The 144,179-nt window shown below is 34.9% G+C and overlaps 6 protein-coding genes, 3 long non-coding RNA genes, 1 other non-coding gene and 1 pseudogene across 11 annotated transcripts; 10 read left to right on the top strand and 1 right to left on the bottom strand.

The window, feature by feature from the left end:
• Nucleotides 1–21,791: 21,791 nt before the first annotated feature.
• LOC146921756 (uncharacterized) lies at nt 21,792–24,764 on the bottom strand. Its single transcript, XR_015010797.1, has 2 exons — nt 24,168–24,764; nt 21,792–22,076 (listed from the first exon to the last, which is right to left on the bottom strand). It is a non-coding gene; the product is annotated as an uncharacterized LOC146921756 (long non-coding RNA).
• A 12,732-nt stretch (nt 24,765–37,496) lies between these two features.
• On the top strand, nt 37,497–46,414 carry LOC146921754 (beta-glucosidase 40-like). The gene is made up of 14 exons (XM_085715046.1): nt 37,497–37,628; nt 38,329–38,391; nt 39,203–39,269; nt 39,865–39,923; nt 40,164–40,239; nt 40,522–40,593; nt 41,364–41,451; nt 41,690–41,945; nt 42,506–42,621; nt 42,778–43,001; nt 43,177–43,208; nt 43,760–43,862; nt 44,582–44,690; nt 46,027–46,414. Exons 1-14 carry the CDS (start codon nt 37,497–37,499, stop codon nt 46,193–46,195), a joined length of 1,566 nt encoding a protein of 521 aa, XP_085571172.1. The 3' UTR covers nt 46,196–46,414.
• Nucleotides 38,319–38,392, top strand: TRNAN-GUU (transfer RNA asparagine (anticodon GUU)). Its single transcript has one exon. It is a non-coding gene; the product is annotated as a tRNA-Asn (tRNA).
• Nucleotides 46,415–58,479: 12,065 nt separating the features above from the next.
• Nucleotides 58,480–61,003, top strand: UGD1 (UDP-glucose dehydrogenase 1). The gene is made up of 2 exons (XM_085715045.1): nt 58,480–58,540; nt 59,228–61,003. The coding sequence occupies exon 2, from the start codon at nt 59,242–59,244 to the stop codon at nt 60,685–60,687; it is 1,446 nt and encodes a 481-aa protein (XP_085571171.1). The 5' UTR covers nt 58,480–58,540; nt 59,228–59,241; the 3' UTR covers nt 60,688–61,003.
• Nucleotides 61,004–61,829: 826 nt separating this feature from the next.
• LOC146921752 (uncharacterized) lies at nt 61,830–63,243 on the top strand. The gene has a single exon (XM_085715044.1). It carries the CDS (start codon nt 62,077–62,079, stop codon nt 63,241–63,243), a length of 1,167 nt encoding a protein of 388 aa, XP_085571170.1. The 5' UTR covers nt 61,830–62,076.
• Nucleotides 63,244–74,187: 10,944 nt separating this feature from the next.
• Nucleotides 74,188–75,352, top strand: LOC146921751 (uncharacterized; annotated as a pseudogene).
• A 3,540-nt stretch (nt 75,353–78,892) lies between these two features.
• On the top strand, nt 78,893–80,011 carry LOC146921750 (uncharacterized). Of its 2 annotated transcripts, XR_015012229.1 has the most exons (4): nt 78,893–79,078; nt 79,164–79,343; nt 79,451–79,502; nt 79,619–80,011. It is a non-coding gene; the product is annotated as an uncharacterized LOC146921750 (long non-coding RNA). The 2 variants fall into 2 exon arrangements; XR_015012228.1 differs by having other exon boundaries at nt 78,901–79,343.
• A 24,182-nt stretch (nt 80,012–104,193) lies between these two features.
• LOC146921749 (C2H2-like zinc finger protein) lies at nt 104,194–106,905 on the top strand. The gene has a single exon (XM_085715043.1). The coding sequence runs from the start codon at nt 105,019–105,021 to the stop codon at nt 106,555–106,557; it is 1,539 nt and encodes a 512-aa protein (XP_085571169.1). The 5' UTR covers nt 104,194–105,018; the 3' UTR covers nt 106,558–106,905.
• A 5,876-nt stretch (nt 106,906–112,781) lies between these two features.
• Nucleotides 112,782–114,583, top strand: LOC146921748 (Pentatricopeptide repeat (PPR) superfamily protein). Its single transcript, XM_085715042.1, has one exon. It carries the CDS (start codon nt 112,827–112,829, stop codon nt 114,321–114,323), a length of 1,497 nt encoding a protein of 498 aa, XP_085571168.1. The 5' UTR covers nt 112,782–112,826; the 3' UTR covers nt 114,324–114,583.
• Nucleotides 114,584–121,407: 6,824 nt separating this feature from the next.
• Nucleotides 121,408–124,344, top strand: LOC146921747 (uncharacterized). The gene is made up of 3 exons (XM_085711375.1): nt 121,408–121,793; nt 121,884–122,034; nt 122,363–124,344. The coding sequence occupies exons 1-3, from the start codon at nt 121,408–121,410 to the stop codon at nt 122,645–122,647; spliced, it is 822 nt and encodes a 273-aa protein (XP_085567501.1). The 3' UTR covers nt 122,648–124,344.
• Nucleotides 124,345–126,198: 1,854 nt separating this feature from the next.
• LOC146921746 (uncharacterized) lies at nt 126,199–127,353 on the top strand. The gene is made up of 2 exons (XR_015012227.1): nt 126,199–126,950; nt 127,081–127,353. It is a non-coding gene; the product is annotated as an uncharacterized LOC146921746 (long non-coding RNA).
• Nucleotides 127,354–144,179: the final 16,826 nt, after the last annotated feature.

The following is a 144,179-nucleotide window of genomic DNA, read 5'->3' as shown; positions in this document are numbered from 1 at the left end:
ACTTTTTTTCTTGTAGAAGTTAAACTAACTAATCTAAATTGACACTGGAAGAATCGTACATGAGACTTTGAGGAAAAACACACTACAAGGTCCCAAGCTAACACCACCAAACCAACTCAAATGAGTTTCTCTCTTCAGAACTATTGGAGTCCCACGATTAAAATAGGAAAAAAAAACAAGATAAAAGTTGATTTAGTCCTCGCAAATTCATATGATCTTGCTCTTTCCAATTTATCTTTATTTATTGTCTAAAGACACTATTATAGTATTTATTAGTACATTTTATTAAGGACTTTTTTGTTTACTATCATTGGAGTCCTTGAGTCTTTAATAAACAATTTTATTTAAAAAATATAAATAAATAAATGATGTGTATATATGAGACTCATCTAAGAACCTTTTATAGATCTTTTTTGGTCTTTTAGGTCATATATAAAACCAATAATAACATATTTAATGAGCTCAATTATTTGTCAATTGTATCACACTATCAGTTTGAATGCAGCGGTATAAATCAAAGACAAAGATTATATATATATATATATATATATATATATATATATATATATATAGAGAGAGAGAGAGAGAGAGAGAGAGAGAGAGAGAGAGAGAGAGAGAGAGAGAGAGAGAGAGAGAGATCAATTATACTGGTTCCTCCTACAATCCAGTAGTAGTTCAGCCCCTTGCACTGCCAATTGCTCAAGGACACAACCAAGAGACTTACAATGCTCAACCACACAAGCACTTCCAAATGTTCAATCACAATTGAAAGAGACTTCTAAGAATTATAGATAAAAGAGTGTGTTTTACACTTGATATACAAACTAAGGGGTTCGCTCCATGTTGTGCGACGAGCATCATCAGGATCCAAGCAAGCACATCCTTGTGAACGGCACCATTAACCCTGATATCAACATAATCATCGATATGATAGGTTCTGAGATACCTTCATGTTCTCTATCCACTTAGCTCAACCATGGTAGAGTTTGTGAGGCATCCTCTTGCGAGCTATACAGTTCCATCGCAGGCATGTCAAAAAGCTTTACCACGAGTATTCTCCTCGCATAATTATGTTATCCTAAACACAGGATAACACCTTCATAAAAGGCCTCTACAAGCAATTCCCTCGCTCTTCCAAAACTCATCACTTTTTATCAAGAGCAACGACTTGGGGGGTTACTGTTCTGGACAGGCTAAAACCCTTTGGCCCAATTACTTGTTTTATCTTGGTTTTTCGGGTGTCAAACATTGATTACGTTTGAACCTTTTTAACCGGTGATATCTTATTTTTTCTTGGGAAGGGAAAAAGTAAGCAAAACCCTTGAGAATCGAGGTCCGGGAGTTGTTTTCGCTACGGGAAGGTGTTAGGCACCCATAACGACTATAGTATCCTATAGGAACCGTCTTTAATTTCTACGCGCGCGCTTTATTTTTAAATGCTATTTGAAAGTGTTTATTTAAACCTAAGAGTCTCTAAGTGAAGAATTGGAGGGAGAAGAATGTTTTTGGATTTTTATTTTATTTGAATTGAAGGAATTTTGGTTCCTTGCCTACGTACCCGTTTAAGGGATCAAATCCACCGTAGTTCTCTTCCAAAAAGGTTTTTGTTTTTGGTTGGTTGATTTTAAGTTTGAAAATTGGAATTTGAAGAATAAGAGAAAGAGGCCTCAAGGGCATGAGATTATGAAAAAGTGGGGTTTGATTAGTGATTTGTAAAAGAAGTCAAGTATGATTAATTTTCATTGAATTTTTGATTAAGAAAATAAAAGGGAAAATTACAATGGGATTTTGATCCCAAGGTTTATTTGGAAAATGGTTTGAGTGAAGTTGTTCACATTTTTTGGAAAATGATTTTTCTAAGTATAAAGCCTAAACATTCATCTAAACATACAATCCTAAACATACATCTAAACATGCATATTCTAGCTATATACCTAAAGTGGTGTGTGTGCATGTGTCGGTGCTTGTGTCGGTGTACATCATTAGAGTCCATTGCCCTTATTACATCATGCCCTAATTACATTCTATGGTCTTGCAAGAATTAAAAAATGGCATAAAAGTAAAGTACAAGAATTCCTAAATATTACATTCTAATTTTGGTGAAACTTAAAATGCAAGTAATAAGATGGATATGGAATGACATGAGAATGCTTATGGAAAGTATGAGACATGAAACAAGAGAATGTTAGTAGCATAGGGTACAATAAAGCAAGCAAAATATCATGATAAAAGCATGGGAAACTTCACAAAAATAAAACTAAACAAGTGCAAAACTATACCAAAATTCACTCATAAAATGCAAGAATCATGCAACCTATAATTCTCATATTCCAATGTAATTTTTCAAGATTTTGAATCAGGTTTTAATACGAGAATTAAGGCAACATGATGACCTTAACATTTACAAAGTAAATCTAGATATTTCTTGCATTTATTTATACACAAAAGTAACTTGTAAAGCAAGTAAACAATTAAAAATCGCACACATGCAGCAAAACAGTAGCAAAGTATTCACAAAATCAATCAACATATATCATCAACATATCAAGAATTTGAAATAGAGTTTTAGACTATTTTCCATGAGAATTTTCACATAAAATCAAGAAATAATGCAAGAAAATACAAGAATATTTTTTATCAACATTTTCAGTAAACAAATTGCTCATAAACATCACAAAAAACATCGAGAATATACACAAAAATTTGTAGGAATTTCCAAGTAATTTTGAGCATATACAGAGGTGCAGAAAGTAAAAAAGGTGTAGGAAATAGCAAAAATAGAAGGAAAAACGAAGTCTGCAGCGACACAAGGCCCAAACCCAAACTCATGGATGGATCTGGATCATCCAAGAGCCTCAGAGGCGTTGGATTGATCCAGATCCTCCAAAACCTAGATCTGAAGGCTCCTAACCTACAACGCGTGGCAAGTAAACACGTACACACAGCATGATCAAATCCTGGCCGCACATCACATCATCCAGCAAATCTAACGGCCAGAAACACATAGGGAGCACGGGAAGCACAATAGAACAGCCCGCACAGGATCAACATAGGTATAAAAGCAAGATTCAAAGGAAAACCCTCACAATCTTCACTCCTTTCTCTCTCTACAAAGCTCTTAGAGAGAGAGAGTCTGCAGACTCTCTCTTCTCCGACCTAACGCCGGTCATCTTCCTCACTTCTCCGACGCGGTGGCCGACGGTGGCGCCGCCGCGTCGGAACCCTAAACGGAAACCTAATTACATGTTCTTGACGCTCATGACCTCCTCTCTTCGATTCTGAGGCTCGTTTTTTCAAAAGGCTTACGAATCAACGTAGATCGGAGAAAGGCTAAACGCTACGTTTTTGTTCTTAAATTCTTTTTAAACAGCATTTTGGAGAAAGATCTCCTAAAACCTCCTGTCTACGTTGATTTGTGAAGAAACAGCATGAATATGAGATAAACTAACATGATTTGCCGAGGAAAAAATGAAGAAAGGACGGGAAGGAAGGTTCGGTACCTGGACGGAAGAGAGGATGAACTTCTTCGAATGTTCTTCTTCTTTTGACTTCTGTGAACTGTTTGATTCTTGATCTGCTTCGTTGATGCTTCGATTCTTGATTCGAAACCCTAGGGTTTCAGATTTTGCTGTGATTCTGTGCTGGTTTCTTAGATCTTCTTCTCCTCTAATTCGGTTTCGAATTCAATCCGTTTTCTTCTCTTCTCTCAAACTCTTTCTTGTGATCGCCTTGTGGCTCGAATTGCAGGAAGGAGACGGAGATTCGATGATGATGATTCCCTATGGAATCTGAGAATCTCTGGAATTGATTTTGTGAATTTGTTGCTAGATTTGATCTGTTTGTGATGAAACTGACACGAATTTGAAGAATTGGTGTTGATTTGAGTTCAAGAAATTCGGTTAGGGTTTGAAGGTGGATGAACATTCATGGTGTTCATGTGATTTTCTGGGTTTGTTTGGGATTTGGATCGAAAAATCTTGGGAGAGAGAAAGTGGAATCTGTTTGTTGAGTTGGCAGAAAATGAATGGTCCTTTTGACCATTGACTGTGACTGGATTATTTATAGATGATGTGTATGACTGTTGGACCAATACAAACATGACATGTGGCATACCTTTGTAACAAACTTTTGTGGACCAATAAGACTCTGACACGTGTACAGAATAGATGACTTGGACAAAAGAGGACTAAACTGCAAAATAACAAAAAAAATAAGGACCAAAATGAAAGGAAAAAAAAACACAAAGGACTAAAATGCAAAAATTAATAAAAATTGGATAAAGAATGTAAAGTGAAACGATTAAAATTGACAAAACGGACTAAAACGAACCAAGGGCCTAAATGAGGTACTTTAAAGTAACCTCTCTCTGCCGAAATTTCGTGTGAAATGACCAAAATGCCCCTGGGGCTAAAACGACTAAAAAAGACTCAAATGCAATTTTAAAATGGATTTTTAACAAGGAATCAAAGCAAGTGCTTATACAAGCAAATTAAAAGACTCAGAGACAATCTTTAAGATTTGAACAGAGTTTTGACACATGAAAAGACTAAAATGCCCCTAGGGGCAAAACTGACTCAAAATGACTTCAAATGCAATTTTTTAAAATGGATTTTGACATAGAATTGAAATGAGGACTTATGCAAACCAATTTAGAAGACTCAAACAATTTTCAAGTAGTAAAATGAGTTGAATGCAGGAAATGACTAAAATACCCTTCTATGTGAATTTTGCAAATATCATTGAAACAGAATACAGAGAAAGATGCAATTGATCAGAGACAGTTCAAATGACTTATAATGCAAGAAAGGAAGAATTGAATAAGTATTTTTAGGTCCAAAATTAGGGTATAACAGCTGCCCCTATTTAAGTTTCTTTGTCCGGAGAGTCAAGAGACGAAGTCTGTGAGTTGACGGGACGAAGATACTTAAATATTATCATTTGCACTGCTTTTGGACATAAAAATACGCTTTCAGATTTTCAAAAACATGAATGCCATGCAATACTTTGATTATGAATGCAAGACAAACAACTGGAGTCTATGGAGCCTGTCATGTCACTGGGGATTCAGGTGAACATTGACTGGGTAGACAAGCCAGGGAGTAGAAAATAAGGTACAAGTTGTTCTTTGGGTCGAACTAGTCACTTGACCAAGGAATACAAAACAAGAGATAGGTACAAGTTGTTCTTGGGATCGAACTCGGTACTTGACCGGAAACATAGACATATAGGCAGATACAAGCTGTTCTTTGGATCGAACTTGACACTTGATTGAAGATACAAACAGATAGGCAGACACAAACTGTTCTTTGGATTGAACTGGCCGTTTGGCTGGAGACATAGACAAAAGGGTAGATACAAACTGTTCTTTGGATCGAACTTACTTGTTGGATTATCACCACGTTATGTGGGAAGGTGCAAACTGTTCCTTTTAGATCGAACTTGCCGTTTGACCGATAACAGAGCATAAGCTGGGTACAACCTGTTCTTTGGGGTCGAACTTGTCGTTTGTCCGGAGGTATAGGTATATAAGCAGGTACAAGTGGTTCTTTTTGGATCGAACCTGGCACTTGACCAGTAACAAGATACAAATTGAAAATCTGGTTTAACAAGATACCAATTGAGGGTAGATTGTCATTGACTTGATTTGAAGATAGACATGACCATTTTTGTTGGCCCAAAAGCAAATTGAGAGTGAATTGACATTGATTTGAATTGAATTGAAAGTTGACATTGAAAGAGAGATTGAAAGTTGAGATTGAGCAGAGACATAGGCATAGACATTGGATTGAGAGTTGAAATTGAAAGAGACATTGGAAATTGGAATTGAATTGAGACATAGACATTGACATTGGATTGACATTGAGATTGGATATTGACATTGACATTGAAATTGAGATTGAGATTGCTTCGAATTTGACATTGAATTGAAATTGAGATTGGAAATTGCTTCGAATTTGACATTGAATTGAAATTGAGATTGGAAATTGCTTCGAATTTGACATTGAATTGAAATTGAGATTGGAAATTGCTTCGAATTGACATTGAATTGAAATTGAGATTGGAGATTGCATCGAATTTGACAGTTGAATTTGAATTGAAATTGACAGTTGGAATTGGGATTGAAATTGAAATTGGGTTTGACAGTTGGAACTTGGATTGGATTTGACAGTTGAGGGTTGGATATGCAACATGTATGTATGGTATAGCAAGATTATTGGATGTATGAGCACATAAAATGCATGATTATGCATGTATGAATGCTTGAAATGCATGATTGGTTTGTAACTTGACAGAGAAGCTTCACAAAGGCAGACAAAACATTGGAAGATTGGGCACGTAGTGGCTCGTGCTGCAACATATTCACAGGGGAAAACCTCTTTGGAGAGATCGTCGTTGAGAGACGTATCGAATCCGTGGCTGAGGGCAATATGAACTTGTAGAGGAGGGATCCTTTGGAAGATCCTTGGATACAGGTCGCCGTTGCTAGGCGTGTCAGTGCCGGGTAAACATTGGATATTCGCATCTGTGGTCAATGCTTTTATTTCATTTTCATTCTTTCATTTTTCATTTTCAAACCCCATTTTTGCCTAAACCGCCCTTTCGGGTTTTCGATTCACCGGGGAACAAATTCTTTTCATTGCCCCATTTTTGCCTGAATTGCCTTCATAGGTTGTCAACCAGCGGGGTGCTCATTTTTGCCTAGGCCGCCCTTTCGGGTTTTCGACTTAGCGAGCTTTTCATTTGCATTTTTTCATTTTTTCATTTTCATTCTGTTTTTTCATTCTTGCCATTGACCACAGATCATCCTGGGGAGTAACCTGCTTGTAACATGTATTGAAATAGACATTGACACTCATTCATTCATGCATGTTTCATTGAAATGCACCCTATTGCTCAGGTTTGCTTTCAAAATAGACAGAAAAAGATTTTTTAATTTTCAAAAGATGTTTGTTTCAGACATTGACATTATCAAATAGAAAGAAAATGTTTTGTATATAGCTTTGAAAGTAGAAAGAAAAATAGATTTTCAAACAAAAGCACAGGCTCAAATTGATGTATAAGAGTGAGAGTTAGCCAAAGGCACGACTTCACGGATTTACAAAGCTTGGAAAATGGTAATTTTATTGGTTGGTGATACATTGAACACGATGACCGCTACATTTCATAGAAATTTTGAATTCACAAGTACAGAAGCCTCTGATGAAGACGATCGTTGACAGTTGCAGATGCCCCAAGGGTTGATGGTGATTTGCCAGATATAGTTACTTGTCTTTTATTGCCAACCTCATTTTTGCATGAACCGCCCTTTCGGGTTTTCGGCATTAACAGGATTTGGGAGTTCAACACCATCCATGTGTGTAAGAATCAAAGCACCACCAGAGAAAGCCTTCTTGACAACATAAGGACCTTCATAGTTAGGTGTCCACTTGCCCCTTGGGTCGGGTTGTTGATTTATCCTTCTTTTCAATACAAGTTCGCCTTCCTTGAATTCTCGAGGTCGGACTTTCTTGTCAAACGCATTCTTCATTCGCACTTGATACAACTGTCCATGAGCCATAGCATCCATACGTTTCTCTTCAATCAGATTTAATTGATCGTACCGACTTTGACACCATTCAGCCTCAGTTAATTTTGCTTCCATGATTACTCGAAGAGATGGAATCTCCACTTCCAGAGGGAGAACTGCTTCCATACCATATACAAGAGAGAAAGGAGTTGCCCCGGTTGAACTGCGCACCGTAGTACGGTAACCATGCAAAGCAAAAGGTAGCATTTCATGCCAGTCTTTGTAAGTAGTGACCATCTTCTGAACAATCTTCTTGATGTTCTTGTTAGCGGCCTCAACTGCACCATTCATCTGAGGTCTATAAGGAGAAGAGTTGTGATGTTCAATCTTGAATTCTTCACATAAAGCTTGCATCATGCTATTGTTTAGATTGGAGCCATTGTCAGTGATGATCTTGTTGGGAACACCATATCGACAGATGATGTTATTCTTGATAAACTTGACAACCACTTGCTTGGTCACATTTGCATAGGAAGCAGCTTCAACCCATTTGGTGAAATAGTCAATTGCCACTAGAATGAAACGATGTCCGTTGGAAGCCTTTGGTTCAATTCTTCCGATCATGTCGATGCCCCACATAGAGAAAGGCCGTGGGGAGGAGATAACATTGAGAGCATGTGGAGGCACATGAATCTTGTCAGCGTAGATTTGACAGTTGTGGCATCTCTTAGCATGTTTGTGGCAGTCACGCTCCATAGTTATCCAGTAATAGCCGGCTCTTAACAGTTTCCTTGACATGGTGTGGCCCGAAGCATGGGTCCCAAAAGTACCATCATGTACATCATGCATCAATTTCTCAGCTTCTTGTTTATCAACACATCTCAACAAGACCATGTCATAGTTCCTCTTGTATAGGATTTCTCCGTCCAGAAGGAATTTACTAGCCCATCGTCTCAAAGTCTTTTTATCCCTGTTGGAAGCACCAGGTGGATATTCACGATTCTGCAAGAATTGTTTGATGTTGTAATACCAAGGCTTCTTATCATTCACACCTTGATCAGCTTGATCTGGCGTATTTTCAATAGTAAACACATGAGCGGGTCTATCAAGACGTTGCACTTTGATCACAGGTACATCATTCCAATGATTGACACGAAACATGGAAGACAAAGTAGCAAGAGCGTCAGCCATCTGATTTTCATCCCGAGGGATGTGGTGCAGCTCAACCTTGGTAAAGTATGTCAACAGACGTCTTGCATAGTCACGGTAAGGGATCAGCTTCTCATGATGAGTTTCCCATTCACCCTTTATCTGATTAATAACAAGTGCAGAATCTCCATAGATGTCAAGGTGCTTAATTCTCAGATCAATGGCTTCCTCAATGCCCAAGATGCATGCTTCATATTCAGCTATGTTGTTTGTGCATTCAAAAGTTATTCGAGCGGTGAAAGGAATGTGGTGCCCCTGCGGAGTTACAATGATGGCCACAATTCCTTTACCATAAGCATTAACAGCACCATCAAACACCAATCCCCATTTGCTATTGGGGTCCGGCCCTTCATTGATCAGTGGTTCTTCACAGTCTTTCGCTTTCAAATACATAATCTCTTCGTCAGGGAAATCAAATTTAATTGGCTGGTAATCATCAAGAGGCTGACAAGCAAGATGCTCAGCAAGGACACTTCCTTTGATTGCTTTCTGAGCTTTGTACACAATATCATATTCAGACAACAACATTTGCCAACGTGCAATCTTTCCAGTAACAGCAGGCTTCTCAAAGATGTACTTGATTGGATCCATTCGGGATATCAACCAAGTTGTATGATTCACCATATAATGACGCAGGCGTTTGGCAGCCCAGGCTAAAGCACAACAAGTCTTTTCAAGCATTGTATACCGAGTCTCACAGTCGGTGAACTTCTTGCTCAGGTAGTAGATAGCATGTTCTTTCTTACCAGTCTCGTCTTGTTGACCGAGAACACAACCCACTGAATCATCTAACACTGACAGATACATAATCAAAGGCCTTCCTTCCACTGGAGGGACAAGGATAGGTGGTTCCAACAGGTATTCTTTAATGCTATCAAAAGCTTCCTGGCATTCATCATTCCATACAACAGGCTGATTCTTTCTGAGCAATTTGAAAATTGGTCCGCAGGTAGTAGTCATGTGAGATATGAATCTTGAAATATAATTCAGACGTCCGAGGAAACCTCTGACTTGCTTTTCAGTTTGAGGGGCTGGCATTTCTCTGATGGCTCGGACTTTGTCAGGGTCAACTTCAATGCCTCTCTGACTGACAATGAAGCCTAGCAACTTCCCAGATCTTACACCGAATGTACACTTGTTAGGATTCAACCGCAGCTTGTACTTTCTCAATCTTTCAAACATCTTTTTCAAATACACAACATGTTGCTCTTCATCACTTGATTTCACAATCATGTCATCAACGTATACTTCAATCTCCTTGTGAATCATATCATGAAACAGAGTGGTCATACCCCTTTGATAGGTAGCACCAGCATTTATCAAGCCAAACGGCATCACTTTATAACAGAATGTTCCCCACGGAGTAATGAAGGACGTCTTTTCTCTATCTTCAGGAGACATTCGTATCTGATTATAACCAGAGAAACCATCCATAAAGGAGAACACTTTGGATTGAGCAGTACTGTCAACAAGCACATCGATATGAGGCAATGGGAAGTTATCTTTTGGACTGGCCTTGTTCAGATCTCTGTAATCAACACACATTTGAACTTTCCCATCTTTCTTTGGTACTGGTACGATGTTGGCAATCCACTCAGGATATTCAGCTGTCATGAGGAAACCCGCATCAATTTGCTTTTGTACTTCAGCCTTGATCTTTAGAGCCATGTCTGGACGAGACCTTCTCAATTTCTGTTTGACAGGAGGACATTCAGGTCTTGTCGGTATCCGATGTTCCACAATCTTGGGATCTAGACCCGGCATATCTTCATAGGACCATGCAAAGACATCTGGATAATCATGGAGAAGCTGAGTAATCTTCTTTTTCACTTCTGGCTCAAGTGCAGCACCGATCTTGATCTCTCGCTTGTTCTCTTCGGTACCCAGGTTGATAAGCTCAATCTCTTCCTGGTGAGGCTGAATGGCTCTTCTTTCTTGCTCAAGCAGTCGAGTGATCTCATACGGTATCTCTTCATCATCATCCTCATCTTCAGCTTCATATACAGGGAATTCAAAATTTGGAGGAACCATAGGGTCACTGTGTTCAACGGGTTTATTGTGGTTCAATCTGCATAATATGATTGGGATGATTTTAGAAAAAATGTTTTTTCATGCAGATTTTTGAAATTAATAAGAAAATAACAAATGTTTTGGTTTTTTCTGGCATTACCATTATTTTCCAAGAAAAAGGCACTAAAAAGTAAAAACAAAGAGTCGTCAGAAAGACGACAACTTTTATTGATAACGGCAATGCCGAAACAAACATGCCCTTACAAGGATATCACTTTCGCCTTGGGCAGAGCGAAAGGATTGTTATTTTGAAAACAAAGAAAACATGAGCAACAAGACACATTACATGGAAGCATGCATGACTAAAGGAACATCAATGGCCTCCCAATTTCTCACAGTGTCTCCTGGTACAACAAATGTAGGCACGTAACTACTCTCAGCAGCATCTTCAGCAATAGCATTGATAAACCCAGCACTGTAGAAAGTTCCTGTTGAAACACCAGAGGTTGGGGAGAATCCAAGGCCCTCTTTACGCTTGTTTTCTAGAATCTGAATCACTTTGCCCCAGCCAGCAGCTTGTCCCTCTTGAACTGCCTTCTGGGCGTCTTTCAGTGAAGCTATACTGGTACCAGCCCTTCGGGGTTCTGCACCCTCAACAGTCAAGCCTTGAAATGACGTCCCTTCGGCAGACCCTGCTTCAACACAAGAGAAAGATGATACTTGGCTAACTAGATATGCTTCTTCACCATGCACAGTGACAATCTTACCGTTCCTCATGAACTTGAGCTTTTGATGCAAAGTAGAAGTTACTGCTCCAGCATCGTGAATCCACGGTCTTCCGAGGAGACAACTGTAAGAAGCATTGATGTCCATGACTTGGAAAGTAATCTGAAATGTCTCAGGACCAATGGTAATTGGCAAGTCTACTTCCCCAAGAACATCTTTGCGAGATCCGTCGAAAGCCTTAACCAAGTAGCTACTTCCCCTCAAAGAGATTCCGTGATGGCTCAACTGCCTCAGTGTGGATTCAGGCATTACATTCAGAGACGATCCAGTGTCTACCAACACATTGGATATCATGTCAGATCTACAATGTACTGATATGTGCAGAGCCAAGTTGTGGTGTTTCCCTGCTTCGGGGAGTTCATCGTCACCAAACCCCAAGTTGTTGCAGGCAGTAATATTACTCACTATCCCATCAAACTGATCCACAGAGACTTCATGGTCAACATAAGCTTGCTCCAGTATCTTCATCAACACCTTCCTATGAGCCTCTGAGCTCATGAGCAAAGACAAGATGGATATCTTTGACGGAGTTTGCAGCAGCTGGTCAACAATTTTATAGTCACTCTTTTTGATAAGCCTCAGAATTTCGTCCAGATTGGACTCGTCAATAGATTGGCCTGATGGGCCGGGGCTCTTGTCAACAGGAGGAGCGACTGGTGGAGTTATTGTGGCAATAGGTGTAACCACTTTCTTCTGGAACAAGGGTGGACGGACTTTCCCGCTTCTCAGAGCTGTATTTTCACTAGCAACATTATCAACTGTAGCTGGGGATACCAGAGGCACTTCCACCCCATTCTCGACCATGGTTGCATTGTATTTGTAAGGAATTGCTTTGGTAGAGGCATAAGGTACTGGACCAGGTAACCTAATCACCAAAGGTTCAACATTTCTTGTCTGAGATACACTTTCAACAGGAGAGTCATGGAACATTGGCACAATCACACATACATCGCTGGCAATCAAGTGTTTGTCATCCATCAGACTCTGGATATCATCTTTCACCACACAACAGCCCATAGGATTTTGGAGACACTCTGAACAAGAAGCATGATCATGATTGAACAAAGAAGCCTGGCAGAGCTTGACATGTAGCGGTACCAAGGGAGTAACAACATTGCGGACATCCAACATGGGCTCCTCTTGAGCCACAGGGACTCTCTCGAAGGCCTCGATCATGTTAACAGCAGCATGGTTTGGAAGCGGGTTGTCAAGAACATGAGGAACACTATTCTCAAAAGTCAACCGTCCTTTTTCCATCAAGTCTTTCACAATATACTTCAGAGCAAAGCAACCTTCAACATCATGACCTTGAGCACCCTGATGGAATTCACATGTTAGGTCCTGACGGAACCTGGGAGGCAATGGATTAGGCGGAGGCTTGCCTGGTCTCGTGACGCAGTGTCCCTTAGCCAGTAGAGTTGGGAGCAGCTCACCATACCGCATTGGTATTGGTGGAAAAGAAGGTTTGGGTCGGGGACCCTGTTGTTGCTGCCGTTGCTGTTGAGCAGGAGGCTGTTGTTGTACTTGCTGAGTGATGGCATTGACGGGCACTGGTGGTTGACCCGGTGGCAGAGGATATTGCTGCTAGAATGGTGCGAAAAAGGGATGTTGAGAGTACTGCATGTATTGATAGGGTAAATGTAACTGAGCAGCATTAATAGGAGCGATAGTAGCTGAAGATTGGTTACCGGACACCATCCCTACTTCGGATTCTTTCTTCTTATGGTGGCCATTACCATACTTCTTAGGTGCGCTAGTTGAGGATTCACCCTTCTCAAGAACAATAATACCCTCTCTGACAGCCTCCTCTAGACGAGTTCCCATAGTAACCATGTCGGAGAAATTATTTGGAGCAGAGACTATCATCCTTTCAACATATTCCCTCTTCAAAGTCTTCAGGAACGTCTGCGTTAATTCTTCCTCATCAAGTCGAGGAGAAACACGGGCAGCTGCCCCTCTCCACCTCTGAGCATATTCACGGAAAGTTTCATCTGACTTCTGAGACAAGGACTTAAGAGAGTCCCTATTTGGCTTCAGGCGGGTATTGAACTCATAATGACTTTCAAAAGCAGCAGCAAGTTCCTCAAAAGTATGAATATTGTCTTTGCTCAATCCAGTGTACCAGTCTGCTGCATCTTCTGCTAGGCTATCTTGGAAGCAGTGTATCATCAGTGCATCATTATCTGCATAATTGGCCATTTTACGGACATACCGAATGATATGACTATGTGGACAGGAAGACCCATTGTATTTGTCAAAGTCTGGCACCTTAAACTTCTTAGGAATCTCAAATCGGGATACCAAGCATAGATCACGAGCCTTAGCAGAGACATTGTTTCCACGGCTAGCCTTGACCTCACGGAGTTCTCCAGCCAACTCTTTTAACTGTCGTTTCATAGCTTCCATTACAGGGTCTGGTCCATGCGGAGTATCGACATCAATCACTTGTTGCACAGTGTGGACAATAGGATCGGTAACAGTAGTCACCTGGGGCATAGCAGTAGATACAGGAATCTGTCCTTGACCAGCAAAACCGGAGACACCAGCAGCAGTATTAGGAGAATAGTAAGCTGAGAGACCAAAAGGACGCCCATTGGGCATAACAAAACGAGCATCAGTAGCCACAGTAGATAGTGGGATAGATGGAATTGCTTCAGTAGCAACTGGAATAGAAGTGGCTGGTTGTTCCTGTGCAGCCATCATAGTGGACATAGCGTCATGAGCCTTAGCCAAGTCTTCTTTCATAGCAGCCAATTCGGCACGGAGCTGAGCATTTTCTTCTTCAAAGTTAGCCATCATTCTTCTCTTGTGAAGTCTTGTTTGATGAATTCTTTCTGGTTGATAAACTTTGCGAACACGAGCCACTTTTCAGACTGCGGCGGGCAAAACCAGGAGGCAATGAGCACGAGAGAAGTTTTTTGTGACCAATGAATGCATATGATGCATGAAATGTGTTAATGCATATGCAAAAAGACTCTTTTTTGTGTTATCGAAGGGTTTTAGACAAACTAGAAACTCGTAAACATTACTAACAACAATTAACATGAATGGGAAACAAACAACCAACATATAGTTTTACAAGACGATTCCAACATAAACAAATGGAAATAACAACAGGAAATGGAGATCCTCAAGCGTAGGAAGTGGAAGCATCATCCTCAGACTCATAGCTGCAGTATCGTGCATAGAAGTCATGGGCACCCCTAGCCCTCTTAGAGTCTCTCATAAGCAACCTATCTTTCTCTTCAATCTCTCTCTTAGCCTTAGCTAACTCTTTCTTCAGTGTCAAGACCTCATGAGTCTTCTGCTCATCCTTTCCATCCAAAGTCATGATCAAGTTCTCAGCCTCATAGTATCTAGCTCTCCACTGATGCTTCTCCCGACTCTCCATAGCTAGATGCTCCTGATACATCTCCTGGGTAGGTGGGAGTAGAGGCAATGGCATGGTAGGAACAGATGCAGACACATATCTCATAGAGGGGTAAGGCATACCAATCTCCTCAGCTTGGTTTATCACCCACTGTGTATAGGCCTCATGAGCAATACCGGACCTTACACCCATATGCTTCACCTCTTTCTTCCGAAGTTTGGACCAAGCATCCCTGAAATCCTCTCTTATTCCCGTGGGAGCATTGGAGTAGTGAAAGAAGTAAGGAGCTGTAGCAAGATTGATGGGCTTATCTTTCATCGGAAAACCAAATTGTCGCAAAGCAAGCTCCGGGTTATAGTTAATTCCACCCCGGGTACTAAGAAGAGGTACATTAAGAAACTTCCCACCACCAAAGATAATTTCCTTAACTCTAGAAGCTGGAGTAAGCCAAACCACTTCATTAGGAGTGAGAGCCATAATCCTCTGTGAAATAGACCAATTCTCCGGATTGTCGTGGAAAGACTCCGGAAGGTGCGAAATAAACCACCTATAGAGGAGAGGCACACAACAAAGAATGTACCCGCGACCCTTGCCGGAACGATCATGAATAGCATGGTAAGTGTCAGCTAGCAAAGTAGGAACCGGATTCTTGGAGTGGAAGATCATAATAGCATTCATGTCCACGAAGCCATCAAGGTTCGGAAAGAGAATAAGCCCATAGATGAGAAGTGCAAGAATAGCCTCGAGAGTGTCCTGACAGGTGGTATTGAGATTGGCTTTCCCAAGAAGATATTCTGAAGTGAACCCTCGGATGCGTGCCTTAGTGACAAGATTCTTGGAGACATCGGTGGTCTTGAGATAGAGATCCTTAGCAATAACCAATGGAGTAAGAGGAGGCTCAAGTCCTGAGAAAGGTACCCCCTTAGCAATAGATAGACCCATCAAGTGAGAATAAGCCTCTAGAGTAGGCATCAGCTGAAAGTCCGGAAAAGTAAAGCACTGATACTCCGGATCATAGAATTGCACTAGAGTGTGCACAAGTTTCTCATCCACATTAGTCTGGAGAATAGTAAGTAAAGCCCCGTAACGACGTCGGAAACCAGTCGGATCCTCAACCTTGAGTGCCAAATCTCTCAAACTAGCCAAATCCACTTCCTTGAACTTGTAGGAATTAGTCTTCTTCATTCCTACAATGTTTACAAATTCAACTTGTCTAAGCCCTTCGACAACAATGCATGGAAAAAGTTTATGCATGTATGCATGTATGCATGATTATGTTCAAGTTCGGAGAAAACATGGTGGGTTGAGGTTCAAAGTCGAGAAGTCATGGGTGGACACGGTGTCCGGTGAAACTAGGGCTTTAGGATAATAGTAACCGGGTTCTAAAAAGGTTCCCAAGTTGCAACCTCTCCGACGTATATCATGGTGTCACGAGATAACACTCGCTCCATGATTATCCGTAAGAAGGTCTAACTTGAGTGTAGTATCGCGTGACGACTAAAACTCGAGACAACACTCGGTTTAGCCTCCGCACTACATCCTAGAAAATGGCCATGGATGGGTTTGGTTATCTACGGTTCATAGCGTCATAGAACAAATAGAAGTAAAGTGCCTAAACGCGACAACACGCGCCGACAACATCACCCCTAAAATGCCTCAGCTATGTGGGATTGATCGCATAATCCAAAACACGAGGCAACCCCCGGAATGAATTGTCGATTATATCCCTCCTAAATCCTAAGTTCCCTCAGCCCGGGTGCAGGACTTTTGATATTCTCACCCCACAAGTTTGCAAAAAATTAAACATTTATTCACATAGGAAAGCAAGTAAAAGAAACAAGTAAAAAGACAAGCGCAAGCGTGGAAATAAAGACTAGGCGTAACTCTCGAATTCCCCAGTGAAGTCGCCAGCTGTTTTATCTTGGTTTTTCGGGTGTCAAACATTGATTACGTTTGAACCTTTTTAACCGGTGATATCTTATTTTTTCTTGGGAAGGGAAAAAGTAAGCAAAACCCTTGAGAATCGAGGTCCGGGAGTTGTTTTTGCTACGGGAAGGTGTTAGGCACCCATAACGACTATAGTATCCTATAGGAACCGTCTTTAATTTCTACGCGCGCGCTTTATTTTTAAATGCTATTTGAAAGTGTTTATTTAAACCTAAAAGTCTCTAAGTGAAGAATTGGAGGGAGAAGAATGTTTTTGGATTTTTATTTTATTTGAATTGAAGGAATTTTGGTTCCTTGCCTACGGACCCGTTTAAGGGATCAAATCCACCGTAGTTCTCTTCCAAAAAGGTTTTTGTTTTTGGTTGGTTGATTTTAAGTTTGAAAATTGGAATTTGAAGAATAAGAGAAAGAGGCCTCAAGGGCATGAGATTATGAAAAAGTGGGGTTTGATTAGTGATTTGTAAAAGAAGTCAAGTATGATTAATTTTCATTGAATTTTTGATTAAGAAAATAAAAGGGAAAATTACAATGGGATTTTGATCCCAAGGTTTATTTGGAAAATGGTTTGAGTGAAGTTGTTCACATTTTTTGGAAAATGTTTTTCTAAGTATAAAGCCTAAACATTCATCTAAACATACAATCCTAAACATACATCTAAACATGCATATTCTAGCTATATACCTAAAGTGGTGTGTGTGCATGTGTCGGTGCTTGTGTCGGTGTACATCATTAGAGTCCATTGCCCTTATTACATCATGCCCTAATTACATTCTATGGTCTTGCAAGAATTAAAAAATGGCATAAAAGTAAAGTACAAGAATTCCTAAATATTACATTCTAATTTTGGTGAAACTTAAAATGCAAGTAATAAGATGCATATGGAATGACATGAGAATGCTTATGGAAAGTATGAGACATGAAACAAGAGAATGTTAGTAGCATAGGGTACAATAAAGCAAGCAAAATATCATGATAAAAGCATGGGAAACTTCACAAAAATAAAACTAAACAAGTGCAAAACTATACCAAAATTCACTCATAAAATGCAAGAATCATGCAACCTATAATTCTCATATTCCAATGTAATTTTTCAAGATTTTGAATCAGGTTTTAATACGAGAATTAAGGCAACATGATGACCTTAACATTTACAAAGTAAATCTAGATATTTCTTGCATTTATTTATACACAAAAGTAACTTGTAAAGCAAGTAAACAATTAAAAATCGCACACATGCAGCAAAACAGTAGCAAAGTATTCACAAAATCAATCAACATATATCATCAACATATCAAGAATTTGAAATAGAGTTTTAGACTATTTTCCATGAGAATTTTCACATAAAATCAAGAAATAATGCAAGAAAATACAAGAATATTTTTTATCAACATTTTCAGTAAACAAATTGCTCATACACATCACAAAAAACATCGAGAATATACACAAAAATTTGTAGAAATTTCCAAGTAATTTTGAGCATATACAGAGGTGCAGAAAGTAAAAAAGGTGTAGGAAATAGCAAAAATAGAAGGAAAAACGAAGTCTGCAGGGACACAAGGCCCAAACCCAAACTCATGGATGGATCTGGATCATCCAAGAGCCTCAGAGGCGTTGGATTGATCCAGATCCTCCAAAACCTAGATCTGACGGCTCCTAACCTACAATGCGTGGCAAGTAAACACGTACACACAGCATGATCAAATCCTGGCCGCACATCACATCATCCAGCAAATCTAACGGCCAGAAACACATAGGGAGCACGGGAAGCACAATAGAACAGCCCGCACAGGATCAACATAGGTATAAAAGCAAGATTCAAAGGAAAACCCTCACAATCTTCACTCCTTTCTCTCTCTACAAAGCTCTTAGAGAGAGAGAGAGTCTGCAGACTCTCTCTTCTCCGACCTAACGCCGGTCATCTTCCTCACTTCTCCGACGCGGTGGCCGGCGGTGGCGCCGCCGCGTCGGAACCCTAAACGGAAACCTAATTACATGTTCTTGACGCTCATGACCTCCTCTCTTCAATTCTGAGGCTCGTTTTTTCAAAAGGCTTACGAATCAACGTAGATCGGAGAAAGGCTAAACGCTACGTTTTTGTTCTTAAATTCTTTTTAAACAGCGTTTTGGAGAAAGATCTCCTAAAACCTCCTGTCTACGTTGATTTGTGAAGAAACAGCATGAATATGAGATAAACTAACATGATTTGCAGAGGAAAAAATGAAGAAAGGACGGGAAGGAAGGTTCGGTACTTGGACGGAAGAGAGGATGAACTTCTTCGAATGTTCTTCTTCTTTTGACTTCTGTGAACTGTTTGATTCTTGATCTGCTTCGTTGATGCTTCGATTCTTGATTCGAAACCCTAGGGTTTCAGATTTTGCTGTGATTCTGTGCTGGTTTCTTCGATCTTCTTCTCCTCTAATTCGGTTTCGAATTCAATCCGTTTTCTTCTCTTCTCTCAAACTCTTTCTTGTGATCGCCTTGTGGCTCGAATTGCAGGAAGGAGACGGAGATTCGATGATGATGATTCCCTATGGAATCTGAGAATCTCTGGAATTGATTTTGTGAATTTGTTGCTGGATTTGATCTGTTTGTGATGAAACTGACACGAATTTGAAGAATTGGTGTTGATTTGAGTTCAAGAAATTCGGTTAGGGTTTGAAGGTGGATGAACATTCATGGTGTTCATGTGATTTTCTGGGTTTGTTTGGGATTTGGATCGAAAAATCTTGGGAGAGAGAAAGTGGAATCTGTTTGTTGAGTTGGCAGAAAATGAATGGTCCTTTTGACCATTGACTGTGACTGGATTATTTATAGATGATGTGTATGACTGTTGGACCAATACAAACATGACATGTGGCATACCTTTGTAACAAACTTTTGTGGACCAATAAGACTCTGACACGTGTACAGAATAGATGACTTGGACAAAAGAGGACTAAACTGCAAAATAACAAAAAAATAAGGACCAAAATGAAAGGAAAAAAAACACAAAGGACTAAAATGCAAAAATTAATAAAAATTGGATAAAGAATGTAAAGTGAAACGATTAAAATTGACAAAACGGACTAAAACGAACCAAGGGCCTAAATGAGGTACTTTAAAGTAACCTCTCTCTGCCGAAATTTCGTGTGAAATGACCAAAATGCCCCTGGGGCTAAAACGACTAAAAAAGACTCAGATGCAATTTTAAAATGGATTTTTAACAAGGAATCAAAGCAAGTGCTTATACAAGCAAATTAAAAGACTCAGAGACAATCTTTAAGATTTGAACAGAGTTTTGACACATGAAAAGACTAAAATGCCCCTAGGGGCAAAACTGACTCAAAATGACTTCAAATGCAATTTTTTAAAATGGATTTTGACATAGAATTGAAATGAGGACTTATGCAAACCAATTTAGAAGACTCAAACAATTTTCAAGTAGTAAAATGAGTTGAATGCAGGAAATGACTAAAATACCCTTCTATGTGAATTTTGCAAATATCATTGAAACAGAATACAGAGAAAGATGCAATTGATCAGAGACAGTTCAAATGACTTATAATGCAAGAAAGGAAGAATTGAATAAGTATTTTTAGGTCCAAAATTAGGGTATAACATTACTTAAGCCCAATACTAATACAACACAAATTCCACATTAGACAATATTACTCGCAACACACCCCTTCTCCGCGAAGGGGTGCTCGGAGCATCTGAGACCAGTTTAAACGAACTGTAACGTCTCCTTCCACGTTCCCGCGAATCTCTCCTCAGCGGTTAAACTTCCAACGAATTCGTAACCACCGAGCACACATATGCCTTACAACGGCTCTGCAAACACCCGTCTCTATATAAAGGGGACTCTTTGCAGTCCCCAACATATAATTTATCTTCTCTCTAAACCCTCATTCTGATCTCTCTCTAAACCTAATTACACATACTCATCACAACATACAATATTCACATATATTCTTACCTAGTTATCTCAAACAAATACAGTCATCATATCAAGAGTATAGACAAGAAAATCATCATCACCAAGTCAAGTACATATAATTCACACTTCATCATCATCACCAAAACAATCATCATTAAATGAAATCACCAAGATATGTTCCCATCATTTTCATTTCATCACCATCATCATAAATGTACAAGTATCACCAAAGGACAAACATAATCATGTACACATCTCCACAAACATTCACATACTTCACATAATTTCACACAATCAACTAGGAGACATTTCACATAGACTCATATGCATGCAATATTCTAGACACGACTCTACATGCATGTGGTACCGTTTGGATGTCGGAGTTATTTTACCGATTGATCCCATCAACGCTCATCAACACTTGGATTTGACCATTTATGCATAAACATATTACTCAACACCACATATATTCATACACTATAACACAAGTCATCGACACTCATCAACACTTTATACATATATATTTTCATCGTCACTAGTCAACATCATCATCTTCCATCATCACTTCATATATGTATATTCATCATCAAAACAATAATCTCCATATTATCAACATCACCACTTTATATACATGTATTCAATCACCATTTATACAAATATACTTACACCATCAAGAATTATCATCATCAATAATGATCAATCAATCATCATCATAACAAATCATTTATCACAACAAGGAAACAACATCCCATCATTTAGCAATTATGACATAATAGACGATTAATCATTTTCACCTAGTAAATCAAGGTATAATGCATACCAATCACCAATTCATTCATTATTCATCCTATTATCATGAGTATAAAATTATTTGCAAGCTATCATGCCTTAATTCAACAATCCACTGAAGTTTATCTATTTTCCCAAAGTTCGTCTATTTTCAAATATTTCATCAAAAACTAAATTTCACAATCATATATGTAACACCCTATTTCTAATAAGCGGTAAAACGCGCGAATACATCAGAAATATTCTAGAAATAGATGTTACGTCTCCGAATAACCACAATTCATACATGCATAAGGATCATGTTATACCACATAGCAGCGGAATAATATATAATTCATAAACACTCAGGATCTCCAAACTGAATACAAATGTATCATCCAAATCTCAAATAACAGAATATCTCAACAACTCCAAAATACAAAGTCAAATAACAACATGCAAAGACTATCCTAGATCAGAGCCCTAATCTAGACACTTGCATGAAAAAGAGGAACTCCACTCCTCAGCATCAACAAGCAACAACTAAGCATCCTGCACTCCATCTACCCGTCCATACGGAAAGGTAGGTGGTAAACCACTGAGGGTTAGCGTTACATCATCATAATCCACTTAAAAATTAACAAGAATCTTTGAGAATGAAAGATACATTTAAGAACGATGAATAACAAACTACACATGTATTCACAAGTATTCCTTAACATTCACATCATTCAATATCAACATCTCAAATTCATATCCACAAGTGTATCATACACACATCACAAAATCAACCATCTTAATCAACAATTAACAAATTCAATCATCATTCGCAACTCAAATGTATTCCAATTCACCAACAAGTATGCAATGGCTCTAGACTCATATAGATGCATGTGGTACCAATTCTCCTCAAGGTCGTCACCCATGATGCAACAAAAACATCATTTTCAACGGCTATAGTCAACGGCAATATGGATATAACATCCGACACGACATATGATGCATGAACATATGACTCAATTCACTATGCATATGTTCACAACAATTCAACGGCTATAATCAACGGCTATAATCATCATTCAACTATATCATATAGTTCATATCTCCACATAGTTCCTTACATTCCAAATAAAAGAACAATTACAACATATGATCACAACATCATATTAATCACCTAACAACCATTCATACATCATCTCATAATCATATCAATCTAATCATAGAGGGTTCATAAGCAATTGGCCTTCAATGATCATTTTCAATCAAGTTCGTCTCAAAAATCACAATATTGAAAATAATTGAGCACCTAAGCCAAAACCAGGTAAACAAGTTCAATTGCCTATGCCATGTATTCTCATAAGTCACATATGCGTGCAATAGAGATTACATAAGCAATTCATCGGCCAAACACAACGAAATTATACGATTCACTAAGTTCGTCTCTTAATTAATTCATTTCAATGCCAAGCAACATAAGAACTCAATAGACCCCTTTAAACAAAGTTATTTCCTTCATAAAACACCCCTAGATGGTTAGGATAAAGTTAATACACTTAGGAATAGGTTTGGAAACAATTTGGTTGAAGAAAAATGCATTTTTAAAGTTTCTTGTCAGGCAAAACCGTAGTACGATTTTTCTCCATCGTAGTACGATTTTTCCAGTGCGAAAACACTCCAAAAACTGGTCAAAAATCGTAGTACGATGGCCAAAATCGTAGTACGATGGCCACCTGACAGACAACATCAGATTTTCCAATTTTCACGTTTTCGCGCGTAAAATCCAAACCGTTAACCCGTTTTCGATGTCGTTTTCGCCTACGCGCTCCTGACACTTAGCTCTATCATAATCTACAGAAAAATTCAAGTTTCAACCATCCCAAAATCATTTCCCAAGACCTCACATCAACACTCATTTTTCAAACGGTTAACACTCGAATTTTCACACGAAAATCCCGTTTTCTCCCAAACGACTCGACTAACATCATCACAACATGAAAACAGAAATTCTACCAACTCTAATTCATCCAACAACATCAAAAACTCAGTCAACAACTTCATATTTCAAAAGTTCATTTTGGTCCTTCACATGAACATCTTAGCACAACTTCACCAATTCAAACAACAACTTCACAAAATGGAATACCCATGGAACAAATCAACAACAACAACATATCCAATTCAACCACAACTTTATTAAACATGAATTCAACCACAAATCAACAACAACATGTCACAATTCATTAATTTAAGCACAATTCACAATATACCCATTTATAAATATCATGAACATGCAATTTCATCAACAACAACAACAAACTCATCACCAATTCACAATTAATGATACCCAATGTATCAAATCAACAACAACATGATTCAAATCGTCAAAAACAGCAATTGAACATGAATCCATTCATAATTCACAACCACCACTTCACAATTCATCAATTTCATCCAAAAACATACTATGCTCATTTCTACTCATTTTGACATACAAATTCAACAACAACAACACAATTATCATACTAATCATGTTCTCAAACATAACAACAACAATTATGCACGAATTTACATCAATTAAAACCAATTCATCAATTTCATGAAAATGGGTAAAAGAGAAAAGTTATGAAATTATGAGTGAAGCCTAACCCTCTTACCTTAATTCTCCACAATCAATAGCTAGTGCCTCACTTTAGCTCCAACCCTTGATTCTCTAGCCTCTTCTAGCTCTCTCTAGTCCCTTCTCTTCAAAACCCTTTTTCTCCTCTTGAGCTTTTCTCTCTAACTCTCTCTCTAATTGTGAAATGAAATGAAATGAAATGTTTGTAACCCTATCTCTTCACTAACACAAGTTTATAAAGCCTCACTTAATGGGCTTATCTCACAAACCTTAATGGGCCTAACCCATTTCTAATTCAACCTCAAAAATGTTACTACTCACTTACCGGTAAAATATAACACTAACGGTCACTTAACGGTAAATAAAATAATTACTACACTCTCCAACACTTAGTAAAATAAAACCCTCACTAAGCACTAAAAATAACCTTCGGCAAAAATTACAAAATTACCCCTGCCCTCAAAATGACCAAAATACCCCTAAGTCCAAAATGACTAAAATACCCTTCTAACACCGAATTCTACGAACCCCAACCAAAAATACACACAGAGGCAATTAATCACATAAGAGCACATATAACAAACATAAATAAATAATAAAATAAATCTAACGAAAATCGGGCTGTTACAATATACATCATTGGCATCCCTGCATACTTCTTCTATGTTCATTATCACAATAGTTAAAGCATAACATAATCATTTCATTCGAGAAAACATTACTTAGTTTTAATTCATGTTTATGTTCAAGTTCTTAATCAAAGTCCGTCTCAAAACCCAAAGATTCATTCCATTTCAAACAAGCATGGTTACATAACTTTAATTCATCAAAACATCACAAATGGAGTACTCAGGGATGTCTGGAAAAATCCCTGAAGGACCAAAAAACACAAAACAGTAAGTACTATTCTGCATAACTCGCCATGGCGAGCCACAGGGTCACCCAACGAGCCCTCTGTTCATGGTAACCTAGAAAAGGGGTTTTCCATCTCGGGAACCCTTTTTAAAAATCCCCCAAAATCCCATTTTTGATCTCATTCGTCCTAAAATCGTTGTATATGAACTTTACCCATGGTTAATAAAATTCAAATGAACATTTATAACACATCAAAACACGGATTCCACTTTTAAATTCATGATTCTTCACCTAATTTTCCAAAAGTAAAAAACATCACATAGTCACTTTTAAATCATGAACTCATCACTTAATTTCCACGCAAACAGCACGCACACATACCCAATCATTTATCAAGAACATACATCATGAATTCAACAACATTCAACAACAACATCATGAATTTCATCTAATTAAGTTGAAATTTGAAGAACAACTTATTCTATATCATTAAACATAAGTTTAAGCGCATAAACAACTTAATTTCACAAAGTTCATCATACTCATAATTAACATAATTGATTAACATGAAAATCAACTTAACACAATACCAATTTCATGAAAATCACAAAAACAAACATGACCCATAACCACTCTATCACTCATAATCTCTAAATGGTGAATATAAATTTTCATGTTACCTTAACCTTCCAAAAGCTAACTTTAATCTTCAATCTACTCTCTCTCTTGAGTTCTCCAAGCTAGATCTCACTATCTCTTCAAATTCTTCTTTCTTCCTCTTTCTCTCTATTATCTCTTCTCCTAACTTTGCCTCTTTTCTCTAATATGTTATAATGAGCTCTTGACCTAATTTTCACAAAGACTACTTCACTTATACACTTTTGGGCTTAGACATACTCACTAATGCATTTAGTAACTTTCTATCACTCATAAAATATTACTACACAATTGCTTCTCTTAAATCCCTAATATTACCCATACACCACTATTCTATTAATTGCCCAAAGTTACTACTAACTTCGCTAAATACTCTTACGCGCCTAAATAATTAAAATATCGATCACTATAAAATTACCAAAATGACCTTACTCCTCAAATATCCAAAATACCCTCGTCGCCTAAAAATCCACTAATCCCAAAGCAAACACATCAAACAAGCAATTAAATAAATATAATAAAGAAATAATTCTAGCGAAAAATCGGGGTGTTACAAAGAGAACCATTACTGTTCAGTTGAACAGGTCTCTGTTGCTCTGAGCACCCCATGCGGGAAAGGGGTGTATTGGTAGTAAGTTGCCCGAATGTTGGATTTGGGTCAGTTTATATTGTGCCTATGTATACGAGCCTATGAGCATTTGCTCAGTCGAGAACGTTTAGTTATCTCAAATAAATGCATATGTCATAAATTAATAAATTTATCACATGATTGATAAATTTATTTCATCTTATTTTGACACTTCCGGTCACTTGAACATCTATAAATAAAGTTGGATTTGGATTCTTTCATGTTCATTCTCTCATGTTGTCCATCATGTTTTGATCTTAGCCATTCATTAACCTTTTTCTCTCTCTTCTTTATTATTATTATTATTATTCTTTCCTTCATGTATCAATCAACCGTTGATTTGGAAAAGGAGAGAGGTCTGAACCAAAAAGACCGGAGAGGATCCACATCCAACAAAGTTTCGTTAACAAAAGTTTCTTGCAACGACTTAATTCTTTCTTGCAAACGACTTAATTCTTTGCATTGAAAAATACATTGCTTGTGTGTTCAATAGAAAATCAATTACACTTTGTTTGAAATTGATGGAATGAGATGGATTGAAGTGGTATTTACTTATGTTCCCTTGTTTGGATTTCTACAAAATAAATGGAGTGGCATGGAATATGATGGAATGCATTCCATCCCATACCACCATTTTATTATATTTTTCATTCCTCTCAATTTGGAGGGTATGCAATGGAATGGAATCTCTTAATTAGATAATTATTTATGGGGCTGCTAACTTACACCTACCTAAAATCACTAAGGTGCAAGTTAGCAAGCTGCACCCACTTATAATTTACTAGAACACCCTTTTGTTTATATTCTAATTAATTTTAAATAGAAGGGCAATTTTGTAACTAGCTTAAAAAAGTTCCTTAAAAAAAGAAACAAAAAAGACAATGACATGCTTAAGGTACAAAACATGTAATAAAGACAAACTTTTAAGGAAACAATATTTGGAATGATGAAAGTGAGTGTAAATTAGTGAAGGTTGCTAACTTGCACCTTAACAGGGGCGGACCTAGACTAGGCCCACTGTGGCAAGTGCCACACTAGTCCAGGCCCAATTATTATTTTTTTTAAATTTTTTAGCTAAATCTTATATTATATAAATTAAATTTTGTAAATTAATCACATGTGTATGGTGTGGTTTAGTTGTATAGGCGCGTCTCTTTCATCCAAGGTACGTGGGTTCGATAATCAAGTGGTGTAGGTTGCTATCTTGCACCTTAATAATTTTAGGTGAGTGTAGCTTGCTAACTTGCACCTTAGTGTTTTTAGGTGGGTGTAAGTTAGCAGCCCCATTATTTATTTATCCTTTTTTATTTTTGTTGTAAGTTTCGCATATATTCAAGTGATTTTCTTCTATTGTGATCCTGCATCTTCTTCTCCACTCATAAATACATAACACAATAACCTTCTTGTAAAAAAAAAAAAAAAAAAAAACTTCGACGGCCATGTCTATTCCAGCAAATACATTTTTCTTCCCACCTCTATTTTATTCTATTCAAACGAAAACGTTCTAATAAATTAAAATTGCCAAAAGGGATTCTGTTGCGCACGTTTTCTTGCTTCTAACTTTTTGTGATTGAATAAAATTCATTTTATATGCTCGTGTTATTGCTTATTACTTTTTTTATGATGTCCAAGATTTGAACCCCGAATCTTTGCATATATTATGCATTGTTTTTACCAACTGAATTAAGTTTACGGGGACATTGCTTATTACTACCAACAAGGTAAGGTAAAAAGCGAAAGAAAGAATGATTAAAAAATAATCTTTGATAGGCAACATATATCGTGTCACTGAAATCGTTAATAATAGAGTAATTACCTTGCAGCCAACTCACCGGCTTGTGCTTCTACTGAAGGCCAGAACATCAACATATGTGATTTTTTTGTTTTTTGACAAGAAAAAAAATCTCATATCAATTTATGGCAGATTTTAGTTCTTGTCATGAAACAGTATATGTGATTAATAATATAAGTGCATAATATCAACAAATAAATCTCAAGTTAGATTCCTAGTTTTGTATTTTTGTAGTGTTTTTAGTTTTTAGTATAGTGTTTTTTTAAATAAAGGTAAAAATGAAATAAACAAAATATAATCGGTTCCATCCCATTCAGTTCTCAAATAATGAAATGAGAACTTTTGCCTCAATAAAAAAAAAAAGGAATTAGAACTTTAGTCTATTCCATCATAAAATAACCAAACAATAAAATGAAATCTCTATTTCATTCCGCTTCATTCCACTTATTTCATATTCTATTATGCTGCGTTCTGTTTCATCAATCCAAAGAGAGTCTTAAGGATAAATTACTTTCTTTGAAACGTAGTCGTACTCAACTTTTTTAGAATAATTATTTTCTTCGTGTTGTATAACGATATAAAATAAGCTCAAACTGTTGAATGAAATAAAGAAAATGATATTTTTTTTTTTTACAAAAATATGGAGAAAATGATTTATTGAGTAAATTATAGAGTGTGTTTGTCTTAACTTTAAAAAAATAGAATATTGTATTAAAAAAAATCTAGAGAATTCTTTTAGAGATTTTAAAAAAAATTGAAACAATTTTTGTTTGTTTGCTATCCAAAAATTCATTTTAAAAAAATGTTTAATTAGTTCATGTTATACCTCTTTATTTCTAAGAAAAAATTAAGAAATTAATCTTAATAAATTTTCATTTTAAAGTCAATATTTTTTAATAAAATAATTTTCTTAAAAATTCTAAACAAAACACTTTAAAAAGTGATTAGTTACATTTCTTCAACGACCATGAGACCATGAGACTTAGGCCATGACCATGGAAAGTGTTGACGCAAGAAAACTGAAAAGGAGTTGCATTGTTCTTCATGTGCATGCCTGCAGTCTCAGGGTCCTACATGTTTCCAATTTACTCCAAAGCATTTTTGGTGCCTAAACTAAAGTAGAGTAGGCTTAATAGTAATGTTTTATTTTTCATTTCTATCATTTTGTCTCATTAGTTTCACCTATTTTAATGTAGATTTTGTAGATATGGACTTCAATATCTTTCGTATCCACCATTAATTGAAATAAAAAATTAATAATTAAATTAGTACGTAGTTAATATAATTATATAAAATAAGTATAATTCAAATTAATAAAAATTAAGTCTAAAATAATATTAAAATTCATTAGAAAATTATTTTGAAGGAAAGCTTTTTAAATTAAGGGTTATATTTTATACTTTGGTCTTAACAAAAAAAAATATTTATACTTTCATTCACAATCTCTTTCTCTTATATCAAACATTACATTAAATCTACTTTATTTCTCACACATTTACATAATCTTTAGAGCATTCACAATGAAGACTCTCATCTTTGAGGTCTTAAATGGGTCCCACATTGAAACATCACTTTTTAATAATTTTTTAATAATAGTACCTAATAAGTACTCAATCACTCCAATGGAGACCCTCTAACAAAAGGTCTAATTGGGTCCCATCAATATTATTTATTTAATACACTATCTATTTTATACTATTAAAAAAAACCATGAAAATTATTATTTTAATAAAAAGGTGATGTGGACCCATTTAAGAATGAGATCTTAATTTAGACCTTGCATCTTTTAAGACCCTTAATTTTTTTTTTCTACAATGAGAGTACCTATTAGATACCAGGTCTTAAATGTTTAAGACTCTCCTATCGTGGATGCTGTTGTTAGCTGCTTCTCTCTTCATAATTTTTCTTCTAAGCCACATGCAATGGCTCTGGCCCTACTCACATCCCCACACACTCCTTAAATCATTCCCTTCACCCACCCACACACACGCATACTCTTCGTCAAAAAGAAAAGTCACCCATGATGAGTTCCCTCTAATATCAAATCTTGCATTCTCCCTCATCTTTGTAATTTTTTTTAAATCTTCACAAAACACCAAGAAACTCTTATGAACAAAACAAGACGTTGCGAAAAACACCATATTGTGTTGTGGTCGTTGCGTGATATCAATTCCCACAGCATTTAGGACCAAACTATATCATCAAAAGATCCCATGAAGATTTATTTTATAACAAACCACTTCATCTGAAGTTTTTAATTGCCATTACATGGATACACTCTTAAACATAGATAGAATATAATATTCACTTTAATACCCAGTTCATATAATTATAATATTCTCACACACATACATATTCAACACATGCAAATTATTAAGTAGGCTACTGGATTTCAAATTTCAACCTCAACTCCACGTGGGCCTTGCATTGTTGGTACGTTGTTACAGTGCTTGTATGACATCCATCCTATGATGGAAAGGATGGTTGCAATTCCAACGGGGAAAGCAATTTTTAGCGTTAAAATGACGTGGAAATGGACCTCGATGTTTGATGGCTGCGAAGGAGGTGGCGGCAATGGGAGTAACGACGGGGTCGGAGGAGTGTTGTTGGTGACACCATCCGGAAATAGAGGTGAGGGCAGATCACTTCTGATCACGGCCAGGGATGGTGGCGGATCTCTTCTGGCCGCAGAGAAAGAGAGAGTGAATGTCAAGAGCATCAATACCAGCATCTTCATTTCCTTCAAAACACAAAACTGTAATGTCTAAAACAAAAATAATGCACGGACCACACAATTTTGAAACATAGACTGTAAAAACAAATTTTTCTGTTGGATTGGATGAGTTGAAAGTATATACAATTCTTTGACTTTTTTTGGGGTGGTCAATTCAGTTACTTCTAAAATAAAGGCTTAATTGCAGTTTTAGCCCCCTAACTTTTCCAAAGTTGCGATTTTGGCCCCTAAGAAAAAAAACTACAAAACCGCCCCTTAAGTTTTGCAACTGTGGCAGTTTTGGCCCCCAAAGCCAATTTTGACTCGGTTTACGCTGACGTGGCACCCTAAGTGAGGTGCCACGTGTCATTTTTTATTTTTTTTTGCCTTGGGGGGCCAAAACTGCTACAATTGCAAAACTTAGAGGGCGGTTTTGTAGCTTTTTTTCTTAGGGGGCCAAAATCGCAACTTTGAGAAAGTTAGGGGGCAAAAAGTGCAATTAAACCTAAAATATAAGGCTGCAGTTTTATCTTTTCTTTTCCATAGAACGCCCTATCCACTTATTTCCATAGCAGGATTTTTTTTTTATAAACGTTATAAAGAGAGAAAGACAACAAAAATAAAAGAGAAAAATGAGGGTTTTGTCAAGTTTCAAAACTCCTATGAAATACTGCTGATTTAATATACAATGATACCTATCTAAGGAAGCCATGCATGTTTGAGGTAGTACTAGTAAATAAACACACACATGTTTGGCGTCCTAGTACTACAACATTAGTGAAGCCATACAACAAAGGTTAAGAACACAAGTACTAAAGTACAAATTCTAAAAATCTAAAAAGAGTCATGGGGTAGGGTTTTTGTACGGTCACAGTTCAATGACCACATGCAGTCAACAACTTATTCATTGTTTTTTCCCTAAAAAAAAAAAAAACTTACATTGTTTTATCAAGATCAAATGGTTTAGATTTTGATCTTGGAATTTAATTAATATTAATTAAAATCTGCCTAAAAATCTAAATTGTTTTTCTCTTGATATCAGACAGTTATAAAGTGTTATCGTAAGCTTAACTCAGTTAGTAGGGATAATGTATAATATATGTAAAGTCTGGGGTTCAAACCCCGACCACCACAAAAAAAAAAAAAAAAAACAGTTCTAAGATGCAGATAGTGACTACATCTAGTCTGTAACCTTTCCCATGTTAACACACCAATCTTTTTACTCAAGGGCATACAACAAAGGTTATGAACTAAACTCCTAAAGCAGTACAAGTTTTAAAAACAGTTGATCAGTGGGCTATCGTGCCATGGTCAATAAATTAAGGTTAAGTCGAGAAGAATACCAAATGCAGGGAATCCAAGAAACTAGAATTTCCTTGAGTAAAATGCAACAAAGGTCTCAACTTTATGCGTTCTACCTGCAATATAGATTGTATAGATATCATACTCAAAACATGAAGGAAAAAAAAACTGGAGGAGATTTTTCGATATATGATATGAAACATGCTAGGCAAGAAAAAATGATCGAAATATAGATGATGCATTTAGAGGCAACAAATGACATGGGAAGAAAAAAAATTTAAACTTACTTAACACTGGAACTTTACATAAGAAATATCAAACTAACATAAGAATGGAATCTTACTTAAGCTCTAGCAGTGCTAGAAATAAAAATGTTTTCTTAACACCATTTTGGTGGGCCCGTAAATGCAAACTAAGATCTTAAAGTAGGATTGTAATCAAATGCTCATCATTACTTTGTTTCATATTTACATTTCATTCAACTTCTAAGTACCAAATTTTGTTTAGGGTAATACTCCCTCCGGTCTTTATTATAAGAAAAAGTTGACTTTTTAGGTTCATAGAATAATTAATGTATCTTATTGTAAATATAAACTAAATACATTATTTATACAATGAATCAAAAAAGTCAATTGTTTCTTATAATAAGGACCGGAGGGAGTACTTTTTAACACCCTTTTAACTATTCAAACAAATTTTGTTTAACTTTGTATTTCTCTCTCAAAGAAAAAGTTACCCTACACCCAGTGACCTACAACATTGCAAGATTCCCTTTTGAAAAGTAATTCATAGAATGGAACCGTTCTCTACGATACCATCCTAACTGCTTGCAATCCGCATCCGCCTTGGCCAAAATATGTCTCACAGTGCAAATTGTCTTTTCAGCACTAGATCCTATATTAATTAATAAACTATTGTGCAATGAGGATGATGCACAGACAACTAATTAATTAATTAATAACCGTTAGATATGATCAATGGTCACAATCTGATGAAAAGAAGGCAGGCATAATTAGGGGTGTTCGCGGTGCGGTTCGGCTCGGTTATGAAGCAAAAAGTGAACCGATCCAAAAAATAAAATATGTGCGGTTCGGCTCGGTTCGGTTTGTGCTAAAAAATAAATCCGAACCGATCCGATCCAATTTAACGCGGTTTAATTTGGATCGGTTTTCGGTTATCCAAATTGTAAACAAGTGATAGTAATGCTCTTATTAAAAATAATTTTGATAGAAGCTTTTTCCTTTGTTGTACACATATAAAGTATAAGTAAGATTTATTATAATTTCTTTTTTCATAGATTACACACTGTGTACATATAAGTTGCTGCAAACATTCCTTATACATATGCAACAACTTTTTCTTTCATATAATTATATAGCATATAGCAATTTATTAAGCAAATATCATGCAATTATAAAAAAAACTTTTGTAACCTGTAGCAATAAAAACCAATGCCAACTAATAAAGAAACTTTTGATTAGCGTTTGGAGTGTTGGCGGATTAAGAAATGGACTATCTAATTCTTAAACATGTGTGAATTAATTAAACAGCAAAATTCATTGGTGATTGGTGAGTTATTGAAGAGTTTAAGTTAACAAATGGTAATGGACCGGTCTAGAGTAGTAGAAGAGTCTAGTAAAATTAAAATAAGTGCGGTTCGGTTCGGTTCGGTCCGGTTCTTAAGTTATAAACCGAAAACCGAACCGAATCAGTCGGTTTTTAATCTATATGGCCCAAACACATCCGAAAAAAATCGGTTTTTTGCGGTTTTCGGTTTTTTTGGATCGGTTGGCGGTTTTTTTTTGGATCGGTTCGGTTCTGAACACCCCTAGGCATAATGAATCTTTTTAGACATGATTTCTTGTAAAACCCAATTTTCCCCCACTCATCCATCTTTGTAGGATTGGGTTTTGCTTCAGTAGCCACCACCCGCAGCCGCATAACTGACCCCAAACCACCCTCGTCATCATAGTCGTTCCTAGAGTTTTACAGGCCTTAGGAATAATATGAGAAAATGACCCTTTACATAATACTCATTTCGTCCCTATATCTAAGCACCTTTTGCATTTTTCACATTTCTTAAGAAAAGTTGTTAGTGCAATTAATATGTCTATTTTGTGTGTTAATATTACCAAATTGTCCTTTGTTTGTGTGTGTATTAAATTTGACTTTTCATATTTCAAGACAAGTCGGTAATATTAATTAGGGGTATGTTTAGAAAAATAATACTCCCTCCGTTTCAAAATGAGTGTCGCTTTAGCCAAAAAAATTTGTTTCAAAATGAATGTCACTTTCAGTTTCCAATGCAATAATAACTTTTTCTTTTCAATTGTACCCTCCAATTAATACTCTGCACACTACTTCCAAAGTATTACTTCTAAAACTAACCAATAGTTAATAAGGATAATTTGGTAAAATAACCATTCTCTTTCTTTTAATCATTGCATTTCTTAATATGTGTGTAAACACTTAAAACGACACTCATTTTGAAACAGAGGGAGTAATAAATGCATCTAGTAATTTGAAAAGAGATTTACATTTAGGGACAAAAATAAAGTCAAATGGATGCTTAGATATAGGGACGGATGGAGTAGTACATCATAATTTTTTTAGCTTATTGTTGTGATTTTATCAGGTCTTCTTTTCGTTTTTTCTCGTTTTTAATACAAAAAAGAACAAAAAACAAAAAAAGATAAGTGGGTCACATGATCCTAAATGCGTCACACATCAGGTTCATGATCATGAATGCGTCTTGCATGATTTAGCGTTATCAAATTCACTTTTACAATCCTTTTAACCGGTTCAAGAAAGTTGACATTACTATAATGATATAATTTAATTTTTTTGGATCATTTTAAAACAACGTTGAGATTAATTTCTTTAGTACGCCTCTTTTCAATTAAAATATAATTTGTTTTGTTATAAAATTATCCCAATTTCTTGCATAATAAATATGATCAATATATTTAATATTACTGAGGTACATTATTATAAACAAAGGGCCCAAAATAATAGCACAAATTTAATCGATAAATTATTTTTTTGGCACAATATTATGAAAAACAAAAAAAAATTGTAGGGAATAGAAATCTTTGTATATTCAGGTGTATATATAGAAAATTGAGACAAAAGGGCCAAAAAAAAATATTAACAAACTTCAGCCCAGCTTTTCATCATGTCAATGTTTGGGCCTTTCAGTGAAATTTGCTATACACACCCCTCGAAAACCAAACATTTCTATATACACCCCCCACCGTAAAAAAAAGTAGGCCCCCTACCGGCATGGGTCCTAAGGGCTGGGGATATTGCATAATATATGCAAGGGCCGGGGTTGGAACCCCAGACACCCCACTTATTCTCCTTGAAAATGAAAATTTCTAGCCACTAGGCTACTTGACAAGAAAAAATATATTTTGAATATCTATATAAACACATAATATGTATAAGATTTGTACTTTTTTTTTCAAAGAATTTGTATATTTATATATTCACTTATATATTATAAATAATAAATATTACAACACATGCATTATTTAATCGGATGGAGTATTTATTAGTCTTTGTTTATTTATCCTATTTTTTTTTAAAGGAAAAGAGCATGCTTATAGCATTTCATTAATAATAACAGAGTTTATACAACGAGGTACACAATAATAAATATTGGGACTAGCTGATAATGTGGCAACCCCAGCAAGGGTGTGAGCTACCTCATTAGCTTGTCTCCTGTTAAACTCGACCTTAGAGTTTGAGAAGTTTGTGTTAAAGAGACTCGGGCATACTGAAATCACTTGGTCAAATTCTGTAACATCAATCCAACAATGGTTAAAGGCATCTGTTGTAATCTTTGAATCCAAGACGAAATCGACGTTGTCAAATTGCATGTCACTTAGCCATTGTAAGGCATGGAATAAGCCTAGAGCTTCTCCTACAACAACAAAACACATAGGAGAGATAGATACAGTTTTAGCCAGCACAAATGTTCCTTCGTCATCACGGACACATATGCCAATACCTATTCTGTTTAACTGATCCGAAAACGAAGCATCAACATTACATTTCAGACGGCCTCGTTGTGGCCGCTGCCACCTGACCGAAGCCATATCACTCGTTGTAGCAGAAGAATTTCGAGTTGTACCTGAACCACTTTGTCTTACTGGTATTGTTGTCGTCATTTGATCATTACGAACTGAATTTGTTGAAGTGTTGTTACGACTAGCTACTGGAATAGTGGCGTTAGCTGCATGCCAATCCTCCATAATGTGACAAGCGCGATCGACTACATTAGCACAAGTTTCTGTGACATCTTGTCAAAGCTTGATATTTCTATGCTTCCAAAGGCTCCATAGGACAGCTGCAAATCGTTGACTAAATTCTTGTGAAAATTGATGTAGCAATTCGAAGATGGCATCAGCTGCTGAATTCTTTTCAAGAAACACCTTATGAACCGTATTCCAAAGACCGATTGTGCGCCAAACCTGCACAGTAAAAGGACATTCGAAACAAATATGAGCAAGATCCTCATGTGGGCCATCACAACTCACACAACTTGTGGGACATTGCACTCCTTTATCTTGAAGTCGAACTTTGGTAGGTAAGCACCCACAACACATTCGCCAAAGTAAATTCTTTATTTTGGGCGGCACTTTTAGTCTCCAAATACCTGACCAATATCCCGGCCTCCGAAGGTGAGAAACATCCACCAATTCTTCCATACACAATCTGTAAGCACTCTTGATGGAATATAAACCATTCTTTTCAGCTTTCCATATTAACCTGTCATCCACCACCTGATCAAGTAACGGTGTTCGAAGAATAGAGTCGGCTATATCAGAACTAAAAACTTGCTGAATTACCTCCTGGTTCCAGCCTTTCGACGAGGTATTCATTAGACTACTCACAGAAAAATTTCTCACAAAGTTTGCCCCGACAATATGACTGTCTATACGATCCCCATTCAACAACCATGGTTCATCAAGTATAGATATACTGTGACCAGTACCAACACACCAACGCGCCCCACCGCGTACTATGAAGCGTGCCTTCAAAATACTTCTCCATACATAGCTAGGATTGTGACCCAAATTTTCTTTATTTTTGTTTATTTATCCTATTATTTGTTGTTAATTTTGATGAACTGGACAAACTAGCATATCTTGAGGTATAATATAATGTTCATATTATAGATGCATTTTCATCGGTTTATTGCATTTCACTGATACAAACAATGGAATTTCTTGGTAATATTGACTAAGGTTATCACGACCAAGAAGCCATTTAATTTTTTAATACAGAAAAGACGATAACTTATTTTGTCAAAGGGAATATGGTTCGGCCAAACAGAACCAAATTTTTTTACTATATAGTTATCCAAAGAAATAGTAAAAGAGTATAGTTTTTTTTGCCCTATCTTGGAGAAACCATGGCATCTAGAAGATATACTCTTACCATAACATTGCTTGTGATTATTAAGATTCAAATGTGCCTATGCCAAATTAACAGACATAGCTTTCCAAAGGGTTTTGTTTTTGGAACTGCTTCTTCAGCTTTTCAGGTTGGTACATTTTCTTCAATATTCACATAGTTTCTCTCTATAATCTCAATTTTCCTAACTTAATTTTTATTATGTTTTTTATTTTCTTTTAAAAATACAAGCGTTTATCGATTGAACTCTGGTAGTTTCAGAGCATGTTTAGTGGAGTTCAGTTTAATTTTCATATAAGATTTTCTTGCTAAAATTTATATCATAAATTGCAATTTATGGTAAAAAAAAATTCTTTTTTGTTTCTACACCATAAATTATACTTTATAGTTGTCTATAAGACCTAATTCAACTTATAATATCGATATGATATTACTCCTAATTCAACTTATAATATCGATATGATACTAACATGAACACCTTTATCCAACAAGTTCATACCTATAATCTTGCATTTGTGTGTAAATTTTAGATGGTATTTACCACTTTTGTTTATCGACTAATTTTGGCTTCTTCAAAAAAAAAAAAAAAACTTCGGTTTATTGACTATAAAAGAAATTACACTACAGTTTAATTAGAAGTTGGGATGTGAAAAAAGAAGGAGAAATATATAATTATATTTTGTGCGATAGTACGAATTTGAGAGTATCATTAGTGTTAAGTATGACATTATGGATTCCTTCAAAAAAAAAGTATGACATTATGGATATACCTATCAGAAATTAATTCAAAATTATATTAACCAAATCACTAACAAAAGAAGCTGGAATAGCTCAGTCGGTTAGAGCGTGTGGCTGTTAACCACAAGGTCGGAGGTTCAACCCCTCCTTCTAGCGTTTTCGATTTTTATTTTATTTTATTGGCTAAAGTGCAACTTTGGCCCCTTATCTTTCAAAAAGTTGCGCTTTTGGCCCTCTAACTTTGGAAACTACAATTTTGGCCCCCAAACTTTGAAAACTGCTGAGAAGGCGACACGTGTCCAAAAAAAGGGGCCATTTTGAAAAGATAAGGGGTCATAATCGCAACATTTTGAAAAGATAAGGGGTCAAAAGACATATTTCCCTTATGTTAGGGGGTTAAAAGAGCATATTTCCCTAAACATGGGGGGCCAAAATTGTAGTTTTCAAAGTTAGGGGACCAAAATCGCAACTTTTTGAAAGATCGGGGGCCAAAGTTGCACTTTAGCCTATTTTATTTCACAAAAAAAAAAAAATTCACAAAAAAAAAAAAAAAAAGCTTCTATAACTATTCACACCCCATCACTGAGAACATATTTTGGATTCTATAGCTACAATTATTGGTGTTTGCTTCCAGAAAACTCTAAATATATCTATTCTTTTACTGTCAAAATATAAAACGTAATAATTTTTTACATGGGTGAAATAAATAAGAATGTTAATTTGATTTTAGCGTTTTCGATTTTTATTTTATTTTATTTCACAAAAAAAAAAAAATTCACAAAAAAAAAGAAGCTTCTATAACTATTCACACCCCATCACTGAGAACATATTTTGGATTCTATAGCTACAATTATTGGTGTTTGCTTCCATAAAACTCTAAATATATCTATTCTTTTACTGTCAAAATATAAAACGTAATAATTTTTTACATGGGTGAAATAAATAAGAATGTTAATTTGATTGTAGTACGAAGGTGCAGTAAAAGAAGATGGAAGGGGGCCATCTATATGGGATACTTTTTCACATACTCCTGGTAAGTTACCTTATCTTAGAGAAATTGGTGATGCAATATTGAAATCATTTTGTATAACTTGATCCATTTCATTTTTTTGAAGGAAGGAAAATTGATCCATTTTCTTATAAATCTGCAAACAAAAAGGAACAACCATGGTTATAAAATTTCCAAATATATTATTATTTTTAGTTCTTTTGATTTTTGTTTTGTTTTTTGTCATAGAAAAAATACATTTTGCTTTGATCTTTTTATTTGAGTTGTCTCAACAAAATTTGTTAGCGTTTCCTTAGAAAAAAAAAAAAATAATCCCATCAATCAAACCATTTTTATAGTCACACATATAGTTGTGATTTACTCCCGCTGTAACACTTTTAGGTTTAATGAGATCTCATGAATAAGTCACATCGTAAAAAATTTATACGTGTGACTTTAAAATTAATTATTATTAAAGTCAAATATTTTTTTTGCAATCTGACGATCATGATTGATTGACAGTGTCGAAAATCTTCATCCTGAGCATCCTTCAAACTTTTTTTTTTTTTTTTTGAGAAAAACACATCATTTATGCTCCTATATAGATTATGATTGAAATATCTCTTGCATTTTATGGCAGGCAAAATACATGGTAACAACAATTCTGATGTTGCAGTGGATCAGTATCATCGATATGAAGTAATTATATAAGTTTAGTTGATAGCTAAATAACCATGCAGTTCTTCTTTGTGCAAATTAGCTAATCAATTAAAATTTCCTAGATTTAACCTCAATCACTTTTTCTAAGTGTAGCTAACTAGACAATTAGTATATATAGCTATTTTTATAGTGATAAATGGTCATGAAAAGAAATTCATATAAATACTTTTTAACCAATTTCTGGAAGGTATTTTTAATTGTGATTATTTTTGCAAGTAGGGAGACATACAACTTATGAAGGACATGGGAATGGATGCTTATAGGTTTTCAATTTCTTGGACTCGTATTTTTCCCAGTAAGATTTCTTTCCAACCATTTACATTTCTGAATTATAATGAAGAAACCACTATTGAAAAAGTTAAAATTAGCGACAAAAATTAGTTACGAGAAAAATAAAATCTCTCTCTAATTCATTCCTCGCAAAATTTAGTGTCAGATTTAGAGTGCAATTTTACGTTTTCCCTCTCTAAATTTTCCTGTCGGTAATTTAATTTTTTTTTTCTTTCTAATGAACGTTGTCTTGTAAATTAGATCAAGAAACATTGTGACCAATTGACCATGGATTATAATTTGTCAGATGGGTCTGGCGTAGTCAACCAAGCAGGAATTGATCACTACAATAAACTCATTGATGCTTTACTGGCCAAAGGTATTAATCAAAATCATGCTTCCTAGATACAAATTTATTTATGTATGTGTTAGACCTACATACTTTATATCCTAAACCTCAAGTAGTTATGCAAAAGTTCTTTGCATAATCTAAATTGTATTATCCTTAACCTCAAGTTTTTAGGTTAGAGTTTGATAGGATAGTTAGAATAAGGAGTAGTAATGTAGTGACTCATCTAGTTCTAGAAGCAAGTATGATTCACCTTAATCTAGAAGGATCTAATATGTATTTTGTTAGAGAGTATTATTGAGTACATTAGGATGCACTTGTTTTATTGTGGGTATGTATTTGCCTATATAAGCATTGTATGTCCTTATAATAGAATCAATGAAAAATATAATGAATTTCCTTTCTTTTATCTCTAGTTTCTCTTTCTAATTTCTGGAGTGTAATCCCTACTCAAATTGGGTTGTATCAGAGTTCTTTGTATAATCTATATTGTATTGGACAATTTGTACATGACATATAAATTTAGAATCCAAAAACCCTCCCCACTTCCTTAAAACAATGGAATCACAATTGAGAAAGAAATTCAAACTTGATTGAAATAAGTAAGATTTTTGCATAAGTTAGACATAAATCAATTTTTAAGTTGAAGGGTATTATTCTTTATAAAAAAAATGGTGTCTTATATATTTTCAATGTGAGACTCACATTTTTCCTAATAGCTTATAATACTTAGATTTATTTCATGATTTAGATACATACATGCGTCTGAAATTTTGAATTCAAATCCCAAATATTTGTAGGAATTGAACCATATGTGACTCTCTACCACTGGGACCTACCTCAAGCATTGGAAGACAAATACACAGGATGGCTTAGCCCTTTGATCATGTATGAAATCTTATCTTGTCAATATTTTTTAACTTCTTAACTACCAATAGTTTCACAACATTATTTGTGTCGTACAATGGTATGAGTTGAGACGCTGAAGTAGTACTAAGAACGAGAACCAGAGTTTGATCCCTGCTGCTAACAAATTTTCCTCTCCTTCTCGCTCGTTAATCAATTAACCACTAACATTTACCTATAAAAAAATACGTCATTAATCTTTAGTATTTGTTTGAAACAGAAAAGATTTTGCAACATATGCTGAGACATGCTTTCAGAAATTTGGAGACAGGGTGAAACATTGGATCACATTCAATGAACCACATACATTTGCTATGATGGGGTATGATTTTGGACAGCATGCACCTGGAAGATGTTCAATTCTCCTTCATCATTTGTGTAGGAGTGGAAACTCTGCTACTGAACCTTATATTGTTGCTCATAATGTCCTTCTCTCTCATTCAGTGGTAGCAGATGTTTATAGGAAAAAATATCAGGTAAAGTAATAAAAAAAATTCACACAAAAAATTAACAAATACTTTGGTTCATTTATTAAAATTTCAATATGAAGAGTCAGATATATGAATTAGCCTAATTCAATTAGGTGGAGTGTTTTATTTTAATTTTTGCTGAGGAAATTAGGCAGATATAGAGAAACTTCAAAAATTTAAATTTGCAAATTTTTCCATCAATTTTCTTTTTCTTTTAGATTTATGAAATGTTAAAGGGTATTGGTATTTTATTTTCAATTTTTATGTTAATGCACACAAATTGGAGTTGAGGTTACTTTTTGAGTAATTCAATTAGCTTCTTAATATTTCATTCTAAAATTATAATTACATTTAGGTCATTTATATTTTTAATTTAATTGCTTTATTGTTTTTGTTCTTTTTCATTATATTCTTCACAAAATTAAGAAAACATGAAAATTATTAAATAAAATATAAACATTTTACATTTTTGTTCTCTTCATAATTTTTTTTAATATTTAATGTGCTGTTTTCATCTTACATGTATATTTTATAGAACCAATGTGCCTAAGTAAGTTCTTCCACAGAAAATACAAGGTGGATCTGTGGGTATATCTTTGGATGTAATTTGGTTTGAGTCAGCAACAAATTCTAAAGAAGATACTGAAGCAACTCAGAGAGCCTTAGATTTTACCCTTGGCTGGTAATATATCTTGCAAAAAAACTTACATAATTAAGCATATTTAAAAAGAAAAAAGAAAAGTATTTTTGTGTATATAATGTTGCTATTGTCGACACTTAAATAAGCTATAATTAACTATATTGATGAACTAATTAAAGTTGTTATCTTCCTTCACAGGTTTCTTGACCCATTGATTTTTGGAGATTATCCAAAATCAATGAAAAGTAGAGTAGGAACAAGGCTTCCAAAGTTTTCTAAATATGAAGCTAGTCTTGTTAAAGGTTCATTAGATTTTGTTGGCATCAACCATTATACTACATTTTATGCAATGCACAATGCTACTGATTCACTTCGGGAAGCAGTTCATGACTACATTTCAGACTCTGGTGCTTTGACTGTTCGTAAGTCAAAATAATTTTGACCTTAAATTACATATTCGCAAAAATTATAAAAAGTTTATATTTAAAATTTTATCTTTATATATTAGTAGAAAAATATGGTATGCTTTCGATCATTACAGCTTTTGTTAATCATTACCCCAAATTGATATTTTTTTTGGTTTCTGACTCCTTCCAGCTTTCAATGGTACTGAGATTATTGGAGATAAGGCAAGTCTGTTCCAATGATGAATTGCTTGTTTTTTTTAACTTGAGATATAGTGCTTAATTTGTCTTGGGTAATATATTGTTTTAATCTTGAATGTGTAATGAGTAACCATAATAGTTTTTCAATGGAACGAAATTTTAAAATAGTTTTTGATTATGCATTATGTTAGTCAAAATAATCTTTTATGTTAAAATATTTCGTTAATATCGTCATATCAACCTTTCAATATACTTACTTATTATCATATCAATCATATAACTACTTACTTACTGTCAAATCCATCTCTATATGAAAAAGTTATTGTCAACATTGAGAAACTATTTTAACGTTATGGACGATTTTTGACTAACTAAAGCACAGTCAGTGACTGTTTTAGAATTTTAATACATTAAGGGACTATTATGACCGACTATTCATTATACATTCGAAGACCAAAATAACTATTTGTCCATTTGTTTTGTGCTCATAAGTTTTTGGTACATTTGTTTTGTGCTCATATAAGTACATTATATTATATCAGCTATGACAATAAAATTCAAATTTTGATTTGCAGGCAAATTCTTTCTGGTTGTATATTGTACCACAAGGGATGAGAAGCCTAATGAATTACATCAAACATAAGTATGAGAATCCTCTAGTAATTATAACTGAAAATGGTAATTTTGAAACTGTACAAATTTTAGTTTTATTTGCCTCTTGTTAAAACTTATTTTAAATGTTGGCATTCTAGATAAAATAAATGCATTTAAAAATATACAGTTAAATTTCACCTTCGCAGAGTTGAGTCAAAATTCTCTCCATTTATTAATCTTCCAATTTCTTCCATTTGTAGAGATAAAGACACAAAAAAATTTAAAAATAATTAATAGTAGTGGGACCCGCTTAATTATAGGATCCACTACATACTATTTTGTATTTATCTCTCATCAAATAGTATTATCCATTTATTGTTAACAAATAGAGATGATCTTTTTTGACTAAAGCAACAAATGGAGATGATCTTAACTCGGTAGAGTTATAGGGTTATTCAGTTAAATCCTAAAAAATAGGATTATTTTTTTCTCCTTGTCAACACATGTAGTGTATTTATTTTCTATAGAGTTCACCAAAATTTGACAATGAAATCTTCATTACTATAGGTTTGGTACAAAAGCCTAACTAATGTAATTAACATTGAAAATGTGTGTTTTACATCAGTTATGCACCGAAAACTATACTAATGGAGAGAATGTCTAATTTAGAATTGGAATGGAAGACATTATTTTTCTTCTCTTTTTAGTTAACCATCACTTTCATTTGTACAATACATTATTGAACATTGAATAAATTTGTCGGCTATCTCTCATATACCTTCTCTCTTTCCCACTTGTCATAGGAATGGATGATCCAAATGATCCTTCTATCTCAATCAAGGATGCTTTAAATGATGAGAAGAGGATTAAATACCACAACGACTATTTGAGCAACTTACTAGCTTCTATCAAGTATGTATTGATACCTAATTTTATAATACACAAGTGAGACAAATCTTACATCATACGTAAATTAAAAATTTACATTTGATCAATAAATCCTAACACTGAATTAAATGAGATGTGGGATGATTTATTGATTCAATGGTAAAAAAACATTTATTTGTTAAAACATCAACCAGTAACAATAGATTAACAAGATATGAAAATAAATGGCAATGAACATACGATATTTGTTAACTTAGTCGGCCAATGGTGCCTACATCTGTGACTATAGAGCAGCTATAATTCCATTTGTATTATTGTGATGGATTAGGGTTTCAGTGTTACAAACAATATATATAATACTATTGTTATGATTTAGTTTACAAAATTACCCCTAAACCGTACCACGGTGGATGACCGCCCCTTGCCTTCTTTAATGTCTTGTATATATAAGTCATACTTTAACAGTTGTACATGGTGCAAGACCATTTTGATTATGCATAATATGTTAGACAAAGTTTGTATTTATATATTGCATACTATTTTTAAAAAGCAAAAAGAAAGAAGTACAAGGACAATCAAACCTAACTACAAATTGCTATTTAGGAAATTGTGTAGAATTACTCTCTACAAATACACACACTCTAATTGAGCAACACACCAAAATGTACTAATTTAGAAGCTACCAGATTAGTCTAAACTTCCGAATGTCAAACAAGAATGAGCTACGTACTCACAATTTGGAGCAAAAATAGCCAAACAAACAAAACAACATAAGAAAGTTTCTGGGAGCATAGGACTACCCCGATCAAATACCAAACCAATGCCAAGAAGTCACACGTACCAAACAAACGTAATTTAGTTTCTGGGTGAACAAAACAAATAGAGTATCCTAGATATCCTTCAAGAGTCTCCTCATATAAAGATCACATCCAATTTGGCAATCTATTGATGATATATATATACTTAATATTTATTATGTACTAAATTATAAGTCGTTTTAACAATTTTATAAAATTAAGAAATAATTAATTTTGTATGTAACAAAGAAATTATGAGTTATTTTATAAAATTATCATTCATTAATGGTATGAGAAAATAAATCAAAAAATTATTTTGACAGGAGGAAGTAATAAATACTAAAGGATATAATAAAAAAAGTAATAAAACGATTTATAATTTGCGATAATTTTTTTTTTCTCAAAGCAGCGTATAATTTGGGATGGAATGAGTAATTGTATATACTTCATTCCTCTTATGACCTCTTTCTTTACATATAAGTTAATGTCCATTTGGTGACCTTGAGTTAACCTCTAATTAGTTTAACTAATGGATTTTTTATCTTGTTGATTGCAATTTGCAGGGAAGATGGATGCAATGTAAAAGGCTATTTTGTGTGGTCACTGCTGGATAACTGGGAGTGGCAAGCCGGATATTCTTCTAGATTTGGTCTGTATTTCATTGATTACAATGACAATCTAAGGAGGTACCCAAAAAAGTCTGTTGAATGGTTCAAGAAGTTCTTGAACTAAACTCAGCAACAGAGATGACTTATAAGTACTAATAGAAATGAGACATTACCTTTTATTTCCGAAATAAATAATAAATTCTATGTAATTGTTGTATAAAAGGGCCAGGGGAATTGGAAAATATTGTCTTCTTTTATGTTGACTGGTATGAAAAGAATTTTTCTTTGATCACTTTGCATCGGATTAATTAGTGGGCGTGGCTTGAATCAAGAAGCTACACTTGTGGGATATTCTATGGATGGACCTCACATTATGATACATTAATTTATTTTATTTTTTGAAAAAGCTAAAATTGAATATATTAAAAAACGTAATAAGCCCTTCGAACATAAGATGTATCAGAAGTAGACTTAAAAAGAGTTTACATAGTTACAAATACAATTAAAGAAGCTAAGATCTTGTGTACTGACATTAAAGAGGGTGAAGCCATAAATAGTGATAGTCGTAATCAAAAGTCGCATATTACGCTTTCAACCATCAGAAAGACTGTAGCTTTATTTTGTCACATAAGGCTGAAAATTTTCCTCCATGTGCTGAAAAAATCGCATGTTCCTTTCCTTGCAAATAACCCAAACAGAAGATAGCCAAATAATATTCAATACCAAGCAAACTTTCTTTGAGAAACCACCTAGGTAGAGGAAGTGCATAAATTGATCCAATAATATATCTGGTGTGGCTGTAACAAATTCGAGCCAATCATAAATCAAATACTAAATTCTACCAAAAAAACTCACATTTGATAAACAAGTGTTTTGCATCTTCATTGGAACTACAACCTCCCATACATTGTTGATCTTCATTCCGAATCACTCCCTTTTTGAACAAATTGTCTTTGGTAGGAATACGATTAAGGAAAAGGCACCATGCAAATATATTAACTTTGAGAGGAGCCACATTAAGCCAAAGCATATTAGAGTTTGCGACATAATTGTCGGTATTTGAAGGTGAGAAAAACACAAGAAGGGGATGGAATTGTGTTGGTTTTTTCTGAAAAATATTTTTTAAGAGTTTTAACAAAAACAGAACAAGAGATAATCAGAGAGTAAGGGAAGAGAGACAACACAAGCAAACTATCTTGGTTCACCCCACAATTCGAGGTTAGGCCAGTCCCCTTGGACTTCCAAGAGATTTTTCACTATAATCACACGATATTACAATTGCTCCAACACACAAGTCAGATACTCCCTCACCTCACAAAAGAGGACTTATACAATCAGAGTTTTACAAAAGAATTTATATGTGTTTACACTTTAGAACTCAAGGAGTGGTAAACTAACTTTAAGCTTAGGAAGCTTTTGACAGTTAAGAAATTCTAAGATACTAAGTTTGTAAGAATATCCTAAGTGTTTGTAAAATATTTGTAATCACTTAATTTCTTCAAACTGCTCAGGTCCTTATGTGAATTCTTCAAATTTAATCTATGTTGTTATAATATTTTTAAAATAAAAAATATAGTAATCATATGCATTAATTTATCATTCTCTAAAAAACTACTTTTTTAAAATTTTTGAAAAATTTCTCAATTTTCCCTCGTATTTTCCACCCCAAAGTCTTCCCTTCCCCTCCCTCCAAACTCCCAAACAAAGCCTATGTAACAACACTTGTTGTGAACTCATATACAAATATCTTTGTTTTCTCCTTCCCTTTTCTCTTATATTTTAATTAGTTCTTTGTGGCTTATCTTCAATAATCTCTTATAAAACACTTTATCAACATTGAAGGAAAACCCTTCGACAAATCCCTAAATCATATTCATGTACAACCTAATTTGAAGCACTCACACTCCTCATTTCTTGTATCTTCTAGCTAGTACTTCAAATTAGGCCGTACATGAATAAGGTTTAGGAATTTCATATGAAGTTAAGAGCAGAGACAAGGAAGGTACAAAACCAGCTACTCCCCGTGCTTGACCCCAGTTGTCATTAAAAAAGGGTTACCGGTTGGAGAATTTTTTTTTTCTTCCAACTTTCAAGTTCAAACGTAAGGTATTGAATGCATTGATGGTCAATTTTGATACGGAGTTACAATCACATAAACTAAGTTCAAACCAATTAAATTTCTTTGATTTAGTTTATCAGGTTGAGTACGACTTGTAAAGAGATTTAATCATGAGGAGTTGCTTAAGAATGTGAATACCCACGGGTTTTGACAAATAAATTATTAGACTCTTGCCTTTTACTTCTCTTGGAAACTTTCTCTTTCTCACAAGTCATGTTATGTAGAAAAACCAAAAATGGTCAAAAAATGGTAAAAGTTCGATGGTATTCCAAGAAAAGAGAACTATGGGTTAAGCTTGCCAAGTGATACATCACCAACCTCACATGAAAGAATTGTTAGCATTACGTTAATCTAGCCAGCAATTTCGGAAGATATGAATAAAATATTTGAATTTGATGTTGACGTTGGAAACCACATTTATTTTTCCTACCAATGTATTTGGACCGCAAGCAAATTGAGTAACTTATTAGTTTTTTTCAAAAATAAAAAAACAATAATTAATTTTTTTTAGGGAAAACAATAATTATTACCTTTGTCAAAAAATATATTATTCTTTTATTATTTTATTTAGTCATTAAATAAATATATTTTTTGACAAAAATAAACGATATTCATTTATTCAAATTGATAGAGTACGTCTATACAATACAAATGCAAACAAACTCACACTCTATGTTAATACATAAAATGATAGAGTACATATATGCCTACGGATATAACTATACTCAAGTGTATGGAATACTTATGTTTTCGGATCTGTAACGATTACAATGATATAGTCATTGATTTAATTGATCCTTGACCAAAAGAAAAAAAGATAAAAATAATTTATTTTTACTTTTTGTGACTTAAACCGTCACAACCTAAACATCAATCACAAGTTTGATTTTCTTCGTTTCTCAAAAGATTTGAAAACTCTATTTGATGGGATATTTTAATTTTGGATCCCACTATGCAAGTAGGTTATGCCATATTTTTGTTTTTTAATTTCTTTATTTTTGTCTCTCTTTAAATTTAGCTCTTCCTTTCTTTTGATAAATGAAGATTGAAGAGGATACAACCCACTGCTCACCTGTCGCGCCTTACCGTTTAAATTTTTTTGTGGCGAACCCTTTAACTATCTGATTATTATACACAAATCAATTACCGCAATAAATATAGAAATATTTTGAGTTTGACAACAAAATGGTCATATTGTCCCTTCAAAAAAAAATGGTCATATTGTCAAAATGGATGAGGGAATGTGGGGTATTTTGAAGGATAAATTATAGAATTATAATTTATGTTTTTTTATAGGGTTATTTTTGAGACTCCACGTATATATTAAAGGATAATTTGAACAGTTAATCCCGTAAAATTTAAGTAACGTAATATTGTGCTACATATACACATGCTTTAAATCTAAAAGAACATTTACATTTCCTTCAAAAGAAAAAAAGATTTTCTTTTTTGAAGAAGCTAAATTAGTTCAATACTGAAGAAAAAAAAAATTGAATATGAAACTTTAAGGAGGAGTATACTCACAGGTCTCAAACCAATAAAAAAATAAAAATTATTTACATGTTAGCTCTTACTTTAATGACTCTATGTACTAACCTTTACATTATTGCATAGTTGTGTACTAACCTTTTTATTATTGCATTGTTATTACTAAAATCATCAACTACCAACGATGTATATTAAAGAGAGAGAGATTTCTTGCATCAACCAAAAGAGTCTTCTAAAGCAATCAAAATGTGTAATTATAACTACACAAGGTGTATTACACATATATAATATAGTCTAATGTGCGATATATCAGTCTAAATGATTTCTATAAACAGTAAATGATATGATGATTTATCAAAGACTTAATTGCATATTTGATCTCTTATGTTTATTTTAGTTTTTAAGTTGGTCCATTATGTTTTAAAAGTTTCAAGTTGGTCCCTTACGTTTTAAAAGTTTCAAGTTGGTCTAAAATGTTACTCACATTGAAATAAGTTAGTCTCTTCCGCGACATGATATTTGAGTTTAATGAAACAAAAAAAATTGAAAAAATGTTTCAAAACTGGTTTTCTAAATAAGTTAAGTTTCATCACCCATATTGTCAACCTGAATCTTTAAACGTTAAGTGACTGAAGGGACTAACTTATTCCAACATGAGTAACGTTTTGGACCAACTTGAAACTTTTAAAACGTAAAGGACCAACTTGAAACTTTTAAAACGTAAGGGACCAACTTGAAACTTTTAAAACATAAGGGACCAACTTAAAAACTAAAATAAACATAAGAGATCAAACATACAATTAAGCCTTTATCAAAATAATAATGATAATGACATGATCAATAGCTTAAGAATGCAGTTTAGTTTAGTACGAAGTAAGTAAAGGTCATGCCACATGTTATGTTATGTGTATCTCCATTCTCCACGAATGAGTTGGTCCCTTGGTGGACGGCAACTTTACTTCAAAAGAACATGAGATATGAACCCACATTTCAGCGGTTGGATCACACACTGTTTGACTCAGTTTTTAATAGTTTCTAAGTAGGTAGGATTGATGGTTCTCCAATTCTCTTAACACAAATTTATGAACAAAAATCGACCATATAAAAAATATTATAATAATAATAATAATAATAATAATAATAATAATAATAATAATAATAATAATAATAATAATAAATATTGTTTTTTTTGTCAAAAAAATATTAAATATATTTGTCATTATTCAATATTGCCAACATATTGAAATTGCAGTCGATACAGTGATACTTCCACATACCCATAATTTATATAGAAAAAACAATTAAAAGGTTAAGAGAGTGAATATATGGTTTTCAACCAAAAACAGTTTGGATAACAAGCAAACAACGACTACTGGGTGTGTTCATGCGAGGGGCGCATGGTTTGATGCGTAGGGGCGCAAATGCAGCCCCTACTCTGTGATTTTTGTCGTTTTCGACCTTTTTTTAAGTAATTTTCCGTCTTGCATTGCCTTGAAACTTCAAATGAATTTTCTTCACTTTGTATTATCTTCAAATATTTTCTAAGAACCATTGAACTTCAATCTTCATGTCTTCGATTCTTCACTCGATGTCTTGTTTTGCCGATTTATATGATTTCTCACTTAAAAGACTCAAAACACCTATGGAGTTGCATGATTTAGGATAAAACTAAATTACAACGACTCAGGTGAAAGCAATACAAAAAGTTCCTCAAACCATTGTGACAACTCCACTAATTGACTTCTAATTTGCCTTCAAATGCAAAGAAAATAACTAAAACCATAGCTAAAAACATCATATGTTATTCCAACATCACAACTGTAAACTTAAACTGTTGCTTGTCCTCAAGCAACAAAATAAGTAAGAATTTACATGAATTTGATGATAGAACATACCTTTCCGAAGATGGTTCTCGGATTGTTACTCTTTCCACTTTCAGACTTGACTAACTTATCACTTCCATGTAAACGGGACAGGCTTAAAGAAGATACTCTTACTTTCAACAACTTATAATTCGAAGATACATGTAGGTACCTCTTGATTGACAATATGTCGCAACCAATGTTTACAAGGTAATATCTTTTGTGCTAAACAAGAAAAATGCGTACTAGTAGAACTTCTTACTCTTTTTTTTAAGAGACCAAATTTTTGTTGGCTCTTGATTTTATTTTTTTTGTAGACCATCAGTTTGATGTTTTATCTACATTTATCTTTCTCATTTTTTTCTTTTCATAACCAAGTTCTATTGGTACCCCACGCCAAACTTAAGATGTTGTTAATTTCAAAGAGCAATCTCAAACTTAATTTCAAACCATAACAAGTATTTCACTAATATATCTAACAACAAATGCATCATTGGAGGGTTCAAAACTTGTGACATGATTTAAGTCACATAAGTAAAAATGAAAGAAAATTTGCATGGAGACTCAAAATGGTTTCACAAAGGATATAACAATAATAATAAAGGGGGGCTTGAAAGGTTCAAGGTACCAAAACAATTGCCTCGTTTGTATAATACAGCCGATAGTTTGTAAAGAATGACCATAATTTCGAGCAAAAATAACAATCCACATGGAACACACATATAGAAAGAATTATAGTAGAAAGAGTGGAATATATATTTTGCACAAAATCTCACCGGTTATGTTATACATAATTGTAATGGTGAAACTTTCTTCCGCTTCGGAAGTAAGCTAGCACTCTGCTGTTAATGGTTGGAATAATTCTCCGAGACTAAAACAAAAATTTTGAGATTTTTGGAAAAGGAAAGGTTTTGCACCTCTTCACCATTGGTTTCCTTCTCCATCTTTTTTTGATCATGCTTACCCTTCACAACCATCGTGCACATCCCTTTCTTGTTTCTTTAATTCAAGCGAGTTGTGTAGAAATCTATTCAATTTCTGTATCTAAGATCTTAATTGAGGCCTCAATATTTCTTTGAAATTCTTCACGATTTTTTTTTAGAGGGCATCAATTTTACTTCGAGTGGTCTTTATATATTAGGTATGGACTTCTTCAAGATCTTTCTTTGGTTATTGTTGGTTGGTTTCTTACGATGATTGGAAATTATTGTTTTCGCCCCATGAAAATTTTTGACGGTTTGGCCAGCCGTAATTGAAAGTGTTAGAGTATGGATTTTGTTGTTGTTTGGTATATGCATCCATATTTTGACCTTCTCTTCAGATAACCCTAAAATTTCTGGAAGGCATGCACTACTTTCATTAGCTTTCTCACAAAAGTAGCAATTCACATCGTTGTTGGATAACTTTGCTACTTCTTGCGCTTCCAACCTGTTAGCTAATTCTTTGATGTTGTCGCTAAGGAGTTTGACAAAAAGTACAATGAATTTATCTTCTTTACAAAAGAGGAATTAATTGATGCAGTTAATGAACTCTCATTGAAATGTTTTAACAAATCTTTGAACTACATTATTATGACGATACGATCCGGTATCGGCATTCATGTAGGTCTAGGAATGAAGTATATTGCATATATGTCATGTTAGGTTAACTGTGATATGTGATAATGATGTGTATGTGGTGGGTGAATTCAAGATGTGCATAAAATGTATGTGTTAATGATGTTTATGAAGTAAATTGTATAAATATTATGATGAATGACTGATGATGAATGATTGATGATGATGTGATGAAGGACCGATGATGGTATGAGTATCTACTTTATTATTCATGTATCCCAATATATGGAATTATGTGAATTCTCACTCCTTTGTTGTTTTTTTTGTGTATTTTGGAGTCTGTACACTTGGAGTACAAATACTCAGGACGAGGAGTTTTAGCTTTACGGGACGCTTAGAAGGTGGCGATGGGGATATACTCCCATAGCTATTATTGGTGATATTAAGTAGTCGAATAAATACATGTTTTGATTTGTAACACTGGGGTTGGGGTTAAACGTTGAATGTCTTTAAATTATGACGTTTAAACATTATGATGTTTTATGCTATTTTTCCCAAATAAAGTTAAAGACTAGATATTTATATTAATGAAATTTTATGAAGTACCTTCCGCTGTTGTATCTGATTCTCTATTATTTTATTATGTGAAAGATAAATGAATGTGTGTGACACTCTTTTTCGTTAAAACCATCATTACTATTGTATAAAATTACCGTCGTGAATTAGGGTGTTACATCTCTCGCCTGCGTGCTTGAGCAGATAAGTCTCTTGGTGAAACCTTGAGCACCTAAGAAGCCTCTTAGAGTTGTTCTTGAGCAAGGAAAAGTTTTAAGCAATTGTACTTAAGCAAAGGGAAGTCTCTTAGAGTTGTCCTTGAGCATAAGTCTTTAGGTAGAGTCCTAAAGCAAGAAGTCTAAAGCAGCTGTGTGTAAGCATAGAAGTCTCTTGCAGTTGTGATTGAGCAAAGAGAAGTCCCTTCGAAGTTTCCTTGAGCAATTTGTAATCATGTGTGATTATAGTGAAATCTCTTGGAAGTGCAAGGGGACTGGACTACTCCTGGATTATAGGAGAAACCAATATAAAATTGCTTTGTGTCTGCTTTCTCTTTCTTTGTCTCTTTATCTTTGTGTTCTGAACTTAATCTGCTGCATTCAGACTCTGTATCAGAATTTGTATACCTTAGATTCTGATTATTTCTTAAAACTCAGAAAAAGAAAACATAAAAAGCCAATACAATTCAACCCCTTCTTGGATTTTTCTCACCTTCAAGTAACCAACATTTTTATGTTTATCAACAATGATCAATTATGGGTTATTCGACCCAACAACCATGGAATATTACCCACAAGTATCGATTATTCTACCACCTGATGCACAAATTTCATCCCAATAAGTTTAATGGGGCCTAAAACAATCATCATTTATGTTGATAAACACCAATTGATTGAAAATATACTTTACCAAATGTTTACACCTAAAAAGTAATTAGAGCTTATGTGATGGAACCCCAAGTCTATCAAATGTTAGGTGAAGTTGAATCATTCGAGGAAGGGGGGCTGATTATTTCTCAAGGCCACTAACTTATAACATGGGTTACAGAAGCTTTAAACTGAGTCAAAACATAGTGGTATTAGAAAATGATCAAAGAAACTCATATTTCATGAGTGTAGAACTACTAACCACATTGAGAGGCGAGGGAAGAGACATAACTGTATTGGAGTTATGTAACAAGATTCATGTGATTGGATCATGTCATGAAGGAGGAGACTGACAGTTGAACGTGGGGCTCCACAATCCCCAAAAACAATGGAAACTCACGCACTATCTGCATAATTACTCAAATAGAGGTTTAACATTTTATGCCAAGTTATTTGGCTACTAGGAAATAGTTTTAGTGTAAATACTAAGTTCACACATTGTAATTAACATCCAATCAATCAAACAAGCTAATTTCCCAACTTTGTCCCTTTACCTTTCTACTTTTATATTTATTTGTACTAATTTTTTATTGTATCTCCAAAACCCCAAAAACAAATGTACATAACGCTCTACCGGAGAATTTAGGGAACCCATCATTGAGGGACATAGTTAGCGTCAATTGCTTGAAGTAAAGGGAATTCAATTTTGGACATTCAGCCCAACCTCAACTAAATTATTTCTCCATTTATAAATTTGGCACGCCAGTAAGATAATAATACTTTTACCACCGAAAAAATTTAGTTCCCTAAGTCAATACTATGTTTGGAAAATGCACCTATGGTCAATACTATGTTAGGAGGAACAATTGGTAGAGAAGTTTAAGGAACTATTACTCACAATTACTTTGCAGAAATCTTCTTCTAACAGGTGGCTCTGATTACCGGATCAGAATGGTGGGTACTCGGTTTGTGGTGTGTATGACTTATTGACATCACAGGAACAATCCCATTTACATCAAAATTTGGAGTTAATTTGGCATAAACAGGTACCTCTAAAAGTTTCTATCTTTGCTTGACGACTGCTGAGGGATCATTTACCTACTAAAGAAAATTTGGCAAATCGTGGGATTATCTCAATGGAGGCACGGTTGTGTATCGTCAGGTGTGGGTATGTTGAGGACTTGAATCATTTGTTTCTGACTTGCCCATATTTTGGTGCACTTTGGTCGTTGGTGCGGGCATGGCTCGGAGTTGAAGGGGTCGAATCTCAGGTTATTTCAGACCATTTCTTCATTTTGCAGGTGGTTTGAAACCGTGGAGATCATTTTTTCACCTTATATGGCTCCTGTGTGTTTGAGTTTTGTTGAATGATCGGAATGATAGGTTATTTAGGAATAAACAAAGTTCATTACCACATATGTTAGATAAAGTAAAATCTCATTCCTTGTGGTGGTTGAAAGCTAGTAATGTTGTATTTAGTTTCGATACTCATATTTGGTGGTCGAACCCGCTCTTATGTATGAGTATCGACCGATTGTTTTGTAATATTGACTTGAATGTGTTCTTTTCGTAATTGTGAGGGCACACCTTTTGCTGCAACAATTGCGTTGTCAGTGTTAATATAATTTATTTTTTCTTGTTAAAACAAAAAAACATTTTATAAAAAAAGATTGTATTAACATTAATACACATTTTTTTCCCAATCTAATCAAATTGATTATAGTAGTCCTTCATTACTTTATTTTTGAAACATTCCTCAAATACATGTCTTCTAGAATATACTAAATATTCATTATATTAACATTTACACACATTTCAATTATGTTTTATTACTATATAATAATATAATATAATATTCTTTCTTAAAATTTATTTATACCGTAATAATATGATGAAATGTATTTAGACATGATATAAAAAATTGTTTACCAAACCAAGTTAAAATAAATTGTTTATAAGATGACTGCAATTACCTCCAAACAAAAAATAACCGTAGTTAGATAGACACATGGTTGCCGATGTCAAAATTACTAATCTCTAATAAGTATTACCTTGACGTAATTACAGAGACTAAGGGTTAAATATGTTTTTGGTCCCTATAAATATACCAACTTTTCATTTTAGTCCCTCTAAAATTTTCCTTCAACTTTTAGTCCTTATAAAATTTTCAATCACTATTTTTGGTCCCTATTTTAAAGTAAACTCATATGTAGAATTAATATTTTTGAATAAAATTTTGTGAAAAAATTTATAATATTATAAGAATCTCTCCCAAAAAAATTTAGAATTTTTTAACAAAACATGAATTTAATATGAATTTTTATATTTTTGATGGTTAAAAATTCATATTAAATTTATGTTTTGTTAAAAAATTCTAATTTTTTTTGGGAAATATTTTTACAATATTCTACACATTTCTGCACAATTTCATTAAAAAAATACAAAAATTAACTTTAAAATAGGGATCAAAAGTAGTGATTGAAAATTTTATAGGGACTAAAAGTTGAAGGAAAATTTTAAAGGGAATAAAATGAAAAGTTGATATATTTATAGGGACCAAAAACATATCTAACCCCAGAGACTAATTACGTGAGTCAACTTTCTTGGGAGTTTTACTCCCTTTAACCTTGAATACAAATAAAAAAAATCTTTTGCATTTGATCTAAATTTAAACATAGTTTACCTTTAACTTACACTTAAGGGTATAGATAGTACTGTATGTTACTTACACTTAGAAGTAGTTGACAATGATTAACTTAAAATATAGGAAAAGAAAATTACACATAAAGAGCAAAGCAGTGGCGGATCTTGACTAAAAAAGTGGGGGGAGCCAAATAATGATAACTTATATATACAAGTTGTTTCATAAAATAGACACAAATTGAAATGTATTGCAATGGTTTGCAAGGCATAAAACTATCTCAAGAGCATTGGTTCGAGTCCTGCCAAGTATTTTTTTGTGAATAAAAATAAAAATGCATTATAAATATGCAGAAAAAAGAGACAAGAGGAGTCGAACCCACGCCCTCTTGAAGCATATCTCCTTCAATTTCCACTACGACACTGGTGACATATGATAAATTATGTGACTAATATAGTATAAATACGAAACCTGGGGGGAGCCATGGCTCCCATGGGCTCTTGAGAAGATCCGCCACTGGAGCAAAGGAAATACGTGGTGTACCCAAGGGGTGCAGGTAAGGTAATGTTTTTGTCACAAACAAAAACTATGGTCTATGGAGTGGGGGTTATAACACCCAAAAGAAAAAATAGGAGGAAGTTCTATAAGAGAAAGTTTGGTCAATTAAAATTAATTTTTATTCTTTTTTGTTAATCATCCTGTTTTTAAAGAAAGAAGTTTAGTAATCCATAATTTTGGTCGGAGATAAATAAAGTGTAAATTTTTTTATTGTTTTATAAATTAGTTAATCTTAAACTATTGTTAACAAATACTTTCACCGACCACATTTATAAACAATTTTTGTTTTTTTTTAAATTCATTAAATAACTGATGTATGTAGACTATAATATAGTCCATATACATAATTTATTTAATGAATCTGCACAAACAAAAATTGTTTATAATGAATCTGCACAAACAAAAATTGTTTATAAATATGATCAGAGGAATAGTATTTTTAGTGAAGTTCATTAACTTTTTAAACTCAATCGTCAAATAGTATAACCTTCACTTCCTTCAAAAAAAAAAAGTACTACCTTCCCTACCAAAAATAAAAGATAATTCATTTTCTAGATTTATCGAATAAATGATAGATAAATGATAGATAAAATTACATTACATCAATTATTCAATGAATTTTAAAAAATATTCCAGTTAATTATTCACTCGCTAGTTATTTGATTTTGAACTCCTAATGAGGCTGTTGCAAGCAAAACGTGCCGCACGCGGTTTGATACAACAACACTCAGTTCTATATAAATTGTGACGCGTCCTCTTTCAATTCACATTCCCATTTCTCAGATCTCTCTCTTCCTTCTTCCAATCTCAACCATTCCTTAACTAAGGTACCTAACTTTTTCTTCTTCAATTTCTCACTTCATTGTTCCTCTTCTTCTTTTTTCTCTGATTTTCATTTCTAGTTAACAAGTATGTTTTTTTTCTTCCAACCCATTTCATTTTTTCTCATTCTCTTTCAATATCACATTCTGGGTATTTTTAGTTTTGCTCTATAATTAAATGATCACATTCTTTGTTTTTATTTATTAATTTTGGTTTTGTTGTTTTTATGTTTTTTTTTGTTGAACATTTTTGTGTCTGTGATCCGGTTGAATTGTTGTCTGAATTGTGGTTGGATCTGTTGTTTTGGCTTTTTATGTTTGATTTGTCGTTAGATCTGATATTTGATTATATAATGTAAAGTTTTGGATTTTTCATAATTTGTCACTTGTTTTGTGTGTTTTTATGTCTGCATGTGTTTTAGAAAACAGAGAATGATGATTGAGTTTAACATTTTAATATTGTTTATTTATTCATTTTGTATTTTCTTTGGATTTGGATCTGTGAGTATTTATTCATGAAAATTATAGATCTAGTTCTCAATGTGATCATACTAATGATTTGTGAAAATACTAATGTATGGTTTGGTTTCATAAATTATTCAGCTATGGATCTTATAATTTGTATATTTTAATGATCATTTTGAGAATAATTTGGATTTGTTTTTGAGCTTGGATTGTTTGTGTTTATTACAGGTTACTGAGAAAAAATGGTGAAGATTTGTTGCATTGGAGCTGGTTATGTTGGTGGTCCAACAATGGCTGTGATTGCTTTGAAGTGTCCTGAGATTGAGGTAGCTGTTGTGGATATCGCCACGCCTCGAATCAATGCTTGGAACAGTGACCACTTGCCTATATATGAACCTGGTCTTGATGATGTGGTGAAGAAGTGCAGAGGAAAGAATCTTTTCTTCAGCACTGATGTTGAGAAACATGTTGCTGAGGCTAATATCGTGTTTGTTTCGGTGAACACTCCGACCAAGACTCAGGGTCTTGGAGCTGGCAAAGCTGCTGATCTCACTTACTGGGAGAGTGCTGCTAGAATGATTGCTGATGTTTCAAAATCTGACAAAATTGTCGTCGAGAAATCGACTGTTCCGGTTAAAACTGCTGAGGCGATCGAGAGGATTCTGACTCACAATAGGAAAGGGATTAATTTCACTATTTTGTCTAACCCCGAGTTTCTTGCTGAGGGTACAGCTATAAAAGATCTGTTCAATCCCGATCGAGTTCTTATTGGAGGTAGGGAAACCCCTGAAGGTCAAAAGGCGATCCATGCTTTGAGAGATGTTTATGCTCATTGGGTGCCGTTGGATCGAATCCTTTGCACCAATTTGTGGTCTGCTGAACTCTCAAAGCTTGCTGCCAATGCTTTCTTGGCGCAGAGGATCTCCTCTGTAAACGCCATGTCAGCGCTATGTGAGGCAACCGGTGCTGATGTTTCCCAGGTTTCCCACTCAATCGGCACTGACTCGAGAATTGGACCAAAGTTCTTGAATGCTAGTGTTGGTTTTGGTGGATCTTGCTTTCAGAAGGATATTCTGAACTTGGTCTATATCTGTGAATGCAACGGCCTTCCCGAGGTGGCTAACTACTGGAAACAAGTCATTAAGGTGAACGACTACCAGAAGTCTCGGTTCGTGAACCGAATTGTTTCTTCGATGTTCAACACCGTTTCAGGTAAAAAGATCGCTGTTTTGGGATTTGCTTTCAAGAAGGACACCGGTGACACTAGGGAGACTCCTGCGATCGATGTGTGCAAGGGTTTATTGGGAGACAAGGCTAAGCTGAGCATATATGATCCTCAAGTTTCTGAAGAGCAAATCTTAAAGGATTTGGCAATGAAGAAATTTGATTGGGATCATCCTGCTCATCTTCAACCAACAAGTCCAACAACTTCCAAAAAGGAAGTATCTGTTGTTTGGGACGCGTACGAGGCAATAAAGGATTCACATGGTATCTGCATTCTGACCGAGTGGGACGAGTTCAAGAACCTTGATTACCAAAAAGTTTTTGACAACATGCAGAAGCCTGCATTTATCTTTGATGGAAGGAATGTTGTCGATGTTAAAAAGCTGAGGGAAATCGGTTTTATCGTATATTCCATTGGAAAACCACTAGATGCTTGGCTCAAGGACATGCCTGCAGTGGCTTAAAGGAGAAAAAAATCACAGAGCTGGAATTGTTAGGGATGAATTTGTTGGTCTTTTTCAGAGGAGGATGTATTGCCTCATCTGATTTATATTATCATGCTATTATTCTTATAGCTTAGATATATATATTCCTGTTGTTTTTTTCATCTATGTCACTTTGATTTTATGAGATTTTGGTGGCAAGTTAGAGCTTAATTGCCCAAATATTACTGTTGTCTTTAGCTTAACAAAATATCCTTATTTTTTGTTTGACATGGTTTAATGTAATAAATTGGAGGTGAAGGAAATTTTATACAATGGATATCATTTCTTTTATGCATGTTTGTTTTGTTACTTATGTGATCCAATATTCTTTATTCTCTTTCCCTAACTTCTGTGTATTTAATAATTAATTATTCTGCTTTGAAATGAATCAGTTATATCAGATGGTGCAAATAAATTATCTATTCGAGGTAGCAAATTCTTGGCAGTAATTTTTTATTAAGAACATTCTGTTGTTGGTATTGTTTCCCATAAGCTTTTTGAATCATCATATGGAGGATAGAGAAAATAATATATTTCATGTGAAAACATTTGATGAGACCAAATTTTGTCGGTTGGCCTTATGATTTGGACGGGGCATGATTCCACAGGTTATACAGGTGGGTTAGATGATGCCATGTGGGTTGGACCATTACGGGGTCGATGTATATATATTTCCAAAAGCAATTTAGTGACTATTTTTGTAAAATTAAAATTTAATTTTAATGGGTCTAGGAGTGAGCTATTTAAAAAAAAAAAAAATCCACCTAATCCAATACAAATTGAATGAAATCAAAACCATGAAAACACTAGATTGTTCCAAACGACTTCTGTTGCGTCATGAGGGGGGTCTAGGAGATCATCAGACCTTAGACCAAGTGCAATGGTTGTTTATTCTTTGTTGAAAGACAAATTAAACAAACAAAAGCACTCCAATGGCTGTTTAGGTTGCTTGCGTGGACCAAAACTTGATGAAAGGAATAAACAAGTTTAATGTGACAGCGGAATGCCACGTGGCGCTGCCGGATTCGTCGAAACTGGCGCGTGCAGCACACGCGGGAACAGAAGCGCGTGCGGCTGCAGGAGGAAGAGAGAGAAACATATTTTCTGGATAGATAGGGACACGTGTCTCTGTTTTATTGGCTGTCCGGATTCTTATCATTTCAATACTTTCACCTCAATTATTTCGTCCAAAATTAATTCAAAAAAAAAAAAAATACCAAAATTCATGATTTTTTTTCCTCTATAAATAGAGACTAGGTTCATTTGATTTGGACACAGAAAAAAAAACCAAGTTTTTCACTATATTAGTCTTATTATTATCTTTCAATTAGCAAAATTAGTGAAGTTATTAACTTTTTTTGTTGTGCAATGGAGAACAATAATAACAATTTCAACAACCAGAATTCTTCTAGTTACCCACATGGCTACCAAAATCCCAACAATTTTCAAAATCAAAATCATCAATTTTTCAACCATCCTCCTCAAAACATGCCTAACTATGGTTTTCCATCAAGTTTCAACCCGACATCCTCTGCTCAAAACTATACTCAATATTTGAACCCGTCATCCTCTGCTCAAAACTATACTCCATATGGATCTATGATGGGATATTCATCTCAAACACCCCCGGGATATTCATCTCAAAGACCCTCGTTTGGTTATATGCCAATGGGGACTGAAAATGTTCAGAGTGTTGGTGCACCTGAATTTCCAGGATTTTCAACAAAAATAACTCCTGGTGGCATGGCAGCTGCTAATCAAGTCACTCCTGATCCAGAAGATTCAACTCCTAAGAGCAAGAAAAGCCAGCAACCAGGATGGACCACGCAACAAAATTTGGTGTTAATCAGTGCGTGGATTAAATATGGAACAGACAGTATTGTTGGCAAAAATCAGAGAGGTTCAACATTTTGGAATCTTGTTGCTGATTCTTGTAATGAGTATTGCTCATTTGATGAACCACGCGATCATATTGCATGCCGAAACCGTTTTAATTATATGAGCAGCAAAATAAATAAATGGATTGGTGCTTACGAAAGCGCTAAGCGTTTGCAAGGAAGCGGTTGGTCGGAAAATGATGTTTTGAGAAAAGCGCAGGAATTATATGCATCTGGAGGGACTAATAAATTTATTTTGATGGAAGAATGGCAAGCTCTCCGTGATCAACCACGTTATCTGAGTCAAGTAGGAGGAAATATTGGCTCAGGAAGTAGTGGATCTAAGAGATCTCACGACGGTGATGCATCTGACTCAAACTCTGTAGGATCTACTGCTCGTCCAATGGGTAGGGAGGCAGCTAAAAAAAAGGCTAAAAAGAAAAGCAAGGACGGTGGCGTGGAGGAGGTGGCAAAAGAGTGGGTTGAATTCAAACAAATCAGGGAGACTGAGATTGAACAAATGAAAGAGTTAAACTTGGTGAAGAAGGAGAAAAACCAACTAAAGAGAATGGAAATGTATCTAAAGTTAAGAGACGAAGAGCATCTCGATGACGAAAAGAAAAATTTGTTGGAAATGTTGAAGCGCCAGCTGTTTTGAATTTGTTGGAAAAATTTGTTTGTATTCGGTCAAAATTGTCATTGTTGTCTAGTCCCGAGTGTGTGCTTTAATAATTATTAGTGTTGTCTAGTCTAGTCCCCAATGTATGCTTTAATAATTATCAGTGTTGTGTAGTCCTCAATGTTTGCTTTAATAATTATCAGTGTTGTCTAGTCCACACTGTTTGCTTTAAAAATTGTCAGTGTTGTCTAGTCCCTACTGTAATAATTATCCGTGACTTTATTTCCCATACTATCTCAATGTTTGCTTTAATAATTATCCACACTGTTTGCTTTAATATATCCACCACACAAATCTCACATACTATTTCACCTACTATTCGTGAGAATGTCATCCACACAATATGCTTATATATAGAGACTCATACCTACTTTCAATATCACAAATCTCATTCATATCTACTTCCTATATCACAAATCTCAATCTACTTCCAATATCACAAATCTCATTCATATCTACTTCCTATATCACAAATCTCATTCCACTTCCAATCTCACAAAAAAACTATCAATGGATCCTTTTGATGATATGGAAGCCTACACACAAAACCGTCATAATGAAGACACTTTTATGGTCAACCAATTTATTCAGCGTCGAAAAAATGCAGAGGAAAAGGAAAAGAATGCATCTCGTAGAAGAAAATATATCAATAGAGATCATGCAGCGGCAAACGAAAGACTAATTGAGGACTACTTTGCCAATGAGCCTACATATGACGATGCAATGTTTCGTCGTCGGTACAGGATGCAAAAACATGTTTTTCTTCGAATCGTTGAGGACCTTTCAAGTAGTGATGACTACTTCACCCAACGATTTGATGCAGCCTATAAAGAAGGTATATCTCCCTTAGCAAAATGTACCACAGCAATGCGAATGTTTGCATATGGTGTGGCAGCAGATGCGATCGATGAATATATCAAAATTGGAGGTTCTACAACATTGGAGTGCTTACGTAGATTCTGTCAAGGAATCATACGATTGTACGAGCAAGAGTACCTGAGAGTACCAACCGAAGATGATCTGCAAAGAATACTACATGTTAGTGAAATGCGGGGGTTCCCAGGGATGATCGGGAGTATTGACTGCATGCACTGGGAGTGGAAAAATTGTCCTAAAGCATGGGAAGGTCAATTTACTAGGGGGGATAAGGGAACCACCACAGTCATTCTTGAAGCAGTTGCATCTCATGATCTATGGATCTGGCATGCCTTTTTTGGATGTCCGGGAACGTTGAACGATATAAACGTTCTAGATCGGTCGCCAGTGTTTGATAATGTGGAACAGGGAAAGGCTCCAAGTGTGAGTTTCTTCGTGAATCAACGTCCCTATAATATGACATACTATCTAGCTGACGGTATCTACCCTTCTTATCCAACTTTCGTCAAATCCATTAGACTTCCTCAAAGTGAACCCGATAAGTTATTTGCAAAATATCAAGAGGGATATCGGAAGGACATCGAACGTGCATTTGGAGTTCTTCAAGCTCGATTTAAAATCATCCGTGAACCAGCTCGCTTGTGGGACATAGGCGATTTAGGTATCATCATGAGGACATGCATCATATTACATAATATGATTGTTGAGGATGAACGGGATATATATTCTCAACGCTGGACCGATTTTGAGCAATCTGAGGAAAGTGGATCTAGTACACCGCAACCACCACCATACTCGACCGAGGTGTTACCCGCTTTTGCAAATCATGTGCGTGCTAGATCCGAGTTGCGTGATTCAAATGTTCATCATCAATTGCAAGCAGATCTAGTAAAGCACATATGGGCAAAGTTTGGAATGTTTAGGAATTGAAGATAATTTGTATCGTACTAATTACGTTATTTGTGTGTTGTGTGCTTAGTTTATTGTTTAGCATTTTAAGTTATTTGTGTGCCGCGTGCTTAGTTTCTTGTATTGCATTTCAAATTAAGAAAATAAAAAAATATTTAAATAAATTTTGTTTAATTATAATCGTTAAGTGTATATTATTTTAATTTAATTATAATTGATATTTTTATTTTTATGTAATTAAAAATATAAAAATATAAAATTAAATAATAAAATTAAATAAGAATATGAATTAAAAAAGTGGTGGGGTAGAGTGTTGGTGGGGTAGATTGTTTAATGTTGTTTAACCATTGGAGAGAGTTATTTGTGAATGTTTGTTTAATGTTTAGGTGGAAGAGAGAGAAAATGATGTGGAGTGTTGGGAAGTGAAAAAGTGGATGTTTAAACAAAAAATGTTGTTTAACCATTGTAGATGGTCTTAAAACAATCATATAAGTGATGGAGACATCATACTTAAACCCAATACCTTAAAAAGTGTTCAACTAAATCTTATTGATCAAGTAAGGCCTTATATAGGCTTATTGTACAAATCAAACTAGCATCTAAGCAACTTCCTTGTGATACAAGCTATCTAACAAACTAACCAACTTACAGAATGACACACCTAACAATTAACTAACAAGTGACAAATGTATCACTTCCTAACATATCCACCCCTAAACTGAACTTATAACAAGTCAGTTTAGCAATTCTGGTTTGCACATTCCAAGCTTGTCTCTCAATCTCCATGTTTCTAAACTCAGAGGTTTGGTCATATTGTTAGCCAGATGATCTTGTGGTGAACAATGCACAAATTGAGTGCTCCTTTTTTGGTCAAGTCACGAAGAAAGTGGAACCTGACATCAATGTGTTTACTCTTCCCATGCATGACTGGATTTTTTGAAATATTTATAGATGAATTGTTGTCATAGTGAATCATGATGTAGTCCCCTTGATTACTTCAAATTTGAACTAAAATCTTTCTTAACCATACTCCCTAACATGCACTGCTAGCAGCTGCTATGAACTCTGCTCCAGTATTGGAAAGATTTGTTATAGGTTGTTTCTTAGATAACCATGAGATGACCTTTGATCCCATCATAAAAACATATCTCGAGGTGCTTCTTATACCATCCAAATCTCTTGCATAATCTGAATCAGACCAACCAATAAGTTTTTCTCCTTTTCCCTTCTCAAACATCAACTCGTAGTTAGTAGTTCCTTTCAAGTATCTCAAAATTCTCTTCATAGTTGCCATGTGAATTTCAGTTAGCCTTTCCATGTATCTTGCAATCATGCACAATGAATATGGAAGATCAGGTCTAGTTGCAAGAAGATATATGAGACATACTATCGGGCACTATAGGATTGCATACTAAGTTGTAGCTTTCCATGCTGTTATGAAACTCAAAGAATGGAAAAAGTATCATTTCTCATTACTTGTGAATGAAATTACAAGGAGTATTTATAGGAATAAAGTGTAGTACAATTGTACTATCAGTAAGCTAAGTAAGTACAAAACTGAAATGTAAACTAGTTAGCTTGGAATCCAAGTAAACTATTATTGCTTTGCTTATTTTCTACTTCTTTCTCTAATAGCCCCCCACAAGCTGGAGAATGGTAAATATCTAACATTCCCAGCTTGATTAAGAGAATATTAAAAGGTTGGGGAAGTAATGGCTTAGTGAAAAAATCTGCCAACTGATCAGAAGAAGAAATAGGGAGCAGCTTCATGATGCCTGCTTGTAACTTCTCTCTCACCAAGTGACAATCAATCTCAAGATGCTTGGTTCTTTCATGAAATACTGGATTGGCTGCAATATGGAGGGCGCTTTGGTTGTCACAATAGAGCACAGGGACTTTACCAAGTGTAACATGCAAATCCTGAAGCAAATACAGAAGCCATTGCAGCTCACAAGTTGCTGCACCTAAAGCACGATACTCAGCTTCTGAAGAAGATCTTGAGACAGTCAATTGCTTCTTAGTTCTCCAAGAGACCATGGATTGGCCAAGAAAGAAGCACTGGCCTGAAATGGATCTTCTGGAATCTAAACATCCAGCCCAGTCAGCATCTGAATATCCAGTCAAACACATAGAGGAATCTCTGGGAAAGAACAAACCTTGGCCAGGACATTTCTTGAGGTACCTTAAGATTCTAGTGGCTGCATGAAAATGTTGTTCAGTTGGAGCTGTGAGGAAAATGGATATCTGGCCTTGTATTGGTTAGATAAATGAGTCTGCCAATCAGTCTCCTATATGATGGTACATCACTATAGGGAGCACTAGAATCAATATGAAGCTTGCAAGAGGGGTCAGAGGGAGTAGAAACAGGCTTGCAAGCAAGATGGCATGTGTCAGTCAGTAAATCAATGCAGTATTTTCTCTGACAAAGAGAAATACCCGAAGAGGAATGTGCAACCTCTAAGCCAAGGAAGTACTTCAATTGACCAAGATCCTTGATTTTGAATGAAGCATGCAGAATGGCCTTGATGGATTGAATTTCAGTAATAGAATCACCAGCAACAATCACATCATCCACATAAACAAGTAACACTGTGAATGAATTATTGGTCTTTTTGGTGAACAAAGAGTGGTCAGAAGTGGATTGAGTACACTGATGATGAAGAAGAAGGGATGTTAGTTTCTCATACCACTTTCTACTGGCTTGTTTCAATCCATAAAGTGACTTAACCAATTTACACACTTGATTAGGTTTGGAAGGAGTAATACCTTGAGGAAGAAGCATGTAAACATCTTCCTGCAAGTCTCCATGAAGAAAAGCATTGTTGACATCTAATTGATGAATGTGCCAGTGATTGATTGATGCCAAACCAATGACAGTTCTAACAGTTGTTAATTTGGCAACAAGAGAATATGTGTCAAAATAGTCCAAACCTTCTATTTGATTATAACCTTTAGCAACCAAACGTGCTTTGTACCTTTCTATAGAGCCATCTGCATGATACTTGATTTTGTAGATCCATTTACAACCAATAGGCTTCACATTTGGTGGTAAATCAACCAGTTTCCATGTCCCAGTATTCTCAAGAGCAGTCAGTTCAGTTTGCATAGCTTGATTCCAACAACTGAATTTGCTTGCCTCATCATATGTGGTAGGTTCAGTATAGGAGTCAAGGTATAAAGTATAAGCACAATGAGAAGGTGACAAATTTGAAAAAGACATGTAATGTTGAATAGGATATGAAACATTATGAATATGTGATGCTGAAGAATGATCAAAACTACATACATAGTATTGTAAATGAGGTGGTGGATTGACATTTCTAGATGACCTTCTCAGAGCAGGAAGTGATGGAAGGGATGGTGGAGAAGGAGTGTCATCATGAGGAGAAGGATCAATGTCAATAAAGGTGGGTGTAGGTGGTGATAAGGATGGTTTACTTGCAGTGGAAGCATCTAATGAGAAATAATCCCAATCAGTGGTGACAAAAGAGGAAGAAGGAGGGTAAGGTAGAATATGTTCATGGAAACTGACATGTCTAGAGATATGAATCTCTCTAGTGTGAATATCTAATAGGACAAAGCCCTTAAAACCAACAGAGTAACCTAGAATCACAGATTTTCTGGCTCTAGCATCTAGTTTTGTTCTATGAGATTGAAGGGAAGTAGAGTAACATAATGAGCCAAAAACCTTGAAGGAATCAATATCAGGAACTTTATTGTGAAGTAACTGATAAGGAGAATGGTTGTTTAGAGTTGGAGAAGTGACTCTGTTGATGATAAAGGTTGCATGTAGGAGAGCATAAGACCAATAGGAAGCAGGTAACTTTGACTGATAAAGGAGGGCTCTACCTACATTGAGTATGTGTTGGTGCTTCCTTTCAACTCTACCATTTTGTTGAGGGGTCTCAACACATGATTTGTGATGAAAAATACCTTTAGAGGCATAGAATGAATTTAAGAGAAACTCAGGACCATCGTCACTTCTAATGGTTTTAGGAGTAATATGATATTGGTTTTCTATAAGAGTGATGAAGTTTTTGACATGTTGGGATACTTCAGACTTGTGTTTTAACAAAACAGTCCAGAAAAATCTACTATAGTCATCAAGAATGGTGAGAAAATATCTGTGATTATGTACAGAAGGAATGGATAAAGGGCCCCAAATATCAAAGTGCAACAATTCAAATTTACTTGAAGCAACAGACAAACTATTGGAAAATGGTAATTGTTTTTGTTTAGCAAAATGACATATATCACAAGTGGCTTTGTGATCAAAGGTTAATAAAGGATAAAGAGAAACCATGTGAGACAATCTTTTATGGGAAACATGCCCCAATCTGAAATGCCATAAGGCAGAATGAGGAATGGTAAAGGTTTTATTAGTGGAAATGTGATTAACAGAAATACTATTATGTAAAGGAAAGGCATTGGAATCTAAAACTAATCTATAAAGACCAGCAAAAGGTTCACCCAAACCAATCATCCTCTTGGAATGAAGATCCTGTAACAAACACTTATTGTCATGAAAAATAGCACAACAATTGAGAGATGAACAAAGCATAGAAATTGAAATAAGATTGAAATTGAATGAAGGTGAAAAGAGAACATCAGCAAGATAAAGGTGAGGTGTGAAGTGGATAGTGCCAGAATATTCAACTAGAACAGAAGAACCATTGGGTAAATTGACAGGTTTTGGTGCAATTTTGTGAAAAGAAGTGAACCAATGTGAAGAGGAAACTGTATGTTCATTGGCTCCAGAATCTAATAACCAAATATCTGATTTAGAGGATATAGAACAAGAAAAAATGGAGGCAGATATACCTGACTCAAGTTTGGAGATAGAAGTGTAATTAGAAGGAGTATTAATATGATTGGCACTTGAAGAAGGAATGGAAACTGTTGGTGCAGGAATCAAATTCACTTGTTGTAGCAAGCTAAGCAACTGATCATATTTCTCCTGAGAAATACTAGTAGTGGAAGATGAAGAAGCATCATTGCAACTTCCTGATTGAGCCTCGTTATCATCAAAACTGCTTGAGGCATTTCCAGAAGCATTGGGCTTCTGAGAATTTGGATTTGGGAATCCATGTTTCTGATAGCAATATTCAATGGTATGATTATTCTTGCCACAAAATGAACAATGTCTAGGTGGCTTTGATCCAGAGTAATAACCCCTCCCTCTACCTAAGGGTTTGCGTGCATCAGAAGCATTGATGACAGATAAAGGTTCATCAATGGAGGAATGCAGTGAACTGTTGTTACTTTCCTCTTGTATGACCAATGAATAAACTTTGTTAATGGAGGGAAGTGGATCAAGCATGAGCACCTGAGTCTTAACAACATTGAATTGATCATTTAAACCAGTCAAAAACTGTATAACCTGATCTTCAAGCCTGAAATTGCGAGCTTCGCGCATGGCAGCACAACGGCATGGATGAGGACAGGTACAATGTGGCATAGGACGATGTGAATTTAACTTTTCCCAAAGAGTTTTCATCTCAGTGAAGTAATCTAACACTGATTTTGAACCTTGCTTCAAATTATTGATCTTAGAACGAAGAGTAGCAATACGAATACGATCTACCTTGGAGAATTGTTCTTTGAGATCTAACCACGCATCAATGGCGTTTTCATGAAACACCAGAGTTTGTGCAATTTGAGGAGTACCAGAATTGATTATCCAAGATTGAATAAGATGATTACACCGTTCCCAAGCAGCGCGATTCAAATCATCATCATTTGGAATCTCCATAGATCCATCAATGAACTTCAACTTGTTTTTCGCGCCAAAAGCACTAATCATGGAACGGCTCCATGCAAGATAATTCGATCCATCCAAGGGAGGAGCAACAGTCACTGAATTCGGTCCTTCACTTGGATGAACGTAGAACACTAATTCAGTATCAGGTTGGTTGTTACGAACCATGGTGAATTTGCGAAGAAAAATGCGAAAAACAGAGTGCAAAACGAAGTGCAACAAAGTGCAAAATCAATGAGAGAATCAAATGCAGATAAGAAAACCGTGAAGGTTTCTGCAAAAATCAACGAGAATCAACGAAGAAGATGAGAAATTGGATCGTAACTAACTTCTGTAACTAACTTCCACCATGAAAGAGAGAAAAAAAGCTCGTGATACCATGTTATGAAACTCAAAGAATGGAAAAAGTATCATTTCTCATTACTTGTGAATGAAATTACAAGGAGTATTTATAGGAATAAAGTGTAGTACAATTGTACTATCAGTAAGCTAAGTAAGTATAAAACTGAAATGTAAACTAGTTAGCTTGGGATCCAAGTAAACTATTATTGCTTTGCTTATTTTCTTCTTCTTTCTCTAATACATGCCAAATCTTTGCATGATTTCTTTAGCATATTTTTGTTGATATATGAATATTCCTTTGTTGTACTCCTTAATTTCATCACCCATAACATACCTCATTTTTCCACGATCAGTCATAACAAACTTCATCTTCATAGAGTGCTTGAATTCATCAAACATTATTCGATTATTACCCGCGAATATCAAATCATTTACATATAGGCTTACAATGAGAATTATAGCTTCACGATCACATTTCACAAACTGTGTATGTTCATGACGACACTTCACAAAGCCTTCCTAATAGAAATATGTCTATCTTACTATACCATACCATATGAGCTTGTTTGAGACCATACAAACTCTTTTTCAATTTGTAAACCATTTATTTTCCTCCTTTCTGATATCCTAAAGGTTGGTCAACATAGACTTCCTCAATCAGTTCACCGTGGAGAAAAGAAATTTTGACATCATTCTGAAATACATTCTCTAACACCCCAGAATGCTTTTAGGATTGTCGACTGGCTCCATAAAACAACACGAGTCTTTTCAACGTGTTTTGTCCACACTCACATGCTTTTCAAGAAACTTCCCAGAAGGTTACCTATCCTAAAATTGCTCCAAGTCAAGCACGCTTAACTGTGGAGTTCTTATGGTTTGAGCTATCGAATAGAAGATGCATCTTGTTAATATAGGTAGTACCAAACAATTCTTATAAGCCTTCCTTCGACCATGCAGTCTCATATCTGCACGACTTCAAGATCCATCTCATTTTCATGCCTTCCTTCGGTTTTGCAAGTAACTAAATCTAATATAGTTGTTATAGTATCCCATCTGGCCACATGTGCAAACACTTCATTATAATCTACTCCATATTGTTGAGAGTACCCCTTTGCCACCAATCTTGCTTGGTGTTTCTCAACCTTACCATTCTCATTGTATTTGGTCTTATATATCCATTTGACACCAATTTTCTTTGCTTCGACAAGAAGATTAGTGAGTTGCCAAGTGTCATTTCTTTCAATTGCTTCAAGATCTAAAGCCATAGTATTTCTCCATATCTTATGTTTAGTAGATCATTCATATGTTGTTGGGTTTTCACTGTTATTGAATACAACAAGATTATGGAGAGCTTGTACTTCATTAGCTTTTATAGTGACATAATTTTCCAGATACGCAAACCTTCTTCAACTTTTGGTTCTCATCATTTCTATCTTCAGAATCAGATACTATAAAATTTTATTCTTCAACTTTTGGTTGCATTTAATTTTTTACTTCATGCTCTTCAGGCTCGTTTTCATCTTCACAATGATTGCTTTCTGAAATTTTGTCACGCAGTGGACATATGTCGTATAAGATGTCTGAGACACTAGGAATGTCTTATGCGATTTCATGGACACTTAGTTGTGACAAAGTATTACAATAAAAAATAATCAACAATAAAGTAAAGTGAAAGGAAGAAAGAATAAAGGTGACGTGCGGATTAGGCAAGTGTACCAAATCGTTTACCGAGTAATAAAGTGATAAGTAGAATATTGTATCCATAGGGATTGTCGTTTCGTCCAAACAATTCGCGTTACTTATTTTTGTAAGTTTGACGATATAAAAATTAAGGGTTAGAAATCTTGCAATTTTTATCTGTTTGCAACAGAGTAAGTTTACATGTTTTTGGTTGCAGAAAAGTAAGCAGCGGTTAGTATTCTTCGAATCCCCTCTGTTTATATTGTTGGATATTAAATAACTGTAATGTCGCGTTTATTTATCTTAGGTAGACTATACAGGTGATGAGGCCGTTGGGACGTGACTAACCTAGAAGTTTGGAAGCTGCACTTGCTGATCACACGGTGATCCTTACGTGTGGGGTCTATTAATCTCGGTTAACTAGGTCTATCCCTCCTAAGTCTGGTTGCACCTGCTGATCGCACGGTGATCCTTATGTGCAGGATCTTATCGTCTCTAAGGTAATCGAAAGCACAAACTTAAATTGACATTCTAGTTTTTCCCAAGGCAATGAAGGCCAAGGTTCCATTAGTTCAGCCCATCCATGAATCTTAAGACACTCATAGCACACCCCCTCTCCACTTTCAATAGTTCTACAAACAAGCAGTCCTATCTCGTCTACCTTACCAAGGGTTTTAAGAGAATGGTTCTATCTAGGTTTATTCCCCAGAGTCGCTTGTTTTCTTAATTACTAACCAGTTACATCCTAGGTTCAACAGAGTTACTACTCGGTCTTAGTAATGTCACCTTATAAGTACTTACTATTAGGGTCAACTCACTTTCAGTATCTTTCGCTAGTTACTAACTAATTACTTCCTAGACAGATAGTTATTAGTATAATGCTATAAATATCAAGATATAAGCAGCAAGATAATAATAACAATGTTAGGCCCTATCACAACCTAAGTACCTAATCTAGGGTTACGCTCCTTTGAAATAAATAACTAAATAAAACTTAATAGTGAACAAAAAATATATAAAATATAAACGACATTAAATTAAATAAATATCCAACAAAAATAAACAGAGCTTCATCTTAGAACTCTAACCTAAAAAGAATTAGTTACACATGGTAACTAAACAAATTACCAAAGATAAAAACACAACCTAGAAAATCAAGGAGAGGATAGAAACTCTCCTGAAGCTCCAAAGTTGCCTTCCTCTTGAAATGCCACAATTATGAACGAGAAATTCTGAATGAGGAAGGATAGTATTTATATTGAGAGTTTCTACCTGGGTTTGGGCTAAAGTGCGAGCTTTACCCAAAATAAAAGCAGGAAAAGATGCTTGCGCCCCACATTTTAGGATGTACGCGACACATGGCTAGCATGCCTAGCGCATGTGAGTGTAGGGCAAACCATGCCCTAGGCGCATGGCTTGCAAAACCCACGTGCTAAGCATTTTTTTATGTGCTAGGCATTTTGTCCATGTGCTAGGCATTTTTCCATGTGCTAGGCATTTTTCACATGTGTTTTAGGTGGAGATTTTCGCCAAATACTTCCAGTTTTTCCCAAAGGAACGAGGCAAGATATAATCTGTGCAACTATAAATTCATCATACCTATGGGATCACTGTGAGGTCCTTACCTTAAAAACAAATATGCGACTACTATCGACTAGCACAACATCGAATAGGGATGAAATAAGGGCTTTTTCTGAGTGGATTCTTGGAATTGGTGATGGAAGTATTGGAGAAAACATCGATCATGATATATCACTTCATGTCCCACGTGATCTACTTATTCCAAGCTGTAGTGATCCTATTGCAGCAATTGTTCAACACACCTATCCAAATCTTTTGCATAACATGACTGATCCATCATTATTCAAGGATAGGGCTATACTGGCTCCTAAAAATTCAATTGTCAATGAAATCAATGACTATGTGCTGGATCTCATTCCCGATGAGGAGCGATTGTATTTGAGTTGTGATACTCCATGTAATGATAACCCCAATGCTGGTGGTCCAAACGACGTGCATACTCTCGAGTTTCTAAATACTATCACTACTTCTGGACTTCCATCCCATAAGCTGCGACTGAAGGTTGGTGTTCCTGTTATGCTTTTGAGGAATATTGATCAGAATTTAGGTCTATGCAATGGAACACGGTTGACGATCACGAGACTGGGAACTTATGTTCTCGAGGCTAAGGTTATTTCAGGAACCAACATCAATCAAAAGGTTTTTATTCCAAGATTGTCACTAACTCCATCTGACAAAAAAATACCTTTCAATTTTCAACGACAACAATTTCCGCTCGCTCTTTCGTTTGCTATGACCATAAACAAAAGTCAGGGACAATCGCTTAAACATGTAGGAATATATCTCCCGCAACCAGTTTTTTCACTTGGTCAGCTATACGTTGCTATGTCTCGGGTAACTTCTAGAAAGGGTTTAAAGATGCTGTTGATTGATGACGACGGCCAGGATACTGATAGTACATCTAATGTTGTTTAAAAGGAGGTGTTTCAAAATGTTCAGTAGTCAAATTTATGTTGTTGTCCTCTTCCTTATTTTCATTTCGGTGTACTTTGGTATTGTTTTGCTTTATTATTATCTCTATTCATCTATGTACTTCTCTCCATTGTCTCACTTATACGTTTAATGTTCCATGCTTTTTCATGCCTCTGTTGCTATACTGTATTTGTTTTTGACCCGTGTGCGTGAGCACGGGCAAGCGTACTAGTTAATTTTATAATGATAATAAAATTTAGAAATCAAACACAATTCCATATGTTATAAAATTTAGAGATCAAGCTCCATCAATACGATACAAATTTTAAGGTACTAAAGACTAGAATATGTTATAATGATTAGAAATAAAAAAAACTTTATAAAAGCTACAATGGTATGCGTTTAGTGCAAAATGTTGTGAATCTGAATAAAGATGAAGATATTGTTACTCTGGCTATGCAAGATGTTGCTCCGTCTATGCGTCCCACTCCTGATGATTATACATGTAAAGATGGCCAGTCCACGCCATTGAAGTTTTTTTTTTTATTTTTGACAAATCGCTCAAGATGTTAATTTGTCTAAGCATTCCACTTCAATCTATTTTAACAAAGATACTTTATTTTGTTTACCTTATATGATTTCATGACAAAAACTCTACCAATTGATTAATACAAATTTAGTACTACCTCCGTCCCTAATTATAGGACCCTTTTGAGAAATTTTTTTGTCTCTTTTTATAAGACCCTTTTGGTATTTCCAAGTACCTTAATTAATTCTTTACCAACATACCCCTATTTATTTATATCTTTTTCTTCAATCAACATTAAATATTACATTGAAAACATAAACTAACTCTCTCTTTTAAAGGATAAAATTGTAAAAACAATACTAATTACTAACAAATTTATTACACTTATCAATTTTCTTAATATGCGTTATTTTTTCAAAAGGGTCTTATAATTAGGGACGGAGGTAGTACTACCTCCGTCCATAATTATAAAACCCTTTTGAAAAAAAAATGTCCTTTTTTATAAGACCTTTTTGGTATTTCCAAATTCATTAATTATTTTTTACCAATATACCCCTATTTATTTTACATCTTTTTCTTTGATTAACAATAAACATTATGTTGAAAATATAAACTATAATTATCTCTCTTAAATGATAAAATTGTAAAAACAATAAAAATTACAAACAAATTTAATACTCTTACCAACTTTCTCAATACTCGTGATTTGACCTAAAGGGTCTTATATTTAGGCGAATAAATTTTGTTTTTTTTACCTTCATGGAATTTCTACACTAAAAGGAGGGTAGTCTTCCTTAGAAATAAAAGGCTAAAAGGAGTAGTCAAATTAAAGACAAATACCTTTATGATGATGATTTAAATGCATAGTTTCTTTCAAAATAATTTGTTACTTGGAAGTATTTATTTGTAAACTTAAATGTGTATTTTGAAAACTTCTCAACGATTTAATGCCAAATAGTTATTTATCACTTCGAGTTTATATTTCAAAAATCATGAATTTGAAATACAAAACGATATATAATCATTTACACCAAGTCTAAAATGATAATATAAAAAATATAAAATACCTCGAGTCTAAAATTTCAATTTTGTTGATAACTGATTATCTTAAATGATTATGATAGAGTAAAACGTTTTAAATGCCATAAATTAAGAAGATTCTAAAATCCCCATTTATTAGTCTTATTAAGTACTCCCTCCTTCTCAAATTATGAGTCTTCTTGGGCAAGATGTGAATTCTTCGCATCACATTCATTTTGAGGTGTCTCTGATATGAACCTCTAAAAAATGATCTAAACACTAATTATAATTTTTAGTAAAAAAATAAATTTTATAATAATCAAAATTGAAGAATAAAAATAATATTATATCAAACTTTACTAATAATAGGAGGATCAACCGTTAGACTGGGTCTACATTTGAAAACCCCACCGATGCCTAGAAGCAACACATTTTTTTAGCTCAAATACGTTTTCAAATGAGCAAAGTTCTCTACATTGCCGCCTCGATGCAGTGAAAAAAAAGTAAGGGATTCCTTATCTTTATGAATAGGTAGAGGTTATATTATGAGAGTAAAATCCATTTTCAAATATAGAATATAGTCTACTTGAAAACATAGAAATAATTGACATTATTACTAGGTGAAGATTAATTTTATGTGCTTACAAAAAACTAAGTGGATGAGTGAAACAACGAATGAATTGGATGTTCAAGATTTAAACATTAGTACACTGAGAAAGTTAGATCGAGAAATGAGGTCGGAATTATCGTGGATAATGAGTGGAAGAATGATATCCTTTATGATAAAAGCTAGAGTTGTTTGGCTACAATGTTTGCCCTAACTCACCATATTTTACCCTAATGCCTAGCATTTTTCCCTCCTAAACAAGTATTAACTGCTACTCTAATCTCACCCGTTCAAACTCTATTTTCACATTTGATCACACCCGTTGATTCAAACTCTAAAAATGTTTCCTCATATAACTTCGTTAATGCAATTAAAGACGTATTAAATGCTAATCAATTCATTCAACAATCCCCTACACTAATTGCTAATCAAAAAATCATAAACATCCATTAAAACGAACTTATATCAATTGGTCACGAAAAATAAAAGCTAGACTTGCTTGGCTATCATGTTTGCCCTAATTCACCATATCCTTTATTATAAAAGCTAGAGTTTCCAAGCTATCATGTTTGCCCTAATCACCCCCTCTTTTTCCCTCCTAAGCAATTATATGATCTTAGCCGTTGATGTGAATTCCTTGCTAATCTAATCTCAGCCGTTGATTCAAATGATATGTTTCAAACTACTCATTTCCTATCTCATACAGATGCGTCATAATGTCGATTAAAATCGTAGTTAATGCCAATCAAATCACCCTAACTCCCAACGATTAGTAAACTTTTCTATTTAGGGAATCATATCGTATGTATTCATTTAGCGAATAAAATCGTAACTACTCATTTCCTATCTCATACAAATGTGTCATAATGTCCATTAAAATTGTAGTTAATGCCAATCAAATCACCATAACTCCCAACGATTAGTAAACTTTTCTATTTAGGGAATCATATCGTATGTATTCATTTAGCAAATAAAATCGTAGTTAATGCCAATTAGTGCCCTAATCACCCCCTTTTTTCCCTCCTAATCAATTATATGATCGCTGCCATTGATGTATTCATTAATCAATGCAAATAATGCAAATAAAATCGTAACTACTCATTTCCTATCTCATACAGATGCGTCATAATGTCCATTAAAATCGTAGTTAATGCCAATCAAATCACCATAACTATCAACGATTAGTAAACTTTTCTATTTAGGGAATCATATCGTATATATTCATTTAGCGAATAAAATCGTAGTTAATGCCAATTAGTGCCCTAATCACCCCCTTTTTTCCCTCCTAATCAATTATATGATCGCTGCCTTTGATGTATTCATTGTTGGTTACCGTGGTTGATGGAAAACTATCTTGCAAAAGATGCAAGGAATGCAAAGGCGCTGTTCCGAGGTAAATATGCCGCTTTTTATATGAAACATATCAATGAAAATAATTAAATTGGATTATAACTGATATCATTAATCAATCCATTGTAGGTTCAAGCTGCATGTCATTGTCATGGATGATTCTGGCTCGACAACATTTGTTCTCTTTGATCGTATTGTCACCCAGTTCATATGAAGGAATGTCCAAGACTTGATTGCAGAAATTAACAAGGTTGCTTTCTTATTCTTAGTTTTATATTTTATATGCAGATTCAAGTCAACACTAATCACTACAAACTCCCATTTGCTTGGTGCAGCCTGAGAACAAGTCAATTGGTTATCCTATTGATTTCAACTTTTTTGTGGACAAAAAAATGTTCTTTAAGGTGGAGGTTAGTGATGGTAATATCAATAGGAAGTGGAGGAACTATGGTGTCAAAAGGGCTACTGATGATGTTGAAGTCATCAATGAATTCATCAAGAAATACAATCTCAAGGTTTTTTTTTTGTTTATATTTTTTTTGTACTATCATATCGATATGGATTCTTGCTCATGCCGTTATATATTAGAATTTTGACACGGAAGAAAATGTCTTTTTAACAGGATTCAACTGATGATGATGGTGTTGATAAGGAATTAGAGTTGACTGCGCTGGGTAGTGTTGCCAATAATTTGGTGATAAATTTATAAGCAGACTAATTGATCTTATGCTTTTTTAGCATTCTGATGGCCGAATTATATCATCCTAATATGCCTTTATTCTCCTTTTAGGATTTGGCTGAGTTAGATGATTCTTGCAGCAACTCCAACAAACTGGGAACTCCGTCAACCACATCTGAAAGAAAGAGATCTTCTGATGGTAATACTTCAGCTGGAGGTGGTGTCATAGAAATTGGGGAGGAATCTATAACCAAACCAACTAAAATGGTTCATGTGAAAGTTGAGCCAAAAGAAAAATAATGAGTTTCTCTTCAGCGGTCTTTTCTGTGTTTCTCTGCGAAATAATGAGTTGAACCTTCAGACAAATATTGAGTTTCTATGAAAGTTGAACAATTTTAATCTGCTTTCTTTTCTGTGTTTTTCTACTTAGATTGAGTATTTATCTTTTTCGTTTATGGTTTTGTAATCCAAACAACATCTATGGAGTATATTTACAATTCTGCATTTTTTTTTTTGAATCGGCAAATATTATTAAACGCCATCCTTGCAAGAAGCAAGGTATGGACGAAACAAGATACAAATGGTGCCGCATATAGACGGTACACCATAACCACCTAAAAACACCCATGAAGATAAACCCACCAAGACACGTCACCACCTAAAAACAACCTCCAAAAAACAAGCACTGAAACACCGTATCCACCACCGCCCATCGTCACTACTCACCCACTAAGAACACCCTTAAAATAAAACTCTCAGACCCCAATACACAAGCTGAGCCACATATCGAAGAACACCTAACCGAAGGATCATGCAGCTATCACAAACCTCGCGACCTCCGACCCACCGAAAGAGCACAAACACAAAGCCCAAAAACCAACTTGAGTCATGACTCCCGATCTCGAATCAAAAGTGATCGGCCCACCAGACTATAGAACCAAATTAGCAGGGCACCCCTCGCCCCCGGTGCACCAGAGAAAACCAAATCGAGTCAAACAAAGAGTGCAGCTAGACCCCGACTCCCGATCTCGAAGCCAAATGAACCGGCCCACCGAAAACCAGCGCACAAAAAGTAAGACGAAAGACATGGCATACGAAGTTTAGACAACAAACAAATCAAAAGGAAAAGCCTCAACTCAACATGACACACACCCTCCAAACTCCGAAAACACCTAAACCACCCAAAAAGCACATACATGAGTTAGTGACGACGAACAAGGACATGTGGAACAGAGATTGCTTCTAAAGGAAATCACCCCAACAAGCGCCCACCTCCTCACTTAAAACACCAACCACATACCCGCAAACCAGCAATAGGGACAAAATCTACACCGCCAACCCACCTCACCAAGAAAACAACAGCAACATAAACACAAATCCAGAGAAGACGAAACCAACAACAAAAACACAGGCAGCGACGCCGGTCTGAAGCGGGAACACGACCCAGATAGTAACAATGTTGCCACCGTTGACAAGGAGAAAGTGTGTCGACGACCACCGAAAAGAAGTGACACCATGAGCAAAGTAACAGTTAGAAACTACACCCACGGTGGTAGAAAGCCAAAGCCACCTCTAAAAGGACAGGTCACCTATAAAACCACAACAGACCAAAAAAACGAGAAGCAAAAAGAACAACCACCAACGTGAGTCGCAAACGAACCACCGAGAGACACCATCGCGAACAATTGCTTCAACCTCCAAAAGGTCACCAGCAGAACGGCTGTCGGAGAGCCAGCAATGAGGTGATACGGAGGGCTGCACCTCATCACACCACCACCAAAAACGTTCTCCCACCCTTGTCGCCACCACACAGGCACCGACACCTAACAGCTGCCTACCACCACCAACCACCACCACCGCCACTGCAAGTCCACCATTGACCCTCCACCACATAAACCACCTCCACCTCACAAAAAACCTCCAAATAGATCTCGTGACAGATCCACCACCACACCAAGCCTCACAAAACCCCATCACCACCACAAAAACCTCGTCACAACCACCAAAACACCACCCCTTAACACCACCATCTCAGCACCACCAACAAAACACACAGATGGCCACCAGAAAAGCGGCAGATCGGAAACCAGGAGAAGGAGGATAGTGAACAAGCTGAAGGATCAAAACGGCGGTCGAAGCAGATCGGTACCCCATCCAAACGTTGAAGACAGATCGAAAAAGAACAGGAACTCAGCAAAACGTAACTGTGCCGGAAACTCGGAGAGGACCGAGAGCAACCCCGAGGGTAGAAGAGGTGGCGCGCAGACTCTATCTGGTCGCACCACCGCCGCCTGTGTCTACATCTGGGCGGCCTATTTAGAAGAAGGGAGGAAGCAACAACGATTAAATTTAGAGAGAGGTCAGAGAAAAAGTTTTAGAGAGAGAAGTAAATGTTGCGGTTATATAACAATGTAGCAACAATTCTGTTTTAAGTTATATTTACCGAATTTATCAAGTAATATATATGATCTGTTAATAGGTCAAAAATGGCATGGATCCAATTTGAAATTTACAGTTAGGCTATAACTATGAAAATATATATTATTCGAAGCATATTTCGACTCGACGACTAAGGATTTGTAGATGCTCACTTTTTAGTAGTAGTTTCTGAAGTCTAATATTTTTGAAATACATACAATGTCGTATTATTAGCATGTCAAAACTTTTACAGATCCCTGAAACAATTACATCTATATGAAAATCAATCGTTTTTTCATAACGTAAACTTTTAAACATTTCAGTCACTTTTGCGCAATCACAACTATATGAAAATTAATCGTTTTGCATATATCCTCTCTCAGGTGGGGTGTAGCATTACTACAGATACCTTTGTCAACATGCTGCAGGTTTCAAAGATGATTTCTGTAGTATTTCCTTCCCATGAACATATAATTGTCTACTACGTTTTAAATGTATTGTTTTTTTTCATATAATGTCACAAGAAATTTATAGAATCCTCCTAACCGTTTTCTTATGACTTTACAAAGCAATACGCGGTTAAAACTTTTAATTAGTAGGAATTACTACCAATTGATTTACAGTGATCATTTACATTAAAAACTTTCTATAAAGCCATACGCGGTACAAGTGAGAATTTCCATGAATTATTTCTTATGACTTTACAAAGCAATACACGGTTAATGCTTTTAATTGCTGCAATTAATAGGAATTACTACCGTTTGATTTACAAGGGCCATTTACATTAAAAATTTTCTATAAATCAATGCGTGGTGCAAGCGAGAATGTCCATGAATTAACGTTCTGAGTATTTACAAAGCAATACGCGGTTAAGGCTATTAATTGCTGCAATTAATAGGAATTAATACCAATTGATTTACAATTGTCATTTACATTAAAAAATTTCTATAAAGAGTTGTCTTCTCCCTATAACTTTGTGCAGATTTTTGATTCAAAGGGTGCGATATTCGGCGATGTACGCGTAAGTGAGTTTCTATTTATATATTGAGGTCATATTTATACATCTAGCCATTATAAACTAACCTATTGGCGCTATATAATATATATTTTAATTTTTTTGTTGTTTTGCTTTTTTTCAATTCCAGTGATTTATACGATTGAGTTTCAAACCTTTTTGTTATATATGCTTCCATTTCATTTTGTTATGTATGATATAAAACTTCTATCGCCAATATATGGTTACATTATTTTTATTGTTCCGATCAACTTTTATGTGGTTGGACCCGTGCAGTAGCACGGGTCATTGGTCTAGTTATGAATGTAAAATAGATATGAGATCTTATCATAACCCTAAAATTTGCAGTGGAACAATACATCTTTAATGTTATTAGTGCTTACGCACCTTTTGTAGCGTTGAAAGAATATCTTAAAGTTAATGGACCGTCAATATATTCCTAGAGGCTCAAAAGACCTTCAAAAGGGCTTCTAGACCCTTCTAGAGGCCCCAACGCCCTCCAAAAGGGCCATAAAACCTAAAGGCACATCCTTCCCAAGACGCCGCCTCTATCCGTTTTTAGAAGACTCTGGAACGCGCCCAAATACCCAAAAAAGCCCCATTACTGGCTGCCCAAGTAACCGCAAATCAAGCCCATAGGAGGCTATAAATACCACCCTTGAGATCATTCTCAGGGCATCCAATAATTAGTATAAACCCTAGAATACGATACTTAACCCTGGTATCCCTTATTGTACATTTTTGGAAGTACAGTTAATTTTTGGGAGGATTTAGAATACTTCATTTAGGATATACCACTAGGAGAAAAAATTTCCTAGGAGGGGATCTAAATGGACATGTAGGGCCGAGAGTGTTTAAAGAAGTTTTCAAAGGCGTGGATGGGTGGTATGGCCCTGGGGAGTTAAATGTGAACGGTAAATCCATCATATTGGGTGTTGACCTTTGATCTTACTATAGCTAATATGTGCTTTAGGAAAATAAAGAAGCATCTTATCACATACAAAAGTGGGATGTCATATTCTCAGATAATTTTTTTTTCTTTATATGAAATCTAACAGAAATATTTGTTTGGACTATAAAGTCTTACCTGTAGAGAGTTTGACTATGCAACATAGATTATTGGTTACAAATGTAAGGGTTAAGAGGAGAGAGAAGATACGAAGACACGATTGGACTCCCAGGATCAAATTATGACATTTATAGGGTGAAAAGGAAAGCATTTTCCAACACAATATTTTAAAAGGAGGTTTAACGAAGCTACATAGAAACACAAGACAAGATGTAACATGAGATTAGAAAAGTAGAAAAATAGACACTAGGAGGAAAGAATATTGGTGGTGGACAAAAGTGTTCAAAGTAAATTGAGAATCAAAATGAAATGTTTTAAAGAGTACATCTTGGTGTAAAAGAGCCAAATTTTGAGAAAATTATAATAGAGTTAAGAAAGAGACCAAAAAGGCATTTGACGAAGCAATAACACAAGATTTGGATGGATTACACCAATACTATTACTTAGGTACCAAAGATTGAGAAAAATCTATATATAGTCTTGGTAAGGGATGATAAATAAAGATAAGAGATTTGGATCAAGTGAAGTGTATTAAAGTTGAAGGAAAGAGATATAAAGGATATATGGAAGAATCGTTTCCATAACTTATTTAATGAAGGGAATGAGATCTTACCATATTCTAACTGATATAATGAAGGGCATGAGAAAATTATATATGTATTCTTGCTAAGAGACAAGAAAGAAAGAAAGAAAGAAAGAAAGAAAGAAAGAAAGAAAGAAAGAAAGAAAGAAAATATGTATGGATCAAGTGAAGTGTTTTAAAATGGAATATGGTAAATGTATTGTTCATGAAAGAGATATAAGGGTAAATGGAAGTAGTATTTTCAAAACTTATTTAATGAATGTTATCTTTATATAATACAAATGCATACATCTATAAGCGATAGTACACGTGGCATCTTTCTGCTCTTCATCTCATTTAATGCTTTTCTATCAACCAATCAAAATGGATATTGAATCATTTTTTTTATTAGCCAATCAAAATGGATCAATGACTCATTTATTTTTAATGAGCCAATCAGAATTGATTATGACATTATTTTTTTTCCTATATATATAGACAATTTGTTTTTCATTATTTTCATCTACATCTTCCTTCCATAAAAATCCTTGTTTTTAAACCCATTCTTTTTTCTTTTATTTGTTTATTTCTTATTTTTTATTGTTGTTTAACATTTATTATTTGTATGTTACTTTTTGTTGTGATTTCTTATGTTGTTATTTTCTATTCATGTTCTCTTTTAAAATTTTCTTTTGGTGTTTGCTTCTATATTCTTTGTTTTTGACCGGATCTCTATTCATGTTTCTATTTTCTTTTGTATATACAAAAAAAAATGTTTTTATGGCTCCTTTGATTTATTTAAAACAGACAACAACAAAACTAATATTTTATAATTAGAAAAATAGATATTTGAGTGGAAAAAGTTAATTAATTGATGAGCGTATAAATAAAAAACAAAAACAAGACCTTGCGTTAGTGTATAGTGTTTTTGATTTTTTTAGTTTTATTTCCTTCATCTTTATGAAATATTTAAATGAATTCATACTATTACTAAAATAATATTCTAATTAAAGATTATTATATTATTATATTTTTTTAGAAAAAAATATTAATGTTTTATTCAACTCCATATCTTTGTGTTTGTTCTTTTTTTTTTAAGGAGCATTCATTCTATTATTAAAACTTATAACCACAAATGGTTTAAAATCGACTCCATATTTAATTCTTTCCACAATATTCGTTCATCCTTGACTTCTACGGAAAAACAATTCTTTCAAAACACTTCTACAAACTTGAAAAATTAAAATTGATTAATTATGAAATTGTAATCATAGTAATTTAAAAAAATAAATACGAAAACCAGGTATTTTGGCTCAAGTTGTTTATGAACTCCATCAAATAATTTTTTTTGGGAAAACCCGAATTTTAGTTACTTCGCAGTTGAACTCTTCTCTTAGAATACGTAGGATTAACAAAAATAAAAATATAAAGACACATAAATACCCATTATTGTTATTTTCGGGAATAAATGTGAAGGTGAGAAAAACACAAGAAGGGGGGTTGAATTGTGTTTTGAAAAATTCTTCGTTTCTCCTAAAAACTGAACACACTGATCAGAAGCTAGGTGAGACAGCTTCTGAAGTGATAATCAGAATCTAAATGCAGCGGAATAAAACAGAGAGAGAGAAGAAGAACGACACAAAGCAATTATACTGGTTCCTTCCACAATCCGGAAGTAGTCCAGTCCCCCTTGCACTTCCAAGGAGATTTCACTATGAGTAATATCTGATTACAAATGCTCAAGCACACAAGCAAGAGACTTCCTTTGCTCAAGCACACAAGCTAGAGACTTCCTTTGCTCAAGAACACAATCAAGAGACTTCCTGCTCAAGCACAACTGCAAGAGACTTCCTAACTAAACAAAATTACACAGAAAATTGTTTAAGGTTGAACACTTGATATACAATCAGAGGTGCTCACAATACAAATCAGATACAGATTCAATGAACTTAAGAATTTCTAAGATATGACTTTGAGACACAGAAATTCTAAGTGAATGCAGAACAATTTCAGCAGAGGTTTGGTACTTGTGAAAATCTTGTGAGTCTTTCGTTTAGCGTTCTTGCATTACCAATTCTCTAGGTCTTCACTCCTTTATATAGAGGTGTGAAAGAGACGTTATGAAATTGCCAGCACACCAAAGAGTCGTTAGTGAAGCTTGATCTTTCACCAATGATCTTTTGCCTGATTTGGTTGTTGTCCTATGAAGAACCAATTTGAAATCCATTCCTTATCCAAAGGAACATATATGCAGGCGAGACCGTATTCTGGAGCTGTTTTCTTGTCTTGAAGCGTGGACACAAAACAGAGTAGTGGAGAACGTGGTTGTACAATTCGTACAAAGTACAATGTCAACGCTTTCGTCCAAAATGCAAGCACAAGCCTTCAAACACCTTTGAAATGACCGTTGCAAAATTCCACTAATCCTTTGTTTGTGTTTTCGAATCCAATGGACAGCTTTTGCATTGATAATTCTTCAATTCTTGAATCTTTTGCAAATCCAGTTGAGATTCAGCTTCTGGTGAAATAGCTTCTGATGAGGCAGCTTCTGATGATGCAACTTCTGATGATGTGGCTTCTGGACCTCTTGTCTTCAGAAGCACTATTCTTCAGGAGCAGCTTTACTTCAGGGGCGCTATTTCTTCAGGAGCAGCTTGACTTCAGGAGCGCTTTGCCTTCAGAATCATCTAAGCTTCATTTTCTTTTGCTCTTTATTTTCTCATTCAGAACCAATGATGATGTGACTTTATAATTATGGTCCTGTACACTTGAACAAATATTAGCTAGTCCAATTTACAATTTTTAATACCTTGTTATCATCAAAACTCTTTAAGGTTCATTGTTAAACACATTTTGTTCCAACAATCTCCCCCTTTTTGATGATGACAAACAAAAGTATTTAAAATTGATCAATTGTTGTTAATCTAATTAACAAGTTGACTTTGGGGTTCTAAGGTTTGTAAGCTCAGAATCTGAGGTTTGTAAGCTCAAACTCCCCCTGAGTCTGATAGTATTTAAGGTGAGGTTTGTAAGCTCCCCCTAAGTTCTATCCAGGTTAATTAAATTCATTTTTCGCACAATAAAAAATATCAGAGCTTAAAAACAAAATTGAATCATTGAAAGAATGAACTTATAGATAAGAAGAATGGTTCAATTAATTTTACTTGAATTTTGATACTCCTTCGTTCGTTCATAGCTTATACCAATAAGGTAAAAAAAAATGATAGAAGTTTTTCAAAAAATTTCAAATGCCATTAATGGGGCTCAGAGCCTTCAAATACTTGTCACATATACTCCCCCTTTTGTCATTATCAAAAAAGAAAAAAAAACATAAAAGACAAAAAGAGAGTATACAAGAAATTAATCAAAAGAGAGTATACAAGAAATTAATCAGATCAAAAATATATGAACATGAATATCTAAAATATCAGAAGCAGCTAAACAGTCAGAATCAGTAAGCATTCAGAAGCAAAGAGAATTAAAACAGAATGGTTTCAGAAGCAAGGACTAGGAATTCAAAACAAACAACAAACAAAAAGAAAAACACAAGGGTGTGCAACTAAGTGTTGGTTTGATGTTGTTTCTTCATCTCCTCCATTTCTTCAATCTTCTTCTGCAACAGTTCTTCAAGCTGTTGTTGCCTCTGGAGAAGAGCCTGTTCCCTTTCCTTAGCTTCTTGCTGCTGCTGTGCCATCTGTTTCTTCAGAAGCTTACACAACCTTGCTTCTCTGGTCAAGTAATCCGTTTCTAAGAAGAAAGGCTGGTTTGCCAGGAGCAGTGTAGAACTTCTTACTCTGAGACTCTGATTCAAATGCTCTATTAGTCTTCTGACTGAAGCTTGCTTGACTCTGATGCATTTAGCCTTGATATCTTCAATAAGCTCAGCTGCCCGGTTCTGAAGAGATGTCCAGGAGTCTTCATATGCACTTGTGAGATCAATTGTCCTTCGTTGATCCACAAGATTATGCAATCTACTAAGGATTGTCAGAAGCTCAGAATTAATATATCCATATTCCAGGATGTTTGTGGGTGGTTGTTCAAGGATTTCAAGATCAGAATCACTGATTTCCAGATCTTGAACAGGGTTAGGAAGTGGAATGGTAAAGTGTGTTTGTGTGTTTGAAGATGAAGGCTGGTCAGAGGCAATGTGAGTGGTAGAGGTTGAGGCTTGAACATTGACTAGAGAGATGTCAACATCCATGGGAGTTGGTTGTGGGGAGTGTTCAATTTCAGTTGGTGGTTGTTGTGGTGAAGTTGATGTTTGAGTGTTGAGTTGGGGGTCAATGGTAGCTGTTGGTGATTGTGGGGGTGTTGTGGGTTTATGTGGTTCAGGTGTTTGTTGATGGGGGTTTTCTGAAACAACGTTTTCAGAAGCAGCTGCTTCTGGAGTTGCTTCAGAGGCCTTTTCTGAAGTAGATTTGTCTATGGGTAACTCACCTGAGTAATGGAGAGCAAGATTGTCTAAGACAGAAGTGTCTTCTATTGGTTCAGGTACAGATGGTGAAGAAGGTGAAATGGGGATAGAGGTGACTGGAATCTGAATTACCTGATCTACAGGGCCAGCTTCAGAAGTGATCTTCTGTGGATCAGCAGCTTGAGGAACTACTTCTGAAGTTCCCTCTTCTGGAGCATTTTCAAAAATGAGCATCATATCGTCTTCCTCATTGTCTTCAGTGGGCTTACCAGCAATGGCTCTTACTTCAGCCAATTTATCTTTGTAGAACCTATCACAGTCTTCCAATCCCAAAGCCTTGAGCTTTTCATCTCTTTGATGAGTGTATTGTGCTTTTAGATCCTTTTTGTCTGCAATAAGTTCAGAAGCACGTTCATCTGCCATCCTTTTCCTTATTGGAGTCATCTCAACCATATGACTCACAAGTTGAAGGGGAGCCTTCTTCTTCTTCAGCTTGGGATCAGCCTCTTCTTTTTCCATTTCTTCAAGAGCTTCCTCCAGCTGCTCTTGAGTGATTACCAAGTCTGCCTTACCTTTTCTTCTCTTCTGAGGAATAGAAGCATCACCAATCTTCTGCATCTTTCCTTTATCCTTGATAGAAACAGGTTTAGCTTCAGACTTAGCAACTTTAGCAATAGCAGCTTCTGACTCAGTACTGGTTCTGGCCTTCTTTCCTTTAGTAGGAGCAGCATCAGATTCAGAACTAGTTCTGGCCCTTTTCCCTTTAGGTGCATCAGAAACAGCAGCTTCTGACACAGCAACTGCTTTGGCCTTCTTGCCTTTCCCTTTAGCAAGAGCAGCTTCCTCCTGAGACCTCGCATCTTCCTCCAAGACGTACTCAGCTACTAATCTAGCTAAGTGTTCAGGATTACTTTCCTTAACTATGGAAGGAAAGTCTCTGATAATCTCAGATTCTTCTGTGGTCAACTCCAACCATTTCTCATCTTTAGGAGCTGTCTTGAAAAAGTGCATTGAATGCAAAGTCTTGCTACTGATAGTCTTCTCTGCAGTAGAAACTTCGAAGCATTTATCAGAAGCATCCCTTGTTCTTCTCAACAAATCCAGCACTTTCCCTTGATAAAAGATCTCAGAGAGCAATCTTCCATAGGGCACTTGTTTCCTTCCTTTGACTGTGCTTTCATTAATAGCCCAGCAGAGATGATCCAATACATATCTTGGAAAGTTTATCTTTTCCAGATTGGTCATGAAATAGATTGCTAGCTTCTGTTGGTTGTTGGGTTGATCAGACCCACCTGCTCTTTGAAAGAAGCAATCATTGCTGAATTTCACCAACATTCTATTGTGAATCTCCATTTCAGAAGGCTTAGCATCTTTGTTTCCACCCAGAAGAGTGTTGTAGTAGTTTTGCAGAAGGACATCATCCTTCTTAACAATTTCTTGAAACCTTCCTTCTGCATCCATTCTACAAGCTTTAGCAACTATCTCCTCTGTGATGATTACAGGAATACCCATCACTTCAGACCTTATCTCAAGGCTACTGAAGGAAGTGGGATTCAACTCAATCTCCTTCTTTCCTTTCTTCGACCCAGCTGGTTTATCTGCTGCCTTCACAGGCTTTCTATTGACAATTTCAGCCCTTAACCAGAAATCTTTGACCAAGTTCACATATGTTGGCCCATTTAGCATGTTGAAGTAGCCAGACAGTTTCTGAGTTTCTACGTAGCCTTCCATGTCCACTTCGTACTTCTTGAGTGAAGTGAAGTCCACTGGTGATTCTACTTGGACGATTAAGGATTTCCATGGAATATCCATAGTCTTCTCTTTGTAGATGGACCCAGATTCTGATACGCTTTGCTTGTTTGATGTAGATTCTGAAACTTTTGAGCTTGATGATGCCATTTGATGATTGACGAAGATTTGAAGAAGATGAAGATTTTAGGGTTCTAAGGTTGAGAGAATGCGCTTACTTTGCAAGAGGTTTGAGAGCAAATGTGTTAGTTGTGAGTGAGTAGTGTGTGAATTGTCAAAGTGTTAAAAGTAAAACGATTGCAATTCAAAAGAGACAAACAAACATAACATTAATGACAAAATTGGGGGCGCGTGAAAAGTACTTTCAAAGCTATTAAATCATCATTGCCCTTTTAGTTATACACCAACACATACAGGCCACGTAAGAAGTTCACAGAGTGACTACCAAGTTAGTGGGCCAGAAGTTACTTTTTAAAAGGTAACTTCCAACGTTTCCACTAATTCAACTATTCAGAAGCAACAAATCCAGCTTCTGGACTTCAGATGCTGACGTCATCATCAGAAGCGAGTTTTCCTCAGAACCTCAATAAAGAGCTTCTGATGGACTACCGCTTCTGAACTAACTTCAGAACCTAAAATCCTATTCAGGAGCAAGCAAGCATTTAATCAGATACAAAGTACATGTTCAAATTTTTCTTTATAAAATCAAATCTTTCAACAGTTAAAGGCTTAGTAAATATATCAGCCCATTGATTTTCAGTATCAATGAATTGTATATCTAAAATTCCTTTTTGAACATAATCTCTGATAAAATGGTGTTTGATTTCAATGTGCTTCGGTCTTGAATGCAAAATTGGATTTTTAGACAAACAAATAGCAGCAGTATTATCACAATAAATGGGAATACTGTTAGCAGTCATCTGATAATCTTCCAACTGATGTTTCATCCAGAGTAGTTGTGTACAACAACTTGCAGCTGAAATGTATTCTGCTTCTGCTGTAGACATAGCAATAGTTGTTTGTCTTTTGCTAGCCCAGGATATAAGATTATCACCCAGAAATTGACAGTTGCCACTGGTTGACTTTCTTTCAATCCTATCACCAGCATAATCAGCATCACAGAATCCAATTAGCTTATAATCTAAGGATTTCCTATAAAGGAGTCCAAGATTAGTTGTTCCTTTCAAATACCTGAAGATTCTCTTGACAGAAGTCATATGAGATTCTCTAGGATCTGATTGGAATCTTGCACACAAGCATACACTGAATAAAATATCTAGCCTAGATGCAGTGAGGTATAACAAAGAACCAATCATACCTCTATACATCTTCTGATCTACTTTAGCTCCTTCATCTTCTTTGCTTAAGTTGCACGTGGGGTGCATTGGAGTGTTCACCACTTTACAATCTTCAAGTTTGAACTTCTTCAGAAGCTCCTTTGTGTACTTTGATTGATGAACATAGACTCCATCTTTGCATTGATTGATTTGAATGCCAAGGAAGAACTTCAGCTCTCCCATCATGCTCATTTCAAATTCATCCTGCATCAACTCAGAAAATTCCTTGCAAAGAGATGCATTAGTAGAACCAAATATTATATCATCAACATATATTTGCACAACAAGAATATCTTTCCCAAGGGTCCTTCTGAAGAGTGTAGTATCAACCTGTCCTCTTTTAAAATCATTTTTGATTAAGAAATTACTTAGTCTATCATACCAAGCTCTGGGAGCTTGTTTCAAGCCATATAGTGATTTCTTCAGTTTAAAAACATGGTCAGGATATTTAATATCCTCAAATCCAGGAGGTTGCTTGACATACACTTCTTCTTCTATGACACCATTTAGAAAAGCACTCTTGACATCCATTTGATATAATATTATGCCATGATTAACTGCATAGGAAAGAAGTAACCTGATTGCTTCCAATCTTGCAACTGGATCAAACGTTTCAGTGTAATCAATGCCTTCTTGTTGACTATACCCTTGTGCAACAAGCCTGGCTTTGTTTCTTGTTACTTCACCTTGCTCATTCAGCTTGTTTCTGAATACCCATTTTGTTCCAATAATGTTCTTGTGCTGAGGTTTGGGTACCAGATCCCACACATCATTTCTTTGAAATTGATTCAACTCTTCTTGCATAGCTAGGATCCATCCATCATCTGAAAGTGCTTCATCAACTGTTGTAGGTTCAATCATTGAGATTAGTCCAATCATTGACTCCTCTTGTCTGAAATGTGATCTTGTTCTTCTTGGACTATCCTTGTTTCCAATGATTAGCTCCTCAGGATGTGAAGACTTATGTTTGAATGTGTTTCTGGGAGGATCTGCTTGATGTGAGCCATCTTGTGCTTCATCAGAAGCAGCTTCATCTTGTGCTTCTGATGTGGGTTCAGCTTCTGGACTATCTTCAGACTCAGCTATCTGATCAGGTTCTGTAGTAGCTTCAGGAACCTGTATCTCTGCAGAACTTTCACCTTGCTTTGAAGTTTTATCTTCAAGCTCCTTGTCATCAAATTTAACGTGCATAGATTCTTCAACACAAAGTGTTTCTGAATTATACACTCTGTATGCCTTTGACCTTTCAGAGTAACCTAAAAAGATTCCCCTTTGGGCCTTGGCATCAAATTTCTTTAGGTAGAGCTTGTTGTTCAGAATGTAACATGTACATCCAAATTGATGAAAGTAAGAGATATTGGGTTTTCTTCCTTTAAAGAGTTCATATGCTGTTTTCTCCAAAATAGGTCTAATATAGATCCTGTTCTGAACATAGCATGCTGTATTCACTGCTTCTGCCCAAAAATGTTTTGGTAAATTGTTTTCATGAATCATGGTTCTGGCCATTTCTTGTAAAGTTCTATTCTTTCTCTCTACAACCCCATTTTGTTGTGGTGTTCTAGGAGAAGAGAACTCATGGAAAATTCCATGTTTTTCACAAAAAGCTTCAAATGGCTCATTTTCAAATTCTCCACCATGATCACTTCTGACTTTCAAAATTTTTGATTCTTTTTCAGATTGAATTTGAGTGCAGAAGCTACTGAATACATCACACGCAACATCTTTACTCTTTATGAATTTCACCCAAGTCCATCTGCTGTAATCATCAACAATGACTAATCCATATCTACTTCCATATAGGGATGCAGTACTCACTGGTCCAAATAAATCAATATGGAGTAATTCTAAAGGTCTTGAGGTTGAAACAATGTCTTTGGTTTTAAAAGATGATTTCACAATTTTCCCTCTCTGACATGCACCACAGAGTGCATCTGAATGATAGTCAATGTCTGGTAGCCCTTTCACAAGTTGTAACTTACTAAGCTTAGAGATTAACCTCCAGTTAGCATGTCCCAACCTTCTGTGCCACATCCATTTCTTATTATTCACTGATAGTAGGCAAACCACCTTCTGATCAGCCAGTTCAGAAAAATTGATTTTATAGACATTGTCAACTCTCTTTCCCTTGAACACAATGGATTTGTCTTTCTTGTTGATTACTATACAGTTGGGTTTTTCAAAAAGCACATCATATCCATTATCACAAAATTGACTAATGCTCAAAAGGTTATGTTCAAGACCATCTACCAACCATACATTATTAATTGAGGTAGAGGAATTACCAATAGTTCCTGTACCTATGATCTTGCCTGACTGGTTGCCCCCAAATTTCACACTTCCTCCCTCTTTCATTGTTAGGCTGAGGAACATGGACTTGTCTCCTGTCATGTGTCTTGAGCAACCGCTGTCTAGGTACCATGATCTTTGCTTTGGCACTGCTCTTAGACATACCTCGTTTTCATCTTCTGAGTCTGAATCTGATCCAGCTTCTGAAGTTGCTGTTGCTACCAACCCAACAGCTACCTTTGCATCTTCATCAGCTTCCTCTTTATCAGATCCAGATTCACTACCCAAATCATCCCAGGTTGCCATTAAACTCTGCTTAATCTGCTTCTTGAGTTTGCTTGGTTTAAATGTAGACCTCTTTGACTTGTCCTTTGACTTTTCTCTTTGAAGATCAGGGCATTCAGCAATGAAGTGTCCAGGCTTCTTACAGTTGAAGCATCCCTTCTGATCTTCTTTCTTTGAGCTTCTGGAGTTACCCCTTTTGGAGAGAAACTTTCTGTTCTTCTTGGCCAGATATTGAAGTCTGTTTGAGAGCATGGCCATTTCAGCAGCATCTGGTTCAGAATCTGAACTTGACTGTTCTTCCTCTTCAGATTCAACTACTTTGAGAGCTTTTGATGACTTGCCTTTGGATGGAAGAGCTATTGATTTACTCTTCTTAGTAGACTCATGTTCATTAAGACTTAACTCATGAACTTTGAGAGAACTAACAAGATCTTCGACACTTAAAGTGTTTAAATCTTTAGCTTCCTCAATGGCAGTCACTTTTGGTCTCCATCTGGCAGGTAAGCTTCTGAGTATCTTGCTTACATGATCAGAAGCAACATAGCTCTTCTTTAGAATCTGTAGCCCAGAAACTAAGGTTTGAAACCTTGAGTACATCTCCTCAATAGTTTCATCATCCTTCATCTTGAATAACTCATACTGATGTACAAGCAGGAGAGCCTTTGCTTCTTTGACCTTCTTGCTCCCTTCATAATTTGAACAGAGAGAAGCAAACATAGCTTTAGCAGTGGATTTGTCACTCATCTTCATATACTCTGCTTTGGGTATGGCAGTGACAAGGGCTCCTCTGATAATATGATGCTTCTTGTAAAGTTTCCTCAGTTCTGGAGTATGTTTCTTTCTATCCACAGCAGCTCCTTCTTCATCAAGGACTAAATCACCAACACCATCTTCCAGAATATCCCATAATTCTTCATCCAGGCTCATGATGTAACTGTAAAAGTTGGTCTTCCACCAAGAGAACTCTTCAGCATCTCCATTGATTTTTGGAACTTTTCCAACACTGGTTTTCTTACTATCACTATAATCATGTGAGACATGTTTATAGCTAGTATCACTAGGACCAGTAGGAGGAGGAGTAGACATGTTTTTCTCAGATCTTTGACTGTTGCACGGTTAAGTGATACACAACAGACCAAGGCTCTAGATACCAATTGAAGGTGAGAAAAACACAAGAAGGGGGGTTGAATTGTGTTTTGAAAAATTCTTCGTTTCTCCTAAAAACTGAACACACTGATCAGAAGCTAGGTGAGACAGCTTCTGAAGTGATAATCAGAATCTAAATGCAGCGGAATAAAACAGAGAGAGAGAAGAAGAACGACACAAAGCAATTATAGTGGTTCCTTCCACAATCCGGAAGTAGTCCAGTCCCCCTTGCACTTCCAAGGAGATTTCACTATGAGTAATATCTGATTACAAATGCTCAAGCACACAAGCAAGAGACTTCCTTTGCTCAAGCACACAAGCTAGAGACTTCCTTTGCTCAAGAACACAATCAAGAGACTTCCTGCTCAAGCACAACTGCAAGAGACTTCCTAACTAAACAAAATTACACAGAAAATTTTTTAAGGTTGAACACTTGATATACAATCAGAGGTGCTCACAATACAAATCAGATACAGACTCAATGAACTTAAGAATTTCTAAGATATGACTTTGAGACACAGAAATTCTAAGTGAATGCAGAACAATTTCAGCAGAGGTTTGGTACTTGTGAAAATCTTGTGAGTCTTTCGTTTAGCGTTCTTGCATTACCAATTCTCTAGGTCTTCACTCCTTTATATAGAGGTGTGAAAGAGACGTTATGAAATTGCCAGCACACCAAAGAGTCGTTAGTGAAGCTTGATCTTTCACCAATGATCTTTTGCCTGATTTGGTTGTTGTCCTATGAAGAACCAATTTGAAATCCATTCCTTATCCAAAGGAACATATATGCAGGCGAGACCGTATTCTGGAGCTGTTTTCTTGTCTTGAAGCGTGGACACAAAACAGAGTAGTGGAGAACGTGGTTGTACAATTCGTACAAAGTACAATGTCAACGCTTTCGTCCAAAATGCAAGCACAAGCCTTCAAACACCTTTGAAATGACCGTTGCAAAATTCCACTAATCCTTTGTTTGTGTTTTCGAATCCAATGGACAGCTTTTGCATTGATAATTCTTCAATTCTTGAATCTTTTGCAAATCCAGTTGAGATTCAGCTTCTGGTGAAATAGCTTCTGATGAGGCAGCTTCTGATGATGCAGCTTCTGATGATGTGGCTTCTGGACCTCTTGTCTTCAGAAGCACTATTCTTCAGGAGCAGCTTTACTTCAGGGGCGCTATTTCTTCAGGAGCAGCTTGACTTCAGGAGCGCTTTGCCTTCAGAATCATCTAAGCTTCATTTTCTTTTGCTCTTTATTTGCTCATTCGGAACCAATGATGATGTGACTTTATAATTATGGTCCTGTACACTTGAACAAATATTAGCTAGTCCAATTTACAATTTTTAATACCTTGTTATCATCAAAACTCTTTAAGGTTCATTGTTAAACACATTTTGTTCCAACAAAATGCTCATTATCATTTTTCCTAAAAATAATCATATAATATACAACAATATAATTTCCACTAAACGGTCTTTATTACTTTTCTAAAAATAATGAAATTGAATATGTCATCATATTTTTACACCTATTCCTTTTTTTAAAAATGATATTGCATAAGTTTGTACTACATACAAATTTGCTTCTTTTTTTTTTCTTCATGCTACTAACAAAGTTCGGTTTTCTTATACAATAAAGGATCAAGCTGCACTAACTTACACAAGTTAAGAGATCAATTTGACTTATATTAAAATTAAGGAACCAAACTGAGATTTTAAAATAAGTTTATGGGCTAAATTGACCAATTTTAAAGGGACTAAATTGAACTTTAAAATTAGTTACAGGGCCAAAGTGACATTTAAGCCAAAGAAAAAAATTAACAATATGGAAAAATCATATAATTATAGAAATAGTAATAACAACAACATTTAAAAGGAGAATTGAATGATGTTATTAGCATTAATATTTGCTATCATGTTTTTTTTTTTAAATATGGTAACATGTCTTTGATTTTTTTATTATAAGTTAATACTAAATTACTAATGGTAGCATTACAAAGGAAGGTAGACTCAATTGGTAAAGAATTGACTTAATTGCAAGGTAATTGATTTAACTTATGGTGCCTGCGCAAGGACTTCTTTAGTGAATGATTTACAAGTACCTCTCTTAATGCTCTTTGAGCCATGAGATTTGTTCTGACCCTGATGAGCTTCCGAACCCTAACTCATCTAAACATTTTATCATTTTTTTTAAATTGTAAATTTAAAAAAAAAAATTAAAAATGAAAAATCTCAACTTTTTGATTCAAAATGAAAGCCTAAATTTTAACATGTTCTAAAAGAAAAAAGATTAATTGAAAACATTTTTTAGGAAAGAATATTCAATAAAATGGAAAAATCATATGTTATAGAAATAATAATAACAAAGTTTTGAAGAAGAATCGAATGTTACCCAAAATTAATTGAGCTAACCGATAATTTTTATAAATTCCAATTTTACTGATTTTCTACAAAGTCTGTATTGCAAAATTTTTTAAAGTACGTTGTGTCATTTTAGCAGCATAATGCATGTAAATGTCTTTTAATAACAATTTTTTTAATGCATTTATGTCTAATTTTTTAAATAAAAATGTACATGGGATAACTCTTTAATGATCATTGCACTAACGATTTTTGCGGTATAATATTTAACGAAGTTAATAAAATAAAATAAAAAATCACAATGAATTTATTTTTAATAAAAAAATATGTCGACAAATGTTGATTTTGTGAAAGGTATGAAATATGATTTCATCTATCTTCAATGATACTAGCAGTGTTCAAAATTCAGAACCTCTAAATCTAAAGTTTGTCTTTTTACTACTAGACTAAACCCTGAGAGTTTGAAAATCACAATTAACTAGACTAAATCGTGAGAGTTTATCATAATGCCGGGATTTCCAATGGAGCCTACATCGGGTTGGGTAATCATGTTAGGCCAATAGCAATCACGCAAGTTAATTTGACACTACATCCTAACGCGGAACCTTAAAGCCCTACACATATGGGTCATCTCATTTATATGTTGATCAAATTCTACTCTTTCTTCCAATATGTAGAACGTTAACTCACACTTCATACATTAACGTATTTTAATTAAGTGTGTGATTTTATGCATTCGTAATTATGTGACGTAGCCATAAAAAGTAAAATAGAGACACAAACATGTTCAAAAATGTGGGTTAGTGGTGATTTCATTAGAAGCAAAATGAATACGAAAAAGGACATTGAATATGAGAGAAATGATAAGAGAAAAAGATATGTAATGTGTTTTTTGTCATGAGTTGGAACCTCTAAATCAAAAGTTTGTCTTTTTACCACTAGATTAAACCCTTAGAGTCGGAAAATCGTGATGAACTAGAAAATGCATTTTTAATTCAAAGTAATCATTATAAATAGCATATTCATTATACACAAACCATCTCTCATCTTGGTTTTTTACTGAAAACAATTTGTTGGTTTAATTGTTATTGATTTTTGGAATTACACGATCAAACACATTTTTTCAAAAGTTGTTGGTAATTTTATGAGTTTCTTGAAAGGGTTGAGAATTTCTCGATAATTAATTTACCAAAACATTAGACTCAATTAAAAACACACCACATCATTTGAAAACCTATAATAAACATGTATGTTGTCAACTTAGCATAACATAAAATTGCTTTTCCAAGGTTAAATCCTACCAAAGACAAAAAAAATAAAAGAATTTGAAATAATACAAGTTGAATGAAATAAATGGTATGAAAGAGAGCAACATGGAAAACTTAAATTTAATATTTGGGTTAATTAAGTAAATGGTCCCTATAAATATTCAGAATTTCATTTGTAGTCCCTGTAAATGGTCCCTATAAATATTCAGAATTTCATTTTTAGTCCCTATAAAATAAAATCGCATTTTTTAGTCTCTTCGTCAGCAATATTAGTCCCTGTAAAATTTTCCATCAACATTTTTAGTCTCTGTAAAAATTTTACGTCACCATTTTCGGTCCCTAAAATGCTAAAGGAAAATGTCACAGAGACTAAAAAGTGTGATTTTATTTTGTAGGGACTAAAAACAAAATTCTGAATATTTATAGGGACCATTTACTTAATTAACCCTTAATATTTTCCAGAAGAAGAATTAGACTAAACCAAAAAACGTCACATCATTTTAAATTTTTCAATAAGCATGTATTTTATCAACTTAGCATAATACATCTGCATTTGTCTAATGTAAAATCCCATCAAATGCCAAAAGTAAATGAATTTGAAAAAAAAAATTAAGGTTGAATAAAAAATATAGCATTAAAGCGAATGACATCTAATAACTAAAATTTAAGATAAAAAAAATCAAACAAATGACATTCAAAACCTAAAAAATTAGTTTATCATAATGTTAGGCCTTCCAATAGAGTCTGCATTAGGTTGGATAATCATGTTATGTCAATAGCAACCAAACAAGTTAGATTGACACTACGTCATCACAAAAAACTTAAGGCACTAGGTAAATGGGTCATCTCATTTCTATCTTGATCAAAATCTACTCTTTCATCCAATATGTAGAATGTTAACTCACACTTGAAAATGTTACCATAGTTTAACCAACTGTGTGATTACATGTGTTCTTAATTATGTGACATAGTCATGAAAAGTAAAATAGAGACACAACATGTTCAAAAATTTGGGTTGATGATGATTTCGTGGATGTATGTTTATGTTCCTTTCTTTCACAAGAAGAGATAAAGAAAATTAGAAGAAAGAAAATGAATACAAGAAAGGACATTCGATATGAGAGAAATGATAAGCGAAAAAAATATGCAATGAATAATACGAGTTGTGAATAATACGAGTTATCCATAAGAGAATAGTGAATAATACGAGTTGTCGTTAATTTTATAGATTTGTTGAAGGAATTGAGGAATCTTGAGTAATTATTTTACCAACAAATTAAACTTAATTAAAAAAAACTCAATATCATTTTAAAATGTTCAATAAGCATGTATTTTGTAAACTCAACATAACACATCTGCATTTTTCCATTGTTACATCCCACCAAATACCAAAATTCAAGGAATTTAAAATAATAGAGGTTGAATAAAAATATAGCATGAAAATGATTTTAACATAAGAGAAATGATAAAGCGAAAAAATAAGGAGTTTGTGCTTTGTCTACGAGAGTATACGGAATATATTGAGTTGTTGGGGGACTACCGGGGATCCAAAAACTAAAAAAAAAAAAAATTCATCATAATTTTGGAACTACCGGGGAATCCACACTGCGTATGATTCCCACAGTAGACTAGAAACCACACGAGTGAGATTGATAGAACATCCTTACAAAAAAAATCTTATAGCATCAAGTATATGAGTCTTTTTACTGTTACCTTCTTTGAGATCTACTATTACATCCAATATAGAACTTTAAGGAATTAGCTAAGTATATGGGTATATCATTTAAATGTTCTTTTAAATTTACTCCTGCGTTCATGCAAAAATTTAACTCACACTTTACACATTAACACCTCTTCCCCAAGTATGAGACTCTTTGCATCTGTGATCTACCACCTTGAATCACTCCCGCTTTCCACACAAAGTTGAATCGAATAGAGAGGAACCACACAAATAAGAACGATACCACATTTTCACCCAATATTTTAAGGCTCTAAGTGTATGAATTTTTTCACTTATATGTTGTTCAACCTTCAATCTTCTACTCAATGTTAGACTATAACTTACATTTGATACATCACAATATTATCTCCCTCAAATGTGAAGAAATTCTAGCCCGTGCCTGGCACGGGTATCCATACTAGTGAGATATATATTACCATACTCGAAGTCAGTTGAGCTTGAAAATATACCTATTGAAGTGTGAAAAAGTCTTGGAGAAATTTCATCCTCAAACCCGACCCCGCCCCAAACCTAAAGTTTTCCCCAAACCTAAACCTACTACGAGAAATTAATATCCACCATTTTTTATTAATCTAATCCATTTGAGGTAGAAATACACCCGACCCCATATTTGATATCAAACAGACGTCTCCATAAGATAATGAGTCAATTCAAACAAGGGTAATGATTACAATGATTAAAATTTCAAAAATATCTCATAGTAGGGATAATATTTAGAGACTGTTACATATCAATATATTTCTACATTCGGTACGGGTTCGAGGTGGGTATCTATATCTCTATTACCCGCTCCGTACCCATATTTTGAAATAGGGAAAAATCCAAACTCAGTCAAATGGGAAAACCGTCATATCGATATGAGTTCAGTCGGGTATCCGCGTGTACAAGTTTTATTGCCATGCCTAAGTTCCATATGCCAATCATAATAAGAACATGGACTATCATAGATCTTATCCAAAAACCATTTCCAAAAGGTGAATTTGAGAATAGTAAATATAAGTTTTTTTTTTTAAATGTCAATGTAATATATTCTTGGTTCAAATATTGTTATGTTGGAGAGCTGAAGCAATTGCCTTTTTTTTTTTTTAAGGACAAGTGGTAGTAATTATTTGTTAGATTAATATTTATTCATTTGTTTGAATTTGACCCTAATAACTCGAACTCCTTATTCCTTAACTCAAACCGTTTGAACTACTCAACCCCCGGAACAATTGATTAGTTTGGATAAAGATACTAATTTAAAATAAAATGTAGTTGTAAACTACATATATATTTTATATTTGTAAAAACAAATATCTTAATACAACTATATAATATTTTTTACAAAAACTACACAATATTACAAGTTACTTTAAATTTATGCTGATCTATATATCAAATAACTTAAATATTCACTAACGTTGTATAAATTAATTTTGAATTTAAAATAATATTTTATTAAAGTTTAATAAGTACGTTGATTCCTTGAGTAAAAATTTATAAGTACGTTAATTCCCCGTGCTTAGCACGGGCATCATACTAGTTATTTTAATAGAGGAGGGGGTGTCCTCGTGAGCTTAGCTCAGCTGGTTGGGACAATGAATAAAATATGTAAGGTCGATGGTTCAAACCCTGACCACTACAAAAAAAAATAGAGGAGGGGGAGATATCACCGAATCCAATCTCATTATGGATAGTAATATCCAGTTTTGTAGTTTTCATTTAACAAACTCTCATGTGAGTTTATTTGAAGGCAAGCGAGTGAGCTTACCTATAAATTTGCTAAGACAACTACATCCTTACCTAGTTTCCGTATTTTTTTTTTTTGTAGTTTTCATTTAACAAACTCTCATGTGAGTTTATTTGAAGGCAAGTGAGTGAGCTTACCTATAAATTTGCTAAGACAACTACATCCTTACCTAGTTTCCGTATTTTTTTTTACTAAGCTTTAGTATTTTGATGAAACTCCAACATTTATCTCTGATATGATTAATAATGAAATGATATAAGTATATGATTAATAATGAAATGATATAAGTATCTTTTTCTAAAAAAAATAACCAAATGGCTTTGCTCTTTTTTTTTTCCTAAAAAAATTCTTTGCTCTTTGCGTTAAGAACAATCTCTTCAATAAATTAATTCACCAAAACAAAATCTCTTCGATACATTAATTAGTGACAATGAACATGCTAATTAGTAATAATTGATTAAAAATTAAAATACCGTGGGCGAGAAAACAGGGAAATTATTTCCAGATTTGGATTCTATTATAATTTTCAATGTTTACCATTTATCATTAAGATAAAGACCAGCCCAAACTTCACCGTTAAGATTTCCATAATTTTGTTATTATTATTGCCAATGTAGAATTCTTCGGTAATTATAAATAAACTAATTTCGTATGCACATTTCAGGATTACACACATAAATATATTCTCCCCCTAAAAAAAAAGTATATATTCTCAATTGAGTAAAGTCATCAAATAGACTACATGAGGTTGGCTATAATCAATCCATTAAGATATGATTTGCACAATAAATCAATGTTTATAACATAATTTCCATGTCTCTTCCAAAATATTATAATAGTTACCAACATATACGGGGTATACAAATCTCTACTTACCACTTCCGAAAAAATAACACGTAAAAAAGAAAATATTTGAAATTTTATATACTAGAGTATCACACAATCATATAATATTGATTCTTAAATGAAGATCAATTAGTTCCTATATTAACTCAATCATATTATTTAAACAAAAAAAAAAAAAACAAAATTTGAGTCTAATCTCCTTCAACAATCGAAATTTGCGACCTATATCAATGGTCGAAATTCGAATCCACTTCATCAAATCAATCAATTTTAATATACAAATCAAAATTTAATTACCTTCCATTTTTTGTAACCAACATTTAATTACCTTCCTTCTCCTTCAAAAATTTTAATTACCTTCCTAATTTTCTTATTAGACGGTCGAGATTTGCAAATATCATCAAGATGACCATAAGAAATAAGTTAAGTTTTTTTTTTTTTTGAGGTAAGGAATAAGTTATGTTATGAATGAAAAAAAAAGTGTATTATAAAATGAGAAGAAGGTAACAATAAATAAAAACCAATAAATAGAATTAAATCATATATCGTTTTCAACCATAATAAGGGAGGTTGCAAGTGAATGAGAAAGAGCCAAACCTCAAAAACAATAACGGTTGTAGATTCTGACCTTTCACTTGTGTAAGCTTAGAAAAACAAAGACAATTTAAGGCTTAGTTTGGATGTTTCAGTTTTTGGTTTGCCAAATTTGGTACTACCCTTAATCATAGGGATCCTCAAGACAAATATTTAATCCTAGTCGTCCAAATTATTCCTTTTCCCTTTTTACCCTTTTTCTCTTTATTTTATTTTATTAAATATTTGTAACAAAAAACCCTTATTTTCATGCATGGAATTCTCCTCTAACTACAACACCACACCAACAAGAGAGAGATCATAGCCTATCCAATACCACCATTAGCATCAACCCTTTTCTTCAAAATTTTTATTTTTTTCCATTGCTAACCCATTAAATTCGGTTGCTTTGGAAACTGAAAATTTTGAAGGGTTCTTTCTTCTTTTTTTTTGTTCCTTTTTTCGTGGGTCTAATCTTTTGTACTTCACAAGAACTGTCACATCTTAACCCTTTTTGATTCTCTTCTGATCATCATCATAATCACATCACTTCTTTATAAAGCAAGAACTTTTTGTGATCTATTTTTCTCAACTCGATCATGGAATTTGCTTAGTCTTTTGAAGAAATTTTGAGGTAAGTGTCATAGTTTGATCACTGATCTTGTTTTTTGTTTTGTTTTGTTATTGGTTTTAGAATCTTTAGATTTATTATTATAATGGAGGAGAGAGTTTGTAAGTTTTGTTTGAAAAGGTTTCCTTGTGGAAAATCTCTTGGTGGTCACATTAGGACTCATAATATGAGTGAAAATTCACTTCAATCTAATGAAGAGAAAAGAATGAATGCTAATGCTAGTGTTAATGCTATGTTTAAGTTTGATGAGGGAAGAAAGAGAAAGAGATTGGATTTAGGGTCTAGTGGTAATGGTGATGATGGTAACCTTATTTATGGTCTTAGAGAGAATCCCAAGAAAACAACTAGGTTTGTGCACTCCAATGCTGCTGCTACTGTTCAGATGGAGAAATTCTGTAAAGAATGTGGAAAAGGTTTTCCATCATTGAAAGCACTGTGTGGTCACATGGCTTGTCACTCTGAGAAAGATAAGGGAGCCAATCGGATTGAAAGTGTGTCTGGTGTCCGTGAAAAGCAGAAATTGGTTATGGATAGTCAGTCTGATACCGAGGCTTCGGTTCAGACTGATTCAAGGAGATCAAGGAGAATGAAGTTCAAGAATCTTAGCGGCGGGGATAATAAGTCTTCGTCTTCGCTTCATTGGGGGAATTGTTCTTCTTCGGTATCGGAGGTTGAGCAGGAGCAGGAAGATGTTGCTAGGTGTTTGATGCTGCTGTCTAGAGATTCTACTTATAAGGGTCGTTTTCCTTTGGTGACAGAGTCTTCTGATAACAATTCAGTTGTTGTTGAAGAAAAATCGCCTTCTGTTGATACCAAGTTTGCTGTTATGAATCGTGGTAAGAACATTGTTGGTGCTAAAAACAATGGTTTTGAGCTTGGTGAGAAGAAGTTGAACAAAGACGGGAAGATGAAATCGGTCGAAATTGGTTATGTTTCTGATAATTCTGATTCTGGATACTTCACATATGGTCCTAAAAAAGTAGAATCAGATGATTCAAGTGATGGTTTTTTCAGGAATGATGCTAAGTCTTCAAAAGTTGGATACTTTTCTAGTTTTGAGAATCATGGTTTTGAATCAAGCAAGATAATAAGCAGAGGAAGAAACAGAAACTGTGCTGAATTCAAAAAACTTGCTTTGGATGATTCAAGGAAGAGGCAAAATATAGTTGAAAATTCTATCAAGAAAACAAAAAATGTTTACACAAATGATGAAGTGTATGAAAGTTTGAAGATAGATAGAGAGAGTTATTCTGAAGATTCAGCTTATGAGAGTGATGAAAATAGCTCAGAAAGTGATTCTTATCCTGCTCCAAAGGCACAAAACAATAGGAACATGAATGGAAAAACTAATAAGAAGTCAAGTTGCAAAGGAAAGAAGAAAATGAAGTCAAAGAAAAGCAAAGAACATGAGTGTCCAATTTGTAACAAGATTTTCAAGTCAGGACAAGCTTTAGGGGGTCACAAAAGGTCCCATTTTATTGGAGGAAATGATGACAACACTCTTGTGATTAGACCAGCTGGTGCTGCTCATGCTGCTGCTCCTGCACCTCCTGCTGTTGCTGCTGCTGCTGCTGCTAATCCATCTTTATTTGATCTTAATCTACCTGCTCCTGATGATGAATAAAGGTTTTGGTTTTGGATCATTTTGAAGCATGTTTTTTGTTGAGGTATGAAAAAGGTTTTGTCTTTATCCCATATATGCTGAAAGCAATGACAGTGTACAGACAAGTGGGTAAATTGGTTGGTACTTTTTTTTATGGTTTCTTAAGGCTTTTTTAGATTCATTATTTGGTAGGAGTAATTTGTTTCTTTTCATGTTCTTGAAGCATGATGACAAATTTACTAGTTTTTCAATTAAGTTCTATTTCCCTTTTTCAAGTAAAACCATACATTTCGATTTATATTCCTATGGTGCATAAGTGCATATGTTGGGTTCACCCATCACTTGCTCTAATGAAATTTTGTCTTTTAATGTTGGGGTGTTCCAATTCTTCATTTTTTGGGTGATTAATATTATGGATCAAAATTCAACTGTAATGTATCAATGAAAGTGATATGTCAAGTTCATATGTCACTTAGTACTTGTTTTGTATCATAGTGAGTTTGATAAAATCGTGATGAACCATCGTGATTTTACAAAATTAAAGTTTGTAACTTTGACAAAAAAAGTTATTGGTGCCACCATAGTACCTACCGTCACATTGAACATATGAACTAATGCACTTAGTTCATGCTATGTATTGGTTCATACTAAGTATTGATGAAAATTTTCAACTCTTTTGTTTCTTTTAAATATCAAGGATCTGAGAGCAAAACCTCAATAATCACAATTCAATACCTTAGTGAGTATGGTTAACTTACTTATTTATTTATTATTTTTTTAACAAATTATTTATTTATTTATTTATGATAATCATGTGTTTACATTATAGTTTAATTCATACCAATTCCACTAAATAATGTGTAGTCTGAGTCTCATATAAATTTGGTGAAACACAAATTTTATTTAGTTAAATAATGTGTACGTGTTAGAAGTTGTGTAGCCTAGAATTTTTGTTACATAGTAGCATTTCAAATTGAACCAGTGGGGTCCAATTCTAAGTTCCTCTTTGCAATTTGTAACTTGTCTTTTGGTTGGTGTGATAATAAAACAAGGATACTAGCTTCTTTCTCTCTCTCCCCAAATGTGATCAAATTTTACTTTTCAGTTACGTGTAGCTCATAGAATGCTATTAAAATGGTTAAAAAAATTGACCTTGGAGGTGGAAGATGGAAGTGTTCCAAAGGTTGAAATAAAGGTCACGATATTGTTAAAGATTTATCTAATTTTTTTCTTTTGTTGCTATAATTTTTTTTAGTATGCTAACATGTGCTTTTAGCGCTTTGTTTAAGCATTTAAAATTAATAATTTTTACTTTAAAAATTGTGTAATTATGATTTTTTTACATATATTTGATTTTATTTAAAGACAAACTTTTCTTTTAAAAATTCCTTAAACAATACCCTTAAGACGCTTGTTAACAAACAATACCCTTAATAACTCTGGTGTTTGTAAAATAATTAATTACTATGGTCAACCCGTTATATCCCATGAAAAGTGAGCTAGAATGCAAGTTCACATTAGTCCTATTCCTTAGATAAAGGTTGTTAAAATCTTAAGTTAAGTCATGAAGTCATAGGATTCTATGAGTCATGGTATCAACTTCGAGTTAACTTGACTACATATTTGGTAAACGGATAAATTCATAGGAAACATTCAACAATTTTTTTTTCATCACATTTTTAACATTTAGCTCATTTTTTAATTGATTTTGTTCATGTCAATTTTTTTCTTTAATTGTCATGAGATTTTTATACATTTCTTGTATTATATAAATACATGTATCATGTATATATTATTTTAATATAAGATAAAATGTAGGAGTTTACGAGTCAATTCCCATAGAAAAAAACCATTTGCTTAAACATAGACAAAACCATTTGCTTAAACAGTTGATTAAGACAACCTTGCCTTTGGCTTCGAAAAAGATCAAGTGGTTGTTAGAGGATTATTCTTGTGGTTGAAGATTTGACGAAGAAGTGATTATTAGTCTGTAGAAGTTTGAGGTAACAAGCTTCTTTAATATTATTATTTATATTATTGAAAATATAATTTGTGGGTTGAGGTGGTTGTAAGGTAGCCTACCAATTAAGGTAGCAATGCTTATAATTGCTCCACATATACTTTTCAACATATATAGATCTTAATAGTAGCATGACAATTTGTACGAATTTTTCTTTCTTCATGCCAAATCCCACATATTTTGTTGCCTATAAATATTACTCTTGGTCCCATGTGGGCTCGTTCAGGTAGAATGCACAAGTACTCAAGAAGAATCAAACCCTAATATCAACATGATTTTATGCTCATATGAGATGTGGAATTATTGCAAGGGGAAAGAATAACACAAGGAGTGCCTTAATTTGTGCAAATAAATTGATGACTATTACTATTAGGCCATGAAGAATTTATATTGTCAATGTTAAAATTTCATTGGTGGATTGATGTTGGAATTTGTTTTCTCCTTTTCCATAAACTTGGATATCCAATTAAATTATGAAAAAGAATATAAAGTTGACAAAACTTTCGTATGAATTTCTAATATGTTTCTACTCACATCCATTGTCATATATATGTCGATGTAATTGGAAATGTTAAAGCCATAAAAGTCATGGACTTGGAACTTCAAGTAAATATAATTAATTGTACTCTAATACACATTTTTTTCAATCTGCCGACTTATTATTATAGGAAAATTCTTTGTCAAATTGCCACTCCAAAGCAAAACCAATGGTATAACCCATCACAAGTGACTAAGTAGGCTCCACAATACCATATCCACCATTTAGTAGTATTCGATAAACCTTAGTAATTTAGTATTACCCATTAATGTTTGCATTTATATACAGTTGACATAATTTCTTGTAGTGTTTGAAGTAACTATTTTTTATTTTTTTTTATAACCAATTTGAAGTAACTTACTACTAGTATTATTTTTTTCGTTTCAAATAGAAAAAACCCTTAAGAAACTCATTATGGGTCCAATAAAATTGTCTCAAAATTATCTTTCAATAATCGTTTTTTTTTTCTTCTTCCTGCAGGACAATTGCTTCAGCATGCGACTATCTCCATGCCATGTAGCGCCGTTGGTGATGATCAACTTTGCACCTCTCCTCTACGCATGATAGCAAAACTCGTATCCCGTGATATCCGTCCAAATCCATCTTGTTTTAAAGGGTTTTCTTCGCTTTAATTGAGTTTGGATGTTGGTTTCAGTTCTTTCCGATCTCAAAACACGGGTATGAGATGGGTAACGGGGATATAGGTACCCACCTTGAATCCATACCCAAATCAGTCCCTGAATGTTTGATAATTATCATGTTATAAAAATTGTCATTGATGTTTAAAAAAGTAACTAAATCATTCAGTCAAGGAAATGTTAAAGTGGGCCAATATTGCTAGATAATGCTTACAACATTGACAACGAGACTAGAAAAAGCTTATTTTTGTATTAATAAAAGTGATTCACTACGAGTACGGAGATGGGCCGGAGATTCTTGGGGGCAGAGATGAGATTCAATTTCTCATCCTCTTTGAATTTGGATAGGGCAACTAATAAATATATGAGGATTGGGGACAAGTACGGAGAAAGTAAAATACGTCCCCACTCTGCCCTGTTGTCAATCCAAATACAACGTACCTTTTTAAAAGCTAAAGAAGAGAACGAAGACAAATAGTGTGCCTTCGGTTTTGGTTTTTCTAATTGGACAAATGGCGAATTAAGAGCCACTTGATTCGTTGGAATATATGACTGAGATTTTGCGTAAGTCTTATGACTTACACCGGATGTCAATGGATCATGACTCATATATCTATATATATAAAGATAACATATTTTAATCTCAAGTGTTCTAAGTTATTTCTCTCCAATTTTCTCACTCTAAATTGTCACTATCTTCTCTAATGCTAATGCATGAGAACAAGTGCAATATTTTTTCTTCCTATAAACTACTATTAAAATAAGTGCTTTTGATTTCTTCTAAAGTATCATAGAGGAGATTTGCTAGGATAATCTCTTGTGTTGTCTCTCTTCTCTTTCAACTTATCTTGCTTGCTCTGTTTTGTTTAAACACTTAATAAAATTATCAGAAAAAACCAACACAATTCAACCTTCCTTTTTTGTGTTTTTTCTCATCTTCATAATACATGATGGAACAAGTAGAAGTGATACCTAGGGATGAAATTGAAATTTAACTAATTTCTATAAAAACTGCCAGTCTGGGAAAATCTGTTAGGCAAGTCAGGCTCGCCTAGTGAACTTGATAGAACCAAAAAAAAGAAAACTTAAATCAGTTCATAAAATTCACATGTTTTGTCACCGCTTGTTTCATGGCTCCAATTGATGAAATGTGTTTCCATTCCCGAGTTGAACACCACGCACACCCTCCCTCCGGTCACAAATATAAGCAAAAATTCATATTTTAGATTCATTCAATAAATAATGTATGTTGTCTGCAATAAAGACCACATACATCATTTATTGAATTAATCTAAAACATAGATTTTTCCTTATATTTGTGACCGGATGGTGTATGTCAGAATATTATAACTTAAATTATTTTATATAAAACAATGATGTCGACGCTGCTATTTTCCATGACTTATGCGAGCAACAAGACAAACAAATACATCTACTCGTTTCTTGGTTGAACACTTCTAAATCTTACTTGTTTTTTTTTTTTTTTTTTAGGAATCTAAATCTTACTTGTTAAGCTATCAATAACTCACATTTAAACATTTTATTTGTTGGTCGTTGTTGTTTTTTTTTTTGTGATGGTCGGGGTTTGAACCCTAGACCTTACATATTTTATGCGTTGTCCCTACTAACTGAGTTAACCTCACGAGGACTATTGGTCGTTATTGTTAGCATGCAGATACTAGCCCCAAAATATCAAAAATCTCACAATTACTCTATTTCTCACCTCTTTCTCTCTTCTCATTAACTATTACCTTCTTCTCTCTTTACATTTTCTCTTGATATATGTGATAGGTTAGTGATATAATAAAAATATATGAAGAGAAAATGTGGTGTTAAATTAATGTTTGAAAATAAATTATGTACAAATATTATTATTTTTGCCATTAAAAAAATAATATCATTGTATTTATTTTAGGGGTACAAATATCATTATTGTTCTTTTAAATATAAACTAGGCTACTTGACCAACAAAATATCAAGAATCATATTTGAACACCCATTATTTCTATCTGAAATGATATTTGTACAACCATTTTTTGATAACTTTTGTAACAAATTTCTCTCGCATAGTCACATTATGTTTTTACTTTTTCTCTCTATTGATTTGTTTTTGTGCCCCTACCTCATTTTCTTTGTAAATTATAGTTGTCTCATAACTTGTCATTGAAATGGTTTTTCAAATAACACAACTCTATTTCTATAAAGTCATTCGACACCTTTTTTTTTCCTCTGTAACTCTTATAATCACATTATTAATAGGGTTAAATATGTTTTTGATCTCTATAAATATATCAACTTTTCGTTTTAGTCCCTCTAAAAAAATTCTTCAACTTTTAGTCCTTATAAATATCTCGATAAATATATCAAGTTTTCAATCACTACTTTTGGTCTCTATTTTTATTTTTGTATATTTTAATGAAATTATGCAGAAATGTGTAAAATATTGTAAAAATCTCTAAAAAAAAATTAGAATTTTTTAACAAATCATAAATTAAATATGAATTTTTTACAGCTGAAAATATAAAAATTTGTACTTAAAAATATATATTATAAATCTAATTTTTTTTTGGAAAGTTTTTTATAATATTATAAATTTTTATGTAAAATTTAATTCAAAAAATATGAATTCTACATATGAGTTTACTTTAAAGGAGGGACCAAAAGTGAAAATGGAAAACTTTTGAGGGACTAAAAGTTAAAGAAAATTTTAAAGAGACTAAAATGAAAAGTTGACATATTTATAGTGAGCAAAAACATATTTAACCCTTATTAATATACCATATTTATTACACCACTCTCTCCCTCTCTTCTCTTGTTCTCACAATTACCTTCTATGTGAATGTTAATATTCACTTTTGAACACTTTCTCTAACACTCACTTTTTGGATCAATGTATGTCCTACCACTTTGTATAAATTCTATTTCCAAAGTATAGATACACAATAATTTAAATCAATAAAAAAAAATGAATATTAAAAAGAATTTAAAAAAAAGTGTTGATAGCATTACCATTATTCCTTTAAATATCTAAAGTCAAATAGATTTGGGTGGTGAACTCAAACCAAAACCTCAAACTCAAAACCCAAATGCATGCATGGTTCGATTTCAAACACTCACAAACAAGCAACAATGTCTCAATCTCCTAAACTCCCTTCATTCCATCACCAAACTCCATCAACTCCAAGCACAAATCCACCTCAACTCTCTTCACAACGACACTCACATTCTCTCACAACTCGTTTACTTCTTCTCCCTCTCCCCCTTCAAAAACCTCTCCCATGCACGTAAACTCGTTTTCCATTTCTCCAACAACCCATCACCCATTTCATGGAATATTCTCATCAGAGGTTATGCATCAAGCGATTCTCCAATTGAATCCATCTGGGTATTTAAGAAAATGCGAGAAAATGGTGTTAAACCTAATAAACTTACTTACCCTTTTATTTTCAAGTCTTGTGCTATGGCTTTAGTTTTATGTGAAGGAAAACAGGTTCATGCTGATCTTTTCAAGTTTGGTTTGGATTCTGATGTTTATGTTTGTAATAATATGATTCATTTTTACGGTTGTTGTAAGAAAATTGTTTATGCAAGAAAGGTGTTTGATGAAATGTGTGTGAGAACGATTGTTTCGTGGAACTCAGTTATGACGGCTTGTGTTGAGAATGTTTGGTTAAGTGATGCAATTGGGTATTTTTTCAAGATGAGGGATTGTGGGTTTGAACCGGACGAGACTAGTATGGTTTTGTTGTTGTCTGTTTGTGCTGAGTTAGGTTATTTAAGCCTTGGAAGATGGGTTCATTCTCAATTGATTTTGAGAGGGATGGTTTTGAGTGTTCACTTAGGTACTGCTCTTGTTGACATGTATGGTAAATCGGGTGCATTAGGTTATGCTAGGGTTGTTTTCGAGAGAATGGAAAAGAGAAATGTGTGGACTTGGAGTGCTATGATAATGGGGTTAGCACAACATGGTTTTGCTGAAGAAGCTCTTGTATTGTTCAACATGATGAATGACAAAAAAAGTAATAATATTTCCCCTAATTATGTTACATATCTTGGTGTTCTTTGTGCCTGCAGCCATGCTGGGATGGTTGATGAGGGTTTCCGATATTTTCGCGATATGGAATTTGTTCATGGGATCAAACCTATGATGGTGCATTATGGAGCCATGGTTGATGTATTGGGTCGTGCTGGCCATCTTGGAGAAGCTTATAAGTTTATACAGAGTATGCCTTTTGCGCCTGACCCGATTGTGTGGAGGACATTGTTAAGTGCGTGTACAGTTCATGATGTTTGTGATCGTACCGGGATAGGGGATAAAGTAAGGAAAAGGTTGCTTGAAATGGAGCCAAAGAGAGGAGGGAATTTAGTTATTGTTGCTAACATGTATGCTGAAGTAGGAAATTGGGAGAAAGCAGCGAATGTGAGGAGGGTAATGAGAGATGGACGGTTGAAGAAAATGGCTGGAGAGAGTTGTGTTGATTTGGGTGGTTCCATGTATAGGTTCTTTGCTGGGCATGATTCTCGCCCGGATTTGATGCCTGTCTATGATCTGCTAGATGGATTGAACCTGCACTTGAAGATGGTTCACTAGTTTCTTTTGTAGAAGTTACTTTTAGTGAGTTTTACCATGTGCTGAACTTGAAATTTTGAAATTGGAATAGGACAAATGATGATAGGTTATTTTTCTTACATTTTTAAGTCACCATTTTTACCACTTATTTGTATATTGTTTTGTGGGAATTTAGCATATAGCAGGTATGTTTTACGGCTATTTCTCATATGCTTACACCATGATCTATGTTTTTTACAAAATTGGTTTAATTTCAATTTCAATGATGAATCTTCAGGCAATGATGGCATATTAATTAGGTTCTTCCAAATTACTCAGTTACTTCTGTTAGCAATAACTAGAATCTTTTTCTTTTTTGTGTTTGTAATGTCTGTTATACAATTCCATTATTGAATTAAATTTGAAAATTATCTGCTAAGTCAAATTAAGGAATAACCAAGTTGTTTTCTTGAAATGCACCCTTTTTCTGCGTCAGAAACCAATGTCCTATTTCAACTTTCAGTGGTTGAAGTGTTGAGCATAATTTAAGCTCATCACAAATATCAGTAAGGGCTTCTCTCCAAGGGAAGTTCCATAATTTCATATGATGCGTAATTTTGATCATAATTATATTTGTTGGCCATAAAAAAAGTAATTGTTGTTATTAAGTGAATATGAGAGCAAGCAAATACTTTGTGAACTCAATTCATTCTCCAGAAATACCCAAGTCAAATCAATTCCACTGATGATTTTAATATCTTTCTGTGATGAAGAAACAAAAACTTTGTTTATTAGTCCATTCTCCAAACAATCCTCACTTCTACTTCAATTTCTTCCAAGTGTGTTTGCTTTTCGCCTGGAAACTCAATTGATCTCAGCGTTTCAAAACAATCAAAGAAAATCAAACTAAAGCAACTTGAGCAAGTGGAACATTGCAGATCCTTCATGAATGAAAAATAAGACAGGAGAACAAAAAAATGTAAAATTGCACATCCGGTCCTTTAAATTGATCTTTTTCTTCTGAATTGGTCTTTTACGTTTTTTCCCCGCATTGCTTTTTAAGTCTCAAAACGCGCACATCGTGATTTTTTTAAAATACTTGTCCCATTCGTGTAAATTCTCAATTTTAAAAAAATTCAATGGAGCGAATCATAAGAACTTTAAGACAATTTTGTGATGAAGTTTGAATCAATTCAAACTTCCAGAGGCTAGGATTTGAATTGTATCATAAAAACTCAGATGAAAATTGATACGAATCAAAGAACATTGATACATATCAACTAGGCCAAAACCTTGGACAGAGGGTTCAATTGAATCGTATCAAGGATTAAAGGAAAAACTTTGAATCGTATCAAAATGATACGAATAAGGATGTGTTTGAATTGTATCATATATCATTAAACAACAAGGAAGGAACTTGATGACATGATTGATCCGAATCACAATAATGTTGAATTGTATAAATTGACTCAAAAACTAGTTTTACCAAGACTTGACTCACAAGAAACTCCTAAACACAATTTTAACACATGACACTAATGTAGAGACCCCAAGATCATGAATTGACTAGGGTGCCTTCACAATTGAGCTAATTAAACATAAAATGTAAACAACATCTAAAATAAAACAACATCAAAACCTAAACTAAGGAATAACTACATCGATTAGCTTCACGATAAATATGCTTCATCCCACACTTCCATTCAGATCGCTCCATGAGAGACAATGCTTAAAGAAGAAGAGGAAGTAAATGAAGATTATGAGTTACCTCCAAATTGGTACACTAGCGGCTAAAAAAAAAAATGAAGATTATGAGTCTTCCGAGCGACGATCATGTTAACTACAACAACAGAATCCATCTCAATAAGAAAATTAAAGAAACCCAATCTACTCGCTATTCCCAAACCATGAACCAGGCCCTAAATCTCGGCCAAAACAAAGGTATATCCACCAAGGTTGCAAGAAAAACCACTAACATAAATTCCTTTAGAATCCCTAATGAGACCCCGACATGCTTAAAGCCATGTACTACTAAAGAGGAGGCTGCCACTTCACATTGATCTCATTCTTCCTTTGTTCGACAGGGCGATGGAGGAACATATGGTAATGAACAGAGTGAAGATAACTTTGAATATTACTCAAAAATTGCTCAGAATCAAGGGAAGTTCCTGAGAAAACAAGTTGGTTTCTATCTTTCCACAACAAATTAGTCATGATATAAAAGAGAGTAGGCCAGTGCCAATGATTAGTACTAGTTGAGGATAATTGAAGGTTGAAATTCACCTACTATGATAATCCAAGACTAAAGAAAGCATTCCAATTATCGTCACCCATAGTGATAATTTTTCCCATAAATTTTTAACTACTTAACAATCTCTCAAGACGTGCATTATGGTCTCAGGGGCTTGCATACATCTCAGACAAATGTCATAATCCGTTATTCCACGATGTTTCCTTTTGTCATTAGTATGGACAACTTCAAAAGGAATGTTTGGATTCTAGGAGGCCCTTTCCACTTCCGGAGGAGCTTGAACTTTGGAGAATGGTTCAAGACAGAGTTAGCATCCAACAAAGACTAATAAGTTGATTTTATAGAGAAGTACCCATCATTTGAAAATCTCCAAATGGTAAAGTACTCATTACCAGAAGTAGGGGGCTTAATACTAGCAAGTTTGGAGCAAATATAAGGGGGAAGGATTTAATTAAATAAATTCCAGTTCCGACCATTAGAAGAAGAAAAACCATAAATTGTGAAGTTACGAGACTATTGAGGGATAAACTCAACCATATTTGATAACTGACCAATTCCTGGAGTCCAGTTGTCATGCCAAAATCTAACAGATTGGCCATTACGAAAGTTATCTGTTTGCATGCAGAAAAGTAAGCAGCGGTTAAGACTTTTCGAATCCCCCCTATATATTTTGTTGGAATTAAATAATATTCATGTCGCGTTTAGTTATCATAAGTAGACTATACAAGTGATTAGGCCATTGGGACGTTCTAACCTAGTCGGTTGTCAAGTTGTACTTGCTGATCACACGGTGATCATCATGTGTAGGGTCTATACTATCTCAGTTGATTTAGGTCTAGCCCTCCGATGGTTAACTGCATCTGCTGATCGCACGATGATCCTTACGTGCAGGGTCTTGCTAATTCAAAGGTAATTGAAACATAGACGTAAACTGGCGTTCCTAGATTTCCAAAGGCAATGAAGGCCAATGTTCCAGAAGGTCGACCCATCTATGAATCTTAGGATACTCATAACACACTCTCCTTCTCCCCTTGGTAGTTCTACAAACGGGCATCCCTATCAGCGTCTACCTTACCAAGAGGTCGAGGAGAATGGTTCTATTAGGATGGTTCACTCCCCAGAGACACTTGCTTCTCTAATTAATAACTAGTTACATCATAGGTTCAACAAATTTTACTCAATATTAGTAATGTCACCTCCTAAGTACCTACTACTAGGGTCAATTCTCTTTCGGTATCTTTCGTCTAGTTATTAACTACTTACTTCCTAGAGAGGTAGATTTAAATATCAAGATATAAGCATCAATATTAGACCCTGTCACAACCTAAGTACCAAGTCTAGGGTTGTGCTATTTTGAAACAAACTAATCATAATAAAATTTAATAGCGAACAGAAAATAAACTAAAATAAACGACATTAAATTAAATAATTATCTAACAAAACAAATAGAGGTTCGTGTTAGAACCCTAGCCTATAAATATATAGTTACACATGATAACTAAGACAAAATACAAAAAGATAAAAACATACCCTAGAAAAGATAGGAAAAGATAAAACTCCTCTTTGTCTCCTAGAATCGCCTTCCTCTTGAACAACTCCAATTCTGAACGAAAAACTTAAACTAAGACCGAAGAATAGGGTATGTCATTAGAATAAAGGATGTAGTAAATGAGAGAAACTAATGTTGAGTATAGGTTCAAAACATGATGTTGAATAACGAAGAGATGAAATACAGACACACACACACACACACACATACACAAACATACATGATGTTGATTGATTATGATATATTATTTGTTGTATGTTGATGAATAATGTAATAAATGATGTTAATGAATGACAAGTAATGACAAGATGTATCTCTTTTATAATGACGAGTAAATGATGAGATAAATTCTATTGTGGTGTAAATTACTCATGATGTGTTAATGTGTATTGTATGGTGAGTCTCTCCTCATGCATCATATCAGATTTAGAACAATGACGAGAATGGCAAGTGTATGTTCATGAACAAAACTCTGACGTACAAATAATGATGAGTATTAATGGTACCACATGCATATAGTTGATAGGAATGAAGTGCATTTGCATATAACTGATGATGTTTGAACTTGGTGTATGTGATGTGTAAATGATGATGCATATCTTGATGAGTAATTATGAAAATGTCTGTAAATGTTGACGATTGATGTTTTTACTGTTTTTATATTATTCATATTTTCCAAGTATATGTTATGAATTACATTCTCACCCCTTTGTTGTTGTTGTTGTTGTTGTTGTGGTGTCTATACTCGTGGGTACATATACTAAGGACGAGGAGCTCCAATTGCGGGATGTTTTGAAGGTGGCGACGAGAGTTTTCGTCCGTCATTATTTTATTTAGTGAAATTATGTAGTCGAACACGTGCTCTAATATGTAACACTAAGGTCGGTGCATTATCATTTTAATTTATGTTTCTAAAGTTTAAAGTTTTGGAACTTCTGTTTACTTTACCTTGGTGACGAGAACTTAATTTATTTTATTGTGATGTTTGAACTATTCCGATGCTAAACTATAAATATTATCTTATGAAAACGGTTAAATGGCGAGTATGTGCAACACCTTTTATTCAAAGTCGGGGTTTTAGGGTGTTACATAGTTGGTATCAGACCATGTCGGTCCATCTGACCTAAGTTTTATAACTTTATTATGTCCTTTTACGAGACATGTGTGTGAAAACTATATATGCCTAATTCCTTAGTAATTGTCTGATTTATGGTGATGCAAATAAGAAATTGTTGGAGGTAGAAAAGATCAGGCAATTACTGAAGCCTTAGCAACGATGGCACAAACAATGGCTCATGCAACTAAGGTGTTACAAGGGGTGCATGAACATCAACAGGGAGATAACGATGGGTTCTGAGCACTAGGAAGGTTTCAGAAAAATCACCCGCCTACTTTTAAGGAAGATTTTATCCTCTCTTAATGGGCCTAGTAACTTTTCTCCACTCATTAAAATGTTATTACAAAATTACTTCATTTAAACCTCTCTCTAAATACTCATACACCACTGTCTAAAATAATTACCCCAAGTTACTACTAATTCTACCCTCACTCATCAAATGACCATCTAAATAACTCACCACACCAAAATTATTAAAATGCCCTTCAATTTTAAGATCACTAAAATACCCTCACTCATCAAATGACCAAAATGCCCTTAGACATAAAATGACTAAAATATCATTCTCGTCTAAAAATCCACTAATCCCCAATCAAATAAACACAATTAACAAATAAATAAATAATCCTAGCAAAAAATAGAGTGTTACATAAAATATATATTTAGTATTAATATAAATGAAAAATTAAAGATGATTAAGTTTTTTTAGTATTAAATACTATTATAAAATGTATTTAATAATTAATTAATATTAGGGAAATGATAACTTGTGCCCTCAAGGCACAAGTTAAGAAACCAAAATAAAAATATTTTGTTGGAAATTGTGCATTCAATATTCTAAAAATTTAAAATCTTATCTTTCCAAGACAAAATTTATGATTTAATTCCACTTTTAGATTCTTAACTTGTGCCCTTAAGGCACAAGTTAACACTACCCTTAATATTAATATAAATGAAGCATATATTTATTAATCTGAATGAAAGTTTATTTTGTATAAATATTTAGTATTAATACCATTGTTATTTACTTATTTAAAATATGTAAGCTTATGTCATTGGGCCTATCTCAGTCATTGGGCCTAGCTCAACCCAATCAAGTATACAATGATCTTCTACACTAACCCTAGTTTCTTTCTCTCTCATAGCAGCCACACTTTTTTCATAGATCCAGTTTCCCTCTCTCCCAACCGGCACACTTTTTTTGCAGATCTAGTTTCCTTATTCACTTTTCTCATGATCTTTTTGTACAATTTGCTTGTTGTTTCTCATAAATAAAAGCATATAAATCACAATCATCTTATCTTCATCATTTTTATTCCCAGATCACTACTTATTCTTTCCCTTCTTCTCCTCCTTCTTCATTTTGACTGTAAAAAGGATGACTCGTCCTCTTTGACCCAATTTCCCCCGCCCCGCTCCACCAAAATGCGGTCGCTTTCACCGCTTCGTCCAAATGCAACGCTATGGAGCGCTGGGTAGTGTTATGGCTGATTTGACTGCTTCGCGCTACGATAGCAGCCGCAATTGACAACAGATCCGCAAAACCAAACACACACTTAGTTAGAATCCAATTTGAAACAAATAATATATGGCCAAGAAAATATAGATTGCATGAGTTTAACTTGATTCTTCGCTTATTCATACCTAATTTTATCCATATAATTACTTCTCTCATTGACAAATTGTTTTTTTGTTGTTGTTCAGGAACAACTAAGGAAAGGGAAACTCTATTTGTAAAAGGTGAATTTCTTGTTCTTCACTTTTTATATGGATCTGATTTAAACTTTTAAGCTACTGAGGTTATTTTTTCTTTATATTATGGGTTTAATTGCAACTTATATTCACTAGTTTATTAATATTTCTTCCTAGTGATTCAATATTATTTGATTAGTATATGATATTGTGATGTAAAATTCTGCTTGACTTTATGATATTGCAACTTTATTGTGATTTGACAAACTTTTATGTGTTGTTTTTGCTTGTTGATTGTAATCTATAAGGTTTGCTTCATTGTATGACAAAATATGGATATTCGTGTAAGTCGTAGTTGGATGTATAATAAATCAATGCCTGGACTAAAAGTGTATACTCCTGAATTCGTAGAAGGGTTAGATAAATGTGTCTTACATAATCCAACAACTAGGCACTTCAAATGAAAATATTAGGTGTCCTTGTTCTAAATGTAAAAATCTTAAATTCTTAGATCCAAATGAAGTTATATTTCATCTTCATAAGAAGTGGTTTAAACCTGGTTATTGGTATTGTCCGTGTTCATCATGGCACACCTACAGCTAGGATAAGTCATGTCGTAACTAAAACTAGGACAAGTCATGTCTCACCCACAGCTAGGACAATTTATGTCACACCTACACCTAGAACATCTGCTATTACTCCTTCACCCGGAACATCTGAGATTGCACCACTTCCTAGGACATCTCATGTAACACCTCCACCTTCAATAAGAGGTGTAGATTCACTATCAGTTTCACAATCATCTCATTCAAAGGAACCTACCCCAGGAACTAGTGAGATTGTAGCCGCATCAGAGACAGAAAACTATGTTGGAAAGATAACTTTGTTTCTCATTGGACACGGGTGTATATTTACTATATATTATATTTAGTTACTATAGTTAGATAACTTGTTTCTCTTTATTTACTATATATGGTATTGTTCACTTTGTAGATTCTTTCCCTCTTACCCGGCAGCTAATGGTATTGGGGAAATTTTCAAGAGTCATTTTAATGGGTCGTGGCCATCGTGGAAAAAGGTACCTGGTAAGACAAGAGACATGGGGTTTGGAGAGACAAGAGACATGGGGTTTGGAGAATTTAAGGTATGATTTAGTCCTTTTCCTCTCAGATTTTTTTTGGGTTCAATCTCACATACATCTCTTTCTCCCTATTCATTTTTTCTTAACCTCTTCTATCTCATGATGTTGCGTAGTTTTTGGGTGTGCCTCTTTAAAACAATTGATATAAAAATTGATTTAAAAACAACCATTTTACATATATTCTTTTCTTTTTGTTAGCCACCAAAAAAGTAAAGCTAAACAAATTAACTTAGAAAAACTAGAAGTTTAATGTGTAACATTCAATGTGATCAGTTTAATGTGTAACCTTTATTTCAATCTGTTTAGCTATTTTGTTTGTTTTTACGTATAGAAAAAGCTTTCCATCTGTCCACCCGATGATAGATGGGCAAGAAAGAACTTCAAAATGAGATGTGCATTAGTTATGAAAAATAATTTAAACAAGGCTTGCACCATAATGAATAGGCCGAGTTGGATTAATGAGGATATTTGGCCTAGCTTATGTGGGCAAGTCAAGCATATAAAAAGAAGAGAATACAAGCCAAAACAAATTGAGCATCTAATTGTGAAGGGTTGGGTGGGTCCTTTCACAATTGTGGCTTCTAACAACATGCTTGCCCATCTATCATCGGAATAAATTGAATTAAATACAATGCCTTCACACTATCAAAACGAGCATCTAATAATATAAATACAATGCCTTCTAACAACATGCTTGCATATACACAAATTCAATTGAAAAAATATTTTCAAGGTACGCACTAACATCAGTTGAGCCAAAGTCATCTCACTATTAATTTAATACAGAATGAAACTTATATCTTTTTTACAGATATAATATTTGCAGTACAATCCCTTACACTATAAAAAATATAGTTGACATAAAAAAACAGAATCTTGGTCAGCTAGAACACTGTCCACAACTAGTTTTGCATCAATTAGTCCAAAGAGGAGTGCTAATTTATTGAATTTAAATAAAAACTTTTTCAATAAGTGATTATTACATAAGAGCTTACATATTAACCATTTGAACAATAAAATACTCATCATTACAAATAGGAGGGTTAATTTTTTCAAGCTACTACACAAGCTTTTCCAAATATGAAAATAGAGTGCTTATTTTAAAGAAGTTCAAATAAACTAATCCATTAAACAAGAGATTAAGGCTTTTAATTAGAACCATTGTATCCCTGGAATCAAAGCAAAGGCGGAGATTTAAAAATTCATCAATAAAAATATTTAAAAGTATGGAAAGGTATTAATAGCATTTTCAAATCAAACACAAAAATGATACAAACCCTAAAAAATTGGAGGACTTACCCAATGCGGGGAATGTTTAACCAAGTACACTAAAGCAAGTTTAGAAGCATCATGTTCCGTGTCTCTTAAACAAGGGAAAGTCTCCCGGGGAACAAAAGTCTTTCCACCTACGAATAAAGTGCGTTTGAATTGTGGTGCATGATCTGGTCCTTCATTGTTTCTTTTGAAAATAGTAGCTGCTATTTTTGTCTTCTAAACAAACTCCATCAAACGACTCTTTTGTGCTTCTACAAAACCCCATTACAAAATCATTTCACCATATTTATAACTATAAACATACATATAAAACTACATAACAATAAAAACATTCCAGCATATTATAACAATAAAAATATCAACAAAAGTCTATAACATGAGCATTCTATTATATATCATTGTAACAACAAATATATTCATAGCCTGGATTACGAATTGAAAAACCGTAAAAGAAAAGATATTCTCTTCTATAAAAAACTTATGAATGTGTTTATCTTAATTTTAGTTTAAATATATACAAATATATCATTTTCACATCAAACACACAAAACAAAAATATTTTGAACAATCTCACAAAAGCTGGAGGCCTTACTTGTAGGAACAAGGAGTTGAGGGTGTGGTTCATTGGAGAACCTCATTGCAATGAACTCTAAAGAAATGCTACAAACCTCATGCATAGAATCCTTTTTACGATTAAAAGTTTGTTGGCAAGTGAAAGTCTTTCCACCTACAAACACATGCGATCTAAATTGAGGATCATGATCTGATCCTTCATTGTATGTTTGGAATATAGGTCGAGGCATGTTTGTCTTTTGAAAGAGTTCCATCAAACGACTCTTGTGTGTTTCTGCAAAACCCCATTGCAAAACCATTTCATCATATTTATAAGAACAAACATATTCATAAAATCTCAACACGAATATCTTATATAGAACCTATAACAAGAGAATTAAACTATATTATATACCACTATAACAAGAAAATTATTCATAGCCTGAACTACAAAATTAAAAAACCAAAAACAATACTTTCTTTTCAATTTCTTTTCTTTTAAAAAAAAATCCCAAAAGTGTTCACCTTAGTTTTAGCTTAAATGTAATAATAAATTTTTGACACTAAATATTAAAAAAAAAAAACATGTTGAGAAAACCAAAAACCATTGGTGGGATTTATTTTGGTTGCTTTGAATGAAAATTAATTTTAAATTTATAATTAGAAAATCAATATTCAATTTTTTTTACAGGTGATTTATCAAATTTATAACTAGTAGTTTTTCTCAAATTTGTCAAGAATTAAACTATTCAGATTTACAATAATTGATATGACTTGGTTAAAGGAAATTCCAATGCAGTTTCTTTATAGACTTTTTTTAAAATAGGCTTATGGTTTAAGGGATGGGAGTTCACGAGTGACCTTAGAAATTGGGATTCAAGATTATAGGAAAAACAACCATCTTGACAAAAAAAAAAAAAAGCAAAATACTCTCACCATTATGCTTTAGTAAAAAAAGTTGCACTTTTGGACAAAAATAAAAATTGATTAAGATTAAAATGGGCTTGAAGCATATTTCTCAGAGTAACAAAATTTAATTTGAGATTCATTATAGAAAATTGAAAATCATCATCCAAAATAAATTAAAAAGAAACTCATATTGAGACAAACACAAAAGTTGGAGGAATTACGAGAAGATGTCATAGAAACAAGTACGTGATTTAAAATGAAAAAGAAGCTTGTTTTTTTTTAGTGTATGATGATGAATGCTTCTAAGGCTTTATAGAGAGGCATAGAGAGAGATAGTGAGAGAACTAGTATATTATAAAATATTAATTATATGGTAAAAAAATGCAATACAGTCAACCAAAAATTGAAAGGAACTTCTAATCTATTATAAAGTATATGTTTTTTTAGAAAATTATAAAGTATTAGTTATTTGGTCAACAATTTAAAATATTAGATCATTTGACATGTTTTTAGTTTTATATATTTTTGGTGTTAATTTAAACTTCTAATGAGCACATTATTTCTAATGATCACATTATTTCTTCTACCATCCACTTCACACCTCATTCTGGTGTTAATTTGCCTAATGGTTCATATGTTTTAGTTGAATATGCTGGTACAATCCACTTCACACCTCATTTTTACCTTGAAAATGTCTTATATTCACCATCATTCAATCTCAATCTAATTTCCATGTCCAAGTTATGCGCATCTTTATAGTGTTATGTCACTTTTCATGATAATAAGTGTTTGTTACCGGATCTTCCCTCCCAGAAGATGATGGGTTTGGGTGATCAAGTTGAAGGTCTCTATAGATTAGTGTTAGACTTATCTGCTTTTCCTTTGAGTAATTCATTTTCTGTCAATCATGTTTCTACCAATAAAACTCTCACTATTCCATCTTCTACATTAGGTCATTTTCGGCTAGATCATGTCTATCACAAAAGGTTATCTCATATGTATCAATTGTATCCCAATTTAACATTTGGCAATCATTCTAAATTAGTGACGGAAATTTAGTGAGGGAAAACATGAAATCTCTCTCTAATTCGTCACTAAATTTTGTAAACAAGGAATATGTGAGAGATTTTATTTTTTCCGTCACTAATTTCCCTCCTTGATTTTTCTTTTTCTAGTAGTGATATCATAAAGTAATCCAAAAATATATAAAACTAAAAACATGTCAAATGATTTTATATTTTAAATTGTTGACCAAATAACTAATACTTTATAATATACTAGAGGATTAGTAGTGATATCATAATCAATTTTTAATTTTGTAGTTCAGGCTATGCAAAATTTTATTGTTATAGTGGTATATAACATAGTTTAATTCTCTTGTTATAGGCTCTATATAAGATATTCGTGTTGAGATTTTATGAATATGTTTGTTCTTATAAATATGATGAAGTGGTTCTGCTATGGGGTTTTGCATAAACACACAAGAGTCGTTTGATGAAACTCATTCAAAAGACAAGCATGCCTCGTCCTATATTCCAAACATACAATGAAAGATTAGAACATGCTCCTCAATTTAGATCACATGTGTTTGCAGGTTGAAAGACTTTCACTTGCCAACAGACTTTTAACCGTAAAAAGGATTTAGTGCATGAGGTTTGTAGAATTACTTTAGAGTTCATTGCAATGAAGTTCTCCAATGAACCACACCCTCAACTCCTTGTTCATACAAGAAAGACCTCCGGCTTTTGTGGGATTGTTCAAAATATATATTTTTTGTAATCCAAGCTATGAATATATTTGTTGTTGGAGCGATATATAATATGATTGAATGCTCATGTTATAGACTGTGATTGATATTTTTGTTGTTATAACATGCTGGAATGTTTTTATTGTTATGTAGTTTTATATGTATGTTTATAGTTATAAATATGGTGAAATGATTTTGTCATGGGAGTTTGTAGAAACACACGAGTCGTTTGATGGAGTTTGTTCAAAAGACAAAAATAGCTCCTATTTTCAAAAGAAACAATGAAGGACCATATCATGCACCACAATTCAAATGCACTCTATTCGTAGGTGGAGAGACTTTTGCTCCCAGAGAGACTTTCCCCCGTTTAAGAGACGCGGAACATGTTGTTTCTAAACTTGCTTTAGTGTACTTGCCTAAACATCCCCCACATTGGGTAAGTCCTCCAATTTTTTAGGGTTTGTCTCATTTTTGTGTTTCATTTGAAAATGCTATTAATACCTTTCCATACTTTTAAATATTTTTAATGATGAATTTTTACATCTCCACCTTTGCTTTGATTACAGGGATAAAATCGTTCTAATTGAAAGCCTTCGTTTCTTTCTTTAAAGGTTGTGTTTGGATGAGTTTATTTGAACTTCTTTGAAATAAGCACTATATTGAGTATATGGAAAAGCTTGTGAAGCAGCTTGCAAAAATTAACCCTCCTATTTGTAATGATGAGTATTTTATTGTTCAAATGGTTAATGTGTAAGCTCTTATGTTATAATCACTTATTGAAAAAGTGTTTACTTAAATTCAATAAATTAGCACTCCTCTTTGGACTAATTGATGCAAAACTAGTTGTGGACAGTGTTCTAGCTGACCAAGATTCTGTTTTTTTATGTCAACTATATTTTTTATAGTGTTAGGGATTGTACTGCAAATATTATATCTGTAAAAATGTTATAAGTTTCATTCTGTATTAAATTAATAGTGAGATGACTTTGGCTCAACTGATGTTAGTGCGTACCTTGAAAATTTATAGTGTCTGGGATTGTACTACAAATATTATATCCATAAAAATTACATAAGTTACATTATGTAATAAATTGATATTAGTGTGTACCTTGAAAACATTTTTTTGATTGAATTTGTGTATATGCAAGCATGTTGTTAGAAGGCATTGTATGGGACGCCGGTTCATGCTTGGAACTTAAATTTTTTCAAACTTTGTGTTTCTCATTGTGGAAAGTTTGTTCGGGCCGATGAATACGGTGGACAGTGGGAGATTTGACTTTGCTCGTATTCTCATTACCACTACTTCTGTGGAGGTGTTAAATACGACAACAGAAGTCTTGGTTGATGGCTGCCATTATTCAATCAAGTTGGTGGAGGAATGGGGGTGCAATCTCGGTGAAGACGCATTCTTATCGGAGGAAGTTCTTGATCACAATAACGACGATGCTTCACAACATTCAGAGGAGCATGGCTTGGTTACTATGGGAGGGGATGTTGACACTTTAAAAGAAGATTTACATAAGGACTGGATTGTGTTCATGCAAGCTCTTTAAATATGTTACCTAATGTGGACGTGGCAGCACTTCATCAGCTTCGTGGTACATCTAAGCAAGAGGGCAGTAATCCAAATCAGACATCAAAAGCTAGTAGTAAGAAAAAGTGTGCTACTAGTTTCCTGTTTTCTTCATGAAATTTGAAAAGAGTAGCCCGGATGCCCCGCTAACGATAAAAGGGAAATTTTAAAAATATTGAAAAAGCAAGTAAGGAGACAGCGTGCTAGATTATTATCCCATTCTAACAAGTCCAAGGGTGCTACGAAATCTCGAAAACATTGTCCGATACTTCTATTTCTTCCGTTAATAAAGATTGGGAGCATTGGGTGGCTTTACAGGGTAATAATAAAGCAGTGGCTAAGGACTTGTGTGGTATTAGGGGGTTTGATTGGTCTTAAATACTCAGGGGATAATACGAATAAATTTAATGTATTGTCTAAGGAGGGTAGGAGGAATCTTAGAGCGGAGGTTGGAAGGATTTTGTCGCAAGGGGAGTGTTTACACTAATTTTTGGTCATGTAAACTTCATTATCCATCAATGGCTTAGGACCGGATAATGTCTTTTTAAAGAGGTCGTTCAAGTCTCGCGGTTTATGATATCACTTCATGCATTCTGTAAGAACAAAATTATTGTTCATTTTTATGTTAGAATTGCTTCCAACATCTTTTAATATTAAGTTTTCTCATGAAAACATAATAGAAAATACTCAAATGAGCATTCAAAAGAAGAAGAAAGAAAAGAAAGATGAAAAGAAATGCAAATTGCAAAAGAAAAAGGAAAATAAAGTAAGAACAGAGCAATATTATTAAATTGTAGGGAGATGTAAAGGGTGATTGGAATCCATCTCTGTTGGCCCCTGAATAACACCGTCGAATATGAACCTTTCTTAGCTGGCCTAATGATTGCTAGAGACATGGGAGCCAAAATGATTCAAATATGCACTAACTCTCAACTCGTTGCCTCCCAAGTTACAGGCGAATACCATGTAAGGGAGGAACACTTATAAGAGTACCTCTAACTCGTACAAGCCAAAATGAAGGAATTAGAATTTGTGTAAGTGGTACATGTTCCACGCGAAGATAATGGCCGAGCAGATATTCTTTATAAGCTAGCAACCACATGGACTGCCAACGGGAACAAAACAGTCATACAGGAAGTCCTTACAGGTGGAAGGAACTTTATATAAACGAGGTTTCATCACACCACCAATCAAGTAACTCGGGTCGATCGAAGCTCAAGAGTCCCTTGTTGAAACACATGATGGCATATGCTGGCAACATCTTGGAGCCAAGGCTCTCGCCCAGAAAGTCTTACGAGCAGGTTTCTTCCTGCCTACCATGCTAAAGGAAGCTAAAGACTACGTCGCTAATTGTGACAAATGCCAAAGGCATGGGGACATGAATATCGCCCCTCTAGCCGAGCTCACTTCACTAGCTTCTCCCTGTCCCTTCGTATGGTGGGGTACAGACCTTCTGGGACCCTTTCCCAAGGCCGCTAGCCAACTAAAATACATAGTGGTGGCAGCGAACTACTCCACAAAATGGATTGAAGTTGAAGCTCTAGCAAAGATCACAGCGAAAATGTACTCTGTCTCTTCAAAAGAAGCATCCTAGCAAGATTCGAAGTAACGGACCTTGTGATCCCAGATTAAGGCACTCAGTTCACCGATCGCAAGTTTCAAGTCTACCTAAAAGATTTGAACATCAAACATAGTTTCACTTCTGTCGAACACCCACTAGCAAACAGGAAAGTAGAATCAGTGAACAGAGTAATTCTTCATGGGATATGTAGAAGGCTAGATGAGGCCAAAACTAACTGGGTAGAGGAACTTCATACAGTCCTATGGGCTTATCGAACGACCCCTCATTCAACAACTGGCGAGTTACCTTTCCGTCTCACGTATGGAACAGAAGCGGTCATTCCCAGTGAGCTCAATGAGCTCAACTAGGGAACTAGCGCTAACACTAACTTCCAAGCCAACGTTGAGATCCTGCAAGAGGAGCTTGAATTCATTGACGAAATCAGAAGTGAAGCGGCCCTAAAAGAGTTAGCGCTAAAGCAAAAACATAGCCGCTTGGCATAATAGAAGGGTGATAAAACGAGAATTCGAAGTTGGCGACCTCGTCCTTCAAAGAAATCAGAAGGAGTCTGAGGAAGGGAAACTCATTGCTAACTGGGAGGACCCTTACAGAATTTAGATGAAAATAAGGATGGGTGCGTACGGGCTCAAGGACCTTGTAAAGGGTTCAATCCCTAGAACTTGGAAAGCCAAAAAGTTAAAGAGGTATTATAGCTAGAAAGTGATCATGCTAACTGCTCTATTGTATATACAACATAACTAAAAGGCTCCCGCAAACGAACTAAACACTCTTTCTGATGAGCACCTACAACGGAGGCAGGCAGTCGTGCCACTCCAAATCCAAAAATCTTTAAAGGACAAATGAAATATACATGACAGAATCATCTGGTCCTCAATATATGTTTGCTTACAGTTGCAACATCACTGTTTGACATGTTAAGTAGAACCCCAGCTCGCGATGGGTGATTCTCGCATCTGGGCATTGAAATTAAATTAACTTTTTCGTTCGTTCACCATTTTTCAATCCAAACACATCTTCGAACACACATTCAGATTAAAATGTCTTGCACATGAGTGCTTCTAACGTATACCCTGCCTAAAGGTTAAACCGTTCACTCTCGGATCCCCTTGTACAATAACACACAAGTATTTTCTTTTTGACTTACGAAATAAAATACATGGGGAAAGAAGGGCAACATCTTTAAGTTAAACAATAATTTAAAGACTAATTGAATGCTTGTTACTCACCGACCTCAACCCTCGTAAAGACACCAGTCATCACTCATTTTTAACAAAGTAATGACTGTCAGGGGGAGCCCTTATCCTCGACCTACTGAATCTACTTTTGATTTAAAATGCTTAGTTATTCGAAATTGACCCTACATGTATACATCTAAGTCAAACATCTACTACGAGGGTAAATATCGATTACTCTTAAAACTTACGAGGACATCAATCGCACTCAACCCTTAGAAATTTAAAACGATTTTCAAAAAAGATTAAAGCCTCACGCAACGAGCATTCAGATCGTACATTATTCTTAGAAAATTAAACATTCATTTTCAAGCAAGATATAATAAAGATACGACAAAAAATAAAGCAAACATAAATTACGAAGTACGATGCTAACCATGAAAGGCACGCATTGTTATGGCACAAGGCCGGTTATAGCAAGGACAAATTGTTAAAAAAGAAAAAAAGAAAATTACAAGGCCATCTAGGCTTATGCGTCATCAACATGCCCATCTTCTTCTTCTTCTTCGCGGGGAAGGGACACCAGGGCTCCATTCTCCACTTACTTCAGGTAGCAGATCCCTTCGACTGAAAGCTCGACATCGGGGTTCACTACTTTCACTTGATGCACCGCATTGTTAAAACCATGAATGGCCGCACAAACAAGGTTCCTTTTCCAGCTCCTCAATCTTGTCCACCATGCCACGACGATCCAAACCAAGCAGATCTTCAGGCTTTACCGAGCAAGGACCAGTGGCTTCACGAAGGGCAGCCTCAGAATTCCTCTTCTCCTCGGCCAACTTCCCTTGAGCCTCCCTCAGCTGGTTTAGGGCCTTGAGATCCTCCTCAGCTTTCTTCTCCAGAGAAGTAATCTTTCAGTCTTTCTACTCGGACCCCGTCTTCAAACCAGCCAGGTCAGCTTCCAGCTTTGCCACCATGGCCACAACATTGTCCCGCTCCTTCACAGCCACATCCGAACGGACAACATCCTCAGTAAAGGAATTGTTTAGAGGCACCGCAATCTCAAGGGCCTTCATCGCACTAATGATTCCCTCAGTCATCGCCCTACTCGTGCCAACGACTCTCAGGTCATGAATGACCTTCAATTCAGAGTCACTCATGAAAAGGAAGGATTGTGGGTCATACCTATCAGGCTCATGCCATACGCTCGACACCTAGAACAATTCCACCTTACCAACTTGAGGCTTCTCAGGGCCGACACACGCTTGCTTGCCTTTGATCGCTTGTGTCACTTTCCTCCTTTTGAGGGGAACCTCAACCTTCTCAACCTGCTCGTCATCTAACACCTCCAAAGGAAGAAGAGAACCAGAGGTACCAATTATGTCCCTCTAAACAAACCTTTTCTTGCAGCCGCCTCGACCGACCAACTTCTTGCTTGATTTCTTGATAAGCTAGTGCATATTTTGCATTTTTCCTGCGAACAAAAGGGTCAGAAAGTATGTTAGTAATGAGACTTAAAAGAAATGTAGCAATTCAAAATACTAAGATTAACGATTCAAATGTTTATCAAGAAATTCGATCAGATTGCTGGATAACACTAGGTCATGAGTATTTATCAAACGGGGTTCCATCACCCGCTTCCCCTTAGAATCCAACACGGGTTTCCCGTCCTCGTCCATCACCTCGGCAGGCACGAAGGATTTAACATAGCTCCATAACTTATTGTGATCCCCTTTCCCCTTCTCCGTCAAACGAGCATAACTATGACCAAATTCGTTGGGCTCTTAGTTAAGGTGGTCCTTACACCAGTAAAAGGGAAAGAGAGGGACATGAGCGAGGGTCACACCGCCATCGGCTCGGGACCTTTCATTCGTCGTCAGCATATTTTGGAAGGCGGCCTCAGTTTGCGGCCGCTCAAAGAAAAAACACTCCTTGAAACTCTTGACCTTTCCGACAAAAATGTTAAACATGTTCATTTTGTCGGAGGGAAACCCAACCTTGCCCCCTCCTTTCTGTATTCCTTGCTGAACTGTGAAGAGGGTAAAGAACAAATTTTTGGAAAGAGTGATCTGAACCTTCATAATAGAGTAAAAGTTCGGATGCAGTTGTGAGAGAAATAACTCTATCCACTAGAGCATGCTTCTCTGAAAGTTGGCGAAGGCGGAAACCGCCACCATTAAAGGCGGAAACCACCATAACCAGTGTAGCCATAACCGGAACATGCAGAAACGCCAGTTTTACATAAAGTAAAACGAGAATGCTAAGAAAAAATGAACCTATTAGATGTTGAAGACGAACTTAGTTTGAATGTGGGTAGTTGAAGGACTAAAATGCACTGAAAATTCTATCTGAAAACTGGAACTTTTGGGTTGCAGAAATACGAAAAATGGTTAAAGTGTTTCCAAACAACATTTGAAACTATTTATATCCTCTTTGCAATCCTTCCGAAAATAACGAGTTCAATCTGGTGCAGGCTTTCACATACAACCCTTCACAAGACAAGTGAAACAACGGTTCAGATCGCATCTTCTGACGCATATATCTGTCATGATCAAACCCATCAGATTTCCAAACGTCAAGATAAAATCAACGGTGATGATGAAAACTTTGGAATAGACACCAACACTCAAGGATCTAGGTAATCAAGTGCATTGCTAGCTTTTACATGTGGCAGTCAGAAACCGAAGATCATGTCCCCTCAGTCTCACCCTCTAGACATGGGCATTAATTAGTAAATGACAAACGACTAACTCTCTAACGAGGGAATCTTTTGATCATCACATCTCTTTGTACGGTAGACAGACACATAAAGACGAACTTACCTCATCTAAACAACGTGGCTCGCCCCACATGCCATCGGTCGAGCATGTCAAAGATTCTAGCAAGCAGATCTAATAGCACGCTTGGGGACATTCCAGACACGATCGATTCAACCGTGGCAGAATTTGTGCGGAATACCTTTGTGAGCAGCATCGCTCCATCACAGGTATGCTCATCGCATGATCATCGCGACCATGGTAGAATTTGTGCGACATACCTTTGTGAACAGCATCGTTCCATCGTAGGTATGCTCGTTGCATGATCAGCTCGACCATGGTAGAACTTGTGAGGCATATCCTTGTGAACTATACCGTTCCATTGTGAGCATGTCAACTCTATCACAAGCACTTACCATTGGAACGAACTTGTTCCTCGCACATCCAATAAATCCAAACAAACAGAGGTTATCATCTCTAAAGAGCTCCCACAAGCAGTCCCCCTTCTTATTCAAAGTCATCACTCTTTATCAAGAGCAACGACTTGGGGAGCTACTGTTCTGGACCAGTCAAACCATTTAGGCCCATTTACATATGCCCAATACAAACAAGTCAAAATTCTGGATTTGGAAAATTACTCACAACACACCCCTTCCCCGCGAGGGGGTGCTCGGAGCAAAGGAGACTTGTTCAAATGAACAGTAACGGTCACCATCATGGATCCCGCGAATCTCTTCTCGGCGGTTACATTTCCTACGAATTCGTAACCGCGCGAGCACACGTGTGCCAGACAACGGCTCTGCAAGCACATACCTCTATATAAAGGGGACTCTTAGCAGTCCCCAAGGTTAGAGATTCTACTCTCTCTCTCTAAAACTTTATTCTGATCTCATATTGACTTGAGCATCAGAGTGTTTGCAGGTACACCCCCCGCCGTTTCAGTTATCAACTGACACATTCTACCACAATTCATCCATCGTACAAAACTGTACCGATAGTCAACTTCTGATCAGGTATGATCGATCACTATAAATAAGATATAAGGATTTAAATTGACAAATTTTTATATACTTTAGAAATTAATTAAATTGATAAATTTCATATAATTTTAATATTGTTCTAGATTGACCCAAGACACGAGATCCTCCTCATGTTGGTCCAATTAAACTGAGATTCAATCCAATGAAACCTTTCCGCCACTTTCCGTAATAGTTTCAAAGGCTAACTTCTAATCATAACGTCCTCTCATCAACTCCACAACGATTCATTGTCTATGCTCGACACAAGTCACATTTATTATTAGTACCCCAAATTAGGGACTACTAGCATAAGTTTTTTTTGACAAAAACAAAGCGATATTCATTCATTCAAATCGATAGAGTACATCAGATACAAACATCGCTAAAAACGTAAAGGGTGAATCTGCGAACAAACTCACAACAGCCAAGTTAATAGCAACGTTGACGCCCAAATCATTTGTTGAATTTGTAATTGACTGATGTCGATCTTTCAATAGGAACTAAACGAACACCTCGACAAGACACGAAATCAAACACCGCACAAGACGACGAACAACACAATGCCGCACTTAGACGACGAAATCACAAAAAAACACAAAAGAAGAAACTTGATCTATGTGAAAACCACTTATTTAGATTGAAAGAAAAGAGAAAAAAGATGTAGAAGGGGTGATTCTAGGTCAAAAAATGACTTAAAACCACCCCTTATCGATGAACGAAGGGGAAAGAAAGTTTAGAGAGAAGTTGGAGTTTCTATCACTAGAAAGTTTAGAGAGAAGTTTGTCCACTAGACATTGATGACTACTAGCATAATTATATAATGTTTTTTTTTAAGCAAAAGAAGGGGTGCAGAGGGGTCTCCTGCTGCAGAACCCTAATCATATATAAAAAGAAAGAAGTACAATGAGTGAGGGGGACAAAACCAAAACCCTCAAGAAAATTAAAAGCGGAAACCAGAAAGAAAACCAAAAAAGAAGAGAAAAGAGACCCGCAAAAGAGCTAGTGAGGCGAACGGCTAGAAGTACCAACGTTGAAACATTTGCTCGCTTCAGACTGCTGCTTCTTGCTCTTCTTCTTTCTTGGGACCACAAGTTGAAAAGGTTGGCATGTGTCTCTTGCTAAATCAACAATCTCTTCTTTCTGACCTATGTTAGCCCAAGAATCACTCAAAAAATCCATAGTTTGTTGAGCCACAGAAGGAACAACTCCTAGAACTTGCATATCATGAATAACATTTGCACTAAAGTTTGACAAGTTAAGGTCTGTCCCAACTACATAATTATTTGTTCTCAATTCCTGCTCAAAGTTATCGAGAGTATGATCATTACCGTAATCCATATCAGTCACCGCATCACACCAAGGGCCAGTGATACGCATATCAGCAAAAGAATTGCTCTGTTGGTTCCCATTATGTGTTTTAGCCAGAGCTAAGGTGTCTTCCACCTGCACAACATGCACAGGAAGAGTTTCAATAGAAATGGAAGATGTCTCTTCCACAAACTTAATAACATCTCATACATGTATTGTAGTTGCCAACTCTCTAGACCTTATAATATCAATAATAAGTGGATCCTCATCTACAATGATTTTGCTGCCTCCTGAAGGTTGCACAATAGCATCAGTTTTTTCAACCTCATGCTGTCCAGCCTCCTGAGGAATGGGGTGCTTCACAATATCAGATGCCTCACCCTTGTGAGCATTCTCTTTTTGTTTCTTAACAACTTCTTTGGAGGCATTATAATTGTTATGCAACCACTTGCATTGACCAATGGAATGACCGATTGTAGCACAATTGTTACAGTAATCAGGAAGCCGTTCATATTGAATTTCAACATAAAAGGAAAACCCTTCACGTTCAACCATGATTTCATTAAAAATTCTTTTGGAGAGATCAAGATCAACCAAGATCCTTGCAAAATGGCCAAAAGTGCGATTCTTAGTCGCATTATATAATGTAGAACTAAGTTAAACAGACAATGATAGTTTCTGAATTAAATTAATAGTTTATTCATATTTATACGATAGTGTTATATATTTTTATCCTTATGTTTGATTATTTCATTCTCCTTCTACCCAAATCAGCCCATAATACTGATTTCCACGATATGAAGATTGAAACCCAACACTAACCTTTGTATCTGATTGAGCTAAAACTCTTTAATTGTGTAGGACCAAGAAACTTTCATCACTTTGAATGTAAACGTATTGAGTCGTGTCATAATCTTTTGGGTTAATTAAATAAATGGTCCTTGTAAATATTCAGAATTTTGTTTTTAGTCTCTATAAAATAAAATCGCACTTTTTAGTCTTCATAAAATTTTCCATCATTTAGTCCTTATAAAATTTTTCCATCAGCATTTTTAGTCCCTAAAATGCTTAAGAAAAATGTCACAGAAACTAAAAAGTGTGATTTTATTTTGTAGGAACTAAAAACAAAACTATGAATATTTACAGTGACTAAAAACTTAAGTAACCCTGATCTTTTTGAAAGGGACAGACATGGAATCTTTTGTATAAACGAATTGGCTTTTTGGAGACAGCTGAAGACCTAGGAAAGTTTGTTCATCCGCCCAATAAAGATATCTCACGCCGATCTGATTTTTCAATCCAAAAGAGTCTTAAGTCCCATAAAAGATTAAAGAATTCAAAGTCTGCAAAAGGAAAATAATATGAGGGGTTACGGACTTCCCAAACTATTTCTTTTTAACATTTGGTTTAATGTCACTTAATATATTTAAAAATAAAAAAATTAACGGCATTTAAAAAAATTTAATTTTTGGATTGAATAAACTTTTGAAGTAAATTGAAAATTACTAAGGGTTTTTCTAACATGTGTCATCTTGCACTGATTGCGCAGGATAATGGGTGATTAATGCACTACTTGGTTTTTCCAAATCTCATTAATGAGACTTTATTTTAAAAATTGATATTTTCTTCTTCTCTCCTCAATTAACTAGAGCACAATAAATTAGCTTGACTTTTCTCATAAACCGTCTCTCTCTCCAACTTTTTCCTGAAAGGCTCTCTCTTTATTCTCTACTCAATTTTTTAGCTGCTTTTTAACATTATGCCACTCGACAAGTTTCTATGCCATAACCAGTATCACAGGATATGTGTACTTGCAGAAAAGTACGGTAAGGAATACTAGGATTCTAGGGTTTGGACTGATGATTAGATCCCTTGAGAATGCTCTCAAGAGTAGTATTTATAGCCTGTCATGGGCTTGGGTTTCGGTTGCTTGGTTCCCAAGCAACAGGGGTATTCATGTATTTTAGGCGGTTTCTAGAGGTTTCTAAAAGCCTAGAAGGGCGGTGCCTCAAGGCGAGCGCGCCAGAGTCTCAGGAGCCCTTCTGGAGGGCGCCTGAGCCTTTCTGGAGGTCTTAGAGCCTTTAGGAATATTATGACGGTTCACAGCCCCCCAAGCACGAGTCTTGGGACAAGGCGAAGTGATGACAACATGGGACTGGACCTTCTAGAGGTCATTAAGTCTTTAGGAAGGTTTTGGTGGTTCACAGCCCCCCAAGCACGAGTCTTGGAACAAGACGAAGTGTTTGAATTTGCTTAATGTTTTGTTTTTAGTACGTATGTGCCTTTGGGCGTTGTTGTCCGAACTTGGAGAGTCCCCCTAGGGTGATTTTACGTTTTCTTCGAAGACCCCCAGGGAGTATATATTCGAATTGTTTTATAGGTCGACCTCTCACAGCCCCCCAAGCACGAGTCTTGGGACAAGGCGAAGTGGTTTGTACGTCGTGACGAGTTGACTTCTTTATGGCGATTCCTCATTAAATTTGCGTCGATTTTGTTTGCCGAATTCGTTTTGGAGATTTACATAAACAATTTTATTACTTTTGATGCTTCGGCGATTTTCAACGATTTTGAATTGTCGTGCTTATTTTCTTATATGCTCCGGTGACTGTGTCACCTCAGATTCTCAACATTTGGCGTCGATGTTCCGGCGACTTTTGTCGGCTCGGTTGACCTTCATTTGTTTGGCGATTTGGAGACTTTATTTTTCCATTCTCTTGTTTTTCTAATGGAGTCGATTTGCAGATTTTCCACCTTGCCAGAGCCTTTGACGTTTAGGGCACTTGTCGATTTGTAGATTTCGTTGATGTCGTAGTAGTAGCACTTTTTTAATAGCACTTCCCACTCTGAGGGAAGGCGTGCTTCCCACTCTGAGGGAAGACTTTTTATTTTACACTTCCAACTCTGATGGAAGGCGCTTCCCACTCTGAGGGAAGACTTTTTATTTTACACTTCCAACTCTGATGGAAGGCGCCTCCTACTCTGAAGGAGGACTTTTGCTTCCCACTCTGAGGGAAGACTTTTTATTTTACACTTCCAACTCTGATGGAAGGCGCCTCCTACTCTGAAGGAGGACTTTTGCTTCCCACTCTGAGGGAAGACTTTTTATTTTACACTTCCAACTCTGATGGAAGGCGCCTCCTACTCTGAAGGAGGACTTTTGCTTCCCACTCTGAGGGAAGACTTTTTATCTTACACTTCCAACTCTGATGGAAGGCGCTTCCCACTCTGAGGGAAGACTTTTTATTTTACACTTCCAACTCTGATGGAAGGCGCTTCCCACTCTGAGGGAAGACTTTTCTCTAAGAAGGCTTTAATCATGCTTCCCACTCTGAGGGAAGGCTTCACTCTGAGAAGGCTTTATCCTTGTTAAAAACCTGCAAAACAAATCTCAAAGTTTGATAAAGGTTAGGATAACTTAGAGTTTCATATTCCTGTTCTTAATGGCGGGACAATTGCTTCCATATGCATTATGGCGTGTTTGTTTGGCGAGTACTCTCCTTTCGTTAATCTTGCCTTTGGCGGGCTTGTTTTGCCTCCCAAGCCTTATTTATCTGAAATATAACAATTCTTCAATACTTCCAAGAAATCAATATCATAAGTAAAGGAGCCTTTAATCATATGCAATCATACTTAATGAGAACTAACTATTCTTCTCTTATTAACTCGCCCACATTTCTTACTCCTCTTCTTATTCTTTCTCACTCCACAACTTTCTTAATTATCTTCTGATATTTTTCTTTCTTCTTATTAGATTGGAATTAATTCTCCAATTCAACTTTTGTCGCTTCTCTTAAATCGAAACTCACTTATTCCTTTCTAAATCTGACGTAACTCGCCGCTTCATCCTTCTTCTTTTATACTTCTCCTCTTAAATTGGACTTGGCTCGATTGATATCTTATCTTCTACTCTTCTTCGTGATCCTATCATATTTGAATTAACTCGGCTCATATTTTAATTTTTACACACTCTCCTTATTAAATCGAAACTAATTCTTTTATTCGACTCTATCCCCTTACTTCTTGCTCGCCCGAACTTGGTACTAATTCTTCGTTAAAGTCCTTTTATTCTTTCCCCTAACTCGCCCAATATGTATATCATACTCCCCTAACTTGGAATGAATCCTCCATCTTCTACTAAATTGAAACTAACTACCCTTCTTGTTATCTTATTCTTTTGCTCCTCATACACTCACTCGCCCACCAGAATAAATATTTTTGCTAAAACAATGTGTTAGTGAAGGATAACAGCATGTCAGTTGACAGTCCACATATCATGTATATGCACCAAAAAATAATTACAAAATAAACAAAAATCGATAAGAGCCTTCAAAATATATTTTCTCAAAATATATTGGGCAAGACACTTTCTTCAAAAACAAAAAGTGGAAATATAGTCTCCAAATATATTGAACATAAAATTTTCTTCAAAGCAAAAAGCGTAGATGTATTTTCTCAAAAGATATTGGAAACATAGAACCTGGTATTTTTTCGAAAAAGAATTCTTTCGAAAGAGAATTGCTTCCTGGTGGGAGAATCACTTCAAGAAATTACGTGTGGGAGAATCACTTCGAGAAAGTACGTCGTCGCCAAGATTTTGAGACTTGAATTTGGTTTGGTCTTGCTGGCCATCATCTCCATGTCTCTTTGAGGTCGCCGCTAGGTCCAAGGGCGTCATGTGCAGCTCCAAATTTTTTTTTTTTTTTTTGATGTCACATGCAACACTATAACTTGCAAACTTCGTTGTGAAGCTCGTGCTGATATTCGCCTCATCTTTCTCGGTCTTCCTTCCGTATGCACTCCCCAACATAGAATTGGTGCAATAACTCTGACGTTGTTGGCGGTTGAGAGAACAACAACGCATTTCTCTTCATTCACTGATAACCGGGACGATGGAGAAGAGAAATTGAGTTTGTTTGTTGAATCTTGAGGTCCTTTAGAGAGCGGTCACGATGTCAAGAGATGATTCCATCGCTAAACAGGTCCAAAGTATGTGTATCCTCCTTTTTCGTGTGATCCTGAATCGCTGGCAGAAGCTGTAGGCCGAGGGAAATAAGGAATAACAGCATGTGGCATCAAAGAGCTGCACAAAAACGCCTCTCCAACACACATGATTATAATCGATTGACCATAGGATGCAATACACATGATTATAAGATTGAAACACATTATTCCCAAAGTAATATGTAAGGCATGTTATCTACGATATAATCAAGTTCAAACAATAACACACTTTATATTATCTATCGATTATGATCATAACATGAATATACAGTATATGTATCCATAAAAATAGCCAATGATGATGTAAAACAAGAGAAGGCATACGTGTATATATACAGAACCACATTTATATGATTCATATCTCCTTATAACAAATAGAACGATTATATAGAAGTACCAAATAAAAAATGGGAATGCAAAGTAATTGAAAGGTTAAGAATAACTCCGTGTTTCATCTTCAAGCTCTTCATGGCAGGATCTTTCTACATTTTATTCTGGCGTGGTGGCGGTGATTTCTTCCTTTTAATGTCGCCCATGGTGGGTGGTTTGTTTGCCTCCTGAACTTGATTAATCTGAAATATAACGTTGCTTCCGAACTTCCAAAATAAAGGCGTCTTAATCGTACTCAATCCTATTTAAGTAAAACTAATTACTCGTTGTCTTCTCTTATCTAGCTCGCCTGTACTTTGTACTCCTCTTCTTTTTCCTCTTCATTCTTCTAATTAAATATCTCGCCCATTAACTTATCATTCTCCTATTGAATCCGAAGTAACTCGCCCACTCCATTACTCTCTATGCAAATATTTCCTTCTACGAAGTTGGAACTAAGTTTTCTAGAAGTAGTAATATATTTAAGGATGAAAAGTCCAATCTATTGATTCAACATATTAACTATTATACTACTGATAGTGGCGAGAATAATAACAAAGTGAATGTAAAGAGACATGTACTTCTATGTTAAATTCATAATACTCCAAAACTGTTAACTATCTAAAAATTTCTTCCAATCAATATAGATTTTCTTCGAATATATTGGGCAAAATAATTTCTTCAAATCGAAAGTGTAAATATGTTGAGAAATAATGTTCTTATCTGATGGTGATGGGGCGGGGTATTCCTTGCCGAGTCAACTGCTCATCAAACCTCACGCCGCTTTGTTGAAATCTTCGTTCCACCTTGTTTTGTAGAATTCTCCGGACAAAAACATCAACATATACTTGAACAAGTCATGTTAGCCACTTTTAAACCAATTAACAAAAAACCTTTTGTTATTTTTAATTTATATATATATATATATATATATATATATATATATCTATATATATATATATATAGAAACCGTGTGGTATTCATGGTATGTGAGATTTTTCAAAGCCAAGACATTAACTCAATTCAATATAGTCTGCTTGATGACGACGCCACGTTACAAAACTTAGCTTTATATTAAAAAAGGAAAAGAAACGACATAGCATGCATGTGTAATATGCAGAAGCATAACTAAACTTAAATAGATACTGATATCGTTGCCATCTTTGTAAATTAAAACAACCACATACTTGATATCGCGAGTAATAAAAAGATATAACCTGGGACCTGCTTTGATCGAAGGTTTTGTCTGAGCTTTTGATGCGGTTTCCGCAGAACAAGCAACAAAACAAATCGGACCAAACGATTGCACAAGAGTCTTACGATGTGAAACTTTAAAGAAGGAAGAAACAGTAACTCATCGGCTAGATGGATTGATGACCCACAAGCTGATGATATCTTTCATCACCGTGATGTCTGACCGATTCGATGACGACGTCGTTGAGGCGATGAAAGGGCAAGGGTGTTTCCAAATCGCCGTTAGGGTTGCGATTCAGAGGTGAATTATAATTTTAAATCGCGATTAGGTTTGCGATTTAGAGGTGAGGTGTGGTCTAGGTTAGTTTTACCGGTTCCCACAGACGGCGCCAACTGTACTTGCAGAAAAGTACGGTAAGGAATACTAGGATTCTAGGGTTTGGACTGATGATTAGATCCCTTGAGAATGCTCTCAAGAGTAGTATTTATAGCCTGTCATGGGCTTGGGTTTCGGTTGCTTGGTTCCCAAGCAACAGGGGTATTCATGTATTTTAGGCGGTTTCTAGAGGTTTCTAAAAGCCTAGAAGGGCGGTGCCTCAAGGCGAGCGCGCCAGAGTCTCAGGAGCCCTTCTGGAGGGCGCCTGAGCCTTTCTGGAGGTCTTAGAGCCTTTAGGAATATTATGACGGTTCAATATGCCATTGATTTTGTTTTGTTTTTTTCTTTAAGTTCTTATGTAGATTAAATAGACAAGGGGTGACTCCATTTGTTTATTATCATTTATTGTAATGGCCTTGTATATTGAATTACCATTATCAATTTCTCTGCAATTTATTATAGGACTAATTTGATGAAGCTTCATGCTGGTTTTGTTGAAAAGCATCCATATGTCGTAAAAAAATAATATATATATATATATATATATATATATATATATATATATATATATATATATATATATATATATATATATATGGGATTTGCTAGAACACACCCACTAGTTTTTATGTGGGAGTGTTTTAGCAAGCTACACCTTAAGGTGTATTTAACTACTTTTTAGTTATAACTTGCTAAAACACACCTTCTAAAAAATAAGTGGGTGTATCCTAGCAAATGCCTATAGGAGTTGCTAACATCCACCCACTTATTTTTTAGAAGGTGTGTTTTAGCAACATTCACCTTAAGGTGCATTTAACAACTTTTTAGTTATATCTTTGCTAAAACACACCTTAATAAAAAGTAATGGGTGTATCCCAGCAAACCCCTATATATATAGCCTCTTACATTCCTGGCTAATTGCACACGCAAAGATGGCAAACAAAGCAAGGCATGATCATCACTGCACCTGAATTGTGTTTATGAGAAAAGCATAAAAAATAGGGGAGAGAGAGAGAGACAATTTATGAGAAAAGTAAGGCTACTTAATTGTGTTATACTCCCTCCGGTCCTAAATATAAGCAAATTTCACTTTTTAGGTTCATTCAATTAATGATGTATGTGGTTCATATTATGGACCACATACATCATTAATTGAATGAATGTAAAAAGTCAAATTTGCTTATATTTAGGACCGGAGGGAGTAGTTAATTGAGGAGAGAAGAAATAAAAAATCAATTAAAAATAAATGCTCATGAATGAAATTTGGAAAACCCACTAAAGTGGTGCATTAATCTCCCCTTATCCTGTGCAAGTT

This window comes from Medicago sativa, chromosome 5 (genome assembly GCF_051527215.1).
Source record: "Medicago sativa cultivar Bolivia chromosome 5, Bolivia_mono, whole genome shotgun sequence".
Classification (NCBI taxonomy): Eukaryota; Viridiplantae; Streptophyta; class Magnoliopsida; order Fabales; family Fabaceae; genus Medicago; species Medicago sativa.
The sequence above is the reverse complement of the archived record's forward strand: the minus strand, read 5'-3'. Positions and strand labels throughout refer to the sequence as shown.

Coding starts and splice junctions, on each gene's coding strand:
- UGD1 (XM_085715045.1), top strand. CDS start 59,242: ATGGTGAAGATTTGTTGCATTGGAGCTGGTTATGTTGGTGGTCCAACA.
- LOC146921747 (XM_085711375.1), top strand. CDS start 121,408: ATGAAGTTATATTTCATCTTCATAAGAAGTGGTTTAAACCTGGTTATT. Junction 121,794..121,883: donor TTGTTTCTCATTGGACACGG/GTGTATATTTAC, acceptor TTCACTTTGTAG/ATTCTTTCCCTCTTACCCGG. Junction 122,035..122,362: donor TGGGGTTTGGAGAATTTAAG/GTATGATTTAGT, acceptor TTTTACGTATAG/AAAAAGCTTTCCATCTGTCC.
- LOC146921752 (XM_085715044.1), top strand. CDS start 62,077: ATGGAGAACAATAATAACAATTTCAACAACCAGAATTCTTCTAGTTAC.
- LOC146921749 (XM_085715043.1), top strand. CDS start 105,019: ATGGAGGAGAGAGTTTGTAAGTTTTGTTTGAAAAGGTTTCCTTGTGGA.
- LOC146921748 (XM_085715042.1), top strand. CDS start 112,827: ATGGTTCGATTTCAAACACTCACAAACAAGCAACAATGTCTCAATCTC.
- LOC146921754 (XM_085715046.1), top strand. CDS start 37,497: ATGGCATCTAGAAGATATACTCTTACCATAACATTGCTTGTGATTATT. Junction 40,594..41,363: donor TGATGCTTTACTGGCCAAAG/GTATTAATCAAA, acceptor AAATATTTGTAG/GAATTGAACCATATGTGACT. Junction 43,002..43,176: donor CTCTGGTGCTTTGACTGTTC/GTAAGTCAAAAT, acceptor GACTCCTTCCAG/CTTTCAATGGTACTGAGATT.